At 43.3% G+C, this 144,179-nt stretch overlaps 1 protein-coding gene across 2 annotated transcripts; it reads left to right on the forward strand.

Annotated features, from left to right (window-relative positions):
- The first annotated feature begins 10,883 nt into the window (after positions 1-10,883).
- AAAS (aladin WD repeat nucleoporin) lies at positions 10,884-117,702 on the forward strand. 2 transcript variants are annotated; one of them, XM_033939387.1, is made up of 17 exons: positions 10,884-10,965; positions 11,347-11,475; positions 12,232-12,359; positions 35,572-35,627; positions 44,474-44,565; positions 46,992-47,038; positions 51,629-51,727; positions 52,722-52,865; positions 58,557-58,677; positions 65,739-65,863; positions 66,477-66,537; positions 69,537-69,627; positions 79,511-79,604; positions 87,197-87,264; positions 104,501-104,582; positions 115,479-115,563; positions 117,384-117,702. In XM_033939387.1, the coding sequence occupies exons 2-17, from the start codon at positions 11,353-11,355 to the stop codon at positions 117,525-117,527; spliced, it is 1,560 nt and encodes a 519-aa protein (XP_033795278.1). In that variant the 5' UTR covers positions 10,884-10,965; positions 11,347-11,352; the 3' UTR covers positions 117,528-117,702. The 2 variants fall into 2 exon arrangements, with proteins under 2 accessions (XP_033795278.1, XP_033795279.1); XM_033939388.1 differs by lacking the exon at positions 104,501-104,582 and having other exon boundaries at positions 117,384-117,521.
- The last annotated feature ends 26,477 nt before the right edge of the window (positions 117,703-144,179 follow it).

Here is a 144,179-nt window from a genome sequence, read left to right on the forward strand (position 1 = left end):
GTGAGACTGCACAAAGCATCACAGCTTCCTGGATGCAAAAGGCATCAGTTTTAAAGGAGTGGCATTGACTGTAACTTTAAGAAAATACGAGGGGCCGCTGAAAAGTTCTCAGCCCAACCATGAAGAGAATGATGTGGAGCCATGAAACTTACAAGTTATTCCCACACTTTTCATTTCAATGATATGAAATGAAAAGTATTAAGAAAAGTGTGGAAATAACTTGTAAGTTTCATGGCTCCACATCATTCTCTTCTGGTTGGGCTGAGAACTTTTCAGCGGCCCCTCGTACACCCACAGTGGCCCCTTATACACTCAAGCTATGAAAAGTGTCATTCCTGCTGCTCTCACAGGGCATCACTGGTGCTACAGCTGCTTCTGCTTCTTAGTGACAGTAGAAGAACACAAGCATCCAAATGAAGTCTTAAACAAGGATTCATACTTTATATAATGCCCGATAATCACTGTCTTTGGACAATCATACTTTGAAGCTAGATAATTAATTCCTCATGTTTTTGAACCAGGCAGCAGCAGGTCAGATAATGATATAGCTACACCTGAAAGACAGGGAAGGATTTGCTTTCAGACAGGACAATATTAGTTAAATAATTAACTTATGGGGTCCTTTTATTATGCTGCAGAAACAAAGTGTCCTTATTGTACCCTTACACTGAGTTTCCCCCATGCGCTAAGTCCATTTTTACTGTAGCCGTAAAAATGGTGCTTTGTGTTAATGGTATAAACTGAATGTATATAAAAAGACTTCAAATTCAGTGTTCAAAACTCCATCCATATGGCTACAATAAAAATATGAACGCCCAAAACACCTAATGATGTATGTAAAACTGTACTTAATTAGATGCTTTGGGCGTTCATATTTTTATTGTAGCTTTGTGTTAATGGCCATGTGCTAATGTTGCTATTAGCACGCAGCTATTAAAAAAGTTTACCGTGTGAGCACTTACTGCCACCCATTTTGTAGGAGGTAAGGGCTCATGCAGTATTCCTGTGCTAAAAACAAAAGGAATTGACCCCAAAATATCGACAGAGAAGAAAATCCAGAAAAAACCAAAAAAACTCTGTGGCGTGACGATGTTCCTAAATGAACTTTATTTGAAAGTGTCAAAGTTCCAAAGGTACACTGAAATCATCCACATAGAAACAGATATTCTCTACCCCGCTCCCCCCAAAAAAAGTAAAATATTTTTAGCAAGCGGTTAGCATGCATTAATTCGGCAGTTACCACAGGACCCCTGAGCACAATCCCCTGGTATTCCATTTTAAGCTGCATTAGGCGTGCATTAACACCTAATGCTGCTTAGTAAAAGGGCCTCTTAATTCAGTTCCCAGGGTTCTTGTGCAAGGGGTGTGAGTAGCAGAAAGTGTCTGTTTTGCAATATCTACAGCACATTTTTAGCTCACTGGAACAAATGCTCAGGATGTGCGACCCAAAATAAATTTCCGTCGCTATCAACATTGGGTAGCAAACTGTTTGAAGTATTGCTCTGCAGTGACATCTGCTGGCTAGAAGAGGGTAAGGTTTAGGAAAGAGCCTTCATTCGTGGCCAGTAATCATTGTAGGAATGCAGGGAGGACTTAAAAAGAGGCTAGGTCACGGGTGGCTGACCCCCAGTTTTCAAGAGCTACAAACACATCTGGTTTTCTAGATAGCTAAAAAAAATGTGTACAAACATCTGGGCACTTCAATTAATGTATTCAGATGCATAACTACTGCAGAAATTCAGAAAGACCAGCTTTGCAGGACTGGAACTGCTCACCATTAATAAGATTACAAGTAAAAGTTCTGGGCATTATGCAAACTTGGGGCAGGTTCTAGTGGAAAAAACTTTAGGACCACATCTAAAATTTTAAAAAGACAAGAGGCTGAAGGGATTCTACAGAAATATCTAAAATAGAATTCCTTTTCTTTTCTAAATAATAATTATGGGCCTGATATTCAGCACACACCAGACAGATATTTTTTAAGTGCTGACCACTGTGGGCGGAATTTGACCCAAATTTGCCAGAAATTATCCAGGTGCCGCCAACATTCAGATTAGAGTGGAGGAGTATGGTTAGAGCTGCTGGCTTAACACAAAGAGGAATGTGTGGCGCAGTGGTTGGATCTACAGCCTCAGCACACTGGGGCTGTGGGTTCAAACCCCATGCTGCTCCTTGTGACACTGGGCAAGTCACTCAGTCCTCCATAGCCCCAGGTATGCTAGATAGATTGTGAGCCCACTTAGATAAACCTTGATAGGCAGTATATACATACCTAATAAACTTGAAACTTAAGCTTCTGAATTAGATTGGAAATAGACTTGTATTTCTGTTACAACCAGATGGTTTTTCTGTCAGTGACAAAGCATTATGGGCCTCTTTTACATAGCTGCAGTAGAAAGTACTGTTGTGGCAAATATGCCACAGCCCATAGGAATTGAATGTAAACCATTTTGATCTAAAACAGTATAGAAATTTTTAACATAAATAAAATAATAAATAAAAAATTTGCCTTGCGGGAATCATTTCCATGTCTTTGTAAAAGGGGCCCTAAGAGAACACTTTTTAGTTACAAATTTGATTCTGGGGCTTTTTCTTCTGGTAAAATTATTGAACACATAAATGAATAAATATACAGTAGACATAGGGGAAGTCACCGCTTGCCCTGTATTGGTAGCATGGAATATTGCTACACCTTGGGTTTTGGGTAGTGACCTGGATTGGACACCATGAGAACGGGCTACTGGGCTTGATGGACCATTGGTCTGACCCAGTAAGGCCATTCTTATGTTCTTAAAAAAATAAATTGAAATTGTGTTTCTTAAATACTGAACACATGTGCCAAAGTTGACATGTTTCAATGAATATTTAAATTCAGAATAAAATATTTTTTCTACCTATGTTATCTGATCATTTTATTTTTCCCATTTGATTTGCTCCCAGTGATGTCCTTTTACTAAACTACGGTAAGTGCTAGTGAACGCTTACCGCACATTAAAAAAGGCTTACTGCTGAGCACGTGCTGGTGCCACTTCTCATAAAACCCTTGCTGGACCCCATCTGCCCGTCCAACTATCATCCTGTCTCCTAAGCTACTCGAGCGTGTTCTCTGTTGCAACTTGGACTTCCTTTCATCTTGACAGGTTCTTGATCCTCTACAATCAGGTTTTCACCCCCAACACTCCACAGAGACTACCCTCACCAAAGTCTGCAGTGACCTTTTTCTTGGTCAGATCTAAGGGCCCTTACTCAATCCTCTTTCTTCTTGACCTGTCTGCTGCCTTTGATACTGTTAATCACAGCTTACTCCATGATACGCTATGAATCTGTCCTCTCCTGGTTTGCCTTCTACCTCTCCCATTGCACCTTTAGTGTATGTGTTGGTGGGTCCTCTTCCTTTGCTATCCCACTAGCGGGTGGCGTACCCCAGGGTTCTGTCTTAGGATCTTTTCTTTTCTCTCTCTACACCTCTTCCCTCAGTGCCCTTATGTCCTCACATGGCTTCCAGTATCATCTATATGCTGATGACTCCCAGATCTATCTCTCTGCACCCGAAATTTCACCTAAAGTCCAAGAAAAAGTCTCAGCTTGTCTGGCAGACATTGCTGCCTGGATATCTTGCTGCCATCTGAAACTAAACATGTCCAAGACTGAGCTACTTCTCTTTCCTCCTAAACCCTCCACCCCTCTCCCTCCATTCTCCATCTCTATAAATATAAATAATACTAGTATTGTTCTAGTCTTCTCTGCTCGCAACCTAGGAGTCGTCTTCGACTCTGACCTCTCATTTTCTACGAACAACCAACAGACTGCTAAAGCCTGTTGCTTCTATCTCTGCAACATTGCCAAAATTTGCCCCTTTCTCTCTGAGCACACTACCCGCATCACTGATGATGTCATTAGCAACCAGGCACACAGAACGCCCCAGCGGGAGAAGGCCGCAAAGCAGCCTGTTTAGATTGTTGCCAATGCTGCCATTTGGAAGAAGGTATGTCAGTCTCACGGTCAGCAGAGTTCGGATGGGAGGGAGAGATGGAAGGGTCAGCAGGGGTTCAGCTGCGTGGTAGGGGGAGGGAGGGATAGAAAGATGCTGCACAGGATGATGGGAGGAAGGGAGGGATAGAAACTGTGAAAGGGTTCTCCTGCACCAGGGATGAGAGGGAGGGATAGAAAGATGCTGTGCAAAGGTTCTGCTGCATAGGGAGATGGGAGGGAGGGATAGAAAGATGCTTCAGAGGGAAGGCACAAGGGGATGGGTGAGAGGGGAGGAAAGATGTTGCACATGTGGGGGAGAGAAAGGAAAGAGGAAGAATTGGGGTAGAGGAGAGGAAGGGAGAGATAATCATTGTACATGGAAAAAAATAAGACCTACCCCGAAAATAAGAACTAGTGTGTTTTTTGGGCCCAAAATGAATATTACAGTGTCTTATTTTCAGGGAAACATGGTAACCTATAAGTGTGTTCATGCTGCAGCCCCTTGGTATCTCTCCTCTCTTATCTCTCCTTATATGCCTCCCCGAGAACTCCAATCCTCAGATAAGCTGCTTTTCTCTTTACCCTTCTCCTCCGCTGACAATTCCAGACTTTGTTCCTTTCATCTAGCTGCCCCACATACCTGGAATAAACTACCTGAGTTTGGCCATCACACCCCTTCTCTAACCTTGTTCAAAAGCAGACTGAAAACCCACCTTTTTGATTTAGCTTTCAGTCCATAACCCTTCTCCCACTGCTCACCACTGTAGCCAGTAGATTATCCATCCCCCCCTAACTGTATCCCCACCCTGGCATCCTTTTTGTCTATTTAGATTGTAAGCTCTTTTGAGCAGGGACTGTCTCTTTTGTGACTCTATACAGCGCTGCGTACATCTGGTAGCGCTCTAGAAATAATGAATACAGTAGTAGTAGCCATCTAGTGCAAATCTGGCATGAATCCAGTATAATCAGAGCTTGAGGAGTTTATCTATGCTGAATTATTGCAAAACTGAGGGTTATTAAGGCAGATAGAGGTTTTTTAATTCAAATTGGGAAATCCAAGATGGCCGCTGCTATAGTGATTATGGAGAGCTGTACAAAAACTCAAAACATTTGAAGAAGAGGTTTTTTTAGAGGTAGGGGACCCCCAATCTGGCTCCATAAACTTTACATTTGCAGATTTTAGAAACCCTGATTTTCCCCATTGACTGCAATAGCCAGTATTCACAGGTACTTGATGGTGCTGGGAATATAGAATTTTACACCAAAAGTAACCCAATAGGAGAAATGACTAAATCAGAAGAAAGACAGATCTCTCCCAAAAATATATGTAGCGACAGCAAGACCAAAGAATCACCAAAGTTTAATACAATTCAATGGACAATAAAGATAAATAAATGGTGGGATGGCTCCTCAGTTCACACAACTTCACAACCCAGGAGATCATAGACCCCTCAAAGGAAAGTTGTCACAAATTGAAACCCAAAAGGGCCCTAACCCACCATGTGATAGCGCACAATAATGCAAAACAAGAAGTGCCAAACTGTTGAAGCAGAGTACTGACCCCTTAGCAGGGAAAATAGTTCAAAACCAAAACGGTACTTATCTTCGGGCTTGAGTAGAATGAATGGCCCAGACAAAAAGACGTTCAGCCTTAAAGTTCAATGGACTCTGTTACAAAGGACGAACCTTCTTCCTCAGGAACCAAGAGCGGCGTAGAAAAATCAACCTGCTGTGGCGGAGAATGTTTGAAAAGTGGCGCTGCCGGAGGGGAATGCCTCAACGCTACTTAACTGCAGACCAAGGATTATGTGAGGACGTCAAAACAGCTGACCCCACATCAACGTAAAACATCAATAGGAAAATAAAAAGGGGGGAAAATACAAAAGTAAAAAAGATTAAATGACACAGTTCCATTCTATATAGTCATTAAGCCCATAGGGAAGTACTGTTTGAAGTTTGAAAATCTAGAATTGTTCTCTCAGGGCTAAACGAGCTGCTTTATCTCCTTGGAAGTTGTCCGGTATTTTTTCTATGATAAACCATCACAAATTGGCAAACTAGTGGTCATGTTGTAGGCAGTGGGGGACTATGGGGGCATTCTCAGTTTTAGTATTGATCCTGCTGCGATGTTCAATCAGCTACGTATGAGTCGTATGTTGAGTTCTCCCTACATATAGTAACTGGACATAGCACTGAAACCATCATAGCCTTTCTACTCGATCACCTGCACTCACTCTTCAGCCAGGGTTCCAGCGCCCTAATCTTGCAACTTGACCTAAGCAGTGCTTTCCACCTAGTCGACCACACTATTCTCCTGGACTGCCTTGCACACATCGGCATCTCCGGCCAGGTTCTCAACTGGTTCCACGGGTTCCTAAGAAATAGATCTAACAGGGTGATCAAGAACGACCCTTTCTCCCACAGCTGGGACAATTCCTGTGGGGTTCCCCAGGGCTCACCCCTATCCCCCACCCTGTTCAACGTCTATCTCGTCTCCCTGGGAAACCTCCTGCAAAGCTTCAAGCTCAAATTCTTCATTTATGCAGATGACATCACAAGTCATCCCGCTATCCAGTTTCACACTAGAGCTGCTTAACTCTATATCACACATACTCAGGCAGATAGAACTCTGGATGTTATCCTATAAATTTAAACTAAACTCTGACAAAACTAAATTCTTCCTGGCCACCCCCAACGACAAAATCAAAGAAACCTCAATTCAAGTGAATGGATCGGACTTCCCCCTAGAACAAACCCTAAAAATACTGGGAGTCACCTTGGACAAACACCTATCCCTTGAGAAACACACTGATCTTACCGTCAGGAAATGATTCTCGGTGCTCTGGAAACTCCGCACCATAAAAAATATACTTCGATGACAACTCATTCCATCTGTTAGTACAATCCTCCATTCTCAGCATCCTGGATTACTGCAACATCATTTATCTAGGCTCCATGAAGAAAATCACCAGGAGACTAAAACTGATTCAGAACACCGCCGTCCGCCTTATATTTGTCTTAAACAAAAGGAAACACATCACCCCTTTCTACTATAAACTGCACTGGCTGCCATTTGAATCCAGAGTCATATTCAAGTTCGCATGCCTCTGCTACAAAATTGTATTTGGTCTATCCCCAAGCTACCTCAACCCTCACTTCAAGCTAAATCACAACAATAAGAACTCTCGCAGAATTCATCTGTTCGCCTTCCCCTCTCTAAAAGTATGTCGTCTCAAAAGGTTCCTCGACAAAACCTTCTCCTTCCAGGCAGCTAAACTAAACTCATGGCTAGCCCAAATAGTACTCGATGCCCCCACCTACCTTGACTTCAGAAAAAAACTCAAAACTCATTTATTCCACAGACAGAACCCCTAACACACCCCTCCCCTCTTCAACTCCCATCAATACTCGTGAACCCCCTCCTTCCCTCTTATCGTACCCTCCAAATCTATTAACTTCCTAGTGTACATTCTTGTATATTCCTGTACATTCTTGTATATTTCTTGTACATTCTTGTATATCCCTATCAACTTAAATGACCTCTACATTCCTAAAATGTTAATTCCAATGATCTCATCGTTTCTAATCTTAATTAATTGCTGTGAACCGCCTAGAACTATCTGGGTATGGCGGTATACAAAATAAAGTTATTATTATTATTATAAATTATCCAGGTGGATCTACAATCTGTAATGCCTCTCATGTGATAATATTTTTGCGACCTAGGATGAATCTAACCCTCTCCTTCAATAGTGGTAGCACAAATGTCACAATTGTCATTAGTCATATGGCACCCATTGTTATTATCTAATCTGGCATCAGTAGAAGAAAAACGAGAGCTTATAATTTGGTCGCCTACATTCTTCAAATGAGAATAGGCGATACATGGTAGTTCTTGAAATGCGGCCTGTAGTTGAAGTATATGCCAATGCTGTTGGACACTCTTGGCTATTTGTTTGGCTTGATTAGAGAACATGAGAACACACACCGTCCTCCCATCATCTTCAGAAGTGTGGACTCTGTCCCCATCCCCGCAACCATGGACTCTCTCCCCATCCCTGCGGACTCTCTCCCCATTCCCGTGGACTCTGTCCCCATTCCATGGACTGTGTTCCCACTCCGTCTCCACAGACGCTGTCTGATCCCATCCACACAAGTTTTGAATAGCTATTTTATATTGAAATCATTTTATTAAAGTATAAAAAAGAACAATATGCTGTACAACTGTTATTTTATAAATCACAAATACAGAAAAAGGATCAACAAAACCGATCTCCCTCACAATATCCCCTCTACTATCAGGAAAACTGAATGCTACATAGAAAATTCATCCTAACAGAATACCTCAGTCACACACACAGAACACCAATGCCAAATACATAATTGACCTAAAATGATAAACATAAATTAAACCAAAATCCCAATAAGCCACACCTTCCATATACTAAAACACCAAAGAAATAAAAAGATTAATTTCCTTACTTATACTGTGCAAAATATAAAGATCACAAATGCCAGGGATGGTGTTAGGTTAAGGAGTGCAATTACGGCAACTGCTCCCTGGCTAGAGAGAGCCCTCTAAGCCTACTGGAAGCTGAAGATGCCACTAGTCTCAGCATAGGGAGGGAAAGCATTAGGATCTGTCAGAGCTAAATTGTCATCGAGGTCTGTCAGAGCCAGAAACTACAAGTGCCACGGACCTCAGATTTTTAAGGACGTGTTTTACATCCGCGAGATCCATAAGATCCATGAGGTCCGCATTTTACCCCTTCCCCTGAAAAGTTTCACTTCCTTTTTATCTACAAACTAACTAGCTGATTACCCGGCATTGTCCGGATACTTATCTACTCCAAAATGTCCCACCCCCACATGTCCCACAGGAATGCCTGTCTCTGTGGGGCTGAACTTGGACTTAAACAGCATCGAGAGTATCAGTATTCCTCTCAGTAAGCCCGAAAATTATGGGTTAGATCAGGGGTGCCCAAAAGGTCGATCACGATCGACCAGTAGATCGTGAAGGCAACGTGAGTCGATCGAGGAGCCGATCCCGGGCTCCGTGATAGACTCGCATTGCCTTCCATTCTACCTGCTTCTCAACCCTGTAAAGAGGACGCTGAAGTGCCGGGCAAACCAACATTCCTCACTCGACGTCAATTCTGATGTCAGAGAGGAAGTTTCGGGCCAGCCAATTGCTGCCTGGCTGGCCCGGAACTTCCTCTCCAAAGTTAGAATTGACGTCGGGTGAGGAAGGTTGGTTGGCCCGGCGCTTCAGTGTCCTCTTTACGGCGGCGGCCTGTTCCCTGATGGCGGCAGCGGTGGCTTGGGGGAGGGCAGGGAGACAGAAAGACAGACAGGGAGACAGACAGAAAGGGGGCATGGAAAAAGACAGGGAGACAGAAAGAAAGAAAGGGGGCATGGAGAGAGAAAGACATATAGAAATAAAGGGGGGACAGGGAGACAGAAAGAAAGATGGAGAGAAAGAAAGAAAAGGGAGGAGGGCAGGGAGAGAGGAAGAAAAAATTGGGAGAGGGAATGAGGTCTGGAGGAGAGAAAGCATACAGGAGGCTGAAAGAAGGGAAGAAATATTGGATGCACAGTCAGAAGAAAGTGCAACCAGAGACTGATGAAATTACCAGACAACAAAGGTAGGAAAAATTAGTTTATTTTAAATTTAGTGATCAAAATGTATATGTTTTGAGAATTTTTATCTGCTGTCTATATTTTGCACTATGGCCCCCTTTTACTAAACCGCAATAGTGGTTTTTAGCGCAGGGAGCCTATGAGCATTGAGAGCAGCGCAGGGCATTCAGCGCAGCTCCCTGCGCTAAAAAAACGCTATCGCGGTTTAGTAAAAAGGAAGGGTGTATATTTGTCTATTTTTTTTGTATAATTGTTACTGAGGTGACATTGCATAAAGTCAGCTGCTTTGATCTCTTTGAAAACCCGCAGAGTATAAATGATAATTAACATTTTCTCTGCGTACAGTGTGCTTTGTGTTTTTTTTACATTTTATTGTTGGTAGATCATTTTGACTTGGTCATTTTAAAAGTAGCTCGCAAGCCCAAAAAGTGTGGGCACCCCTGGGTTAGACACTATTATCTGTCGTTTTTGAAAATTTTTAAATGTCACCCCCTTCCCACCCCCTACAGAGTTATGCTGGAACATACATACAATCATACACAGATACATCAAATTTTATATAGATACATAGATAGATTAAACTCCACCCCACCCCTTCCCCCCCAAAAAAAAAAAAAATGTTCTTGATTAGTCCAGAAACTTTTCAAATGACCAGGGTATACAGAAGGGAGGAGTGATACTGGACAATCAATGATTGCTGAGTTTAGTAGTGTTATGTTTAGTAGTCTTATGTTCTTATCTTCACCCAACGGGTGGTGGACAGAGGGCGTGATAGGACAGAGTAGTATTAGGGCTCAAGAAGGGATTGGACAATTTTCTGGAGGAAAAGGGGATAGAGGGGTATAGATAGAGGACTACTACACAGGTCCTTTGACCTGTTGGGCCGCCGCGCGAGCGGACTGTTGGGCACGACGGACCTCTGGTCTGACCCAGCAGAGGCCCGGCTTATGTTCTTATGTGTAATACCGTAGATAGGGAACAACGCTAGGAGCTGGCCAGGGTACTTAATTGTTTTGTACTGCTTTGGAGGGGGGGGCAGATGCTGAAACCCTCGATGACCGAGCCCCCGCCGATCCCCCCCCCCAATCAAACCAAACTAGACACCCCTCCCCCTCTTCCGCGCCACTTGACCATACAAGCCGGGACACCCCCCCCCCCCCCCGGGCGCCCGGCAGGAGGGATGCGCACTCCCTCCTGCCTCAGAATCTGCCTTTTGAAAACGGCGGCCCAACCGGGTGCAACCTGGCTTTTAGGCCCCTCCCATTGCATCCCAGGATGCACCGGGCAGGACCGCCGTTTTCAAGAGGCAGATCCTGAGGCAGGAGGGAGTGGGCATCCACTCTCATAGAGAAGGTACGAAGGGGGAGGGAGATCCCAGCCAGGTGGCGGGGAGGGCCCTTGAGCTGGGGGGGAGACCATCTTGCCTCTGGGGCACCGCGAGAAGGGATCGGAGAGATCGGCGGGAATTTTTATTATTTTATTTTTTTGGGGGGGGGGAGCTGGAGCTGAGCTCTAGCCTTGCTTTCCTGTCAGTGCCTGAGCCAATCGGCGCTCAGGCGCTGACAGAAAAGTTAGGCTACGAGCGCTCGGACCTAACGTTAAGATTAAGCTGAGCTGGTTCTGCCGTGTGACGTTTGTGCACGACAAAAATCGGGGACCGCAAATTGCTTTTCTGTCCCCGTCCCCCCCCCCCCGAATAGTTTGTAATGACCTGCTCTTTATTTCCCTCCGCAGGAGAGGATGTGCTCACTTGACTTGTTTCGGGCTCCCCTGCCGGAAGGGGAAGTCACTCTGTACGAGTATAACAACGAGCTAGTTCCCGGCGCCAGCTATGAGAGTCCCCCGCCTAGCTTCCAGGCACAGGTAAGATGTATAGCACACGTTCCTCTGTCTGGACAGAGAATGGCGTTAACCGACGGAGTTGGAACTTGTGCTGAAATTGCCTAACTTATTGCTAGCCAAATAAATAAGTTGATCTGTAATGGTGCTGTGCTAAGGTTAAAATGAACCCTTTGAAGGGCTAGGCAAACATTTTCATGCTCACAAACGGGCATTGAAGTTATGCCTAAGAAATCTGGCAGAGAATGCAGCAGGTAAAAAAAAAATAAAAAATGCTGCTTGCCGACTCCTGCTGTTTGGAAGACTATGGACAGGGGTTGGGGAAGATAAGCAGATATCTTCAGACTATGGTTTTTCCCCACCCAGCTTCTCTTTACCAGCATTTGGCTTAACACAGTTAAAACCTTATGTGTGCGCCAATGAATTAGATATCTGAAAGGCTCCTCCTAAACATTTGAGTTCTACACATATACTTAACCTTAATCCCACTCTTGTGTGTAGGTGATAAGGTTTTTGTTTTGGGAGGGTTTCCACACACCTGGCTGGGCTTTCCGATAATTCTTTGTATGGAGGGAGAAAGCAAATGTGTATCAAATGGGTCTGAATTAATAATGTTGGCATTCTCACATTGTATTGGTAAGGTTGTAGTAAAAGCTGTAACGCTGAGTAATAGAAGTCTTGAAACCTTTTTTGCAATTGACAAACATCAGTGGGTTGCAGAAAAGAGAAAGAAGTATATTTGCATCTGTTTGATTCTGTTTACCATTTCTGTGACTTCAGTGCATCGATCTACCAGTATTAATGCTTCCCAAAGAGATACTCAAAGCACCTGGGCGCTTGGAGCACAGCAGTAAAGATGCCTTCATCTACTATCAGGAGACAGTTTGGAAAAGGTGCATCAATGCTTGGTGAGTCACTGAAGAATGCATGAGGGATATTGCCTGCATCAGGTTTGTTGCCAAGTGATTCAATCTGTTTCTCAAATCCTTATACCACTACATTCTAGCACTTACATAAAGGGTAAAGAGGGATGGGACTTTTCTGTTTGGTTTGCACAATCAAAGCAGTATACATTGGGGCAATGAAGTATTAAGTGACTGTCTTAAAGTCACAGGAAGCTGCTGTGAACTCGCAGCCTCAGGGTGCTGAGGCAATTTCTCTAACCACTAGTCCACTCAATACATACTGGACAACAAGGGGGGGGATAAAAACTATTTTTTTTTTTTTTTTTTCATCTTTATTCCTTTTTATTTCTTTCAACAAGTGTACAATATTATTACAAGTAATTCACATCACTCACTTGACATTCTTAAGCAATATTATTACACGTTTTAATTCCCTCCACCCACCTCCCATCCCCTCCCCTATCAACAAAATATTTTATCCAAACATATACATATTTAGACTCTCCCTCCCCCCCATTTTTACAAATTATCCCCTAAGGAAAAAGAATAACCCTTAATCATTACAATATTCAATTAATGGCCTCCACACCTCCTTAAACCTTTTAAAATATCCCCTCTGTACTGCAAGAAATCTTTCCATCTTATATAAATGACAAACTGAGTTCCACCAAAAACTACAATTCAATCTAGAACAGTCTTTCCAATTAGTCGTTATTTGTTGAATTCCCACTCCAGTAAGAATCATCAATAATTTGTTGTTTGCTGCAGATATCTGACTTTTGGCCCTCATACACATTCCAAAAAGACTTTTGGCCCTCATACACATTCCAAAAATCACTGTGTCGTAGGATAATGCTACATGATTTTCCATCAATATATTAACTTGATCCCATATTGATATCCAAAATGCCTGAATACATGGACAATAAAATAAAAGATGGTCTAAAGTTCCAATTTCAATTTTACAATGCCAGCATCTATTAGACTTAGAGCAATCTAATTTTTGTAATCTAGTAGGGGTCCAGAATGCTCTATGCAACAAAAAGAACCATGTTTGCCTGATAGATGCCGACATCGTACCTTTAATTCTCCAAGACCAAATACGTGGCCATTGAGATGCATTAATTTGATGCTTAATCTCAATGCTCCAAATATCTCTTAATCCATTTTTTGGTTTCTTATTCAAATAATTAGATATCATTTTATACCACTTTGCGGCCTGGTGTCCCAGAAAATCTGCCTGGAAACATAAGAATTCTAAGCTGTAATGATCATTTAAAGATTTCCATTCAGGGAACCCCACCTGAATAGCCTGCTTCAATTGCAACCACTTATAACTTTGTTTTTTATTCAGACAATATTTATGTTGCAATTGTGAAAAATCAAGCAGCTTACCATTATCAATTACTTCCGTTAAGGATCTTATACCTGCTTTAATCCAATCCTTCCAGACAACCTTAAACCCGCCTATTTGTATCTTGGAGTTTACCCAAATAGTCTGCTGTTTCGATTTTAAAATAGAATCACTAGTTAATTTATCTACAAATCGTAATGTTTTCCAAGTATCCATTAATACTTTATTGTCTTTACGTATTCTAGGCACTTTTATACCAAGCAGAAGATCAAGCCTAAGTGGAAAAATAAGTGATCTCTCCACTCTTAACCACTCTGGTAATTGTTCCAAAAGCTCTGGGAGGACCCAATACATACCTTGGCGCATGATATAGGCCTGATGATACCTATAAAAATTGGGAAAATTTACCCCACCCTCCTCAATTGGTCTTTGCAAAGACACTAGAGCCACTCTTGCAATTTTACCCAGCCAAATAAATTTAACCAGAATACTATTTAATTTTTTATAAAAAGACCCCTGAAAAAACACTGGTATCATTCCCAATTGATAGCAAACTACAGGCAAAATCATCATTTTAACAGTTTGAACTCTTCCCCACCATGACAAATGTAAAGGATTCCATTGCTCACATAACTCTGTTACTTTTTGTAATAAAAATTTTTCGTTTATTCTCATTGTCTCTTCAAGTGTTTTATTCAACCAAATACCTAAGTATTTTATACCATCCTCTTTCCAAATAAAAGGGAAAGAATCAAGTATACCTTTTGTACAATGCACGTTTAAAGGTAAAATTTCTGATTTATTCCAATTTATTTTGTATCCTGAGAATTTTCCAAATGTATCTATTATCTCCAGTAGACATGGAATTGTTGTTTCCGGATTCCTCAAATGAAGCAATATATCATCTGCATAAGCGGATACTTTATATTCCACTCCAGCACATGGAATACCCTCTATGTCCTTTGCCTGTTGAATAGCTAACAACAAGGGTTCAAGAACTATATCAAAGAGCAAAGGAGATAATGGACAACCCTGTCTAACTCCCCTCTGCAATTTAAAAGCATCTGAAAAATTATTATTTATGTATAAACGAGCAGTTGGGGAGCTATACAGTGCTTGAATCATTTGTATAAATCCAGATCCAATACCAAACCATTCCATAGCTTGATACATGAAATTCCATTCTACACGATCAAAAGCCTTCTCAGCATCTAGTGATACTGAAAAAGCCGGATCATTAATTTGTCTTGTTAAATAATACATCTGAAATGCCAGTCTAGTATTATTTGAAGAGTGTCTTTGAGCAACAAATCCAGTTTGATTTATTCCTATTATATGCGGAAGAGCTTTAGCCAATCTTAATGCTAAAATCTTAGCTAATATTTTACCATCTACATTTATTAAAGATATAGGCCTGTAATTTGACACCAATGTTGGATCTTTATTTGGCTTTGGCAAAACAATAGTTAAAGATTCTGCCATAGTGCCTGATATACAACCTTTATTCAGTTGGTCCTGATATAGTTTTAATAAATATGGTAAAAGGGAAATTTGAAATTCTTTATAAAACTCCACTGTAAATCCATCTCCACCTGGAGCGGTCCCAACTCTAAGGGATTTCAATGCCATTTGTAACTCTTTTAATGATATAGGTTTATCTAAACTTCCTTTTATATGATCAGGAACCTTAGGTCCTTTAACTAAACTCAAAAAATCCAACCCATCTTTCTCTTTATCTAAATAAGACTCAGAAGAATACAGTGACTTATAATATTTTAAAAATTGTTTTAATATATTTCCAATTTGAGAATGAGAATGTCCTAATTCATCCTTAATTATGCTTATTTTCTCCTTTCTTTTCTTTGCTTTTAAATAATTTGCCAATAATCTTCCAGCCTTATTTGCACTACCATAATACATCGTTTGCTGAGCAAAAATATCTTTCCTTACTAATCCAGAGGAAATTTCATTATATTCACATTTTTTTTTAACAATAATTGAAATGTCTCTTGTTCCCATTTATTAACCAATTTTAATTCCAAATTTTTAATTTCTTTTTCCAAATTTGCAAATTGCTTTCTTATCTGTTTCTTTTTATACGCAGAATATGATATAATTTGTCCTCTCATAGTTGCTTTGAAAGCATCCCATAATATTCCAATCGACATTTCCTCTAGGTCATTAAGTCTGAAATATTCATTCATTTTTATCTGAAATTCTGTGCAAAATTTAGAATCAGCAAGCAAAGTATTATCAAACCTCCATACAGGTTTGGAATTATCTTGATCTAATAAGTTAACTTCTATCCACACACCACCATGATCAGATATTACTATTGGTTCTATGTCAGCTTTTACAACTTGCTGTACCATCTGATCTGAAACAAAAATATAATCAATTCTTGAAAATGATTGATGAACATGTGAACAAAATGTAAATTCCCGATCATTAAAATGAAGAATACGCCATATATCTTTCAAATTACATGCTTGTATCAAATTTTCTAATCCCATTGATTTCATAATTCTACTAGGCTTTTTATCCATTATTGGATCTATAACAGCATTGAAATCCCCAGCCACCACTATATTAGTAGCAGCCAGTGGTAAAACTAATTGTTGTAGAGATTTAAAGAATTCACTTTGATTCGAATTAGGGGCATATATATTTAGTAATGCCAATGTAATATTGCCCATGCTCATGTCAACAAGTACCCACCTTCCTTGAGGATCTGCCTTTACCATATTAAATGTTGCTGAACATTTTTTATTAATCAATATTGCTACTCCTGCCTTCTTTTTTACCGCTGGTGCAAATAAACATTGTTTTATCCACTTATCTGTCAGCTTCATAGACTCTGTTCCAGACAAATGTGTCTCTTGCAAGAAACATATATCTATATTTTGTTGTTTAATATATTCCAATACCTTTTTCCTTTTTATAGGGTGATTAAGGCCATTTACATTCAAAGAAAAAATTTTAAAACCCATTTTACAAATAAAATATAAAATACATATATAATCCACTCAAACATAAAATATACATTTTTTCTTTTTCCTTAAACCAATATATGAGTCTCCCCCCCTCCCCTCTTTCCCCATCCCCCCTATTCCCATCCCCCACCCTCCCCTCCCCTAACACAAATGCAAACTTCGAAACGCACATATTACTGAGCAAAAATAAACTCCCCTCAGGCAATAACATACTCATTTTTCTTTCTCTAATCTTTCAAACAACCAACACTAAATTATCCTGCAGTCAATCCATTCTTCAATACCCTAAATACCCATATTTACTATAATTCTTTATTATATATTTCCCCTCTCATTCAGATTTCCAAACATTCTTCCATCCTATACCTCTAATATATTTATAAAAGTATATACCCAATATTTCGGAGACCATTTCTTACAATATATACCCCCCCATAATTAATATTATTATTTTATTTTTATTTTTTTTTATAACCTAAGTTTCTCACAACTTCACTGGAACATACATCACTCCATCCTATAATATTCATTTTTTTTTTTTTTTTCCTTACATCAAAAGAAGGATCAAACATTTCAACCAAGCAGACCTCATATTTTTTAAAACTCTCATTAATTTTCATTGCATCTTCAATCTATTACAGTCTATTCTCCATTCTGCACAACTGTAACACTTGTACATCTTCATCCTGCTGTTTCAGTCTCTTATTCCATCTTCTTGCAGATTGCTATTTCATCTTTCTCCAATAAAGTATTTTTGCAACATCATCCTTATATCTCAGTCAATTTCAGATGCAAATTGTAAATCTAAATAATGCTCAAGTCATTTCCATCAGTCTATCTTCACATCTTCTTCTCTTTACATCAATAGTCTTTTGTATTTTTCATCTTATATTCTAAGTTCCCACATTTCTCCAATGCAGCATTTTTGTGTCCTCATATTATCATCTCAGTCACGCTCAAATGCAAATTATAAAGTCACATCAAGAAACCATCCAAATCTTATAATTGTTCCTCATATTTTTTTCACTTCCTATATGCTCCATCCCTCTTATTACCTTGTCAAAATCTTCTTTTCTTCTTTTCTTATTGTCTCTTTAAAATTTTCATTTCTATTCTTTAAATCTTGTTTGAAATGTTGATCCCCCCTTAATCTAACCTCAACAATTTTCTAGAAAATATTTTTCTCCTTTTCTATTTTTTTTTTTTTTTCACTTTTTCCTTCTTTATAAAATATCTTTCAATTTTCACTCAAAAATATAAACCAAAAATAATCTAAGTATATTATTTATTACATTTTCTAAATACTTTCATGAAACCATAGGCAAATTATATTGATCTAGAAATTCCTGTAATTTGCCTGCTTCTTCAAAATTATAAGTTTTATTCTCATAAGTTACCCTCATAATAGCAGGGTATATCAATCCATATCTTGCTCCCATTGCTCTCAGTTTAGGTCTTAAATCCAAAAGCTGTTTTCTTTTGTAGGCTGTAGCTTTTGCAAAGTCAGGTACTATAAAGATCTTAGAATCCTGGCATTTAAGATCCTTGTTTGTTTTAGCCAGCTTTATAATCTCTATCACCTGCTGATGTCTTAGCAGCTTAAAGATTATTGGACGGGGACCCTTCTAACTATTTGATCTTTTCATCGGTATCCGATGTGCTCTTTCTATCTCCAAAGGAAAATAACTTTTAAATGGCAAGATCTTTGGGATAAAATTAGTCACAAATTGAATAGGATCATTCTGCTCAATCCCCTCAGGTATCCCAATCAGACGCAAATTATTCCTTCTTTCACGATTTGATAAGTCTTCAAAATCCTTTTTCAACGCCTCTATTTCTCTGTGATCTTTTTTACACACCAGCATCTCTGCCTCAGATTTCTCAGCATGCTTTTCTAACTGCTCAATTTTGAAGTCAACTGTCTGCATTCTATTTGTCAGACTCTCTATTTCCTTCTTCACATCTTTTATATTTTTAGCGTTATCACTTACTATTTCTTTAATTTTCTGAAGTTCATTCATCAAATCACTGTTATCAATTTCTTCCTGAGGCAAAGGGACCGCTGTCGGGGATACCGAATCAATTTTTGTTCTTTTTTTACTTCCTGCTCCTGAATTCACCGGATTACTTTTACTAGTTTTACCCGAAGCCATTTCTTACTTCAATTCTCTCTTTTCCTTCACTTTTCTTTAATTTTAACTGCCAAAATCTTAATAAAATTTGCCTGTCACAACAGAGCTAATCCTCTACCCAGCCATCTTCGTGCGCTGCAAAGTTCTAGAATCGGGATAAAAACTATTATTAAAAACAAAATTCTTCAGAAAATGTACATTGAATTATTTCACATGCAGGTCACTGGGCTTCTGGGGCAGTTGAAGCATGTATTTATTTATGAAGGACACTTGATAGCCATACTATGGCTAAAAAATTGGCCTCAAAGTAGTTCATAATATTTATAAAGTTAAAGTATCGCAAATGGGTTTCTTTCCAAATTAAAGAATGGTTCAGCATATCTCTCTCAACCCCTCCTACAGTCATCTAGCTACTTGCATATCTTTGTCAGCAACAAGTCAAGCTGTCTGGCCAGCCTTGGGAGCTTTCCTTTTGCTAGAATTTCTGTTGCCACATGAGCAGGGCTTAGCAGAAGGCAGGTCTCCAGAGGGCAAGTGAGGGAGAGATGCTGGACCCACAGAGGGAAGGAGAGGATAAGTGATGCTGGACCACAGAAGAAATGTAGTGGAGGAAAGAAAGGGAACAATTCTAGAAACTTCGGATAAAAGAAAAATGGAAGATGCTGACATGGATGGTAAGGAGAAAAAGGGAGGAGGAGACTGCATATAGATAGAGGGGTCAATATGGTTTGAAAAGAGCACATGTTGAGGTGAGCGGAGGGAGTCCAACGTGCATTGTGGCCACTATGGGCCGGATTCTACATAGGCTGCTCATATTAGGCGCCACTATATGCCCTAATCAAGGATGCCTAGCGACACTCAGCTTTGGAATCCATGCTCAACCTTTTTTTTTTTTTTTAAATTGGTGTGGTAATTGACCATATCAGTTTTCAGCCAATCAAAAAAGAAAAATTAAACCATTAAGTGTTGTGTTTGTTGCTGAACTCTTTGGGCACCTCGCCCTCGAACGCCTAACGACACCTCCCTGAAAAGTAGGCGTGGTTAGAGACAGAGAATAGGTGTTGTAGTTAGGTGCCGGTAAATTAGGCCTAGTAAAACGTGTTCTAATACACTGGCGCCAACCTCCAGGATTCCTAAGCATGCTTAGGGGCAGTTAGTCGGAATTCTATAAATGGCGCCTAATAGCACCTACAATCTAGGCGCCATTTATATAATCCAGCCCTATGTGTTTTAAGAACTTCATGCTATCTTGGGCAGAGATCTGAGGGAGGGATGTTGCTCATCAGTTTAAAAGAAAATGGGATTCGTTATGTAAAATCTAGAATATCTATTTTCTCAATTGCCAGTAAGAATCTTTGGAATTCAATTCTAGGTATAATGAGATTATGCAAAGATCATATGTCTTTCAATGAATTGTTATGTTTGTTTGTGCTTGAAATTGTGGATATAAATGTTTTATACATCGCTTAGATTTAAGCGATTCATAAATTTTTTTTTAAATAAATAAATAATGCTTTCATTTTCTTGAGTAGACAAGTTGAACCGGAACGTACGCAGGTGGTGCTGGTCTCAGGGCACTGGTCTTTGACCTAGGAGCCGCCGCAGGAGCAGACTGCGATGGACCACTGGTCTGACCCAGCAGCGGCAATTCTTATGAGACGTATGAGTGTCTAGTTTTTCATCTGATGGATCACCTCTTATGTACAGCAGCAAAGCAGTTTACAATGTCTCAAAATAGTGATAGCTTCAAGAATTAAGCAGGATCATATTGCAAGGCATTTGTAAAGTCAGTCTCAAAGATCTTTTGAAGCCATTTTTCAACTGCACGTACAATATTTTTAAAACTGGTCTTTAACAACATCCTTCCAGATTGGCCCAGATTTGACTGAGGTGGAGATTAAGAATTCCTGAGTGAGCCAGTAGGTAGTCTGTGCAGGCCTTCAGAGAGCTAGTATTTCTCAGTCTCCGGCAGATAGTAGAAGTGAGCTTGTGCAATCTAGGTTGGTTTGGTGAACCCAAAATCCCGGGGGGATGGGAGGGATTACTGGTTAATTTATATTTAAAAATAAAATTTGGCTGATTCTGTCTTGGTGCTCTGCTCAGGCTGGGTTTGTTTGTTTTTATAGCAGTAAGTAGATGAGATCTGTAGGAGTCTCTCTCATTTTTACCCACACGGTGCCACACTTGGGTGCCTGGTCCGTCCTTTCCTCTAGTCTTCCTAATCCTCCTCCTCTGCTCCCTTCAGAAGTCTGGAATTGTAATGAGTTTCCTTAAGCCTCAGCCCCTCTGTGTTATGAGGGAGCCTCGAGTGCTGTGGAGGGTAGCCATAGCTCTAAAAATAACAATAATAAATAGCCTAAGGCATAATCACTGCTCTTTCTATCTCCTTACAGTATGTGTGCAGTTTGTTCCAGGTGGGAATAGGATGTTGCTCTGTATGTGGCTTCAGAGGCTCATTCTGGCTCTTTTGGAAAGGATCTGGTTAAAAATAGATAATGAGAGACAATTGGAGATGTAATTTAAAATTTATTAAAGATAAACGCTCCAATCATTATGCACAAAAAATAGGCACAATTAAGATATATAGTAGAAAACTATTTAAATTAGTGAACACTTTAACCGATACTGCTTCTGTAAAGCAATCACGCAATGAAAAATCATCCCTCTGCTGATATATTAGCAGAATATATGTACCTTAAGGGCTACTTTACAACCTACTAATGATCTTCCCCATTATCCCAGGACAAGCAGGCATGATATTCTCACATGTGGGTGACGTCATCTACGGAGCCCCGATGCGGAAGCATTTTCAAGCAAACTTGATTGAAGATTTAAGTTTGCTCTGCTGCTCCACGCATGCATGCCTTCCTGCTCCACTAGGGGGCGCATCCCCTCGTGGTCTCCAGTTCAAAATTTTCCGCTGAGCTTAGAAGTCGTGTTTTTTCAGGCTCTGCCCCAACTGCCTTCTAGCACCGCAATTTTTTCTTGTTTTTTCTCGATTAAGTCGCTGTGCGCGAATTTTTTCCTTTTCAACTTGATTCCTGCTGCGTTTTTGACCGACCCGGAGGCTTCCGGGTCCCCGTGGCCGCGTTGCTACTCAAGCCGCGGCCACTTTCGATTCTAGGTCCCGGCCTTTGACCGGCTTTAAAAAGTGCACCCGGTGCAAGCGGCTTCTTTCCATCACAGACCCGCATCGCCGGTGCATCCTCTGCCTGGGGGCCGCTCATCCAACCGACTCCTGCCCCCAGTGCGCTACCTTCCAGAACCGGGCCCTCCATCGAAGGAAAGCCCGCATGGCGGATCTTTTCACCCCGGACCAACCCTCTACCTCGGCCTCGAGGTCGGCCCCGGCCTCGGCCCCGGCTTTGACCTCAGCCCCGAATACCTCGGCATCGCCTCAAGACTCGACTCTGAAGCCCTCGGGACAGCAGAAAGCCTCGGCTCCGGGTAAGTCCCCTCTTCCCTCTTCAGGTTCTTTACCAGCAAAGAAACCAACCTCGGGGACACCTGCAACGCATGGCGGAAGCCCCATGCTTACAGCCCCGGCGAAGCCCTCCAAGCCTTCAGGCCGTGCCTCCACTACACGGGAATACTCTGATACGAGGTCGCCCCCGGTGGAGTGCACCGAGGCAGTGGACATGCCTTCTATGCTGTCCGTGCCTGTCTTCCAGGACCTACTCCGAGCAATGATCTCGTCGGAGCTGTCCGCTGCAATGGCCTCGACCTCGACCCCGCAGGTGCCAGACCAGCCTGAGCCTCGCGTCGAGCCACCTCGGGGAAAAGTGCGCAAGCTTCGCCGCATCTCATCCTTCTCTGACTCCTCTCCGAGGCACCCGAGGCGCTCTCCCTCCACAGACCGCCACAGGGCAAAACGTCGTGCTAAATCAACAGAAACCTCGAACCGCCGTACCTCCAAGAAGGCCCGGAGTTCCCCCACTCTACGAGGCCGTTCCCCTACACCTCGTACGGGACCGCTCAGGGTGACGGAGCTATCACTCTCCAACCCATGCATCCTCCGAACTCCCCCTCGGACCGGGGCTCCGATCCGAGGTGCCAGGCTTTCACCGAGGGAGTCCGGGTCGAGGTCACCGATTCGATATCGATCGGTACCCCGAACCCCGGCATCGTCTCCGAGGGGCTCCTCGAGACGTCGGAGATCCCTGACCCCGGAACACTTTCACAGTGCTTCCCCGGTCTCGGAACGTGGATCGGAGAAGGAACCTCGATACTCGAGGGAAGCCTCCCCGTCCTTCTCCACCCGACGGATGTCTCGTTCACCAACCCCACACGGGGCCTCGGGAACATCCCGCCCATCCTTCACTCGCTTTGTCCAGGACATGGGCCACGCTTTGGACTTAGACCTCCAGTCCGACTCCAGATACTCAAAGGAGTACCTAGCGGAGCTGGACATGCCATCACTGCCCAGAGAGTCCCTTCGCTTACCGCCTAATCCGGTACTCCAACAGGCTTTCTTCAGGAACCTGGAAACCCCCTACATGGTCACAGGCGTCCCCTCCAAAATGGAAGCCAAGTACCGTACGGTACCCTAACTGGGGTTTGAACAACTGCAGCTCTCCCACCAGTCGCTGCTGGTAGAATCGTCCCTGAAAAAGGCTCACCCCTCCCGGGTCTCAGCCACGGTCCCCCCAGGTCGGGAAGGCCGAACCCTGGACAAGTTCGGCAGGAGACTATATCAAAATGCGATGATGGCCTCTAGGGTGCAAAGCTACACTTTCACCTTCACATCCTACCTCAAACACTTCATCGGACTACTGAGAGCCTTTGAGACTGACTTACCAGCCTCTCGCCAAGGGGCGTTTAGCCTGCTTGTAGAGTCCCTCTCCAACCTACGCCTCCATCTATTCCACGCGGCCTACGATGGCTTCGAACTCTCCTCCAGAGAGGCAGCCTTTGCTATCGCCATGCGCCGACTAGCTTGGCTGCGCCTGGTCGACATGGACCCCAACTTACAGGACCGGTTGGCTAACCTCCCCTGCGTGGGAAAAGAGCTGTTTGACGACACTATCGAGGCGGCTACAAAACGCCTCTCTGAACACGAACGCTCATTTGCCTCCCTTGTCCGGCAAAAGCCAAAACCGCCCGCGTCCAGGCCATTCAGGGCCCCTCCGCGCCGCTACCCGCAAAAATCCACTCCTGCCTTCTCCCGGCCTCCGCCCAGGCATCCGCAAGCCCACCACCGGGCCCCACCCAAATCCCAACCGCCTGCAACTACCAAACCATCCCCATCCTTTTGACAGGATACGCGGAAGGGGGCTGACCCCCTCTGCCAGAGTTCCAAGCTCCCTGCCTATCGGGGGCCGCCTCAGAGCTTTTTATCCTCACTGGGAACAACTCACGTCGGACGCATGGGTCCTTGGCGTGATCTCATCAGGATACTCTCTCAACTTTCGAGCCATTCCCCCAGACAGCCCCCCATGGAAGTGCCCTCCCAACCGAACGCTACTACCCCTACTCCTCTCAGAAGCTCGAGATCTGCTTCGCCTGCGAGCAGTGGAGGAGGTTCCCCCCGACCAACGGGGGAAGGGCTTCTACTCCCGTTACTTCCTGGTACCGAAGAAAACGGGAGACCTACGCCCAATACTAGACTTGAGACGACTCAACAAATTTCTGGTACGGGAAAAATTTTGGATGCTTTCCCTACCGATCCTCTACCCCCTGATCGAAAAAGGCGATTGGCTCTGCTCCCTCGATCTGAAGGAGGCATACACACATGTTCCAGTGCACCCCGCTCACCACAAGTTCTTGCGTTTCCAAGTAGGGGACCTGCACCTACAATACCGAGTCCTCCCCTTCGGCCTAGCATCGTCACCCCGGGTCTTCACCAAGTGCCTCGTGGTGGTCGCAGCTGCCTTACGCTCCCAGGGCCTTCAGGTATTCCCCTACCTGGACGACTGGCTGATCAAAGCCCCGTCCAGAGAAGGGGTTATCTCAGCGACCCAACAGACTATTATCTACCTACAGAGTCTGGGGTTCGAGGTAAACTTCCCAAAATCCCAACTGAGCCCCTCGCAGTCCCTGCAGTTCATCGGGGCCACGCTGGACACGGTTCGCCTCCGTTCCTTCCTCCCCCCTCCACGTCTAGAGGCGTTAGTAAATCTGAGTCGAAGGATCTCACTGCAACCCTCGGTATCAGCTCGACAGATGATGACTCTACTAGGCCACATGGCCTTCACCGTCCACGTCACACCATTCGCCCGTCTCCACCTGAGAATCCCTCAATGGAACCTAGCCTCTCAATGGCGCCAAGATCGGGACTCGATCGATCGCCCCGTGACAGTGACTCCTTCCTTGCAACGATCGCTCCGCTGGTGGGCCGACTCTTCAAATCTTTCCAAAGGTTTGCTCTTCCTCGCCCCCCCACACAACAAGGTGCTCACCACGGACTCATCGGAGTACGCTTGGGGAGCCCACCTGATGGCCTACGCACTCAAGGGATGTGGTCAGCAGAGGACCGTCGCTGCCACATCAACGTGCTAGAGCTTCGGGCCATCTATCTCGCAGCTGTAGCTTTTCAACATCTGCTCCACGACCGGGTGGTTCTCATCCGAACCGACAACCAGGTAGCAATGTACTATGTAAACAAACAAGGGTCTTGGCCCTTCTGCCGGGAAGCCCTGTGCCTCTGGAAATGGGCAATCTCCAACAACACCTTCCTTCGAGCGGTGTACATACAAGGAGAACAAAACTGTCTGGCGGACAGACTCAGCCGCCTCCTCCAGCCACACGAGTGGTCACTGCACTCTCAGACCTTACGACAGGTGTTCGAACAGTGGGGGATACCTCAAATAGACCTGTTCGCATCCCCCCACAATCACAAACTGCCTCTCTTCTGCTCCCGGATATACTCCCCGGACTGGCTCGAGGCCGACGCCTTCCTCCTCGACTGGGAGGGAAGGTTCCTGTATGCGTTTCCACCGTTTCCTCTGATCCTGCGGACGCTTGTCCACCTGAAAACAGTACAAGCCACCCTGATCCTGATTGCTCCTCGCTGGCCACGCCAGCCTTGGTTTTCCCTTCTACTTCAACTCAGTGTCAGAGATCCACTGCCTCTGCCTCGGTTTCCCTCTCTACTATCACAGGGTCAGGGTTCGCTGTTACATCCCAATCTTCAATCTCTTCATCTGAATGCTTGGTTTCTTTCCCCCTGACTTCTCTCCCTGTGTCTCAATCAGTCAAGGAGATATTGGAGGCCTCTAGAAAGACCTCGACGAGAACCTGCTACTCCCAAAAGTGGACCAGATTCTCAACCTGGTGCTCCTCTCACAGCCAGGACCCGGTGTCGGTCCCCGTCCCTCTGGTCCTTGACTATTTACTTCAATTATCTCACTCCGGCCTAAAGACCAACTCCATTCGAGTACACCTCAGTGCGATTGCGGCCTTTCACCAGCCCCTGGAAGGGAAAGCCCTCTCGCTCCATCCCTTAGTCTCTCACTTCATGAAGGGTCTCCTGAATGTCCACCCTCCTCTCAAACCCCCTCCGGTGGTTTGGGACCTCAACGTGGTTCTGGCTCAACTAATGAAACCTCCATTTGAGCCCCTAGACAAATGCCATCCAAAATTCCTCACTTGGAAGGTAACTTTCCTGCTTGCGCTCACTTCCGCTCGGCGGGTTAGTGAGTTACAGGCTCTGGTAGCGGACCCACCCTTCACGGTATTCCATCACGACAAGGTGGTACTCCGCACTCATCCAAAGTTCTTGCCTAAAGTAGTGTCTGATTTTCACCTCAATCAGTCCATTGTCTTGCCTGTGTTTTTTCCCAAGCCCCACTCTCATCCCAGAGAGGTGGCACTCCACACTCTTGACTGTAAGAGAGCGTTGGCCTTCTACCTCCAACGCACTCAGCCACACCGGAAAGTCCCACAATTGTTTTTGTCCTTCGACCCAAACCGGTTAGGTCACCCAGTTTCCAAGCGCACCTTGTCCAACTGGTTGGCCGATTGCATCTCCTTCTGCTACGCTCAGGCTGGTCTCGCGCTGCATGGTCGAGTAACGGGACACAAGGTCCGAGCGATGGCAGCCTCCGTAGCATTCCTCAGGTCCACACCTATCGAGGAAATCTGCAAGGCTGCCACGTGGTCTTCGGTTCATACGTTCACCTCCCACTACTGTCTGGACTCCTTGTCCAGGAGTGACGGCCGGTTTGGCCAGTCGGTGTTACGTAACCTGTTTTCCTAATTGCCATCCTCCCACCTACCCTTTTTCTGGTTGGCTTGGAGGTCACCCATGTGTGAGAATATCATGCCTGCTTGTCCTGGGATAAAGCACAGTTACTTACCGTAACAGGTGTTATCCAGGGACAGCAGGCATATATTCTCACAACCCGCCCACCTCCCCGGGGATGGCTTTTCTTTGCTTGATATGGAACTGAGGACCACGAGGTGGAGATGCGCCCTCTAGTGGGCAAGAAGGCTAGCACATGCGTGGTGCAGTGTGCAAACTTGAAACTTCTAGCAAGTTTGCTTGAAAAGCTGTCCGCGCTGGGGCTCCGTAGATGACGTCACCCATGTGTGAGAATATATGCCTACTGTCCCTGGATAACACCTGTTACGGTAAGTAACTGTGCTTTTTTCAACCAGTGCAGCTGAGAGAAGGTGTAAGGGCTGACATGCTGTGGAATTAATTTGATATCCCAGATTGGCAACAATTTATTAAGTTGTACACCCATTGCAAATATACCCTTGTTCTGTAAAATAATGGACGGTCTGGTCAACTTAGAATTAGTCAAACATCTAGAACAATTTCACATTGTTCACGTTCACCAATCTGATTTTAGACAAGGTTTCAGTACAGAAATGGTTGCAGCCTCTTTGATTGATCATATTCATTCCTTATTCAGCCAAGGCACTAGCGCACTAATACTTCAATTCGATCTTAGTAGCGCCTTTGATTGGTGGACCATGAGATTCTATTGGGTTGTTTGAATGTTATGGGGATTTCTGGAAAAGTTAGAGATTGGTTTCAGGGTTTCTTGGAAAAAAGATCATATCGAGTTTTTAGCAATGGTCAGTACTCCAATTCTTGGAGTAACCCTTGTGGGGTACCTCAAGGTTCACCACTATCACCCACTTTGTTCAACATCTATGTTGTTTCCTTGGCTAATCTTTTACAAAGCTTAAATGTAATTTTTCACATTTATGCCAATGACATCACAATACTAATACTAGTTATTTCTTTTACTACTGAAATAGAAAACCAGATCACTTTTATCCTAGATTGGACTTTTGAATTTAAATTGAAATTAAACACTGAAAAAATCCAGATTTTTCTTGGCTAGTCTCAACAATAAAATTATGGCTAAAACAATTTATTTAAGAGGACAAGAATATCCAATAGTCTCGTCTCTTAAAATTTTAGGAGTTATACTTGACCGCCACTTAACCCTGGGGGAACATACCGATATGCTTGTAAAGAATGTTTCTTTGCATTATGGAAATTGCATTCCATCAAAAAATATTTTGACCCTACCTCTTTTAGATTACTAGTTCAAACATTAATCTTATCTATTCTTGATTACTGCAATATTATCTATTTGGGAGCTTATAAAACTGTTTTAGGAAGATTAAGGCTAATCTAAAATACAGCAGTCCGTTTAATTTTCGGATTAAAAAAAGTAAATATGTCAGCCCTTATTAAAGTCAGCTGCACTGGTTGCCAATGGAAGCAAGAGTTCTTTTTAAATTTGCTTGTATTTGCTATTTGCTATGTTTTTGTTTGTTTTTTTACTCGAATATATTATCCTCCACTGTATTCTGCAATTTATGCGAATCTGAGCTATATAACTCTCCCAAAAAAATTCCAAATACCTTCTTCCTGTAACACTCTACTGTAACATGTAACCTACACGAATCTTTGTTATGTAATTTCTCTGGGAAATGTCCAGATCTCTTCTAATTTTGTAATCCGCTTAGAACCGCAAGGCACAGGCGGAATAGAAATCACTAATGTAATGTAATGTAATAAGATGTTATTTGGAATAGCTCCGTTATATCTCTTCTCTCATTTTGAATTGTACTGTTCGACTAGGTCTACTCGGCGTACTGGCTTATTCACTTTTCCTAATCCCCAAAATTGCCTTTATAAAAAGTATTTTCATCGATCTTTGGCTTTTTCAAGCAGGTAAAGTATCTGATTCAACAATCTGCATCTTATTGCACCTTTAGAAAACTGGTTAAGAACTATTTGTTCAGACTTCATAGGGGAGTGGCTTAAGGAAGATGGCTGCGGGTGGCTGGAGCTAGACGCCACGGATGATCCCAGACTGCTGTTACCTTTGAAATGGTGAAGCGAAAGTCCAAACTTCGGGTTTTTCCCGACGAATCTTTGCCAGTAGTAACGGGACCGATGGACGCCTTTCTTCAGCGAGGGACGCCAACACAGCCGGAGGCTTTCTCGGCTGGGAGAGACACGCTGGCTGAAGCGTTACAGCTCTCCCTCGAGGCAACATCTTTAACTCCGGAAGAGCGGAGTCCTCCGAGTCGCCCGGGGGCGTTAGACCGGTCTATGGAAGAGCTAAGTCCTCCGAGCAGTTCGGGGGCGTTTGGCCAGTCGATGGTGGAGGAAATGCCTCGGAGTGTTTGCTCTCCAGACCTGCTGAGATTGGGAGTCGACCCAGCAGGAGGAGGGGTGAAGCCAAATCAACCATCTGTGCATTCGGAGGAGTTGGAACAGAAACTGCCTCAGGATTTCCTGACACTGACTTCATCGCCTGCTGAAGTTCCAGGTACTTTTTCATCAGAGGTTCTGGGTGCTGAACTGATACCAATGCAGAGGCCCAAGGTTTTCAATATGGAGACAATTTGGGAAGCAATATCTAGTTTGCAAATCTCTTTGGGAACTCAAATGCAGCAACTTACTACACGTTATACCTCTGTTGTGTCTGAAAATTTGGAAATGAAAAACAGGATATCCAGTGTTGAGAATAAAGTGGATGGACATGAAACTAGAATAAAAACAGTGGAGTCCCAGGCTTCAGTCTGGATAAGAGATAGTGGAAACCTTAATTTTAAGGTGGAAATGTTGGAAAATATGACTAGAAGAAGTAATCTTCGTATTATTAACTTTCCAAAATTACCACTCATCTCAGCACAGGATACATTTAAAAAGTATTTGAAAGAAGTTTTGAAAGTTCCCGAAACCTCCTATCCGCCTCTCACTAAAATACAGTGGTGCCTCGCATAAAGGACGCCTCGCACAGCGAACGCTGCACACAACGAACTTCATGTCATGATTCATACAACGAACTTCGTTTCACACAACGAAGTCGCCCGAGCTTCCACGATCGCTGCCGATGTATTGCATCCTTCCGCGCAGGCACTGCAGGCAGTCGTTAGTCACTGCGCTTAACGCGTTTCACATAACGAACTTTTCGCATAACAAACTTGCTCCTGGAACGAATTAAGTTCGTTGTGTGAGGCACCACTGTATATTATTTACCAACCAGAGTATCTGTTCAAAAACCAAACCAGCAGAATTTGTCTGCTGATAGTTTGGATTTGACAAATTTCCTGGAGAGGTCAGGTGAAGAGATACTGGCAACTGCTACGCTACTTGTACAATTTGCTATAGATGCTGACAGGGAATGGATGCTTAAATTGTTTTTTAAGTTTAAAGATGTACCATTTATGACTAAAACAGTGAGAATGTATCCAGACGTGTCACGAATGACCCAAAAGAGAAGAAAACAATTTCTAATTTTGAGACCAAGGGTTCTGCAATTAGGTGCGACGTTTGTACTCAGATTCCCCTGTAAATGTGTAATGACCTATCAAGGGAATAGATTTATTTTCTTTGAACCTCAGCAGTTGATAAAAATTTATTTCTGCTAAAGAGCAAACTTAAAATTCTTGAGAAAATTTCAGTCTCAACCTGCTCAAGTATAAGGTTTTTGGTTTTTGTTCTCTCCTGCTACCATCTTTCATTTTCTTTTTATTATTTGATAATGATTTCAGCCACTATAAAGCTTTCTCCCCCCTTGATTGAGGTCTAATGATACAAACAGTAAAAATTCACTTTGGGTCTAATGTTTTTGCTGTATGAGAAAGAAAAAATTTTGTTTTCTTGTATTTCAATTGTATATCTTCATTATTACCTATTGTCTCATTTTAATGTTTGAACTGAGTTGTATTATTTTCTTGTTTTGACTAATATTATGTCAATACTATAAAATGAAATAAAGAATTAAAAAGAAAAAAAAAAAAAGAACTATTTGTTCAAAAAAATTGTTGATTGATGACTATATTATAGTTTCTTACTGTATTCTTTATTATTGAAACATTGTACTGCCTTTCTGTGTGCTTTGTATCATCACTGGAATGTCCAGTCCTTTTTATTCTGTAAACCGCTTAGAACTTTTTGGGTGTTGGTGGTATAGAAAAAAAGTTATTATTATTTATTATTTTCCTCTGCACTGCATATGCATTTCTGTATTGGAGTAGACAGATAATAGTGGCAGCCTTGTAAGTACGTGGCTTGTTGGGTCTAGGATCAGTGGATTTTTAATGTTTTTGCATATAGTGTTTGGGATCAGGGAGTCAGCAGCTCCAGAGCCTGTATGTTTTGCAGTGCTATAGCGGTAGTCAGAGAGTCAGCTCCAGCAGTATTGGTCTCGCAGCTGGCACAAGTGGGTCCCTCATGTCCAATGGTAGTGCTGCGACTCAAGTCATGACAGTGATCCTGGTTTTAGCAGAGACTGCTGCTATTTTGGATTGTTTCGTAAACTGCTTAGTTCCAGTAGTTGGTCCCTCCTTGGTTAATGGTAATGGAGCTGAGCTGGAGGAACCCTCCAGAGTGAGGTTTCTTCTAGAAATTCATTTTAGCAATGTACAAAGCTTTTTTACATGAGAAAAACAAAAAGGCAGACAGTGCTGGAGGAAGTCTTCCCAGGAAGGTCCTGTCCTCTCTAAAAGGAAGAAGCTGTCTTGGGATGAGGAGGAAGAGACAGAGGACCTAGAAGCATTCTCTCTGATGAGAATGTGCAAGCCATAGATATGGAAGATTTGGGGCAAGGAAAATCCTTAGCAGAGGATTCTTGGATGGAGGATTTGGACAATAGAGGAATCTTCTCCTAGAGGCATTTTTAATATGGTTGAATTGCAGGAGTTGATCTCCTTAAGTTTCTTCAATGTCAAATTTTTAGGATGTCTCTACTACTGAACCCCACAAGGAGGACATATTGAAGGGGATTAGGAAATGTTAGCAGTTCCCTCCCTCCCTATGCTTCAGGATATTAGGAATGCCTTGATACTCCCCTTTGCCTGGCAAGGTCCATGATCCATCTTGGACTGATTCGAGATCAGGATAGGGATACTTTTGAGACCTCTGATGGACTCTGTAGTTTCTGTAGTCATTAAGTCTTATCACCGTACCAGTGGCCCGTGGTATGGCCTTACATTGCAAAATGGGGTATGATGTTTCGGCCCTTATGGGTCCGGGCAGCCATTTGCGAGGGTCTTATGGCCACAGCATGTTTTCACTGGGCCAAGAAGGCGTTAGACAGGATTTTGATAAACCTGTCCATGGTAAATAGAGGGATAGCTAAGATTGAGATAGGGGCTGCCTTTCTGACTGATGCACTTTATGATCTGCATGCATCAGCAAAGTCAGTGCCTCTAGGGGTGGCTTCCAGTTGGTTCTTGTGGCTCCATGGTTGGTCTGTGGATGCCGTTTCCAAATTCAGGTTAAGCAAATTTCCCTTTCAGAGCACCTGGTTAGTTGAGGAGGAGTGGGATAAGTTTGTGAAGAGACTAGGAGAGGCTAAGATTACTTAGTGGGTTTTTTTTCCTGAGGATTGCCCTAAGTTAGTAGGTTGTGACTTCTCAGCTAGAGGCTGTTTTCAGGAGGATGCTATTATTTGAATCAAATGGTGGCCAGTAGAGTAGATTTTTCCAAAGGTCTTGATCCTTTCATGGAGTCAGCGTGGCAGCAGGGTCAGTGTTTCCATCCCTCCAATTCAGTGTTCTGGGGCTCGTTGAAGGAGGCACAGTTTTGGCAACTTTGAGTTAAAATATTTCCTTGGCCATTGAAGCTAAACAAATGAAACTTGTCAATCTTATACAACATATTCAATGGAAGTAATGCAGATTTTCATTGTTTTGAAACTGATGTATGTAAAAAGCCTCAAAAGTCGCCTGGAAAAATGGACCATGCTATAAATAAATTTCAAAGTTTAGCCTTTTGTGGCTCCTGTAATAATGAAGCTATCCCCGTAAAATTGTGTCTGTTATTTTGTGACATGACTTTGTTCTCAAATATACAATTTCAACTTATAAACTAATCTCGTTATTTTATAATTTCAATTTAAAGTTTGTGTTTTTTTCAAAAAATGTCAAATTGGGTTTCATTTGTTTAGCTTCAATGGTTAAGAAAATATTTTGACTCAAAAGTTGCCAAAATTGTGCAGGGATACTGTGCATGGTCGTGGTATGATATCAAAGAGCTTTATCTCCACAAGTATTCCACTGGCGGAATATTAAACTTTGTCAGAGTTTGTTTGGGTCATGTAAGATTTGGCATACAAAGTTTCATCAAAATCTGTGATGGTGAGGTGGGGAGCCCTAGACCAATTGACATGGAATGACCCATATGCTTGACTTTCTCCTGTCAAACAAATCTGAAGCATGATGAGAACTTTATTGCAGAGAACTATTTTGAGAAGACTAATAATTTTTGATATCCTGACTGCTCTGCCTCAGCGTAGTTGGCCAGCGTCTATGACCTCAATTGCCCAGTGGATTTGTATAGCCATTTCTGCAGCTTATGTCACCCACAGCTAGCTGCCGCCAGTTTCCCTTAAGGTGCGTTTTCTCTACATGAAATTTGCAGGACAGCTCCTTGGTCCTTTCTTTCTACTTTTACCCATTTTTTTTTTCCGGGTATATGTGGCAGCTTGCTTTGAAGCTGTTTTTGGGACCTTGGTGCTACAGGCAGGCTCTTCTGTTCCTCCCTAGACGCTGCCATTGATTTGGTACGTCACCTAGCGAACTGAATCCGGAAGGAACATAACAGAATGGAAGATTAGGTTTTCACCTTTGATAATCTTATTTCTGTTAGTCCCTGGAGGATTCAGTATGGCCTGCCCTCTCACTTGTTCTGAATCACTTCCTTTCTGTCTCACTTATTCTCCTTCCAGGCTTAAGGATCTTCCAGCCAGTTGATGGATCCTATGGGATGTGTTCCACTTGAAGGCTGTCTCATGTGGGTGCTTGTAGACACAGTAGGTTTAGTTCTACATTGTTCCTCAGTGTTTTTCTGTGTTGCCTGTTTATTGCTTGTTTTCATGTTTTGCTGAGCAGACCAGTTCACAAATGGTTTGTTTCTGGGAAGCTTCCCCAAGACCCTCTTTCTTGTCATGGATCTATTCAGGTATGTTGCTTGGCTTTGGGACTGAACTGTAGGGGGCTCTAGCTCTCTCTCTCTAAGGTAGGAGGAGCATGTGCTCAGAAAAGTGTTTGGGTTTCTGCAACTTCCAGATTGTGGGAAGGGATTGAGTACCTATCGTACAGAATCCTCCAGGGACTAACAGAAGATTATTGAACGTGACAACCTAATCTTCCATTGTACAAAGGAGGAGTTTCACAGAGTTTCAACTCATGTGACTCTCTTTACAAAGTCCTCAGCTTATTCTAGCTTCATCTTCTTTTATACCATTATATAGACTATGCGACATCATTTCCCAACCTTCACACAGTTCGTCAAAATTGTTTCTATTCTGTATAAGGCATTCCTTACAGTCTGTTCTATGTGATACAATTAAGTTTGCTTTATAATTTAAATAGCAGTTTCTTACATAACTTTAAAACTTGAATGTTTGATTATACAGCAACAATCCAACAGAGTATAAAAGATTATAATATAGTGTGAGATCAGATCTATAAGATTAGTCCTACACAGGAGACCGAGCTAATTACAGGAAACCAGAAGTCATGTCTGTGTGGCAAAGATTAGAAGCCTTTGTAAAACTTGTTTTTACACATACCTTTCCAAATTCTGAGAACAGCACATATCTATATAACATTATCCCTGTTTGAATGCTGTACATTATATCTCCAAATTCTCACACACAAACACCCATTCTGGGGCTCCAAGCATGCTCGCAATATAATTTTTAGAAAATAGCAAATAAGCAAGGCTTATACCTCTAAAATCTAACTAAATGCGTTACTATAAAAATAAAATGATATAAGAGCCAAAGAGGAAATAATAGAGCAAAAACAGGAAACCTGGGCTCAACTAACGTATCCAGAGCTAGAAACAGGGAGCAGAAAGGAGGCAAGGAGTCGTTTGTTTGTTTTTTTGTTGGAAAGCAAAGTTTTAGATATCTGCCTTTGTAAATTTCAGTGTTATTTTAATTCAACTTTCATTACCTGAATTCCATTAATAGCCCAGCAAGGATTCACATATTTTCCCTTTTTTCACCCTCGTTGCCCATTCACAGTTTTCCTGACCATCTGCTTGCTACTTACTTTTTTTTTTTTACATATAAAAATGTTTTATGTTTTCTTCGTTTTCACATACCAACAAATTGCTTCCTTACACACTCTCCAGGCCTAGAAAGGTTTGCTATTCCCTGCTATTTAAGCCACAGTGCCACGCCCTCACTATTTTCTTTCTAGAATAGGTTTCCTGTCATAGAATGACCCCCTTAATGTCCAGTGTTAAATGACTGTCCTTTTAAATATTGATTGATTCCTATATTTTTTTATTCCTTTGTCTGCAGGCGTGAGGTGGGACTCTCTGGACTGCTTGATGAGATTGCAAAATCAGAGGATGAAGGTGAGAAATGAAACCCATCCCACTGCTCATTTTTGTTTAAGAAAAGAGAGCGACTCTTCCAGGAAAGGGTTGCTTTTGTGCCATTTGGACTGCATCCAGATCCAAGTTCATCAGAAACCAGATCCAGGGAGCACTTTGTCTCTGCATTAATGAATGTTTTAAAAGGAGCACTAACCTATTTAGGTGAAATGTGAGGTTCCTTTAGTCCAAGTATTCTCAACTCAGCCCTCACCTAGCTAGTCAGGTTTTTAGGATATCCACAGTGACTGCATGAGACAAATTTCAGGTTTCAAGTTTATTAAAATTTGATATACCACTTATAAAATTATATAAGCAATGTATATGATTGTAATGCTAAAATTGTATAATAAAAGGTAATCACAATAGACAAGACAAATTGATACATACGTACAAGTATATGGAAGGATTAGGAGAAAGAAATGCAATATTCAGTAGGAAAGAGAGACATCAAAGGAAAGCACATAAGGGAGGGGATTAAAATCCTGTCAAAAGGCAGAATCAATTAACAATCAAAAGCATCCTTAAACAGAAATGTTTTTAAGCTTGATTTAAATTTTGTAAGATTGGAATCTTCCTGAAAATAAAAGGGCAAACTGTTCCATAAAGTGGGGGCAGTGACAGAAAAAATTGATTTCCTGGTCGTATCGTATATTATATGTCGAACTGATGGGATCTCCAATACATACAATGGAGGTAGTGAATATGTGACTGGCTATGTGTGTCCCAAGGATTGGGTTGTGAACCCTTGTTCTAGCCTTAGCTTGGTGATCCAAGTTATTTCATGTCTGTGTTTCTCAATGTGAAAAAATACTTTTGAAAAAAAAATATTTTTAAAGATCCAATTTAAATATAAAAGCCAACTTGCGAGTTGATTCTAGCTTTTAGCGATGCGTCCTGAGGGTAAGGAAAAAGGTCTTGTTTAAATTTGCAAAAAGTATGGCAGGCTCAGAATATAGCAGGAGTAACCAGGAAGAAAGATACCCTTCGACAACTTTTTTCAACCACACCTCCTAGGAAGTAATGCTGCTTTAAATTCCTGAATGGTCCAAACTGCAAGTGTATTGGTAGAAAACCAGTTAGCTACACTGAATTATATTGCACATCAGTCACTTCTACTAGCTACTTCCCCTGCAACACAAAATACACCGTGCTGTCAGGCATCTGCATAATATCTGTAGCAAATAATCAGATCAGTCAAGCATTTTTAATGAGCTGGATCAGACACAAAAAAATTATTGGGATCATTCATTAAGTTATTAAACTGAAAAGATTATTAACAGAAAATAAGAAAATTTGTGTTTAACTGGATTTATACAGTATCGCTATTTGTGCATGGGGAGGTGGGATATAGGGTAGGTAGTGTCCTCATAAGGATATGCAGAGCTGATCTTGTGCTGTGGCACAGGTCTCCTTCCTCTGTACTCTAAAAACAAGACTTGGATTTCTGGTAAATTTTGCAGCTAGTACAGCAGAACGAATCCAATAATATGTGTAATCTTGAGACTCTCCCAAAGCTATATAATGTCACAATTTGGAGAAAGACAAACAGGAAATGTCTGTTTTGGAATAAGAGACGGGTTTAATCTTTTAAATTCCATTATGGTACTGGAAGATTGGAGGATGGCCAATGTAGCACCAATTTTAAAAATGGGTTCTAGAGGTGATCCAGGAAATTATAGACCTGTGAGAATGTGGGCTTAACGTCGGTGCCAGGCAAAATGATAGAGACTATTATAAAGAATAAAATTGCAAATTATTGATTTAAGAGACAAAACCAACATGGATTTAATCAAGGGAATCTTGCCTAACCGATGCTTTGAAGGGGTGACTATAAATGTGAATAAAGGTGAGCCTGTCTATTATTGTGTATCTGGATTTTCAAAAGGTATTTGACAAAGTACTTCATGAAAGACTCTTGAAGAAATTAGAAAAATCATGGGATGGGAGATAATGGATTAAGAACTGGTTAAAAGATAGAAAGCAGAGAGTAGGCTTAAATGGCCAGTATTCTGAATGGGGAAGGACAGATAGTGGGATTTGTGTTGGGACTGCTGCTTTTTAACATATTTATAAATGATCTCTCATGGGTTAACTGGTGCGGTAATTAAATTTGTCGATGACACACAAAAAACCTTTTTTGAATCTGCATTAGGGTTTTTTTTATCGCTGGTTCTAAATTAGGAGTCGCTGATCAGGAAAGGGATCTGGGTGTCATCATTGATGACATATTTAAACCCTCTGGTCACTATGTCGTGGTGATTAAGAAAGCAAAAAGAAATTATCAGGAAATAAATGGAAAACAAAAATGAGGATGTTATAATGCCTTTGTATCGTTCTATGGTGCAACTGCACCTCAAATATTGTGTGCAATTCTGATCAACAAAACAAAAAAAAGATATAGCAGAATTTAGAAACGGTACAGAGAAGGGAGACAAAAATGATAGTTTGGGATGACTTCCTATGAGGAAAGGCTAAAGCAGCTAGGGTTCTTCAGCTAGAAGAAGAGACAGTTCAAGGGAGATGACGTCTGTAAAATACTAGATATGATAGAGGGCTATAAAATTTGAGTGGAACAGATAGATGTGAATCGCTTGTTTACTGTTTCCAAAAATACTAGGACTAGCGGGCATGCACTGAAGCTACTAAGTAGTAAATTTAAAATAAACTGAAAAGAATATTTCTTCACTCAACATGTAATTAATCTCTGGAGTTCATTGCCAGAGAATGTGGTGAAAGCAATTGGCTTAGTAGGGTTTAAAAAAGGCTTAGTAGGGGTTAAAAGAAAGTCCATAAGCCATTATTAAGATGGAATTGGGAAAATTCACTGCATATTTCCAGGATAAGGCAGCATAAAATCTGTTATCCCAGGACAAGCAGGCAGGTATTCTCACTAGGGGGTGATGTCATCCGACAGAGCCCCGATGCGGACGTCTCACAAGCATACTTGCTTGAAGAAACTTCAGAAGTTTCGAGAGGCCCGCACCGCGCATGCGCGACTGCCTTCCCGCCCGATGCACTGGGCGTGTCTCCTCAGTTCTTTTCTTTCCGCGGAGCTGAGAAGTTTGCTTCAACTCTCTGCGCTGAGTGAACCCGTGTTCTTGCCTTCTAGTGTCACGGTTTTGAGTTTAATTTCTCTTAATCGTGTGTTTTCTTCTGTCGTTTTATTGGTTTTTTTTTAAAAAAAATTTTTCCGAAGATTCGACCGGGTTGGCCACGTGGCTGGGGCCCCGCTCCTTCGATCTATCGGCAGAGCTTTTTCGGCCTATGTCCCGGCCTATTACCAGTTTTAAGAAGTGTATCAAGTGCCAGCGCGCGATTTCGTTGACGGACCCGCATCGACGCTATTTGCAGTGTCTCGGGCCTGAACATCTTCTGAAATCATGCCGGCCTTGTTCCACTCTACCAGCACGTGCTTTCAAGCGTCGCTGTTTCCTGTGGGAGTCGATGTTTGCGATGGAAGCTTCCAAGGAACCTTCGACTTCGACCAGCGCTTCGCCTTTACCTGCGAAGTCGTCATCTACTCCTGCTGCATCGGGTCTTTTGAAGCCGGCCTCCTTCGTTCCGGCTTTGACCCTGCCTCCTGCTACGGTGCCTTCTTCGGTCTCCTCAGATCAGGTACCTCCTCAGACCGTTCCCCCGGTGGTTCTTAAGGTGCCTAAGGCTTCTAAGGTTAAACACTCGACCACACGGGACCACGAAGACCGTACAGGGGGTCCCACTTCGAGTGCGGCTCTCCCCTTGTCGGCTTCGCTGCGGTCGATCATGGAGGCCCAATTCATTGAGATCATAACTACCATGGGGCCCAAGTGGCTTGCCACAATCCAGCATGGGCATGCAGAACCTCCTCGTGGCGGCGAGCCGCCCCCTCCTCCTCCTCCTCCGCCTCGCCGCTCGCTCTCACTGTTAGGGGAGGAGGAGCGGCGCTTGGCCGCCAGTTCATCGAGGCGAGCTTCGTTTAGTGAGATGCCGCCTCTGGAACCCATCCCCGTCCCGGGCGAGGACAATTGGGATTTGCCTTCGCATAGTCGAAGCCCTGGGCGTCGTCAGGAGGAATTCTTCCGGAGCCCCTTCCCTGCCAAGCCATCTCTCGACCCATGGAATGCTGCTCGAGAGGCGTCGGCCCATCCTCCTCTTCGCTCTATGGCCTCCAGCCCCATCTATTCATTGGAGGCCTCTGCGGAGCCATCTGGGCGTCACCGTTCCAGATCTCCTTCGAGGCGAAGGGAGGGGCACCGTTCCAGGCATTCTTCGAGGCATTCGTCTAAGCATTCTACAGTCTCGCCTCAGAAGAAGCTCCCTCGTGTGGGGTATTCATCTTCGGATATCTCCCCTCCTCCGGGCCCGGAGTTTGAGGATGCCTACAGGTCGTTCTCTTCTTGTAAATCCCATGTCTCCTTGGATCAGGAGGCCTCGACTTCATCAAGTCTGTCTCAGCGTCCTGTCTTGGCGGACCAGCTGTCTTTTTCATCTTTTCTACGGCAGATGGCGAATGACTCGGGTTCCCGCTACTCCAAGGAGTACCTTGGTACCATGCATCTGCCTCATCCTCCTGCTGAGTCTCTTCGCCTGCCTCTCCACAAGCTCATCGACCAAACCTTCATGCGTTGTTTTGAAACGCCGTACTCCATTCCTGCCGTTCTTGGCAAACTGGATGCCTGGTATCGCACGGTGTATCATAAGGGGTTTGAGGGCTCCCAGCTCTCCCATCAGTCACTGTTGGTCGAGTCCTCTCTCAAGCGATCTCATCCGTCCCAGGTGTATGCCTCGGTGCCACCGGGCCGAGAGGGGAGGACCATGGATAAGTTCGGGAGGCGCATCTACCAGAACTCGATGATGGCTTCCCGAGTTCTCAATTACACCTTCCATTTTGCCACCTATTTGGAGTTCTTCCTTCCAGTGCTTCGGAAGTTTATGCCTTACATCGAATCTCAAGCTCGTTTTGAATTCAAGGAGGTCATCGCCTCGCTGTCCCAGCTGCGTCTTCAATTGATGCACTTGAGCTCTCGGCACGAGCTTCCGCCTGTTCTGTGGCCATGCGTCGCTTGGCATGGCTTCGAACCATTGACATGGACCCGAACCTCCAGGACAGGCTGGCCAACGTCCCATGTGCAGGTGCGGATTTGTTTGATGAGTCTATTGAGACCGTGACGAAGAAGCTGTCGGACCATGAAAAGTCATTCCAGTCCATCCTTCGTCCCAAGCCTAAACCTGCTCAGTCTCGACCTTCTCGACCGCCCTTGATATATCAGCGGCATTACACTCCCAGGCAGGCTCCTGCTGCGAGGCAACCAGCAAAGAGACAGCCGCCGCAGAAATCTCAACAACAACCTCAGCCGTCTGCTGTTCCCAAGGCTCCTCAGCCTTTTTGACTCTCTTGTCGGGAGCATAACCAACACCGTTCTGCTATCCCCTGTCTTTCCAATTGGGGTCGCCTCCATCAGATTTCGCATGCTGACCCTAGCTTCTTTCTACCCCCTCCTCGAGCAGAACGACTGGTTATGCTCTCTGGATCTCAAGGAGGCCTACACTCACATTCTCATTCATCCAGTCTCTTGCAAATTCCTCAGATTTCGGGTGGGACATCTGCATCTGCAGTATCGAGTGCTTCCCTTCGACCTGTCCTCGTCTCCCAGAGACTTCACAAAGTGTCTGGTGGTGGTGACTGCTGCACTCCGGAACCATGGTCTTCATGGCTCATCAAAGCCGCCTCGGCTCCAGGGGTCATCTTGGCGACCCAAAGGACTATTTGGTTCCTGCAGAGTCTGGAGTTCGAGATCAACTTCCCAAAATCTCATCTTCAACCGACCCAGTCTCTTCCCTTCATCGGGGCGGTTCTCAATACTATTCAACTCAGTGCATTCCTTCCTCCTCAGCTTCTGGATGCTCTGCTTCATCTCTGCCAGTCAGTGTCTTCTCGCCAGTCCATCTCAGCGAGACACATGATGGTTCTCCTGGGCCACATGGCCTCTACAGTTCATGTGACTCCTTTTGCCAGACTTCACCTCAGAATTCCTCAGTGGACCCTGGCTTCTCAATGGACACTGGTGTCAGATCCTTTGACTCGTCACATCCTGGCCACTCCTGCTCTTCAGCAGTCTCTACGTTGGTGGATGATCTCTTCAAATCTATCCAGAGGTTTGCTGTTTCACACTCCTCCCCACCAGAAGGTTCTCACGACCGATTCCTCGAGCTATGCTTGGGGGGCTCATCTGGACGGTCTTCTGGACCAGTGCGGACTGGCTGTGCCATATCAATCTTCTGGAACTCAGGGCGATTTTCAATGCTCTTCAGGCTTTTCAACATCTGCTTCACGACCTGGTGGTCCTCATTCGCACGGACAATCAGGTCGCCATGTATTATGTCAACAAGCAGGGGGGCACGGGATCGGCCTCCCTCTGCCAGGAAGCTCTCAGAGTCTGGGATTGGGCGATTCGCCACAACACCTTCCTCAAAGCTGTCTACATTCAGGGGGCGGACAATGCCTTGGCGGACAACTTAAGTCGTCTCCTCCAGCCTCACGAATGGACTCTCCATTCCAAGCCCCTTCATCAGATCTTCTCTCAGTGGGGGATGCCTCAGATAGACCTCTTTGCGGCTCCCCACAACTTTAAACTGCCTCAATTCTGCTCCAGGATCTACACTCCTCATCGCCTCGAGGCAGATGCCTTTCTTCTGGACTGGAGGAATCTCTTTCTATATGTGTTTCCTCTCATTCAAAAGACTCTGGTCAAGCTGAAGTCAGACCATGCCACCATGATTCTGATAGCTCCTCAGTGGCCCAGACAGCCTTGGTACTCCCTTCTACTTCAACTCAGCAGCAGGGAGCCATTCCTTCTTCCAGTGTTTCCTTCACTGCTTACTCAGCATCAAGGATCTCTGCTCCATCCCAACCTGCAGTCTCTCCACCTGACAGCTTGGTTCCTCTCAACGTAACTCCCCTCCAGTTTTCCAAAGCGGTGAGGGAAGTGTTGGAGGCCTCCAGGAAGCCTGCTACTAGACAATGCTACTCCCAAAAATGGACTAGATTTTCTACCTGGTGTGTTTCTAATCGTAAGGAGCCTCAACGAGCCTCCCTATCTTCTGTATTGGACTATCTTCTACACCTGTCTCATTCTGGCCTCAAGTCTACATCGATACGAGTCCATCTGAGTGCAATTGCGGCTTTCCATCAGCCTCTGCAAGGGAAACCTCTCTCTGCTCATCCTGTGGTTTCCAGATTTATGAAAGGACTTTTCCAAGTCAATCCTCCTCTCAAACCTCCTCCAGTGGTTTGGGATCTCAATGTTGTCCTTTCTCAACTTATGAAACCTCCTTTTGAGCCTCTCAACAAGGCTCCGCTGAAGTTTCTCACTTGGAAAGTGGTTTTTCTTGTTGCCCTCACTTCTGCCCGCAGAGTCAGTGAGCTTCAGGCCTTAGTGGCGGATCCACCTTTCACAGTATTCCATCATGACAAGGTGGTCCTTCGCACGCATTCCTGCCTAAAGTGGTCTCTGAATTTCATCTCAACCAATCCATAGTTCTTCCTGTGTTTTTTCCAAAGCCTCATTCTCATCCTGGAGAATCAGCTCTTCATACTCTGGATTGTAAACGTGCTTTGGCTTTTTACCTGGATTGCACCAAACCACACAGAACTGCTCCTCAACTTTTCGTCTCCTTTGATCCGAACAAGTTGGGACGACCTGTCTCGAAGCGTACCATCTCCAACTGGATGGCGGCTTGCATCTCTTTCTGCTATTCCCAGGCTGGATTACCCCTTCCCTGTAAAGTCACAGCCCATAAGGTCAGAGCAATGGCGGCCTCTGTAGCCTTCCTCAGATCGACACCGATTGAGGAGATTTGTAAGGCTGCCACTTGGTCCTCGGTTCATACCTTCACCTCTCACTATTGTCTGGATGCTTTCTCCAGACGGGATGGACAATTTGGCCAAACAATATTACAAAATTTATTCTCCTAAGTTGCCAACTCTCCCACCATCCCATTGAGGTTAGCTTGGAGGTCACCCACTAGTGAGAATACCTGCCTGCTTGTCCTGGGATAAAGCAATGTTACTTACCGTAACAGTTGTTATCCAGGGACAGCAGGCAGCTATTCTCGCATCCCACCCACCTCCCCTGGGTTGGCTTCTCTGCTAGCTATCTGAACTGAGGAGACACGCCCGGTGCATTGGGCGGGAAGGCACTCGCGCATGCGCGGTGCGGGCATCTCAAAACTTCTGAAGTTTCTTCAAGCAAGTATGCTTGTGAGATGTCCGCATCGGGGCTCTGTCGGATGACATCACCCACTAGTGAGAATAGCTGCCTGCTGTCCCTGGATAACAGCTGTTACGGTAAGTAACATTGCTTTTTACTCTTTTGGGATCTTGCTAGGTACTTGTGGCCTGGATTGGCCACTGTTAGAAACAGGGTATGTATGGACTGACACAAAAAAGCCTTCCAATTACCAGGAATGTAGAACACTTCAAAGGTCAGGAGATATAAGCCAACTTGTATGTCACTTAAGTGTTTGGAAAAAAAATAAAAAAGGAGTGGGGGAAGTTGTTGCTGAGGAAAACAAGTCTTAGGGCAAATTAAGAAATATCTTAGGAGTAGCCTAGTATTTAATGAAGTGGACTTTAAACCAAGAGACATATGTTCAAATTCCACTTTAAATCTTTAAGAAATCACAGGGCTAAGAAGAAAACCCTATTATTCTACAAACATCGGATGTTTTTATTTTAGAGATATTGGTCTTCCTGTCTCCCTCATTTTTTTGCGAGCTTTCTGTAGGCTTTTCAGTCTTTCTTTCTGATAAGTATTTTACCTGTTTCCTCAATCTCTGCCTTGCAGTTCCCACATGGCTAAAAAGAGGATCGTGCTGTGCTTTGACAGTTTGTCGCTGGCTTTCCTCTTTCCACAGTTCACTCTTCCCCCATCTCTCGGTGAGTACCACTGAACCTGTGATTAGCTCCAAGAGCTGATTTGCCACTGGAAATTTGCCAGGCAGCATGGACACTACAGTCTTGTGGCAGATAGTAGGCCATCTAGAATCTGCACATCATTTTAACCTGATTTGTATATAAGGCTGCTCAATCCAGTTTTTTTCTTGAAGAAATCTGTCTTACATTTCCATTCAAGTGGTGAGTTGATACAACAACATTATCATCTTGTGAAGAAAATGGAAATTAGGCACACCCACATAGAATATTTTGCTATCCTCAAAATGCAATATGGCATATCCATTTAAAAAAACGGGTACAAGTGGATCGATTTTTCATGCTATCTAAAATTACAAAGACTAGGGAACACTCAATGAAGTTACAGGGAAATACTTTTAAAACCAATAGGAGGAAAAAAAAATTTCACTCAGAGAATGGTTAAGCTCTGGAATGCATTGCCAGAGGTTGTGGTAAGAGTGGATTTTAAAAAAGGTTTGGACAATTTTCTGGAGGAAAAGTCCGTAGCCTGTTATTGAGAAAGACACGGGGGAAGCCACTGCTTGCCCTGGATCGGTAGCATGGAATGTTGCTACTCCTTTGGTTTTGGCTAGGTACTAAGGACCTGGATTGGCCACAGTGAGAACGGGCTACTGGGCTTGATGGACCATTGGTCTGACCCAGTAATGTTCTTAAGTGTTGACTGGTTACTTTCTGAATGTAAAGTACAAAAAATATTTGCAACTAGTGAAAACATTACAGCATTAGAGAAAAAGTATTTCACTATTTTCTATTTCACTTTTGCTGGGTTTCAATCTTTTGAGTTCCTAACTTTATAACTTCATAAAATCCTCTATACATGCAAAGACCTCGGAGGAGAGAGGCAACAGCCCCAAAGACCCACTCTGTTTTAGTGACCATTTTTAGTGCATCCAGACCTAAGTCTCTGAAAGAAATTGCTTTTCTAATATGTATTGGGCTCATAACCAAACCAAAAATATGTCTAAAAACCTGCCCAAGTCAGTACTTGGGCGACCTAAAAGATATGTCGTCCAAGTGCCGCTAATCAAAATGGGTTTTCAGATGTATTCAGAGACTTTTTTTTTTTTTTTTTAGGCCTCTGAATCCTGCTGTGCACCCAGAGCTGAAAGAGGCATATTTGAAGGAGTGATGAGGGTAGGACATGGGCCGACCTAGATTTAGTCATACTGCAGGGATAATCGAAAGTTTTACGAGGCTGCCTGGACGGAACTTATGCGTTGTGACTTAAGTGATCCTAAAAATAGGTTTAAGGGATAGATTCAGATTGGTTTGCCACTGAGCTGATCACAGCAAGGGAATCTCCCTGCTGTGATCAGTTTAACGGCCGCTACAGGGAACCCATCCATACCCCCACACCCCTGTGAAGATTACAGCAGGAGGGAAGGCCAGTCCCTCCTGCTGGAACCCCCGAAGCCGCCCCACCCTCACCCCCGAATGTCCATGGCAGGAGGAGTGGACAATTCCTCCTGTCGACACATCCAGCAGCAGGAGGGATGCTCAATCCCTCCTGCCGGACCCCCCCCTTCCCCCGAAGACAGGGTGGAGGCAGGAGGAATTGGGAACTCCTCCTGCCAACATTCGGGGGTTCCAGCACAAAGGACTGACCCCTCCCACGTCTAAAAGGTCTTGTTCTGGGTGTTTGGAACTTGGATGAAGTTTTGGTCAAGAATCTGGTATAAAGATAGATGTAGTGGCGGTCTGGGCGATTAAATGCCTGGACATACAGGTAGACTATTTTCAAAAAGAAATACATTTTGGACGTACTTTTCAAGAATGGACATTTTCCTGATGCCGACTTTGGGTAACTAGTGCCTTAGGCCAAAAGCGGACTTTTTTTATTATGCCTCTCCACGCGTTTGCTTGTTGTTGTTGCTTTGTATCAGAAATACCGATGAGATGATGCTTGTATAGTACAGAGCTCATCCATCTCTATTTCTATTTACTGGGTAATAAACATAATCCATCAGTTCTGGACTTATCTGGTTGAAATCGATGTAAGAAAATTAACAGGTAAGATCAAATTTTCTAGTTTCATCATTTTTTGTGTCTTTTAATTCTTTAATAAAGAAAAAATAAACCCTTTGATAAAGTTCTTCAAGTCTAACTTCCTTATCTTCTGAGATCATTCACGAGCTGTGCATCCTGCATCCATACATTTGCTGGTGTTTTTTTAGCTATGGTGACATCAATTGAGTAGCCCATATTGCCAAGTCAAACCATGCCACTCTATTCATTCATATGCCAGCTGTCATGGCTCCCGTTCCTTCTAGTTTACCTGCTTCCTAATAGGAAGGGGTTTTGAGTTTAGCTCATACCATTTCAGTTTTGCTCAATGGTTAGAACCAAAGAATTTAACTTTGAATTGTTTCTGCTTCTATGTGTGCTTGCAGATGAAAAGTGAAGATATGATTGCAGAATTCTCTCAGGCTGTCGACTGGTAAGTGACAGGGGCAAAAGGCCCACAGTTTCAAAATAACGCATTTTTTTTATTTAAGACTTTTTTTTTTTTTTTTTTTTTTGAAACATCCATAATATGAGAGCATAAGCTATCCTTAGACAAGCAGGCAGTTTTTCATTTTCTGCAGAATAAAGACAAAGTATCTCTTGTTTCTCTGTCGAGTTGCCTTCCTGTTTATATCTTTTTTATGAACTTCAAGTATTTCAAGTTTCTTTCTGTTCTTTACTTTTCTTTTGAAAACAAACGAAGAAGGAAAGTAGAAAGGAAAAGAAGTTTTGGACTTTTCAAACTTCTCTCAATGTTCAGCAGCCTTCACATTCAGCCTTGTTTCTACTCTACCCCAGCTCGCCCTCTCCGACTGTATCTGACTCTGGGGCTAAAGATTATAAGAAGATATACACCATTGATTAATGTCAAAGTTTTCTTCTTTGTTTCTTTTTCTTTATTTCTGACTTCCAGCGACTGGGACTTGCTGGTACCGGTAGACATCGATATCTCCATCTACTTGCATTGGTGGCTTATTATCATCGAGTCTATTTAATGTATGCCTTTCTGTAACTGATGTTTCAACCACGATGCATCGCAGTGGATAGTGCTCTGCCAATTACCGTATTTTCGCAGATATAACGCGCGCGTTATACGTGATTTTACGTACCGCGCATACCCCTCGCGCGTTATATGCCTGAGCGCGGTATACAAAAGTTTTTAAACATAGTTCCCACCCCGCCCGACGCCCGATTCACCCCCCCAGCAGGACCGCTCGCACCCCCACCCCGAACGACCGCTCGCACGCGCTCCCACCCGCACCCGCATCCACGATCGGAGCAAGAGGGAGCCCAAGCCCTCTTGCCCGGCCGACTCCCCGACGTCCGATACATCCCCCCCCCCGGCAGGACCACTCGCACCCTCACCCCGAAGGACCGCCGACTCCCCAACAATATCGGGCCAGGAGGGAGCCCAAACCCTCCTGGCCACGGCGACCCCCTAACCCCACCCCGCACTACATTACGGGCAGGAGGGATCCCAGGCCCTCCTGCCCTCGACGCAAACCCCCTCCCCCCAACGACCGCCCCCCCCAAGAACCTCCGCCCGTCCCCCAGCCGACCCGCGACCCCCCTGGCCGACCCCCACGACACCCCCACCCGCCTTCCCCGTACTTTGTGTAGTTGGGCCAGAAGGGAGCCCAAACCCTCCTGGCCACGGCGACCCCCTAACCCCACCCCGCACTACATTACGGGCAGGAGGGATCCCAGGCCCTCCTGCCCTCGACGCAAACCCCCCTCCCCCCCAGCCGACCCGCGACCCCCCTGGCCGACCCCCACGACCCCCCCACCCCCCTTCCCCGTACCTTTGGAAGTTGGCCGGACAGACGGGAGCCAAACCCGCCTGTCCGGCAGGCAGCCAACGAAGGAATGAGGCCGGATTGGCCCATCCGTCCTAAAGCTCCGCCTACTGGTGGGGCCTAAGGCGCGTGGGCCAATCAGAATAGGCCCTGGAGCCTTAGGTCCCACCTGGGGGCGCGGCCTGAGGCACATGGGCCAAACCCGACCATGTGTCTCAGGCCGCGCCCCCAGGTGGGACCTAAGGCTCCAGGGCCTATTCTGATTGGCCCACGCGCCTTAGGCCCCACCAGTAGGCGGAGCTTTAGGACGGATGGGCCAATCCGGCCTCATTCCTTCGTTGGCTGCCTGCCGGACAGGCGGGTTTGGCTCCCGTCTGTCCGGCCAACTTCCAAAGGTACGGGGAAGGGGGGTGGGGGGGTCGTGGGGGTCGGCCAGGGGGGTCGCGGGTCGGCTGGGGGGGAGGGGGGTTTGCGTCGAGGGCAGGAGGGCCTGGGATCCCTCCTGCCCGTAATGTAGTGCGGGGTGGGGTTAGGGGGTCGCCGTGGCCAGGAGGATTTGGGCTCCCTCCTGGCCCAATATTGTCGGGGAGTCGGCGGCCCTTCGGGGTGGGGGGGCGAGTGGTCCTGCCGAGGGGGGAGAAGAATCGGACGTCGAGGGGGGGCATCAGGCTTTCAGGATGGGGACAGGACTTCAAGGGGGGACAGGCAGATCTTCAAGGGGGACAGGCAGACCTTCAAGGGGGACAGGACTTCAAGGGGGGACAGGCAGACCTTCAAGGGGGGACAGGCAGACCTTCAAGGGGGGACAGGACTTCAAGGGGGACAGGCACGGAGAGGCGGGGCAGTGCACCGAAAGTCAGGGCGGGTGAACGGTGAGTCGGGGCAACCAGAGGAGAGTCGGGGCAGTGCACCGAAAGTCAGGGTGAGTCGGGGCAACCAGAGGAGAGTCGGGGCAGTGCACCGAAAGTCAGGGTGAGTCGGGGCAACCAGATGAGAGTCGGGGAGGGCGAAAGGAGAGTCGGGGTGGCCAGAGGAGAGTCGGGGTGGCCAGAGGAGAGTCGGGCAGCATGCGCGTTATATGCCTGAGCGCGGTATAGAAAAGTTTTTGTACATATCATCGTGATTTCTGCGCGCTATACCCATGTGCGCGTTTTACAATGGTGCGCGTTATATCCGCGAAAATACGGTAAGTATTGAGTCCATTTGATGCATGGCTTTCTGGGCGATTTCTGAAGTGCATCATCTTTTCAGGCACTCACACTTCATCACCTGTGGCACTTTCAGTACCACTTGATGTTATGTGGTCATGGTGCCTCCTTTTCATTGATGAACATCGATACAGATTGTCATTTTGAAGTGCAGCATGCTGCATCGATGCTGATCCATGCTAAATGTAGCACATTCAACAACTGTACCTTCTCTAGGTTCTTGCATCAATGAACATCAAGCCTTATTGCAATATTTTGTTGCAGTAAGTCTTTTCTTCTACACTGCGACTTATACACCGATAGTACCGGTCTCTGTGGATAACACCCGTTACAGGGACGTAACTATACTTTATTGTCCAAAAGTTATTTCTCATAAAATAAGGATTAGCTTTTAATTATGTAGCATGAGACTGTATATTTGTGCAATGTTTACATTTTTTGGTAAATGAATTCATTAATTCGTTCATAATGTCATGGGCAATTTTTCTATCTGGAAAATACGAGTGCTTGATTTTGCATTTCTCAAAACTGTGAATTTGTGTCTGCAGAGATAACGTACTGTTTCCTCACAGCAAAAATGTTATTAAATATTCAGAGCTGAGAGAAAAACCATAGGACCATTTTTTCTTTTCAAATTGTTGTACACAGAATCAACCCCTCACCTCTTAAGGCAGGGGTGTCCAACCTGCGGCCCGAGGGTCACATGCGACTCCATGAAGTATTTTGTGCGGCCCCGGTCAAGAGCGATGCAGTGTTTTCCTCTGCTGACCCCAGGTGTTTGCCGGCTCCCTCCTCTGTCTTGCTGCAGCGTTTGCGCGGCCCCAGAAACATTTTTTTCGGCCAATGCAGCCCAGGGAAGCCAAAAGGTTGGACACCCCTTTCTTAAGGGCTAGATGAAAATGAGTGAGCTACAGAAGACAGTATTTTAAGTTTTAACTATTTAAGTTTTTCATGTGTGGACCTGGCTGATAGTCTTAAGGTTTGTTTGAGTGTTTTATTTTTTTTTAGATATTGTGTTTAACCATATCAGTTAACATGGATATTTAAGCAAATGCAAGAATGCATATGCTGTAACAGGGGTGTCCAACCTTGGGCCTTTGCCAAGTCTGGTTTTCAGGATTTCCCAAATGAATATACATGAAATCTATTTGCATACAATAGAAGCAGTGCATGCAAATAGATCTCATGCAAATTCATTGGGGAAATCCTGAAAACCTGACTGGATTGCAGCCCTCAAGGACCGATGTTGGACAACCCTGTGCTATAATGTTGTTTTGGTTATATAAAACTATTTAAATTGTTGTTAAGGTAATGATTATTTTTCTCCTTTCAATAAAGTACAGCAGAAAAATTGGCCAAGTATAAATGATTAACCTATTAAATTAGAGATAGTTTACCTCACAATAATTTCATAATTATTTATCTATGTATTTCTAATAGTATAACAGAATCAGTATTTTTTAAATATATAACTGTAAAACTAATTTGAAAAGCTGTTTTTCAAAAAATGAAACCTTCATCTGGTTGTAAATTTTAAGATTATATCAGCAAGAATGAGACTTTCTATAGAAAACCATGATTTAAATCAAGTCTTTCTGACTAGTGCTTTTAAATCAAATCCACTCTGTTTAGGATTCTTCTTTTTTTCTTCTTCTTCTTGTTTAGGTATTAAAGTTTCTGTTTCCCCATTGTTGTAATTCTTATGTCTTCCTACCCACCCACTCACTCACCCACCCATCCCTAGTTAGTGGAAGGGGTCCTTTTACTAAGGAGCGCCAACCATTTTAGTGTGCGCTAAACTCTAGGATATAATGGACATGTTGGAGTTTAGCACGCGCTAAAACAGCTAGCACACCTTAGTAAAAGGACTCCTAAATGTTGCTTAATTTTGTCCCGAAGTTTTCATGTTCTTTTTTTTTTTTTTTCCTTGTAACATTTTCTTTTTTATTTCCTTTCAGTTATGATTCTTTGAATCTGTATATTTCAAAATACAATGGCCATGTATTTTATTGATTGTAGGACAGGCTGTTCCCTGCGAGCTTTTGCCTGGCATCCTCATACAAGCAAATTTGCAGTAGCACTACTTGATGACTCTATCCGAGTATACAATGTTAACAGGTAGGCAAGGCATGTGCTGTTTGCTTTAACCCCTTAAATAGTCAAAGTAAAGGTAACTCGGGTACATCATCCAAATTGTTTGGGGAGGGTATCTAAATACTAGAGTGCTGCTGGGCAGGATTGAGATGCACTGGCAAAGCTGTATGCGTGGGTCTTTAATGGAAAAGCAGGAACTGTTGCAGAGTAGGAATAAGGTGACCTAACAACTGTGGGGGGGGGGGAGAATAATCTCATTTCTAGAGAAGTAGAGGATGGTGTATAATGTGTATAGGGCTCCATTTTAGTGTGGATGCTGCAAGCAGAAATTGAGAGAGTTTGGCAGAATTAAAGATTGAAAGGTTATATGCCGTCTTTATTCAGTTGGGAATGATTTGGGTTTATTAAAACTCATCCCATTTCCTTGTTTTTCCTTTAAAACTTAGTTGATATAAGCAATATGTTTCCCCTTTTAGTGGGCTTGTAAAGGATTGTTTATTTGTATTATTTGTTGTAATGGAAATTTGTCTGGAAACCTTTTTTTCCTTGATATCTTTATGATATTGTAAATATATTAAATTCAAATTAAAAAAGAAAGGTTATATGCCTGCCTGCATTATGTCTACCTGTAATCAGTATCGTCTGCTTCTGATTTAGTTAAGTGACCAGCACATCAAATACAATACAGCACAAAGGGCTTCAGTGAACAAGGACTTGTTTTTATTGACCTAACACGAGCCGAGCCGTATTTCGGCTGAAGCAAAACAGGACCAAGAGATGCTCTCTGTGCTCAGGCTGATTCCTGAAGTTTGGTAATAGTATTTTGCTTATTGGTCAACCCCTGATGCAGACGTTGTATGCCGCAACATGGCTCATGTTGGGTCAATAAAGACAAGTCCCTGTTCACTGAGGCCCTTTGTGCGTTTTTTGCTGTATTCTGATTTAATTCAGCCATATAATGAATACTAATGGTTTATAAAAAGACATCTAAAGTTTTACTTTTTCTTCCCCCCCCCAGTACAACAATTCCTACCCTAAAGCACCGGTTACAGAAAAATGTGGCAGCTATGGCATGGAAACCGTTGTGTGCATCTTTGCTGACAGTAGCCTGTCAGAGCTGCATTCTAGTCTGGCACGTGGACCCCACCTCCCTCTCCACAAGGTAACATGTCAGAAGGCAGGCAGCTCTTGGAATGTCATGTTCTAACATGTGGAATTAAGGATTAGGATATGGACAGAGCTTTGTGCTGTATAAAACTTCTGGACTAATTGTTATTATAAAAACAGAAAAAAAGGAAAACCTGTTTAGCTATATCCTTGAGAGAATTGTTTAGAAAGAAATACAGCTTATAAGCCTTTTATCCCAGGACAAGCAGGCAGCATATTCTTGACTGAGGGTGACGGCACCGACGGAGCCCCGGTACGGACAATTTTAGAGTGATTGCACTCTAAGAACTTAGAAAGTTCTAGCTAGGCCGCACCACGCGTGCGCGAGTGCCTTCCCGCCCGACAGAGGCGCGCGGTCCCCAGTTTCTTAGTTTCCGCGGAGCTAAGAAGACGCGTGTTTCCAACGGCTGATGGACTCTCTTTTTTCGCCTTCCCGCTCGCGTAATTTTTCTTGTGAATTTATTCACTTTTTCTTCTTTTCTTATTTTCCTTTAAAAAAAAAAAAGTATTTTTTTAGACTTTTTTCGGTCGGCCCCGGCGGGGCCTGTTGGCACCATCGAAGCCTCGGGCTTCGATTTTGCTACTGCCGTTTTTCCCTTCATGCCCCCTTCTCCGGGTTTTAAGAAATGTCAGCGGTGTGCACGCCCTATTTCTTTATCCGACCCGCACAAGTGGTGTCTTCAGTGTTTGGGTCCGGACCATAGGGCAGAAACGTGCACCCGCTGTAGTTCTCTTCAAAAGAGAACTTTGATGAACCGCCAAATTCAGCAGCGGATTCTTTTCGGTGCCGCTATGGAAGTTCCACCGGCGTCGACTCCGGCGACTTCCTCCAAATCGGCACCGGTAGTTTCGACACCGCAAGAGGTCTTTTCGGTGTCGCACCCTTCAGGTAAGCCGGCTAAGAAGCCATCCCCTTCTGTTCTTGGCCCGCCAGTCGAACAAGCAGTGAGCCAAGTCCTGCAGACTGCGCGCCGGCCCTGCAAATGCTCCGCTCCCATAGAAGTCACTGCCTCTTCATCGGCATCGACTTCGCCTGAGCGTCGAGCGGCACCGCAGGTACCGAGCAAGAAAAAAGCGGTACCGGTGCCATCGGGACCGTCTCTGGATGAGCGTATAGCATCCATCCTTCAGGTCCAGCTTCAGGAGCAATTGCAACACCTGCTCCCGGCTCTGCTAACTCCGAACCTTCCAGTGTCGGTACACACTGAGCCTGCAGTACCGATAGTCGACCAGCCTATGTTGTCGGCATCGACGTTATCGGCACCGCTTAAATCTGCCTCTTCCATTTCTATGCCTGTCTTATCGGCAGAGCCAAAGTCTCTTCGACATACGGCTAACTCGGCCTCTGATCCGGTACCGCTCTCTGACACCCGTCCCGTTTTACAGTCACCAGGTACGGTGTCGATGCGTTCAGGCAAATCGGTACGCAAAACCAGGCATACCGAATCCTCTACCCCTTTGTCTCAGGGCCGTCTCCCATCGATACGAGACCCTGATTTATGGGATGACTCCGATGATCCCCTCGGTACCGAAGAGGATTTTTCATCGGATGAGGCTGACCCATCGGTGCAGGATCCTGCTAGTAAGCCAGAGCACTCTTCCTTCACCAAATTTCTTAGGGAAATGTCAGACACCCTTTCTCTTCCCTTGGAATCTGATTCTAAGAAGTCAAAAGCATTCTTGGAGGCTTTGGATTTTGAACAACCTCCCAAAGAATTTTTAAAGTTACCCCTTCATGATATATTAAGGGAAACTTTTTACAAAAATTTGGAAACTCCTCTCACTATTCCAGGAGCTCCAAGGAAGTTGGAATCACTTTATAAAGTTATTCCTATCCCAGGGTTTGACAAACCTCAGCTTCCACATGAATCTTTGCTGGTGGAGTCAACCCTCAAAAAATCTGCAGGCTCTAGTGTATATGCCTCTGTCCCTCCTGGCAGAGAAGGCAAGGCCATGGATAAATTTGGTAAACGACTTTACCAAAATGCTATGTTGGCCAACCGTTCAGGTAACTATGCGTTTCACTTTTCCTTTTACCTGAAACATCTTATCCAGCAGATGGCCACTTTTCAGAAATTTATTCCTGACCGCAAGCTTTCTGCTTTTCAACAATGCACTGCCAGTCTCTTGCAACTCAGGAAGTTTATGGTCCGTTCCATCTATGACACTTTTGAACTGACCTCCCGAGCTACTGCTATGGCTGTAGCGATGAGACGATTGGCGTGGCTTCGCGTCTCAGACCTTGATGTGAGCCACCAGGACCAACTTGCCAATGCTCCCTGCATGGGGGATGAGCTGTTTGGTGAATCTCTGGATACCACCACTCAGAAACTTTCTGCTCATGAGACAAGTCTTGAGTGTGTGCCTCCTACAGTTTTAGGACCTGATTTGCTAACCCCCCTCTTTTACGAATGCATAGTGTGGGTTTTAGCTCCAGCATTCATAGGAATTCTATGAGCATCGAAGCAGTTACCGCCACTGCCAGTACTAAAACCCACACTATGTGTTTGTAAAAGAGGGGGTAAGTTTTTACATAAAGATATAGAAGTGTACTGATGTACATTTATTGACATCTATTCCGCCTTAACCTTTCAGTTCTAGTCGGATTACGCTCCTGATGCCCATTTAAATCACGCTACCATGGGCCTGATCTTAATTCAGCTCAAAGTCATCCTGAAAACCCCTCCTTTTGCACTCTATCTAATTTCTTCATCTTTCCAGCACTCCATGATGAAACTCCCATTCGCTCAAATTTTACTAGTGCTATGCCTCACCAACCTCGTAGCAATTCAAAACACACCGCCCACCAACAGTAACACACCGCCCACCAACAGTAACATCTCCTCATGGCACCGCAACCAACAAAGACTTAAAGCCCCAAATCCTTCCACTACACCCGAGGAACATTATGGACCAAAACCCCATCCCCATACTCTGGAACAAATGGAATACCAATAACAGACAGAGAAACCCCCCCCCCCCTTCAAGAACTACACCAGTCTAAAGCTTATTAAACATGTAGAAAAATCAAACAATGATAAAATCGCATGTACACTAACGCAAGATCAGTGGTAAATAAGCTATTCCTCCTAAATTAGCTAATCGCAACAAATGTTAACCATGTCGAACTTTACGAATGTAGAGATGATGCGGTATACAAACCTAAGGTTTAGATTAGATTAGATTAGAAATGGCCTAGTGCTGTCATTCATCACAGAAACATGGCTAAAAGAACCAAATAGCCCAGAACTTCCCTACAAGGATACAACATCATTGCTAGGAAACCCAAGAGAGGAGGAGGCCTAGCAATAATCTACAAAAACACATATACCATCACAGAGACTAATTCTGCTAACCATCCAGATCTGGAATACATAGCATTCAAACTAGAGGACAAGCCCAACTCCACGTTGAGGAATCCTACTGATCTATAGACCACCAAACTCCCAATCAAGCACAACCTGCCTCGTGAATCAGGCACAGACAAAGATGTCATCAAACTCAAAATACTGTTCGAAGAATGTCAAATCATGATCATTCCCTCAGGCCCCACACATGAAAAAGGTCACACCCTCGACTTACTCGCATTCACCCCCCTCTTACCTCAGACATCAAATGGTCTCTGGTCCCCTGGTCAGGCCACTACCTCCTCAACTTCAACCTGAATCTCACAACGGGAAACCTGAACAACAAAACTATCAGAGAGGAAAAATTAGTATGCGGAAAAACAAACCCAGATCTCTTCTGGAACAGAGTTATGGAATCTCTGACTTCCCCCTCAGAATGTACAACAGCAATGCTAGCAAGCTGGAATAACTCAATCACTAATACACTAGACACTCTAACCTCCATACACCCTCACAAAATAAAAAAACAAAACCTCTCCCTGGTTTACTGAGACTCTACGAACTGAAAAACCACAGTGCAGATGACTAGAAAGAGCATGGCGAAAGAGCAAATCTCGGAACCACAGAACACAGTGAAGAGCAGCAATAAACACATCTCCAGAAGCCAAGAAAAATTATTACACCAACAAAGTTGGAACCAAAACTCTAAACAACAAAAAACTATTTCACCTGGTACGACAACTAACAGCACATCTGAAACAGGACACCTCAGGAAGCCTCAACAAAGCTACTACCCAAGATCCTGCAGATTTCTTTCTCAATAAAATCAAACCGTTCAGACGTGGCCAAAATGACCACCACCCAAGTATTATCTTCCTATACACCTGAGCGACCCTTAGAACCTAGTAATGCAGATCAAACGTGGACCTCCTTTACATCCTTATCAATCTCGGAGACAGAAAAACTGAAATCCAAATTATCCACAGACTGCAGCCCCCTGGATAACTATTATGTTGAGTCAAAGAAGAGGTGTTATAATTGGCAGGTAATTCTAGTTTCAGAGAAGGGTTAAAAGCAGCTTTCCTTAGCACCATCCCAGCTCAGAACTTGTGAGTTATGTCCAACCAGCAGATAAAGACAGAGAAATAAAATAGCTGTATGATTTGCCCCTCAGGAGCACACTGCAGGCTTAAATAGTCAGTATTTCTCTGTCTCCAGTGGATGGATGATGGGCTTGCCTTGTAGCCCCTGAACTGGTCCAGTGGAATAGCTTTCAAACTGGTTGGTGACCTGAGCTTCAGTTGAGCTGAGAAGGGTATCTTTATATAAAATTTGGACTCCACTCAACAAATCTTTAGAAAGGCTCTATTTTACCTGGAGCCTAGGATAGAGCTCGGAGATATCTGAGCTTCCTAACACTCCCCATCCCTTTTCTTTCTCCCCTGTCCTGTATATTTCCACAGAGGATTTTCAGCTGAGCATAAGGTGCAACTCAGATAATCCTGACTACTTCACCTTTTTCTCTCATTCCTTCCCTTGAAGGAGGAGGATATCTGACGCTAGTAGTCCTTTTTTTTCTCTACATTTTTGTTTGTTTGTTTCAGTATAGATGTGCTGATTTTTGATTTTTCAAGCATTTATGCACTGCTTCCACATAGGCTATGCCCAAGTTTTATCCAGCATCTCCTGGAATTGAGATATGGTGACCTACTCTGTAATGGTAGTATGAGAGGGACTTAATGTTGCTGTTGGAGGCTAAGGTATTGGTCAGCTCTCTTTGAAGTTTCCATTTTTATTCTCCAAAGGTTTACCCTTTTCCAAATTATTTAAGAACACTACATGGTCATGTATACCTCAAAATCCATTGCTTTATCAGTCAGGATTACCCTTTTTTATCCTGTAAGCCAATTAGGTAAGCTGTTTTCTTTTTTTCATATCTAAGCCTGTATGATGCCCTTAAGGGCAAATCATATAGAGCTATTTTATTTCTCTGTCTCCATTCACTGGTCAACGGATAAAACCACAAGTTCTTAACTGTTCTGGTGGAGCTAAAGGAAAGAAAATTAGCAGGTAAGATCTAATTTCTCCATCTGCTGTGTTTTTTTGGCAATGAATCTGCGTTTTGGAATAGTTTAGAATGTAAACATTAACATACTGACTCTCTCTTTTCTTTCCATCTGATACACTTTCACTTGTTTTCTCCTTTATTCTCATTTTTTCCCTAATATGCCTTACTTTCCTCTCCTGCCTCATTTTATCCTATTGTCCCTTCTCTCCTTCTTCCTTTATCTACCTACTCTTTTTGCCATTTCCCTCCATCATACTTTGTTCTGCTCTAGGCCATCTTCTGGCTGTGCTCAGGTGCTGTCTCATCCAGGTCACAGCCCCATAACTAGTCTAGCCTGGTCTCCTGCTGGAGAAATGTTGCTGTCCGCATCTCCTGTTGATACCTCCATGCTGGTGGGTAAAACTTTATTACTACATGTTCTTCATAAATTTAGCATAAAGCAAGAGGAAGTTGGGTAGCAGAAATCCATAGATCTGCTGCTTCTAAGTAGCAACCAAGTTTTTCCTCTGCACTGGTACTTAAAGGCAAGAACAGCAAAATGCCTTGTCCTCTTGGTATTCTAGTTCATTTCCCAAGTCAATCCTGGGGTTTACCATCTTGCCAGTTTTTAGGATATCCACAATGAATATGTATGAAAATTTGGATATAACAAAAGACAATGTATACAAATCAAATTCATGCATATTCATTGTGAATATCCTGAAAACCTGATTGGCAAAGGGGTACTCCAGAACCAAATTAGGAAACACTATTTTCTTTAGCACTCTCCAGACCAGTAGAGGTTAATCTTTACGAATGGGTATATATCCAATCATGACCAGCAGGTGGAGACTGAAAACAAAACTTTGGGACAGTATATACTATCCTCCCTTCTCTATTTCCCTCAGTCTTCTTTCAGTCTCCAGCAGGTGTTGAGTGATCTGTACCCATCTCCCTTGGTAGGGCTGTTGGAATTTGTTTAGGGGGTTTCTAGTCCCTGTTTTTGGCCGGACAGAGCTTGGGCGGGCCCTGTTTGGGGGTCCGTCCGACCTCGGGGGTGTCAAACCCGGCGGGTCTCGAGCGGGGTCCCTCCCCCCACTTCCTCCACCTCCCCACATTTTTTTAGAGGAGCCTCAGCAGTAAGCCTTGCCCCCTAAATCAAGCAAGGCATATTGCTTCGAGAGCCTGTGGAGTCTGTTCTGTAAAAAAAAAAAAAAAAAATCCTGAGGTAGTGCCGGTCTGAAGGGTTGTTTCCCTTTAAGAAAACTGTATTTTACTGTATTTTTTCATCTAACCGGCACTTTTTTCTAGCTAGGTCGCGTATGGAGCAATTGTGCCCTCCTCCGGGGGAGGGGGACACAATTAGGTCCAGCCGCGAGGCACTCGCGGCCGGCCTGAACTCGGCGGTTTGGGTCGGTGAGGTGGTGGAGCTCCGTCGGCAGCGGCTGCAGGCGCCCAGAGCTCCCCGCCGATGGTGCCTCGCGAGTCGGCTGGGAGCAGTGGGGAAGCCCGGTCTTCCCCAACCGCCCACGGAGGGATTCGCCGAAGGATTCCCTCTCAGCTGATTTTTTGACAGCTGATGCCGACTTGCCTGTTTTAGCGGCTGGGACTGTTCAGCCTTCTCAGCCGCTACAGGCCATGGAGGGAGCATTTTTGGCGGGATCTTCGCCATTTTCTCTGTCTGGCCCCCTCCATTTTGTCTGCAACCTCAGGTGACCTTCCCCCTGTATTGCAAACACAGGGGCAGGTTTCAGCGGGGACCCCTGCTGGGGCAGGGAGTCCCTGGGGACCCCCAGGGGTTTTTTGTCCCCAATTTAATTTCTTTCTTTGTGCAGACAATTGGGGGTCCCACGTGCACCTGGGGGGCTTCGGGGGTGGTTTTCCCTCCGCGCCCCCTATGGCTTGCCTCCCTCTTTTCGTTTGGCGTCCCCTCTTCCTCCTCCCTCATCCAAGCGCCCGCGGGGGGGCTTGGATTGCGAATTGGTGGTCGGAGGAGCGTGTTGGCATGGTTGAGGACCTGGCTGCTTTGGTGGGCTTCCAGGATCCTCTAGAGGGGACGCCCGCTGGCAGCGGGGCGGCGGTTTTCCCGTCTTCCAGAGCAGATGCGTCCGTGGTGCGCTTTTTATTCAGAGGGATGAGCTTTTAGACCTGATGTAGCAGGTCTCCTTGGTGCTGCATTTTCGAAGTTGCGCCACCGGAGACCCCGCGTATGGGGGCCCCTCTGCTTCAGGGGGTCTGTCCTGTTTCCCGCTCTTTTCCTGTGCATCAGGATTTTCGGGATTTTGTGTTGGCGCAGTGGCCTACGGGCACCGTTTCGTTTTGGTGTGCGCCTTGGCTCATGGGTATCCCATCCCGGAGGGGGATAGGGCTACCTTCATTACGCCAATGGGGGACGCGGTGGTCTCGGCACTTCCTAAGCGGCATACCGTGCCTGTTATGGACGGATCTGCGCTTAGGGTCTCTGAGGAGCATGCGTTTGAGACACTTCTTCAGTATAATTTTGATGTCTCTGCCTTGGGGGTCCCGGCAGCTATTTGTGTGGGGCTGGTGGCTCGCACCGTGTTTCGGTGGTCTGCGCATGTCCTGGATCGTGAGTCTGATGACTGGTTCTTAGTGGATCTGGAGGTGGTGAAGTTTGAGATGACTGCCTCGTTCCTCTCGGTTGTTCTTTGTGACTTGGTGCTGCTAAGTCTGGGTCTTTTGGTGGCCGCACGCTGTACCTTGTGGCTTCGCGCTTGGTCGGCGGTTGCCGCGCCCAAAACTGAACTTCCCAAAATTTCCCTTTCGGGGGTTGTTTTTTGTTTATAGAGGACTTAGATCCGGTGGTTCAGACTCTGACGGACCCGGAGGTGCCCCGTCTGCCTGAGGACCGTGCCCGCCCGGCTTCTCGGGTTGGCATTGCCCGGGGGCGTCTGCGGGAATTTCGCAAGTTTCGCCTGGGGCATGGGACTGCTTCTTTCCAGGCTTCCGGGTTTTCCCCGGGGTCGGTTGGCTTAGCGCATGCAGTCTTTTTCAGGGGGCCCGTCGGGGGGCTGGGAGTTTCCCCCCCGGTTCCCCTGCTGCCCGTCCTGCGCGATGTCTCTTTGCCGGCGCCCCCTTTTGGTTCCCAGGGGTGCCCGGCTTCGCAATTTGTTTCCAAAGTGGGCCAAGATCACGTCCGATCAGTGGGTCCTGGTGGTGGTGCGGGACGGTTATGTACTTGAATTTTATCCGCTCTCTGCCGGATCATATCTAGCCTTTCCATGTCAGGTGGCATGGGAGACGCTAGCCTTTCGCCAGACCCTTCAGCACTTGCTAGATCTCTAAGCAGTTGTCCGGTGTCCCCTCAGGAGTGCGGTATCGGCTGGTACGCCATTTCCTTTATGGGGCCCTAAAGGGAGGGGACCTTTCGGCCCATCCTTGGTTTAACCTGAGATCGGCAGGACTCTCAGAATTCCCTTTTATTCGCATGGACACACTGCAGTCTGTCCTTCTGGCGGTTCAGCCGGGGGAGTTCCTGACTTCTCTCGCTCTGGCGGAGGCCTGCTTGCCTGTTTCCATTCGGGCCGCTCCTCAGCTCTTTCTTTGCTTGGCGATATTGGGTCTGCACTATCAGTTCTGGGTGCTTCCCTTGGGCCTGGCCACGACTCCCCGGACGTTCGCCAAGTTGATGGTGGTCGTCACGGTGGCATTGCAGTCAGAGGGCATTCTGGTGCACCCCTTCTGGAATGACTGGTTGTTTCGGGCGAAGTCGTTGCAGGAGAGCGCCCGAGTTACGGCTCGAGTGGTTGAGTTTCTCCGGTCGCTGGGCTGGGTGGTCAACCTTTCCAAGAGTCGGTTGGTCCCCGCGCAGTATCTGGAGTACCTTGGAGTTCTGTTCGACGCCTCCTTGGGGAAGGTCTTCCTTCCAGGGCCCGGGTAAGCAAATTTGCAATCTCAGATTCGCCTTCTTTTGGCGTCCCGGTGTCCTCGGGCGCAGGTTTTCCTCCAAGTCTTGGGGTCGATGGCAGCATTCCTGGATGTTGTGTGGTGGGCCCACATGTCTCTTCAGTATGCTCGGCTCCTTAGATGGTCACCCCAGTGGCTCAGTTTGGAGGTCCCTGTCCCTCTGTGTGGCTTGACGCGCTGCAGTCTTCTTTGGTGGCTCCAGACCTCTCTTCTGGTCCAGAGGATGAGTCTGGACCTATCGCAGTGGACGGTGCTTCTCTCGGTTGCCAATCTCCTCGGTTGGGGGGGCTCAGTGTCTAGGGGCACCTGGTCCATGGAGGAGGCATCCTGGTCAATCAACATGTTGGAGACCAGAGCCGTCCCTCTGGCGCTATTAGCCTTCCGCTCCCGCTTGAGGGGCAAGTCGGTCAGAGTCCGGTCTGACAATGCCACAGCGGTGGCTTATGTCAATCGTTGAGGCACCAAGAGCGCTCAGGTGGCGGAGGAGGCGGCTCGGCTCATGCTTTGGGGCGGAGTCACGCCTTCTGGACCTCTCGGCCTCTCACATGGCCGGGGTAGAGGTTGTTCAGGCGAACTTCCTCAGTCACATCTTAGATCACAGAAAGTGGTGTCTCAGCCCTGTGGCTCTTCAGTGGATAATGCCGGCTTGGGGTCAGTCCCTGTTGGACCTGTCGGCCTCGAGTGGCAAGGCCAAGGTGTTCCGCTTCTTCAGTCGTCGCAGGGATGGACTGGCCGAGGGTCTGGATGCTCTGGTTCAACCATGGCCAACAGAGGGGCTGTTGTGCAGGTTCCCTCCGTGGCCATTAGTGGGCAGAGTTCTTCTCCGCATTGTTCGCCATCCGGGTCTGGGGGTTCTGGTGGCTCCGGATTGGCCTCGACATCCGTGATACGCAGATCTGGTGACACTCTGGTGGTGGATCCTTTTCCTCTGCCTCCCTTGGACGACCTTCTGACGCAGGGTCCCATTCCCATGTTCGACCCATCTCTCTTCTGTCTTACGGCTTGGTGTTTGAAAGGGGTCGCCTTGGTAAGAAGGGGTATTCAGATAGGGTGATTTCTACACTCTTGGGGTCCTGGAGGCTTTCTACCTCTCAGGCTTCTGTGTGGATTTGGCACTTCTTTGAGGGGTGGTGCCAGGTGCGGGGAGTGGTCTCTCTTCGCGTTTCTGTGCCTAACTTCTTAGAGTTCTTGCAAGATGGCATGGATAGAGGTCTGGCTTCGGCTTCTCTCCGGGTTCAGCTTGTGGCCTTGTCAGCCTTTCGGGGGTTTGTGACGGGTCAGCGTTTGACAGCCATTCCCGATGTGATTCGCTTTTTGCGGGCGGCCAAGGTGCTCAGGCCTCCCGTGCGGTCCTCTATTCCCTCTTGGAATCTCAGTCTGGTTCTCTCTATTCTGATGCACCCGCCCTTCGAACCGTTGGGCGGCTGCTCTTTGAAGGACCTTCCTCTGAAGACGGTCTTTTTGGTGGACATTTCTTCCGCTAGGCGTGTTTCTGAGCTACATGCTTTCTCTTGTAGGGCTCCCTTCTTGGAGTTTTCTAGGGAGCAGGTTGTCTTGAGGCCTGTTCCTTCCTTTTCTGCCAATAGTGGTTTTTCCTTTTCATGTCAATCAATCTGTGGTCCTCCCGGTCTTGGGTAGTTGGGAGGGCTCTTCTGAGCAAAGTCAGCTGAGCATGTTGGATGTTGGTCGGGTCCTTCGCTCTTATGTGCACCGGACCCAGGAGATTAGGAAATAAAATCATCTCTTTGTCCTTCTGACTGGTCCTCTTTGGGGGGCTGGCGCTTCTAGGGCTACTATTGCATGCTAGATCAAGGAGACTTTTGCTTCCGCTTCTCTGCTGGGGCAGCAGCCCGTTCCGGAGTTTCTCAAAGCTCATTCTACTCGGGGTCAGGCGGCTTCTTGGGCTGAGTCGTCGCTCGTGCCTCCAGTGGACATTTGTACGGCTGCGGTTTGGTCTTCCTTGTATTCCTTTGTCAGACTCTTTCGGGTAGATGTTCTGGCGCGTCAGGACGCGGTGTTCGGTGTGTGTGTGTTCTGGTGTCGGCCCTTCGGGGGTCCCGCCCGTGTGAGGGACTGCTTTGGTACATCCCATTCGTAAAGATTAACCTCTACTGGTCTGGAGAGTGCTAAAGAAGGAGAAATTAGGTTCTTACCTGCTAATTTACTTTCTTTTAGCTTCTCCAGACCAGTAGAGGTCCCCACCCTGTCTATTGTTGTTGTGCTTGGGGCTGTTTCGCGGGCAGTTTTTGTTTTTTGCTGCGGGTTCTAGTATTTTTCTAGGGCCGGGGAGAATTAAAGAACAGCGGCTGTGGCTCGGCTGGCTTAGCTGGCGAGCTGTGGGGACATTTTCCTTCTGGTATTTCTCCTCTGCATTTTCCAACAGCATTTGGGTATGTTATTTGTTACTCCTGTTCGGAGTATTGTTTTCTTTCTGTTTTCCAGTTCTTGGTTCTGCTTGGCTATTCGGCAGACTGAGGGAAATAGAGAAGGGAGGATAGTATATACTGTCCCAAAGTTTTGTTTTCAGTCTCCACCTGCTGGTCATGATTGGATATATACCCATTCGTAAAGATTAACCTCTACTGGTCTGGAGAAGCTAAAAGAAAGTAAATTAGCAGGTAAGAACCTAATTTCTCCCTAGTTGACCAGCTCTTGTAATGCATATTGGGATCTGTTAGTAAATATTACATTCTGTCCATTATAATTGTCTGAAACAGTGAAAGATGCATAATTGTCTCATGTGACTGCTCCCATCCATGGATACTACTTGCACATCAAATACCTTGATATTACCATATTTCTATACCATATGCTTTTGTCAAGATAACTAATGGACTGTAGTGAGATTACATAGGCAGGCCACAAAACAAAGAATATCTTGGTATCGTGGGTGGATTGTGAGCTTGCTGGGATAGACAGAAAAAGTAGAGTACCTGAATGTAAAAACCACTTTGATGATCGTGCAAAGGTCAGTATATAAGTATCTTTAACCAACTAAAATATAAACATCTGAATGTTTCTAAATAAATGGCTTCCATGCATTCAGCATATAATTTTATTTCAAAATGTCATTTCTATTTTAGTCAATTTCAGATGAAGAGAGTGGTCAAATAGTATAATTATATGGCACAAATGTTCAAATGATATGTCAAATGGTGGGCACGTAAGAAATGGGATCGAGTTCAATGTTCTTTGGGATTGAGGGAGTGCATATTAGCGTTGGAGATCCAGCATAAAAATAGCCCAGATCCCAAGATAATTTGTTTTGTTGAAAAAGGCCTGTTTGAACCTGCATCATTGTAGTAGTTGCATGACATAACAATTTAACTCTCTGTTAGGAGTCTGAGTTGAGTTCGCACATTTTCACCAACTCCAACTCCGGTAATCCAAAAATTGCTTCCAACCCCACAACTTCAATTCCACAGCCCTGATCTAATATGCTCTCTTCTATACTCCCAAAATATTCTAGCTGTCATGTTTTGTACCATCTATAAAGAGTGAACTAATTTTTAGTAACCCATCTTGTACAATATTTCTTTTACATCAGGTCTGGGATGTGTCCACTGAGAATTGTGTGCCATTGCAACGAGTTGGAGGGGGTGGTGTTACATACCTGGCCTGGTCACCAGATGGAAGCAAGGTGCTGGCAGCCACACCCTCAGGTGTCTTCAGGTAACATGGCTCTATTAAATGCAAGTTGCTTTCCTGAGTTTTGAGCTCTTTGCTTTGCAAAAAGTTTGCAGGCTGCTCCATTATATTTAAAGTGTCCCTCCTATAATAGGTTACTGTATATACTTGAATATAAACCGACCCAAAGATAAACTGAGGTAACCTCCCCCTCCCAAAAAAAGAAGGAAAAAAGGTTGACTTGAATATAAACCAGGGGGGGGGGGTTAATTTTCAAGTGCCCTGCCCTGCCAGGCTCTGCACCCTGTTCCCTCTCCCAATTTCTTGCAGGCTATGAATATCAGTTATGTTTCTTTCGAATGTTCAGCTTACATTTAGGTCTCCTTTTACTAAGCTGCAATAATGGTTTTAGCTCATGCTGACTTGCCACGTACGTTAGACCTTAACGCCAGCATTGAGCTGGCATTAGTTCTAACCGCATAGCACGGGTTTAGCGTGCGCTAAAAATGCTATCGCAGCTTAGTAAAAGGAGCCCTTAGTCTTTTTTTTTGCTTTGTGCATTTAGTTTCTGCACAAGGAAAAGAGGTTGCAAAGATCAGTCTGGGATTTTCTCTGTCTCTCCTTTATTTCATTAGATCAATTGTCTTTTTTTCTGCAGGGTGTGGGAGGCTCAAATGTGGACCTGTGAGCGTTGGCCCACACTTAAAGGCCGTTGTCAGGTCAGAAATAAAGCTCTAGCTCTCTGGAATTCCACTGTTGTATTCCCATGTACACACTTTTCTTGTTAATTCTTCTGGTTTTAAAGATCTCATAAGCACCTCTCTTCTCATCCATCTCCTTTTGAGGAGGCTTCTTGAACAGAATGCCCATGTTGCTAGAAAGATATTTTGTAGCCTGAGGGTCTTGCCAGCAGCCTGAACAACCAATTTTGGGTTCCCTGCACTGATTATTATGATATTGTTGACCTTGCTTTACAGCTGTTTTTATTACACATCTCTGTTTTGCAGAATGCCATAGATAAATTAGTGTTCTAGGTGGGATAAAGTGGCTCCTTTTCTGAAATTGCTTTGTTGGCGCCTGTTTTCCTGCTAAAATACAGTTTTAAGCTGTCTTTGTGTACAACATAAAAGCATAAGAATTGCCAAACTGGGACAGACTGAAGGTCCATCAAGCCCAGTATCCTGTTTCCAACAGTGGCCAACCCAGGTCCCAAGTACCTAGCTAGATCCCAAGTAATAAAACACATTCTATGCTACTTATCCTAGGAATAAGCAGTGGATTTCCCCAAGCCATCTCAAGCCTTTTACCCAGGGCCAAAGGAACTTTTGACAGAGTAATGCAGTGCGTTGTTCCACCACTTTGAAATAGGATGATTAGCTCTCACCTCAGTGTTTTGGTCATGGTTTTGAAAACATAGCTTTTTATAAATTTGGGGGGTAACAAAGGGCAGCTTGGTGACTATTACAGTGTATTTTTAATCTAAACTTGTAATTTTATTTTATAAATTATATTTTTGTTTTAGTGTGTATATTTTCCTGACATTTTGTAAACCACATTGAGCTCAAAGAGGGAGTGGAATTTTAAAGCATGGAGTACCGTATTTTCGCGGATATAACGCGCGCGTTATACGTGATTTTACGTACCGCGCATACCCCTCGCGCGTTATATGCCTGAGCGCGGTATACAAAAGTTTTTAAACATAGTTCCCACCCCGCCCGACGCCCGATTCACCCCCCCAGCAGGACCGCTCGCACCCCCACCCCGAACGACCGCTCGCACGCGCTCCCACCCGCACCCGCATCCACGATCGGAGCAAGAGGGAGCCCAAGCCCTCTTGCCCGGCCGACTCCCCGACGTCCGATACATCCCCCCCCCGGCAGGACCACTCGCACCCTCACCCCGAAGGACCGCCGACTCCCCAACAATATCGGGCCAGGAGGGAGCCCAAACCCTCCTGGCCACGGCGACCCCCTAACCCCACCCCGCACTACATTACGGGCAGGAGGGATCCCAGGCCCTCCTGCCCTCGACGCAAACCCCCTCCCCCCAACGACCGCCCCCCCCCAAGAACCTCCGCCCGTCCCTCAGCCGACCCGCGACCCCCCTGGCCGACCCCCACGACACCCCCACCCGCCTTCCCCGTACTTTGTGTAGTTGGGCCAGAAGGGAGCCCAAACCCTCCTGGCCACGGCTACCCCCTAACCCCACCCCGCACTACATTACGGGCAGGAGGGATCCCAGGCCCTCCTGCCCTCGACGCAAACCCCCCTCCCTCCAACGACCGTCCCCCCCCAAGAACCTCCGACCGACCCGCGACCCCCCTGGCCGACCCCCCCACCCCCCTTCCCCGTACCTTTGGAAGTTGGCCGGACAGACGGGAGCCAAACCCGCCTGTCCGGCAGGCAGCCAACGAAGGAATGAGGCCGGATTGGCCCATCCGTCCTAAAGCTCCGCCTACTGGTGGGGCCTAAGGCGCGTGGGCCAATCAGAATAGGCCCTGGAGCCTTAGGTCCCACCTGGGGGCGCGGCCTGAGACACATGGTCGGGTTTGGCCCATGTGTCTCAGGCCGCGCCCCCAGGTGGGACCTAAGGCTCCAGGGCCTATTCTGATTGGCCCACGCGCCTTAGGCCCCACCAGTAGGCGGAGCTTTAGGACGGATGGGCCAATCCGGCCTCATTCCTTCGTTGGCTGCCTGCCGGACAGGCGGGTTTGGCTCCCGTCTGTCCGGCCAACTTCCAAAGGTACGGGGAAGGGGGGTGGGGGGGTCGGCCAGGGGGGTCGCGGGTCGGTCGGAGGTTCTTGGGGGGGGACGGTCGTTGGAGGGAGGGGGGTTTGCGTCGAGGGCAGGAGGGCCTGGGATCCCTCCTGCCCGTAATGTAGTGCGGGGTGGGGTTAGGGGGTCGCCGTGGCCAGGAGGGTTTGGGCTCCCTTCTGGCCCAACTACACAAAGTACGGGGAAGGCGGGTGGGGGTGTCGTGGGGGTCGGCCAGGGGGGTCGCGGGTCGGCTGGGGGACGGGCGGAGGTTCTTGGGGGGGGGCGGTCGTTGGGGGGAGGGGGTTTGCGTCGAGGGCAGGAGGGCCTGGGATCCCTCCTGCCCGTAATGTAGTGCGGGGTGGGGTTAGGGGGTCGCCGTGGCCAGGAGGATTTGGGCTCCCTCCTGGCCCAATATAGTCGGGGAGTCGGCGGTCCTTCGGGGTGGGGGTGCGAGTGGTCCTGCCGAGGGGGGAGAAGAATCGGACGTCGAGGGGGGGCATCAGGCTTTCAGGATGGGGACAGGACTTCAAGGGGAGACAGGCAGACCTTCAAGGGGGGACAGGCAGACCTTCAAGGGGGGACAGGACTTCAAGGGGGACAGGCACGGAGAGGCGGGGCAGTGCACCGAAAGTCAGGGCGGGTGAACGGTGAGTCGGGGCAACCAGCGGAGAGTCGGGGCAGTGCACCGAAAGTCAGGGTGAGTCGGGGCAACCAGATGAGAGTCGGGGAGGGCGAAAGGAGAGTCGGGGTGGCCAGAGGAGAGTCGGGCAGCATGCGCGTTATATGCCTGAGCGCGGTATAGAAAAGTTTTTGTACATATCATCGTAATTTCTGCGCGCTATACCCCTGTGCGCGTTTTACAATGGTGCGCGTTATATCCGCGAAAATACGGTAGTAACCATTGAGCCCATTTGTATTTTTTTTGCTTTCCCCCATTTTCCTTGTTTGTTTGCTTCATGCAGACAGGATGTTGGAGTTCTGATGGAAGCAGATTACTGTTTGCTGTGCATGGAGAATCCCTTATTTACTCCTTGTCCTTCACAGAACATGATGGTGAGTTCCTGTCAGTTGAGGAAAGGCAGCACAATCTGTTGCCAATTTGGTGTGAAAGTCAGGAGTGAAAAGTACACCCTTCTTAAATGATTATACTCAACCACTAAGCCCAAATACATGTCCTGCTTCTGCCTCTGACGCTTTTCTGTAACTTTCATCTCCCATTGCCTCATGTACACACAGACTGTAAGCTCTTCAGGACAGAGATCTAGAGTAGAAACATAGAAACACAATGGCAGATAAAGACCAAATGGCCCATCCAGCCTGCCCATTGGTATGATTTGTTCTACAGTGCCCTATTTTTTCTATTGTTTTTTTTTTTGTTGTTGTTGTTGTTGGGTTTTTTTTTTTTTGGCGGGTGTCCTATCTTAAAGGCAATAAAAAGATATATGGGTAATGATAGCACAAAGAACAGCTAACCTGGGTAGAGTAACATAGAAACATAGAAACATAGGGGGCGTGGCTTAACGCTAGCACGGATGGAAGTGTGATCGTGAAGCTCCTCACCATACAGGCAATGAAATATAAAAAAAAATTTTTTCCTTCAGAATAACTTCATAGAAAATATATAATAAAGAAGCTGAACAAAAGATAAAAGATAAAATCCTAATTTGCTGCAGTTGAAGTGAGGTATGTGGTGACAGGAATCGGAAAGGCAGAGAGCCGTTTGTATTTCTCGGCGGTTTCATGAAACTTGAATTGCAGCGCTGAGACTGTCAAGAGAGTGTATGAGTGACTAACGAGGTTGGTGAAGGAAATTTGTGTTCCTGACATGATATAACTGAACCCAAAAAGAAAAGAAAATATAGAATTGAAAATTATCCTCCTTTTGACGTTGCTGGAAGGGAGATTGAGTAACTGAGGAAGAAGAATACCGGCATTTTCTCTCAGTAATTAAGTGCCGAAGTGATATAAACAAATAAATAAATAAACAAATAAATATCAGCTTACTAAAATAAAGAAATACTGAATTGAATATTACTTTCCTCTGACAAAGCTGCGATTGGGCTTATGAGAGAAGAGACAGAGGAAAGGATTAACGGAACTTTTTAAAACTGAAGCAGCAAGACATCGAGGCAGTTGAGAGACGCTGTGAATAAATAGAAGACAGTTGCTTCAAGATTGCCAAAATAAGAAAACAATTGGAAGAGGTGTTGCTCTCCTCAGTCGGGGCTGCGATTGGGCTTGTGAGAGGAGAGCTAGAAGAAAAGACTACCAAAAATATTTTAGTTGATCAGCGCTGAAGCGGTGTGTCATCAAGGGAGAGTGACTTCCGGATATAATGAATTAAATCTATGAAAGACCTGACTAGTCTGAGAGAGATCTAAGAAAAGGAAAGATTGTTAGACTGAGTGTTCCCCTCCTTCATTGAGACAGTGAAGGGGCTTAAGGGAGAAGAACCATAGAAAAGGATTACCGGTTTTTTTTCAAAGCAATAGAACTGGAAACAAATAACTGACAGTTACTCAAAAGAATATTGTAATAGAAGATTTGAATCTGTTCAAAGATTGAGATGGTTTAACATTGATTTACACGACCAAAGTGAGAAAAGTAAAAGAGTTTCAAACTGATATAAATAAAAAGTTGAAAAATATCAATCTTTGAAATATGATAGCTATAAAATAACCTTCTTGTCAATATTAAAGTGATAAAGTCCCTAAAAGAGAAATATTCAAGATTGGGACAGATAACTGAGAAAAGGAAAAGGAAGAAAAAAGAAGGAAAAGACTAAAAAAAAAAAAAAATTCTACTTCAAAAGATAGAACCAAATCCTGGAAGAAAAGGAATTAAAAACTTAAGAACACCAAACCTAAACCTAAGAGATTAAATTTAAGAAAGAAGAATAATAAAGAAAAAGAAAACAACAACATGGCAAGCACCAGACAAAACAAAAATGAGGCTGGTACATCTGCAAAAAGACAGAAACAAGATCAAATAACACCAAGCAAGATACCACTTCCTATTGAAGAGCCAGACATATTGAGTAAAGCAGAAGTTATGGAAGAACTAAGACAAATCAAACAAATGCTTAAGGAAACTATAACTAATATGTCTGAAATGAAAGAAGAAATTTTAAACATTCATAGACAAATGGAAGTTAATAATAAAAGAACAACTGAATTAGAATCAAAAATGGAAATTATAGAAAGTGAATCAAAAAGATGTAAAAATGACAGCCTGGAATTAAATAAATTGAAAGATCAACTGGAGGACTATGAGAATAGAGGAAGAAGGAAAAACATTAAACTTTTTGGAATACAGGAAAATTTAGAAGGAAAAAATACTATCCTTTTCCTTGAAAATTTAATTCCAAAAATATTACAACTAGACTTGAAACAACCACTTGAAATAGAAAGAGCACATAGAATCCCAACCAAAAATTTAGAAAACAAAGGAAAGCCAAGACCGATAATTTTCAAAATGCTTAGATACCAACAAGCATTAGAAATATTAAATGCTGCAAAAAAAGATAAAAACCTAAATTATAAAGGATCTAGAATATGGTTTTTACCAGACTTCGCCAAAAATACAGCAAATAAAAGAAAGAGACTATTAGACATGAGACCTCAACTAAAAGAAAAAGGATTTAAATATGGTCTATATTATCCGGCGAAAATGAGAGTATCATCGGGAGACAAATCCTTATATTTTGAGGATCCAGAAAAACTAAAAGATTTTCTTTCTAAACCAGAACCTATGATATTTTAACATAGAACATTAAGATGGTTTTGATGACTCTATGAAGAATTATAAAAATATGAAATTGATACATTAATGAAATGTTATGGAAAAATGATTAAAGATATTAAAGATTAATATAGATAGATAGAAGGGAAATTTTGTTTGAATATTTAATAATGTTTGCCTGAGGGGGGGAGAATGTTCGGATTACAGTTCCAATGTGTATCCTTAAGCAGCCAATGTATTGGGTGGGAAAGGGAGGGAAAAAGAGAGTATTTACTAGAATAATTAAAGAAAAAATAAATAAGGGATTAGATACTTTAGGGGTAAATATGTGTGTCATGAAAGAAATTTTTTGGATTTTAAATATGAAAGAAGAGGGGAAGAAAAATATAATGAAAAGTATTAAAATGTATAATGTCTTTTAAAATATATTCTATTAATGTCAATGGCCTGAACCATGTAATTAAAAGAAAAAAAATATTAACATTTTTAAAAAAGCAAAATGCGGATATTTACTGTCTGCAAGAGACCCATCTTAATATGAAGGAATCACAGAAACTATCAGGTGGATGGATAAAGGAATGTTTTTATGCTCCAGCAGTGGATAAAAAAGCAGGGGTTGCAATTCTTATAAATAAAAAATGTATGGCCAAGACTAAGGTAAAAAGTTCAGATCCACATGGAAGATGGATACATATTGATATAGGTATGGGAAATGATACCCTGACGTTGTTCAATATATATGCCCCTAATTCGAATCAATCAGAATTTTTTAAAAAGATACAAAATATGTTATTACCACTGGCTGCCTCTAATTTAGTGGTGGCTGGAGATTTTAATGCTGTAATGGATCCATTATTGGATAAAAAACCAGGTAAAAGTATTAAATCTTTAGGTCTAGATAATTTGGTTCAATCATGTGACTTGAAAGATATATGGCGTATTCTTCATTTTAATGATCAGGAATATTCATTTTGTTCACAGGTTCATAAATCATTTTCAAGAATAGATTATATTTTTGTTTCAACAAATAAAGTGCAACAGGTGATTAAAGCCTCCATAGATCCTATTATTATTTCGGATCATGCGGGAGTATGGATAGAATTACAATTAGATCAAATAGAAAATGATAGACCTCTTTGGAGATTCGATAATGCATTGCTTGTGGATGATAAATTTTTGAAAAATTTTAAAACACAAATTAATGAATTCTTTCAAATAAATTTAGTGGAAGATACATCTATAGAAAATGTATGGGATGCATTTAAAGCAACTATGAGGGGAAATATTATATCATATACAGCTTTTATTAAGAAACAGATTAAAAAACAATATATAGAATTAGAAAAAGAAATAAAAATATTAGAAGCTAAATTGGTAAATAAATGGGAAAATGAAGTTTTGCAAGTTCTTTTGAAAACAAAAGGTAAATATAATGAATTAACTTCAAAAATGATAAGAAAAGATCTGTTTTCCAAGCAAGCAATGTATTATGGAAATTCTAATAAGGCGGGGAGATTATTGGCAAATTATCTTAAAGCAAAAAAAAGGAGAACTAATATTAATGGAATAAAAGATGATAATGGTATAATAACAAATCAAACAAATACAATATTAAAACAATTTTTAAAATTTTATAAGAACCTGTATTCTTCTGAGCCTCATTTGGAGAAACAAAAAGATGGAAAAAATTTTTTAGATTTAATTAATGGACCTAAAGTTCCTGATCATATAAAACGAAGTTTAGAAGAACCTATATCATTAAAAGAATTAGAAACAGCATTGAAGTCTCTTAGAGTTGGATCCGCTCCAGGTGGTGATGGTTACACAGTAGAATTTTATAAAACATTTCAAAATATCCTTTCCCCACATTTACTAAATTTATATCAGACACAACTTATAAAAGGTAATATTAAAGGTACTATGGCTGAATCAATAATAATTGTTTTGCCCAAGCCAAATAAAGATCCTACTTTGGTTTCAAACTACAGGCCTATATCTTTGATAAATGTTGATAATAAACTTTTGGCGAAAATTATGGCTTTGAGATTAGCCAAAGCTCTCCCACATATTATAGATATGCATCAAACGGGTTTCGTTGCTAAAAGACATTCCTCCAATAACTCTAGACTATTATTTCACATGCTAAACTTATCAAAAAAAATGGATGAACCGGCTTTTACAGTTTCATTAGATGCTGAAAAAGCATTTGATAGAGTAGAATGGAATTTTATGTATCAGGCTTTAGAATGGTTTGGTATAGGTTCTGGATTTATACAAATGGTAAAAACTTTGTATAGCTTCCCAATTGCAAGATTAAATATTAATAATAAGATATCTGATGGTTTTCAATTGCAGAGGGGAGTTAGACAAGGCTGTCCGTTATCTCCTTTGTTATTTGATGTTGTATTAGAACCCTTATTGTTAGCAATACAGCAAACGAGAGAGATACAAGGTATTCCATATTCAGATATGGAATATAAAATTTCGGCTTATGCTGATGATATTTTGCTTTATTTGAGAAATCCAGAGTCAACCTTATCTTCTTTATTGGAATTAATTGATAAGTTTGGTAAATTTTCAGGTTATAAAATTAATTGGAATAAATCAGAAATTATACCCTTGAATGTTCATTGTGTAAAAGGATTATTTGATAATTTTCCATTCATATGGAAAGAAGAAGGATTTAAATATCTTGGCATTCAAGTTAAAAATACAATTGAAGATACTGTAATAGAGAATGAAAAATATGTATTAAAAAAAATCACGGAGTTATGTGAACAATGGAACCCATTACATATTTCTTGGTGGGGAAGAGTTCAAACTATTAAAATGATGATGTTGCCTGTGGTTTGCTACCAAATGAGTATGATACCTATTTATTTTCAGGGGTCCTTTTATAAAAAACTTAATAGAATTTTAACAAAATTTCTTTGGCTTGGTAAAATACCTAGAATAGCTTTAGTAACTTTACAAAAATCAATTAAAGAGGGAGGGGTAAATTTTCCAAATTTCTATAGGTACCATCAAGCCTATATTCTACGTCAGGGTATGTATTGGATCCTCCCAGAACTTATAGATAATGCACCAGATTGGTTATATTTGGAATGGCGCCTTATGTTTCCCCTAAATTTAGTTCATCTGCCAAGTACTAATATACCCAGAAGATACAGAGAAAATAAAATAATAATGGATACTTGGAAAACGTTAAGATTTATAGATAAATTAACACCTATCCCAATATACAAATCAACTAATCAATCTATATGGATAAACTCCAAGATCAAAATAGGCGGAACTCAAATCCTTTGGAAGAACTGGATTACTGCAGGCATTAGATCTCTAGACGATGTTATTTCAGAAGGTAAACTGCTGGATTTTTCACAATTGCAACATAGATTTGGTCTTAATAAAACACAAAGTTTTAAATGGTTGCAATTGAAGCAGGCCATTCAGGTTGGGTTCCCTGAATGGAAAACATTGAACAATCAATATAGTTTAAAGTTCTTATGCTTTAAAGCAGACTTCCTAGGACATCAAGCCGCATTGTGGTATAAATTAATATCTGGATATTTGAATAAAAAACCAAAAAATGGACTAAGAGACATTTGGAGCATTGAGATTGGACATCAGATTAATGCATCTCAATGGCCACTAATTTGGTCTTGGAGAATGGGATGTACAGTGTCAGCATCTATGAGACAAACTTGGTTTTTTTTATTGCATAGAGCTTTTTGGACCCCTACACGTTTGCAAAAATTAGACAGTTCTAAATCCAATAAATGCTGGCACTGTAATCTAAAACCAGGGACATTAGATCATTTATTATATCATTGTCCCTATATAAAAAATTTTTGGAATTCAATTTGGCCACAAATTAATAAATTGATGGAAAATTATATTGCAATATCATATGATACAATTTTATTTGGAACAATGATGAGAAAAAAAAGTCAAATTTCACCAGAAAATAACAAGCTTTTATTAATTATGACAGGGGTTGCCATTCAACATATAACTAACAACTGGAAGAATTACAAAAACCTAAATTATACATTTTGGTGGAATACAACATGTCACATATTTAAAATGGAAAGAACAATAGCAATACAAAGGGGGACATATACTAAATTTACAAAAATATGGGGGCCATTGACAAAATACTGTAATGAATAAAAAAATAGAATATTTCTTCTTCTTTTCTTCTTTTAAAGATTTTTTTTTTTTATGACACACATAAAGGGGGGGTAAGGAAAATAATTTATACATAATATATTATAATATATTATATAAAATGTAATATATGAATGAAAACTAATAGAAGGGTGGGGGGAGGGAAAAGAGATAAAATTGATGTAGAACATATTATATTAGATATTTAAAATGTTATTGAATATTCATCAATTGTATTCTAATATGTTGTATAATTTTGATAAAATTCTGAAATATTATATTTAAGTAATAAAAGGGTGGGGGGAGGGGGAGGGGAAAAATCAAATTTAGATATATAATGTACTAGATATAAAAGTGATACTATGCAATTATCAATTGTATTTTAAATATTATGTACACTTTATGTAAAATTTGAAAATAAAAAATAATGGAAAAAAAAAAGAAACATAGAAACATAGAAAGATGACGGCAGAAAAGGGCTACAGCCCATCAAGTCTGCCCACTCTTCTGACCCACCCCATCAAGTCTGAGTGCTAATGACCCAGATCCTTAGCTCGACCCCCATAGGGATCCCACGTGGATGTCCCATTTATTCTTAAAGTCTAGCACGCTGGTGGCCTTGACCACCTGCACCGGAAGTTTGTTCCAGTGATCTACAACCCTTTCTGTGAAGAAATACTTCCTGGTGTCACCATTAAATTTCCCTCCTCTGAGTTTGAGCGGGTGCCCCCTTGTGACCGAGGGTCCCCTGGGGAAGAATATATCGCTTTCCGCCTCGACACGACCTGTGATGTACTTAAATGTCTCAATCATGTCTCCCCTTTCTCTACGCTCCTCAAGAGTGTATAGCTGTAGTTTGCCCAGTCTTTCTTCGTATGAGAGACTCTTGAGTCCGGAGACCATTCTAGTGGCCATTCGCTGGACAGATTCAGCTCGAAGCATATCTTTTTGGTAGTGTGGTCTCCAAAATTGCACACAGTATTCCAGGTGAGGTCTCACCATGGCTCTGTAATGGCAAAAGACAACTACAAAAGATGCAAGTCCAGAAAAGTGAGGACCATTTCTTTAGGCCAGAATCAATGGAAGGAGAGTGTATTCGCCCTCAAATATATCAGGGGGAAGGAGCCTAGTGAGAGGCAGCTTCCTTCCTTAAACTTTACAGTCAAATGTTTGTGCACATTATTATCTCTGTATAAAATTTTACACAGCCTGTAAGGTATCCAGTTTTCTCTATAGGCTGGAGACCCAGTTAACCTTTATTTTGCAAACAAATCATGTGACTAAAGAAATTTATAGATTTATTTTAAAAAAAAACAAAATTCCTTATTGTCCATGCCACACAATTCAAGATGAAAGGAATGGGACTTGTATATCGCATTTTTGTGGTTACACATATACAGGTACCTGGGACAGTGGAGGATTAAATGACTTGCCTAAGGTAACAAGGAGCAGCACTGGAATTTGATTCCACAACCTCAGACCACTAAGGGGCAAATTCTATAAACAGTGGTCCAATTGTAGGCGGCGGTAGGCATCCTACTGCTGTCTAGCCAGCCTATCGGGACAAAAGTTAAAAAATAAAAATAAACCCCGCCCTGAGGCAGGCTACCTACATTATAGGCACTTTCGTGAGCCTAGGGAGGCATTTAGGGCCACTTGCCTTAGGTGCCTGAAATGTATGCCAGCAAAATGCTGGCCTACATTTCAAATAGGCACATTTGCTGAACTGATCGCAGCAAGGGAATCTGCCTGTTGTGATCAGTTTAGAGGCTGCTGCAGCAGGGAACCTGTCCCACTGTGAAGTCAGATGGCAGGAGGGATGCCCAGTACCTCCTACTAGAACCCCCGAAGCCACCCCCCACCACCACCACCGAATGTCTGTGGGAGGAGGAGTTCCCAATTCCTCCTGCCCGCCAGCCCCTGAAGATCACCAGCAGGAGGAATGCCCAGTCCTTGCCAGAACACCCCCCCAAAGATCAACAGCAGGAGGGATACCTACTCCCTCCTGCCAGACCCCCCCCCCCTAGAAAAAAAATGCCCCCACCCTGATATCCCCCAAGCCCACCCGGAATCCCCCACCCCTTACCTTTTTCTTGCAGGTTGGCTAGAGGGATGCTTACTCTCTCAGGCCGACAGGCCTGCCTTCACAGAATGGTGGACTTTCCTCTCCCCAATGCATCCTGGGATGCACTGGGGAGGGGTCTAAGGCACTGATTGGCCCAGGCACCTAAGGCCTCTCCCATTCTGGGATGTACTGGGAGTGGCCTGACTCTGATTGGCCAAAACCCTTAGGCCGCTTTCATGGGAGAGAGGGCTGATATGATAGTCATTTAAATATCTCTGTGGCATTAATGTACATGAGGTGAGTCTTTTTTCAAATTAAGGAAAATTCTGGAAGGAGAGGGCATAGAATGAAGTTAAGAGGTGATAGGCTCAGCAGTAATGTAAGAAAATACTTTACAAAAGGGTTATAAATGCGTGGAATGGTCTCCCGGTGGAGGTGGTGGAGACAAAAATTGTATTTGAATTCAAAATACAATGGGACAGGCATGTGGGATCTCTTAGGGAGAAGAGAAGATAATGGATGGTGAGGAAGGGCAGACTGGATGGTCCATTACGCCTTTATCTGCCAACATGTTTCTGTGTTAGGGATTATTTTATAAAGGGTTTTATACATGTAAAGTCTTTTAAATGAAAAAAAATGTTCATTTCCATGCATAAATACATGCGTTGACAAGATGGTGTATTTGTATGTATGTTGTATGTATTATTTATACAGAAGTTGGGTTTCTAATGTTCATGCATATTTTATAAAACACGTGAGCATACATGTAGAATTTGTGCACAGAATTACACCAACTTTGAAGCATCTAGGTACTTATTTTATAAAGGCATATAAGTGCGTAGGTTGTATTTATAAAACAGGTGTCTTTATAGATTTCACACATAGGCAATGGCATCCTGTTATAAAATCATTTGTGGAAATTTCTTACGTGTTCTTCTAATCTTGTATTTTCTTTTTCAGGGGAACTACAAGGGCAGGTGGGAGGAGCAAAAACTGCCACAGTCTTGGCTGACCTGTCAGAAACCACTTTCGAGACGGAGAATGGAGTGGTTAGGTGAGAATCTTTAAATTATAGTTCTCAACTTCAGTCTTCAGGATATGTTAAATTCTATGTTTTTGACATTTGTTTCAGATCTCTCTCTATCTCTATCTCTCTCTCTATCTCTCTATCTATCTATCAGAACACCAAATCAGCAAATGAGAAGTTTCCCAACTCATACCCTTTGCAGGGCCACATAATTTAAATTTTTAAAATTTTTCCTTCTTAGCTATTTCTGGCCAGGAATCCAAAGCTCCAACTGCCGAAATCTCAGTCAAAACCAACTCCAGCTCATCTACACCCTCCCAGCCATTGAAGCCCTCCCCAGCCCATCCTCAACCAAAAGGCCATATACAGACACATGCTGTGCAAGTCTGCCCAGTACTGGCCTTAGTTCAATATTTATTATTATTTTCTGTTTCTAGATCCTCTGTGTTCACCCCACGCTTCTTTGAACTCCGTCACCGTTTTCCTCTCCACCACCTCTCTCGGGAGCGCATTCCAGGCTTCCACCACCCTCTCCGTAAAGTAGAATTTCCTAACATTGCTCTTGAATCTACACCTCAACCTCAAATTATGTCCTCTGGTTTTACCATTTTCCTTTCTCTGGAAAAGATTTTGTTCTACGTTAATACCCTTCAAGTATTTGAACGTCTTAATCGTATCTCCCCTGTCCCTCCTTTCCTCTAGGGCAGGGGTGCCCACACTTTTTGGGCTTGCGAGCTACTTTTAAAATGACCAAGTCAAAATGATCTACCAACAATAAAAATGCTAAACATATATATATTTATCCCAGGACAAGCAGGCAGCATATTCTTAACGCATGGGTGACGTCACCGACGGAGCCCCGGTACGGTCCTTTTTAACTAGAAAGTTCTAGTTGGCCGCACCGCGCATGCGCGAGTGCTTTCCCGCCCGACGGAGGAGAGCGTGGTCCCCAGTTTCTTCGTTTCCGCGGAGCAAAGAAGACGCATGTGCTTTCAACGGCCGTTGAAAAGCTAGTTTCTGCCTTCCCGCTCGCATAATTTTTCGTTTTTCTTCTAATTTTTCCTTTCGGATTCCCTATTTTTACTTACAAAAAAAAAAAACTCGTCCAGTTTTCTTTATTTTTTCAGGCCGGCCCCGGCGGGGCCTGTTGCCACCATACAGGCCTCTGGATTCGATTTTGTGGAGGCCGTGTTTCCCTTCATGCCCCCTCAACCGGGCTTTAAGAAGTGCCAGCGGTGTGCACGCCCGATCTCTCTCACTGACCCGCACAATTGGTGCCTGCAGTGCCTGGGTCCAGAGCATCGGGCTGACTCTTGCACCCGCTTAAAAAGTGCACATTAAAAAACAGGCAGATCCAGCAAAATCTTTTATTCGGTACCGGATCTGCCATGGAACCTACTGCGATGTCGACGGCACCACAAAAGTCGGCACCCACGACGTCGACACCACCTGACCCTTCTTCGGGGTCGTTGGGCCCAGGTAAGCCGGCTAAGAAGCCTTCCACTTCCCTTGAGCGCCCTCCTGCCACGGTTGCGACACCGGCCCTCCCGGCACCGCACCGACCCCGCAAACGCTCCGCTCCGATATCGGTGAGTGCCTCATCATCGGCCTCCTCATCGCCGGAGCGTAGAGCAGCACTTATGGTACCGAAGAAGAAAAAAGCGGTACCGGTGCTCCCCCTGGATGACCGCATCACGGCCATACTCCAAAACCAATTACAGGAGCAGCTCCAGCAACAACTCCAACAACTGTTGCCGGCGTTGCTGGCACCGCACCTTCCGGTACGGGACCGGTCCGAGCCTCGCACTGTCCCATCGGTGTCGACCCCCTCGGTACCGATTAATACCTCCATGCCGGTGCTCTTGGCTGAAACACCTACAGTGCATACCCATACTGCTGCCGACCCTTCCTAGTCCCAGGAACGACATCGGTCTTCCTCTCCCGGTACCGCCTCGGTGCACTCAGGCAAATCTCTCTCAAAGACCCGCCATGCCGAGCCTTCCACACCGATGTCCAAACGTGCACACCCTGACGTTAGAGACCCATACTTGTGGGAAGACCCATACTTGTGGGAAGAGGACGCTTCGTCAACCAACGAAGAACCCTCCATGACCGATACCGCCTCAAAACCAGAACAATCCTCTTTTTCTAAATTCCTTAGGGAGATGGCAGCAGCTCTTTCCATCCCCTTAGAGTCCGACTCTAAAAAGTCTCAGGCTTTCCTCGATGCCCTAGACTTTGAGCAACCTCCCAAGGAATTTCTAAAGTTGCCCGTCCACGACATCTTACGGGAAACTTTCTATAAAAACTGGGAGACACCCCTCACTGTTCCCGGGGCCCCTCGCAAATTGGATAGCTTGTACCGGGTTATTCCAATCCCAGGGTTTGACAAACCTCAATTGCCCCACGAATCCCTCCTGGTGAAATCTACTTTGAAAAAGTCTCAGGGTTCCAGTGTATATGCCTCCACTCCTCCTGGCAGAGAGGGAAAAACCATGGATAAATTTGGTAAGTGCCTTTTCCAAAATGCCATGCTAGCCAATAGAGCCAACAACTACACCTTCCACTTCTCCTTCTATATGAAGCATCTGGTGCAACAGCTCTTCTCCTTACAGAAATACCTTCCTGAACGTAAGGTCCCTCTTTTCCAGCAACATATTTCCAGCCTCCTCCAACTCAGGAAATTCATGGTTCGCTCCATCTATGACTCATTTGAGCTGACCTCTCGCGCATCTGCCATGGCGGTGGCCATGCGACGTTTGGCATGGCTGAGAGTCTCTGACCTGGACATTAACCACCAGGACCGCCTGGCTAACGCACCTTGTCTGGGTGATGAACTCTTCGGAGAGTCCCTGGACTCAACAACCCAGAAACTCTCAGCACATGAGACCAGGTGGGACACTCTGATTAAACCTAAAAAGAAGACTCCACCTGCTCGCACCTACAGACAGCAGTCTTCATACCAGCGCAGGTTCTCGGCCAGACCTCTCAACCCGCCTCAACAGCAGCCTCGCCGACCTCGTCAACAGCATCAATCTCAGGCTCGCTCACAGTCTCACCAACCTGCCAAGCCTCTCCCTCCGTCAAAACCATCTCAGCCCTTTTGACTTTTTTCTCCAGGGCATAGCCAGTCTCCCACCATCATTGCCTCTTCCTCAGCCTATCGGAGGTCGCCTCCAAATCTTCCTCAGCCGTTGGGAGGTCATCACATCAGACCAATGGGTCCTCAACATCATTCGCCACGGCTACACTCTCAACTTCCAGACTCTTCCACCAGACAATCCTCCCGTAGAGTCTGCTTCTCACTCCTCCCAAACCCCCCTCCTCCTGAGGGAGGTCCACTCCCTCCTTCTTCTCAATGCCATCGAAGAGGTGCCTCAGGACCAAAGGGGTCAGGGATTCTACTCCCGCTACTTCCTGGTTCCCAAGAAGACAGGAGACCTCCGTCCCATCCTCGATCTCAGGGACCTCAACAAGTGTCTGGTCAAGGAGAAGTTCAGAATGCTCTCCCTTGCCACGCGATCGACACGTTGGGCACCCCTGCTCTAGGGTATACATATTCAGGGCTTCCAGTCTCTCCTCATACGTCTTCTGGCGCAAGCCTGCTATCATTTTCGTCACCCTCCTATGGACGCTTCAAGTCTTCTTATGTCCTTCGCCAGATACAGTCTCCAAAACTGAACACAATACTCCAAGTGGGGCCTCACCAACGAACTGTACAGGGGCATCAACACCTTCTTCCTTCTACTGGCTACACCTCTCTTTTTACAGCCCAGCATCTTTCTGGCAGCAGCCACCGCCTTGTCACACTGTTTTTTCACCTTTAGATCTACAGACACTATCAACCCAAGGTCCCTCTCCCCATCCGTACATATCAGCTTCTCAGCTCCCAGCATATACGTTTCCTTCCGATTATTAATCCCCAAATGCATTACTCTGCATTTCTTTGCATTGAATTTTAGTTGCCAGGCATTAGACCATTCCTCTAACTTTTTCATATTTTCCACACCCTCTTCAGTGTCTACTCTGTTACAAATCTTGGTATCATCTGCCCTCATTAACAAATCTCCTTCTCATTTTACAATCTCTAAACACTTCCAATAATCTTTTGGAGAGTATTCCCCCTTTGCTTCTTAAAAAATTATTCTCTTTCTTCGGCCCATTCATTTGGGAATGATATCCAAGTCTCTTTCCGACAGTATAGTACCTATTGCTTGGAAAACAGCCCTTGTTTTTCCAAAACTTAAACAACACAACCTAGATCCATCTCTACCTAGAAATTACCGCCCTATTGCTAATCTACCCTTGATCTCCAAATTAACTGAAAAAATCATTCACTCCCAACTTACAGAGTTTATTGAAAAAACCCATGCTTTACATCCATGCCAAACTGGTTTCCGTTCTTCACATTCAACAGAATTGTCACTGCTAGGCCTTATCTCAACCATACATTATTACCACGACCATCAAAAATCTGTCATTCTTATCTCTCTTGACCTGTCAGCAGCCTTTGATACTATCGACCACTCTCTTCTTATTAATAGACTCAAAGACTGCGGTATTACAGGTCCAGCTCTTTCATGGTTCACATCTTACTTTAACGAACGCAACTTTAAAGTCCATGTAAATAATGAAACCTCCTCAGCTATCTCACAATCCTATGGTGTCCCGCAAGGTTCGATTCTATCCCCATTACTATTTAATATCTTTCTTTCTCCTCTTCTTACATTGGCTCAATATATCGGATTCACAATCTTTGCTTATGCAGACGACATACAACTTCTTCACCCAGTCAACACCTCAAACATCTCAGACATAAAAGACATAAATAACAAACTGGACATCATAAATGATTGGCTCTATTCAAATAAACTTTCCCTCAATATAGATAAATCCCGAGGCCTTCTACTTCCAATCAAAACATGCGAATCCTTATTGGAAAAAATTTCTATCAAATCCACACCAATACAAATGGAAACAAAAATAAAACTATTAGGCGTTATCATTGATAGGGATCTTACCTTCCACGACCATATTAGTAAGGTCGCAAAAATCTGTTTCTTTAAACTCCGCATCATTCGGTCGCTCATTCCAATTCTAGAGACCGATTCAATCAATATCCTGATTCACTCCTTAGTTATCTCCCATTTAGATTATTGCAACTCGCTTCTCAACGGTCTCCCTCAAAAAGAAATCCGACGCCTACAATTAATACAAAACACTGCAATAAAACTCATTTATAAAATAGGCAAATTTGACCATGTCACTCCTCTTCTAAAAGAGGCACATTGGCTCCCCATCACTCACCGTATCACATACAAAATCATCTTACTTTCCTTCAAAATAAAACTCTCTCACCAGCCCTTATTTCTGGATAAACTTCTCATCCCCCAATGTTCCCCACGCACTCTAAGGTCAACTGATCAAAAACTTCTCTATATTCCCTCCATAAAAGACTTCTACTATACACGGAAAATAAATTTTGCAGTAGCTGCCCCAACTTTATGGAATTCTCTGCCACAGCAACTCCGCGATGAACAACATCTAGACAAATTTAAGATAAGCCTAAAGACTTTTTTATTTTGTGACGCATTTGGTTGTGCTTAGACTTATCTTCTGTTTTTTGGGGGGGTTTTTTCTTTCTCTTTTCTCTTTCTATTTCCTTTCCTCTCCAAGCAATCAACCGCTTTAAAAAAGCGACCCTACCCTATACGTTTTATCCCCATTCCCACTTTCTCCTTTTCTTCTTAAATATGTAACTTTTCCCCTCCCCTCCCTTTTACCCTCACTTTCAAGTTTGTCTTGTTGATATTATTTATGTTCACACCATTTATTTTAAAACGCCAATTATTTTATTTTTTTATCTTTCTTACCTTTTAAATTTTATTGTTAACCGGCCAGATATTTGTTGATGGTCGGTATATTAAAAACTATTAAACTTGAAACTTGAAACTTAACCCTTCAGCAATGTCACTCATAAACATATTGAACAGAATCGGCCCCAGTACCAAACCCTGAGGGACTCCACTACTCACCTTTCCTTCCTCCGAGCAACTTCCATTAACCACCACCCTCTGGCGTCTATCTGACAGTCAGTTTCTAATCCAGTTCACCACTTTGGGTCCTAACTTCAGCCTAGAGAATGACACAGTGACAAAATTCATCACCGTTCCCGTCCCCGCGGATAACCGCGGGAAATAATCCCATGTCATTTTCTAGTGTCTATTTCAACCTCAGTCCTTCTACACCAGCATTCTTCAAAGCAAAGCTTGCGGATCAGTGGTTGTGCCCAATTATACTCTGATTCTTTCCTCTCTCCTTAAAGAATGACATGAAGATGGTTTCCCACGGTTATCTGCGGGGATGGGAACGGTGATGAATTTTGTCACCGTGTCATTCTCTACTTCAGCCCTTCAAGTTTGTTCAAGAGCCTCCTATGAGGAACCGTATCAAAGGCTTTGCTGAAATCTAAGTAAATTACATCTACCATATGTCCTCGATCCAGCTCTCCGGTCACCCAATCAAAAATTTCAATCAGATTCATTTGGCATGATTTACCTTTTGTAAAGCCATGTTGCCTCGGATCCTGTAACCTATTAGATTCAAGTAAGTACACTATCCTTTCTTTCAGCAACACTTCCATTATTTTTCCAACAACCGAAGTGAGGCTCACCGGCCTGTAATTTCCCGCTTCATCCCTGTGACCACTTTTGTGAATAGGGACCACATCTGCTCTCCTCTAATCCCCAGGAACCACTCCTGTCTCCAGAGATTTGTTGAACAATTCTTTAATAGGACCTGCCAGAATCTCTCTGAGCTCCCTCAGTATCCTGGGATGGATCCCATCTGTTCCCATCGCTTTGTCAACCTTCAGTTTTTCAAGTTGCTCATAAACACTCTCCTCCGTGAACGGTGCAGAATCTACTCCATTTTCTCGTGTTAATTTGTCAGACAATCTCGGTCCTTCTCCAGGATTTTCTTCCATGAACCCAAAATAGAAGTATTTGTTTAGCACATTTGCTTTTTCCTCATCACTCTCCACATATCGGTTCCCAGCATCTTTTAGTTTAGCAATTCCATTTTTCATCTTCCTCCTTTCACTAATATATCTGAAAAAAAATTTTATCTCCCTTTTTTTACATTTTTAGCCATTTGTTCTTCTTTCAGTTTCACCCTGTAGTCCTTTCTGCACTCCTCTTCTTGGGTTTTTTTATATTTCACGAACGCCAACTCTTTCGCCTTTATTTTCTCCGCCACTAGTTTTGCTTTTATCATGGCTGTAAAATGTAGTACTGCTACTATAAACCCACACTCCAGCCTTAGAGAAACTTTCTCGGTATCAATTGACAGGAGAAAAGAAAACAAACCCTGCTTTTGTGCCCTCCACTCCCAGCATTAGCAACAGGACTCGTTATGTTGCTTGCTATGCCAGGATAAAATCTGACTGATGTCATGTATTAGCAAGGGTATAAAGCAATTTAATATGGAAACAAAGATCTATGCTAGGAGCTGGGAAGTGACATAGTATGAACTGCACTTTGAACAATCCTTGCCATCTTTATGGATCATCATTATTCCCACAACACTCATCAACACTGCACCATGTTTGTCACTTGCAGGATAGGAGGGGAGATTCATTCCATGACATGGGATCCCAGTGGACAGCGCCTTGCTGTGATTATTAAAGGTAAGATGATCTGTTAAAGGTAAGGTGCAGGTATCGGCAAATTGCCAAAAATAAACTATGCACTTTTGTTTTGAAAATTAACCCATCATATTACCAAAAATTGGAAAAACTACTCTAATCTTAGCTATACATTTTGGTGGAACTCATTATGCCATATTTATAAGATGTAACGAGTTCTTGCTATGCAGAAAGGGACTTACAATAAGTTTATAAAGATCTGGGGGCCAATGGAAAAATATTGTAATGAGTAGACATCACTTTTTATGGGAGATTATATTTTACGCATTGGGGGGTGGGGGTGGTATATTTTCCATTGAGAGTTTGTTTTTATTTCTTTAGGTAGGGCGGGAGGGAGGGGATTAATATTTTTATTTTAGATGATTTGGAAAGATGTTCAAGTGTTGTATTGAAATTATAATGATTAAATTTCTGTACACTTATTGTATGTTTGAAAATGATTCATGAATTTTAATTTCAGTAGGGTGAGGGGTGGGGATATATACTTTTGTTCTTGATGATATGATTTAAGATTTTCAAGTGTTACATTGAAATTTAATGGATATATTATTGTACACTTGTTTATGATTTAAAATGAATAAATAATTTTTTTTTAAAAAAGAAAATTAACCCAGTGAATTTATGCACTTACATATACAGTAATGTACAACTGCTCCCATGCACAAAGTTTTGGAGGTTATTTAGCTGCTTATTTTTTTAGAATATGCACATAATTGCAAACTGCAACCCTAACTCCCTAAAAATAATTTCTTCTCAATTTGAATAAAGATACAAGTTCCTCCCTTATATGCATATATGAGGTTTGCAAGCACTGGTTTTCTTTATTATTATTATTATCCATGCTAGATCAATCCAGACAAGTAGTTATGTCCCTTTGCCAGGAGGTGGCAACACAGGGAAAAAAGTTGAGGAGACTACTTCCGTTAAGAGAGCTAGTGCTGCCTTTTGCTGTTCAGTATTTTCTTTCTCTATTAGATGGTACAAATGTTTGGATTAGTGCAGCATTCAGGATAAGAAGAGATCTTTGAAACTTGCTTCCCTAGTAAGCCTGAGGTGGAGTCTAAATGGCTTTCAGATGAGTCCACTGCAGGCTGTTGTCCATTTCCTAAATTACAGATCTCTGGTGAGATTTATTACTAAACTGGAACGTACGCAGGTGAGGCTGGACTCATTTAGAGCACTGGTCTTTGACTTGGGGGTCGCCGTGTGAGCGGACTGCTGGGCACGATGGACCACCGGTGTGACCCAGCAGCGGCAATTCTTATGTTCTAATTATTTCTAGAGCGCTACCAGATGTACGCAGCACTGTACAGAGTCACAAAGGAGACAGACCCTGCTTGAATGAGCTTACAATCTAAACAATCAAGGCAGACAAACAGGATGGCAGGGTGGGGGTTACAGTTAGAGGAGATGGTTAAACTGCTGGTTAGGGGTAAGCAGAGGGCAAAGAGGAGTAGGGTTATGACTTGAAGGCTGTCCGAAAAGGTGGGTTTTCATCTGGCATGGGGTTTTTGTGCAGTGGCAAGAGGGTGTGGGCATCCCTCCTGTCTCTTTTGGGAGTTTCAGGGACACCTGGTTATTGTCGGGGGGGGGGGGCAACTCGTCATCAGTGCAGGGGGGCACTCATCTCGAAGTTTTTGTTGTTTTTTTAATGGGGCAGATATAGTGTGTGTATGTATGTGTGAGATTTTAAAAAAAAAATTATGGCATGTTATAAATATATTAAGTTGCATCGGTAAGACAGGTAAGCAACTATTCTTGACCAGTCGCTGTTTTTTGGATTTCTAAAAGCAATCACTTTTTTTGTGCATCAGGAAGCTATGTTAGAGCATCAAACACTCTTCTAGTTTACATAGCATTTCAATATTAATGACCTTATTTGCATAGCTGGATTGGAGAATGAGCGATTGTACACAGAACCACGTGTTTTGTACATCAGTTTGGCAAATCCGATCGTCAAACCAGTAAAAAACAGTTTAGTGATGATTGTTAGACAATCACTGACTTTAGTGCATCTAGCTCTGAGCCCTTAGGCTCTCGCAGAAGTTACAGGGTGCCAGAACTCAGCCTATTGCTGTTTAAAAGGTATTTGAGGTAAGTATTGGAGGTTCTGGAAAATGGCATTGCATTTTATACTGTAAATAAGAAAGGTGAGGTTGATTGTTAATTTAGAGCACTGTTCTTCTTCTTTTTTTAAAATTCTTTATTCATTTTTAAATCAAACAACAAGTGCACAAAAATATATCATAAATTGATTCCAATATAGCACTATAAAATCTAACACACAAAATCTGATAGACCATTAATGATAAAACCCTACCCACCCACTCTTCATCAATTATTCTATATAAAATATATTATACTATTATTATAAACATAGTTATAAAAATTTCCTCCCTAAATCCTCACTCCCCCTGAGTGTGCATATAATAAATCAAAAAAAGGAATAAAAAATGATGCCTATTCATTACAATACTTTTCCAATGGCCCCCAAATCTTTGCGAAGTTATTATAATTCCCTTTTTTGCAACGCTATTGCTCTTTCCATCTTAAAAATATGACATAACGAATTCCACCAGAATGTGTAATTAAGATTATTGTAATTTTTCCAGTTATTGGTAATATGTTGAATGGCAACCTCTGTCATAATTAAGAAAAGTTTGTTGTTATGTGTTGATATTTGACTCTTTTTTTCTCATAACCATTCCAAATAAAACAGTATCATAGGAAAGCGCAACATGGTTTTTCAATAAAGAATTTACAGAGCACTGTTCTTCAACCGCCGGTCCGCAGACCGGTGTTGGACCGCAGAAAATTTCTTCCGGTCCTCGCAGGGCCAGCAAGATCGAGTCAGCAGTTAAATTTCCTGCCGATTGCGGTTCCTCCTGACTGTGTTCCTCTCAGCCTCAGACAATCAAGACAGGCTGCCAACGTCAGGGCCTTCCCTCTGTGAGTCTCGCCTGTTCGGATACAGGAAGTTGAAACAAAATAGGCGGGACTCAAAGAGTGAAGGTCCCGACATCGGCAGCCGAGTTGCTGAAGAGGGCCGCAGGGAAGGTGCAAGTGGAAGGGAGAGAGCTGCAGCTACAAGGGAGATGGTCAGCGTGTGTGAGCAAGATCCTGGGGAGCCTTCGACAGTAGCTGTCTCCCCTCCCAACAGCTCTCCTACTTGCCAGGACAGTGATTCACCGGCAACTTTCTCTTTCCTCAGAGGCGGCAACTGACCCAAGGCTGCCTAAGTAAATCGCTGCTGCAGGCAAGTACTGAGAGCTGCTGGAAGGGGAGGAAGCCAGTGTAGGAGGCTGGGAAGCTGATGGATAAAGGGAGAGCTGCTATTGGACCTGGAGGAAGGTAGAAGGAGAGATGCTGCTGGGAGGGGAGGAAGGAAAGGGATGGGAAGAGAGTTAATGTTGGATAGGGGGAGGAGGGAAGGGAGAAGGAAAAAAGGAAGGAAACAGCTGGCAGGGAGATTACAGGAGGGGAAGGGGGTCAGGGTGGAATGGAGAGATCAGATGAGGGAAAGGGGAGAGAGAGGAATGAGATTCACTAACCTCTGTCCCGATTATCCTCCGATCTGATCCATGCATGCAAATGAGGGGGATCGGCATTAAAATGTAGACAGTGATTGACAAAACAAATATTTATTTTTTTTTTTAATTTTTATTAATTTTTCAAAGCCAACACAAGTGCAAAACAATATACATACATATAATAATAATAATCATAATAAGCACTTATATTCAATCAATAACAATACAGAAAAATGAACCCCCATTCCCATCCAATTCTTCCATTAGGGAACAAACACAAACCCTCCCTCTCACCCTTCCCTGGATGTGTGGGTGCTAAAACAACGGAAAATAAAGATAAAGAACAACTATAACAAAATCAGCAACACATCTTTGTATAGCATCCTGAATTCCTGATAATCCAACGTTGGACTTAAAACTCAATCTGCCCAGTGTTGCTGATTGAACTAACAAACTATATTATAACAAACAAATAGTACCGATAGGGGCAGTTTAAATAATGAAATTGAAAATTATTGGGTAAATGATACACACAAATAAAATATTTTTGAATATTAAGCCAGAGATATATATTTAATATTAAAAATCAAAAATAATAAAAGAGAATATTTTTAAATGTGTTAAGGGAAGGGATGGAGGTAATGGTATAGATCACAGTTCTTCAACCGCCGGTCCACGGACTGGTGCCGGTCTGCAGAAAATTTATGCCGGTCCGCACAGGGCCGGCGAGATCAAGTCAGCAGTTAAATTTCCTGCCGACTGCGGTTCCTGCTCACTAATGTTCCTCCCAGCCTCAGGCGATTAAGACAGTTTGCCGACGTCGGGGCCTTCCCTCTCTGAGTCTCGCCTGTTCGGAAAAAGGAAGTTGAAACAAAATAGGCGGGACTCAGAGAGTGAAGGTCCCGACGTGGCAGCCTGTCTTGATCGCCGCCCCTGCCGAGTTGCTGAAGAGGGCCGCGGGAAAGTTACAAGTAGAATGGAGAGAGCTGCAGATACAGGTGCAGGTGGAGGGAGATGGTCAGCGTGTGCGAGCAAGATCCTGGGGAGCCTTCACAGTGACTTCTCCCCTCCCACCAGCTCTCCTACTTGCTAGGGCAGTGATTTACCGGCAAGTTCCTGCAGGCAAGTACTGAGAGCTGCTGGAAGGGGAGACAGCCACTGTAGGAGGCAGGGAAGCTGCTGGATAAAGGGAGAGCTGTTACTGGACTTGGAGAGAGTTAGAAGGAGAGATGCTGCTGGGAGGGGAGGGGGGAAAGGGAAGAGAAGAGAGTTAATGTTGGATAGAGGGAGGAGGGAAGGGAGAAGAAGGAGGTATGCTGCTGGGAGGGGAGGAGGGAAAGGGATGGGAAGAGAGTTAATGTTGGATAGAGGGAGGAGGGAAGGGAGAAGGAAAAAAGGAAGGAGGGAAGGGAGAAAGAAAAAAGGAAGGAAACAGCTGGCAGGGAGATTACAGGAGGGGAAGGGGGTCAGGGTGGAATGGAGAGATCAGATGAGGGAGAGAGAGGAATGAGAAAGTAAAGAGACATTGATGCTGGAAAGGGGGTCAGCAGAGCAATGAAAGAGGGATAAAGATGCTAGATCTAGTGTAGGAGAGATAAAAATGAAGAAGGCAGTGAAGCTGGAATGAATGATGTAAAAAGGAGAGAGGATGGTCAGGGAAGAGGGGCATAGAAAGAAGTCAGATACATATGGAAGGGGGAGAGGGCAGACATTAGATGGAACGGGCATATGCTGGAAGGAAAAGAGTGAAAAGAAGATGAAAACAGAAACCAGAGACAACAAAAGGTAGAAAAAAATAATTTTATTTCTATTTTGTCATTAGAATATATCAGATTTGAAATATATATCCTGCTAGAGACATAACTGGGGACAGCAGTATTCTGTTAGCATGATATTTCTATGTAGCATTCTATAATAACTTGGCTTGTTAAGTTTTCTTGATAGTAGAGGGGATATATGTGAAGGGGAGGGGAGACAGGGGTTTTGCTGGTCCGTGCTCTGTATATTTGTATTTATAAAATCACAATTGTTCAGAATATTGTTTCTTTTTATACTTTAATGAAATACGTTCAATATAAAATCATAATTGCGGCTTGTGCAGATAGGATCAGATGGTTTGCGGGGACCGAGCTCGCGGAGATGGCGCGTAAACGGGGATTTTAAATTTTAGTCCTAGTAGTTTGCCGGTCCACGGGTGTAAAAAGGTTGAAGAACACTGGTATAGATGATTATTGCTTTTGGACAGAATGTGGACTTGGGATAATGTATGTTATGTGAGGTCCTATGCACTGAGAACTGCTAATACTGTATGATATACCTTCCTCCGAGTTTACCACCTAAGGTATGATGAAATGGTTTTTTGATAAAAAGGAGAAAAGATGAGAAATTGAGTAGTTAAATAAGGAAATTAATTTGTAGGCACATGTGAGCCAAATATTATCATATGAAACGATTATTAAACTTCTGGTAACCCTGTTAGCTTGAATATATTTAGTTGTTGGGTTGGGATTGTGATTATAAAGATCCGCTTTCTCTATGTTTGGTTAACATTAGTTTAGCCAGCAATTCTATCAGACAGCCTTGGCCTGCCTCCAATGAAAAAGAAAGTTGCATCATCTGAGGTAGGCAGGCCTAGCAAAGGCCCCAAGGCTGCCTGATGGAATCGCCAGCTCAGCAGTACCTCTCCTCGATGCGTCCTCTTCAGTATGCTCTTCTTCGGAGGTGGTTGCCTCAGAGGCACAGTCTGGTTCACCCTGTTCTGCTTCCGGGCTTGGCTCAGGGCAATCTTCGTTGGTGGCTCCAGACCCCAAATCTTGTGCAAGGGGCAAGTCTGGACCAACTGCAGTGGACGGTGCTGCTCACGGATGCCAGTCTTCTCGGTTGGGGAGCTCAATGTCTAGGTCACTCAGCTCAGGACACCTGGTCCACAGAGGAGGTTTCTTGGTCGATCAGTGTCTTGGAGACCAGAGCCATCCATCTGGCGTTGTTAGCCTTCTAGTCTTTTCTGATGGGCAAGTCAGTCAGGGTTCAGTCAGACAATGCCACGGCGGTGGCCTATGTCAGTCATCAGGGGATCACTTTGGTGGCACAGGAAGTGGCTCTGCTCATGGTCTGGGTGGAATCGCACCTTCAAGAAATATCAGCATCCCACATAGCCGTAGTGGAGAATGTTCAAGCAGACTTCCTAAGTCGTCACGTGCTAGATCCCCAGAGAGTGGTGTCTCAGCCCCGTGGCTTTTCAGTTGATAGTGCAGTCTTGGGGACAGCCCCTCATGGACCTGATGGCCACAAGTGTCAATGCAAAAATGCCCCGCTTCTTCAGTCATCGCAGAGATGGTCAGGTCAAGGGCCTAGATGCTCTGGTTCAAACATGGCCAACGGAGGGGCTGTTGTATGTGTTCCCTCCTTGGCCATTAGTGGGCAGAGTTCTTCTCTGCATAGTTCGTCATCCGGGCCTGGTAATTCTGGTGGCTCCGGAATGGCCCAGGCGGCTGTGGTACGCGGATCTGGTGAAGCATCTGGTGGTGGATCCTATTCCTTTGCCTCTTTTGGATGATCTGACTCAGGGTCCCATTCCAATGTTCGATCTGGGTCCCTTCTGTCTTACGGCTTGGCTTTTGAAAGGATCGCCTAGGTAAGAAGGGGTATTCAGATAAAGTGATCTCAACTCTCTTGAGGTCCCAGAGGCTTTCTACTTCGTGCTTATGTGAGGGTTTGGCGTCTATTTGAGGAATGGTCTATTTGAGGAGTGGTCTCATTTTGCGCTTCCCTGCCTACCATCTTAGAGTTCTTTCAGAATGGCCTGGGGCAGGGGACTGGCTTGGTCTTCTCTCTGGGTTCAGCTTGCGGCCTTGTCAGCCTTTCTTGGGTTGTTGAAAGGTCAGCGTTTGACTGCCATTCCTGATGTGATTCGCTTCTTGCGGGCGTCCAAATTGCTCAAGCCTCCCGTACGACTGTCTGTTCCTTCTTGGGATCTAAATCTGGTTCTGTCAGTTCTAGTGTGTCCTCCTTTGGGCAACTGTTCTTTGAAGGACCTTACTCTTAAAGCGGTCAACTTGGTGGCCATTACTTCAGCTAGACGTGTTTCTGAGCTGCAGGCTTTCTCTTGTAGTGCTCCCTTCTTGGAGTTTTGTAGGGAGCGGGTTGTCTTGAGGCCTGTTCCTTTTTTTCTGCCATAGGTAGTTTCTCCTTTTCATGTCAGGCAGTGATCCTCCCGGTGTTGGGAGGGCTCTTCTGAGAAGAGACAGTTGTGCAAGTTGGATGTCAGTCGGGTCCTTCGCTCTTATGTGCAGAGGACCCAGGAGATCGGGAAATCAGATCATCTCTTTGTCCTTCTAGCGGGTCCTCGTAAGGGGGATGGCGCTTCTAAGGCTACTATTGCGCGCTGGATCAAGAAGATTTGCTTTCGCTTATCTTCTGAAGAAGAAGCCTGTTCCAGAATTTCTCAAGGCTCATTCCACTCGGGGTCAGACTGCTTCTTGGGCTGAGTCTTCTCTAGTGCTTCCAATGGATATTTGCAAGGCTGTAGTTTGGTCTTCTCTGCATTCTTTTGTCAGACACTAACGTGTGGATGTTCAAGCGTGTTCGGACGCGGTATTTGGTGAACGTGTTCTGGTATCGGCCCTTTGGGGGTCCCACCCTTGATGGGTACTGCTTTTGTATGACCCATTCATAAGGACTATATCAGTCTACCAGACAATACAGAAGGAGAAAATAGGTTCTTACCTGCTAATTTTCTTTCTGTTAGCCTATAGACTGGTATAGTCCTCCACCCTATCTGTCTTTGTGCAGTGATTACTGGTTTTGTGTTTTTCTGCAGGTTCTAGCATTTTTCTAGGTCCAGGGAGAAGTAAGAACAGCGACTATGGCTCAGCTAGCTTAGCTGGTGAGCTATGGGGATGTTTTCTATACCAGGATTACGTTCTACACATGTTCCAATAGTAGTTTATATGTATTTGTTGTTTTTACACTGTTCAGAGTGTGTTATACTGTTCATCAGATATTCCTGAAACCGGGCAAAGGTGGCGATCCATTGGTCCTGTTATGTTAGAAGAAGAAATAATCTTAGCCTTCCGTTTGCCCATACTTTCTCCCAACTGCTCCTCGCTCCTCCTGGCTCCGAAGGGGCTCAAAAGGGGCATGTCCTGCCCCTTTGGTCATGCTCCTTTAGGCACGTGGCTGCGTTCTGAGGCTCACTCGAGTTTTAATCCTGGCAGAGAGGACCACCCTTCCAATCAGCAGATGCCGAGTGGTGGCTGTAGGGGTGCTTGACTGAGAGGAGGAAACACCGACAGGCTCAGTCAGCCCTCTCAGCATTATGTGTATTATTGATTATATATGATATTATATTGTTTGTTTTCTTAAATGTTTTATTTATGTTCTTTCAGTTATAATTTTTTTTTTTTTTTTTACTATATGTTTTACTGCAGACCCCTGAGGCAGGCCTCTTGTAGGCCGAAACACGATCGTGTCAAGTCTATCACAATAAAAAGAGACTGAACACCATTGGTCACCTTTGTTGTTTTTTGCTTTATAATTTGTTGCTTAAACCCTATAGCAAACAGCAGACCTGAAACGTGGTCAGTTGAGGCTGGAAGCAGCAGTTGTTACTGGGAAGCAGAAATAGGAACCAATTAATGGAGATTTCAGGAACATTACTCAAAATTGCTGGGCTTCATAGCTTGTAGGCAGTGATAGTTGGAAAGGAAACACAGGCTTGCTTTCTATATCAAATTTTTTTTGTGATGTACCTCCCACCTCTTAGAGACACTGACTGAGAAACACTGTTCTATGGAGTAGTGCTAGCACCAGGGTTTCTCCCTCTGTGCACAGTTTCCCCACAGCAGAGCCATGCGCAAGATACGGGGGTACAGTCAGAAAAGAACTGGGATGTAGTGGATTATCCCAGGACAAGCAGGCAGCATATTCTTGACTGATGGGTGACGGCACCGACGGAGCCCCGGTACGGACAATTTTAGAGTGATTGCACTCTAAGAACTTTAGAAAGTTCTAGCTCGGCCGCACCGCGCACGCGCGAGTGCCTTCCCGCCCGACAGAGGCGCGCGGTCCCTCAGTTTCTTAGTTTCCGCGGAGCTAAGAAGTCGCACGTTTCAACGGCTGTTGAAAACTTTTTCCATTTTTCGCCTTCCCGCTCGCGTAAACGTCTTTAGAAGGTTTATTTCCTTCATTTTATTTTACTTTCTTTCTTAAAAAAAAAAAAAAAAACTGATTTAGTTTTCTTTCTTTTTTCGGTTTCGCCCCGGCGGGGCCTACTGCCACTATCGAAGCCTCGGCCTTCGATTTGGCTGAAGCCGTCTTCACATTCATGCCCCCTCAACCCGGGTTTAAAAAGTGCCAGCGGTGTGCACGGCCAATTTCACTGTCTGACCCACATAATTGGTGTCTACAGTGCCTTGGCCCGGACCATCAATCGTCTACCTGCACCCGCTGTGCGACTCTAAAGAAAAGAACTCTTAAAAATAGAGAGATTCAACAAAAACTTCTTTTCGGCACCGAGATGTCCGATACCACTCCGGCACCGACTTCGACTCCGGCTCAGTCGGCACCCACATCGTCGACACCACGCGATACCGCGTCGGTGTCGGCTCCTCCAGGTAAGCCGGCTAAGAAGCCTTCCCCGTTGGAGCGTCCTCCGGTCTCAATAGCAGCGAGCCCAATCCTGCAGACCTCGAGGCGCTCACGGAAGCGCTCCGCTCCAATAGAGGTGAGCCCCTCTACATCGGGTTCCTCATCCTCGGAGCGTAGAGCGGCACCGCAGGTACCGCAAAAGAAAAAGGCGGTACCGGTGCCTTCTCTCGAAGACCGTATTGCTGCTGTTCTAAAATTACAACTTAAAGAACAGTTAGAGCACATTCTGCCTTCACTCCTGGTACCGAGTCTTCCGGTACCAGTCCGGTCTGAGCCGCCGGTACCGACAGTGGATCGTCCTACTTTGTCAACTTCCACTTCGTCGGTACCGGTACAGTCTGTTTCCTCTGTCTCCATGCCGATTCTTGCACCGGAGCCGAGATCCCACCATCAAGCTGTTCAGACTTCGGCACCGGTGCATACAGTCACATCCCCCGGTACCGAGTCAGGCAGGTCAGGGAAATCTCATAGAAAATCCCATCACTTACAGTCTTCCACGCCGGATTCTCGGGACCGGAGCTTCCAAGTTCAAGACCCTGACTTGTGGGGCGACTCAGAAGACCCTCTCCTTTCTGAGGGAGAATGTTCTTCTGGTGAAGAGGACACCTCTGCCTTGGGGCCCTCCTCTAAACCAGAAGTATCTTCTTTTTCTTCCTTTTTAAAGGAAATGTGTGACTCTCTCTCTATTCCTTTGGAGGCTGAGTCACAGAAATCCAAAGCTTTTCTTGATGCTCTGGATTTTGATCAGCCTCCAAAGGAATACCTTAAGTTACCTCTCCATGATATCTTGAGAGAGACGTTCTATAAAAATTTGGAATCTCCCCTCACCATTCCTGGGGCTCCCCGAAAATTAGACTCTCTATATAGAGTCCTTCCTATCCCTGGGTTTGATAAACCCCAGTTACATCATGAGTCCCTTTTGGTCGAATCCACCCTCAAAAAGTCCAAGGGGGCTAGTGTGTATGCTTCTGTCCCTCCTGGCAGAGAGGGAAAGTCTATGGACAAGTTTGGGAAACGACTATACCAAAATGCAATGTTGGCGAATCGATCAGGGAATTATGCATTCCATTTCTCCTTCTACTTAAAGCAGCTTATTCAGAATATCTCTGCTTTTGAGAAATATCTCCCTGATCGGAAAAAGTCGGTTTTTCACCAAACTTGTTCTTCGCTTTTCCAGCTCCGGAAATTCATGGTTAGATCCATTTATGACACCTTCGAGCTGACCTCTAGGGCTACAGCCATCTCAGTGGCAATGAGACGGCTGGCCTGGCTTAGGGTTTCTGAACTCGATGTTAACCATCAGGATCGGCTAGCCAATGCACCTTGCCTAGGGGATGAGTTGTTTGGAGATTCCATGGACTCCACCACTCAAAAGTTATCGGCTCATGAGACTAGATGGGATACACTTCTTAAGTCTAAGAAGCCGCCAACAACCAGACCTTTTCGTCCACAATCCTCCTACCAGCGTAGATTTGTGGCTCGTCCTCTGCCTCAAGCTGCTCCCCAGCAACGACGCCAGAGACAACAAAGGCCGGCTGCTAGACAGCCTCAGCAACAACAACAGGTAAAACCTGCACCAGTGCAAAAGTCTACACAACCCTTTTGACTTAATTCTCCAGAACATAGCCAGTTTTGTTCCTTCTACCCAACTTCCACTTCTTCTCCAAGAGGTTCAATCCCTCCTTCTTCTAAATGCCATAGAAGAAGTTCCCCTAGACCAGCAGGGGCAGGGGTTCTACTCCCGATATTTTTTAGTCCCCAAAAAAACAGGAGATCTCAGACCCATTCTAGATCTCCGCGATCTCAACAAATATTTGGTCAAAGAAAAGTTCAAGATGCTTTCTCTGGCCACTCTTTATCCTCTTCTCAATCAAGGCGACTGGCTATGTTCCCTCGATCTCAAAGAAGCGTACACTCACATACCAGTAAATCTGGCTTCCAGACAGTACCTACGCTTCATGATCAATCATTCTCATTACCAATACAAGGTGCTGCCCTTCGGCCTTGCCTCCTCTCCAAGGGTCTTCACCAAGTGTCTCATTGTGGTAGCGGCATTTCTACGCTCTCATCACTTCCAGGTCTTCCCTTACCTGGACGACTGGTTAATCAAGGCCACATCCGCTCAAGCAGTTCTTCTGGCCACCAACCAAACCATCTTGTTTCTACAAATTCTGGGGTTCGAGATCAATCTACCCAAATCTCATCTCATCCCTACTCAGAGACTTCAATTCATTGGAGCGATCCTGGACACACTCCTCATGAGAGCTTTCCTGCCATCCAATCGTCTTCAGACCCTTCAGTCTCTATGTCAACAGGTACTTTCACTGCCTTCCATCTCAGCCAGGCAAATGATGGTACTCTTGGGGCACATGGCGTCTACAGTTCATGTCACGCCCCTCGCACGTCTTCACCTACGCACTCCTCAATGGACCCTTGCTACTCAGTGGTCCCAAGCGACGGATCCTTGCTCACGACACATATCTGTGACATCATCTCTTCGTCAGTCTCTTCAATGGTGGTTGGTATCCTCAAATCTATCCAGAGGTCTTCTGTTCCATCAGCCCCCTCATCACCTGGTTATCACCACCGACGCCTCTCTTTATGCATGGGGAGCTCACTTGAACGAGTTCCAGACTCAAGGTCTTTGGACAGCCCAGGAAAAGAAGCATCAAATCAATTTCCTGGAACTCAGAGCGATGTTTTATGCCCTCAAGGCTTTCCAACATCTTCTCTTTCCTCAGGTCCTCTTGTTGTGCACAGACAATCAAGTTGCGATGTACTACATCAACAAACAGGGTGGGACAGGCTCTCGCCTTCTATGCCAAGAAGCCCAAAAGATCTGGAATTGGGCCATAGATCACCATCTCTTCCTGAAAGCTATCTACATTCAGGGAACACAGAATTCTTTAGCGGACAAACTCAGCAGAATTCTCCAGCCTCACGAGTGGACACTCGATCCTATAACTCTGCAGTCTATCTTCACTCAATGGGGCACTCCTCAGATAGACCTCTTTGCAGCTCCTCACAATCACCAGCTGCCCCTCTTCTGCTCCAGACTTTACTCTCCTCACCGTCTGACAGCGGATGCTTTTCTCCTCGACTGGTCGAATCTGTTCCTGTACGCCTTCCCTCCTCTGCCTCTAATGTTGAGAACCTTATTCAAGCTCAAGAGGGAACGAGCCACCATGATTCTGATTGCTCCGAGGTGGCCCAGGCAACATTGGTTCTCCCTTCTACTTCAACTCAGTTCCAGGGAACCTTTTCTTCTTCCTCTGTTTCCTTCTCTGCTTACGCAACAGCAGGAAACCCTCCTTCATCCCAACCTCCAGTCTCTACACCTGACAGCTTGGTATCTCTCGGGCTGACATCTCATGATACTCTCTTATCTCAGCCTGTTCGTTCCATTCTGGATGCCTCCAGGAAACCAACCACTCTGCAATGTTACCATCAGAAGTGGACGAGATTTTCCTCCTGGTGTCTTCTTCATCATCTTGATCCCACTTCCCTGGCAGTGGAGACGTTGTTGGACTATTTGCTCTCTTTGTCTGACTCTGGCCTTAAGTCTTCGTCCATCAGAGTCCACCTCAGTGCCATTTCAGCTTTTCATGAGCCAGTCCATGGAAAACTTCTCTCAGCTCATCCCCTGGTGTCCAGGTTCATGCGTGGGCTTTTCAACGTGAAACCACCTCTTAAAGCCCCTCCTGTTATCTGGGATCTCAATGTGGTTCTTTCTGCTTTAATGAAGCCTCCATTTGAACCCTTGGCTACCTCTCCTTTCAAGTTTCTTACTTGGAAGGTGCTTTTCCTTATTGCCCTTACCTCTGCCAGGAGGGTCAGTGAGCTTCATGCACTGGTCGCAGATCCTCCCTTTACGGTTTTTCACCATGACAAGGTGGTTCTGCGTACACATCCAAAGTTTCTCCCTAAGGTTGTATCTGAATTCCATCTCAACCAATCCATTGTTCTCCCTGTTTTCTTTCCAAAACCTCATTCTCATTCTGGAGAACAAGCTTTACACACTTTGGATTGTAAAAGGGCTCTGGCTTACTATCTAGAGCGTACGAAACCCCACAGATCAGTTCCTCAACTTTTTCTGTCCTTTGATCCAAATAAATTGGGACGTCCCGTTTCTAAACGTACGTTGTCTAATTGGCTGGCAGCGTGCATTTCATTTTGTTATGCTCAGACCGGACTGACACTGGAAGGTTCTGTCACGGCCCATAGAGTCAGAGCAATGGCAGCATCTGTAGCTTTCCTCCGCTCCACTTCTATTGAGGAAATCTGCAAGGCTGCTACTTGGTCCTCAGTTCACACTTTTACATCTCATTATTGTCTGGATGCTTTTTCCAGACGGGATGGACACTTCGGCCAATCTGTTTTGCAAAATTTGTTTTCCTAATGGCCAACCTTCCCTCCATCCCTCTTTTTGTTAGCTTGGAGGTCACCCATCAGTCAAGAATATGCTGCCTGCTTGTCCTGGGATAAAGCACAGTTACTTACCGTAACAGGTGTTATCCAGGGACAGCAGGCAGATATTCTTGCGTCCCACCCACCTCCCCGGGTTGGCTTCTTAGCTGGCTTATACTAACTGAGGGACCGCGCGCCTCTGTCGGGCGGGAAGGCACTCGCGCGTGCGCGGTGCGGCCGAGCTAGAACTTTCTAAAGTTCTTAGAGTGCAATCACTCTAAAATTGTCCGTACCGGGGCTCCGTCGGTGCCGTCACCCATCAGTCAAGAATATCTGCCTGCTGTCCCTGGATAACACCTGTTACGGTAAGTAACTGTGCTTTCTGTATCTCTTTTTACTTTCCTGGTGTGGGTCCTCGGTACTAGGAGATTTTGCATCACGACTAGGAGGGTCAAGTCCCAATCAGGTGCAGCTCTGTATCTTGGAGAGGACCTGACTGCAGGCTATTTAAGCCCACAGCGCTTTTGGAGATTACAGAGTCTCTCCAAGAATTAAACATAGCACCTCTACAGACCTCTACTACCCAGTGTTCACTTATCAGCAGCACTGAGGCTAACACCACATGCTTTCCCTCCCATATGGATATTATTAAGATGCTGACAGACCATTGGGAGGTCTTGGAGGGGCCCCTTCGGGTAGCGAAGGCCATGATGAAGCTTTACCCGATGGACACTGATTTTCATCAGCTGTTTATTCCGCCAAAAGTGAATTCCCTGGTGGCGCAGGTTATCAAGTAAGGAAGCTGCGGGAGCCAGAAAGGAAGCTGCTCAGCACCGAGCAGCAGCGCCAAATCGTGCTCCTGCTTGTGCCGCTCAGCGGCCAAAGAAAGTCGGTATATATCTGAAGAGACAACAATATTCCCCATGATAAGCTATATGTTCTTCCCACTGTCATCATATAGGTAGGATAGCCTGTCCATACTGCAGGCATCCCAATCTCTACTCAAAAAACAGTTATTGATACCATCACACACACCCCTCCCATGCCCCTCAATGCTAGTGAAAGTCTGGACTGATCCATGTAACTCAATACATAGCAAAACCCCAATTCTCCTGAAATCATTCACAAAATGTGCCCTATAAGGCAGCTAATTTTTTTTTTTTTTCAATTATTTTCCAGGTCCCCAATTGTTGGACATGGTACCCCTGCCTCTTTGCAACAGACATTTCCATTTTCCCCAAATTTCTATGCGCCCGCAGGAGTGTAATAGAGGTTGGTCCCACGGTCCCTTCCAGACTAAGCAGCTGAATGCAGAAGTCTAGTATGACCTGCTTACAGTCCTTATGGGATCCCTTTGAATCATGAGTTACTGTGCCAGGATCTTTTTTCTAGATATTCAATTTGTGCTTGCAGTTCATTCAGACTAGACGCAGTCTGCTCCACAACGGCCTTGGTTTCCTGGAGATCCACCACCATGTGCACCATATGCTCCTCTGAGGCAGCGACTCTTCCTCCGACCTCTACCACCTCCGCCCAGAGCTCAGCCAGGGCTGCCTTTACATCGTCATGTACTCCAACCATCAACTCCTTCAATTCTCTAAATCACGATTCCATGGCTTTATGGGACGAGGGTTCCGCCACGGAAGCAGGAGCAGAAGAGTCCGTGTTCGCTAATGCCGCGGGTTTCTGCGCCATTTTGTTTAACTCTGTATCGCGTTCTAGTCCTCACTCCTCCTGTAAATTTATATTTTTCCAGCTTCTTTTGGCTCGCCATACATTCATGCATCGCCAATACCCCCATGGGATATCAAATTTGCTTGTGGGAAGCCGTTAATTCACATTCAAATAAAAGCCTCTACAGAGCTCAAAAATTATGCTGCCATTCCTTGGAGTGACGACATTTCCTCACCCACCTCGTTATATTGTTATGCATGATTCATTTCATGTTAAATGTTGTAATATGAGCAGAACAGACTTGTTTCTTGGGGAGCATCCATGTACCCCTCCCTGTTAATGTTTTCTTCTCTGAGGCCGACCATCTGCTTTGATAGGAACTGAGGAATTGCAGGACAGCCCAGAGTGGCGGTAAGCGGAACAGAAAAATGTAAATGAGTCTGTCTTCACCAGATCTCACGATCAGCGGTACACAACCCACAGGTTCAAGAATGATGTGCTTATTTACTAGAAAGATTATCAAGGTAAGTACCTAATCTTCCCTTAAATAGATTAGGTACTGTGTTTAATGACCCCATGTAAATTACCTGCTTCTAAGGAATTTGGTATTGTCGTTAAACACAGACCAAGCTAGTGCTCTCTATGGCCTTGTAGTTTTGTGTGTAGTAGATAAATTGTATTGGTAAATTCACAGATGGTACTGGGGTAAAACCAGAACTGGATTATTCTATCCTTAATGTCATGGAACTCGTATCTAATATAAGAATCTTTTTTTTTTTTTTAAGGTGCTTGTTGACAGTTAGCAATGCTTATGTGTTAGCCTAACATTGCTAGCTGTCACTTGTTCTCTTGGGCATCTTGTAAGTGTCTTTGTGGCTTGTTTCACATGTACCTGAAAATAAATTGGTGAAAGCAAGCTGGCTAATCGTAGTTCTAGTTGTGTTTTTGGCTTTTTACAGGGGATCCTACAGTAGAGAGAAGCCGAACAGTCTTAGCTGTTTTCAGAACACGGAATAGTCCTGTGTTTGAGCTCCTACCCTGGTAAGTAGATCATATGTCCGCTCTCAGAACTTTAGCATTATAGTTCCGTAACAACACATTTGAGATACTTATAGCACCCTTTAATAAAAAGATGTATCCCCATGTAGTTTATAAGTGCAGGTTTATCATTATAATCAGCTAATCGTACTCTGTAATCACTGACTGTTCAGTGACATCTTCCCTATTTGTATTCTGTAATTTGCTGATTGTCCAGCTGTCTTCACTGTAAACCGCCTAGAAAGTCGCAAGATTGTGGCGATATGGAAAAAATAAAGTTATTATTATTATCGTTACTAATCGGCTTCAATGCAGAAAAGATGTTTGACCAGGTTGATTGGGAGTTTGAGGGGCATTCTATTATTGGTAATTTTTACACTGCAATTGATGCCTTGTATATTGGGCATTCTTGTGGGTTAATAGTGGAGCCTCTGACCTGTTTTTAGACATAAAGGCGCTCGGCAAGGATGCCCTCTCTCTCCACATTTGTTTGAACTCACTTTGAACCCCCTGATTAGAGAACTTATGGCCAGCCCTAGAAATTGTGGGAGTTCAAGTTAGTTGTCTGGATTTTAAATGCTCAGCTTTTGCAGACCTCTTATTGTTCCATGTCACTCAACCTAAGATTTCTCTTCTGATATTGTTAGAAAGTTTGAAGGAATATGGGGCATTTTCTGGCTTCCAACTAAATATGCACAAGTCCGAAGCTATGCCTACTTCTCATGTTCTGTATAGAAATTGGGAGGGGTATTTTCCATTAAAATGGACACTGGGAGCTTTCAAATAATTAGGCATCCAGGTTACTACAAATCCTTGCTCCCTTTACTAACATAATATTACCGTTCTTTTGGCTTACACTAAACAGTTTGCTATATGGAACTACCTACAATTGTCACTCTCTGGGAGGATTAGTCTTTATAGGATGTTGCTTTTCCCTTGCTTGCTTAATCTACTGCAATACGTACCTCTGTGGATGACTCATCATGATCTCTGACTCCTACATTGATTGTTGATAAAATATCTCTAGAAGGGAAGACATCCTTCCCTTAGATTGGAATTCTTGTATGGTAATTGGGCATCGGGAGGCCTCAGTCTCCCCATTTTGGCCACATATAATATGCCTGTCTCCTCCTCCACTTAAAAGATTGGGTGTTTGACAAAAGATTTTACTCCTTGGAATTTAGAGTGAACCTTTTTTTACCCTTTTCATCTTCACTTTCTGCTACATGCTGCTTGGGGATCACTACCTCAAACATTTGTGCCACAATACTCAACACCATTGCGTGCAGCCTGGAGATACCTGTTAAATCTTTTGAATAAGAATCCACAATGAACTGATTTTCTGCCCCTTTGGGGGAATTTAAACTTCTTGCCAGGCATGGAGAACTTCTTGTTCCAGAGATGAACCCAATATAAGTTTTTACATCTTAGTGATGTTCTCTCCATCTGGTGCAACAAATTCCTGGCATTTTGTCCTGGGATGTGTTTGCTTACAAGCTGGTAGCACATTGACACCCAAATGCTTCATCAGAATTGTTCTCTTGATTTGACAGAGCTTCTATGCACTTTTTTCTTCTGTAACCAAGATTGTGTATCAATTTTGGGGATTCATATGTAAGTCTCATAACAATCCAGCTGTCTGAAAAGATCTATGGAATGTTGGTAGACAGTGCCTATTATAAGGAATGTCACTTTTGCTCGATAATTCAAGCCTATTTTTCTTAGATAAAAATTCATCATGCAGGCTATGTAGAATCTTCTCTATGCTTTAAATGTAAGGTGGAGGCAAATATTTTGTCTTATGCTCTTTGGAGCTGTTTGTGTATACAAGTTTTTTCTGAGGATTCATTGAGTTATTTAGAGAAACATTTGGTTAAATCTATTATCCTATCCCCTTTGGGTTTATTGTTTGGGATGGTGATATATTGTGGTCCTCTTAAAGAGGAGAAATGCAACATCCACATGCTGTTGCTTGTGAAGATCAGTAAGTTGTTTGGGAACCCATCGTGCACAGACTTTCTTGTATCCCAAGTCTTCGTGCATTATGGCAAATGCAGAGCCATAGCTGATATCCAAATTTGCAGCTAATTGAGACACCGTTATGTCGGTCTTCTCTAATCAAGGCATGCACCCTGTCATTGTGCTCTTATGTGTGCGATATTGAGGGGTGACTAGAACGACCTTCATCGGTTACACCTGTTCTTCCCACTTTAAACCTTTTTACCTACTCATAAACCTTTTGTTGATTCATGGTGATATGTCCATACTGAGAGCCAGATTCAAAACTTTAACACTGTCGCTAAACAGTTTTCCGGCAGTTTAGCCTGTACACAGTTTAGCAACGGATTATCAGAAGGGATTATCTCCAGCTTTGGCGAGGATTTTAGCAGTCTCCACCACTGACATGCAAATAGGCTCTTCAACATTGAAATGAGCCCTCCGGTGGATTCTTAAAAAATACCGAGCAAGGGAGGGTCAGGTCAGTCGTGACGGGGAATTTAGTGCAGCAGGAGAGTGTGGGCATCTCACCCGCTGCTGGAGGCATTTATTGGTTGACAGTGGGAGAGACTGAACATCTCTCAAACTGTTGTTGCGTTTTGTTTGGGGGTTGTTTTTTTGGGGGGGGGGTCTTGACGTGTTTTTTCTGCACATGTGCCTATTGCTGTCACCAGCAATGGTCATATGCAAATTTAGCAAATTTTTATTGCTGTCCGCAGACCTTATTTGCATGCGGGGGTTTTTGGGTTTTTTTAGAACGTCTCGCTCTTTTAGATTCACTGTCAAAGGGGCTGCGTTAGCAGACCATGTCTTTAACGCGGGTTTTTGAAAATCCTGCACCCTCTGCCTAAAGAGAGCACACTACTGCACGTTCTTCTTTGATGATGCATCAGTAACGCGGCACACAGAAGGCCCCAGTGAGAAGGCTGTGAAGTAGCCTGTTTAGAGTGCTGCTGGCCCGACACTGCTCTGCAGAAAAGTATTTATGGTCTCAGTTGGTGGGGTTCGGATGGGAGGGAAGGATGGAGGGTCAGCGGGGGTTTGGCGGTTCGGCTGCGTGGCAGGTGCTCAAGCGTTCTGCTGCACAAGGGATGGGAGGGAGGGAGGGATAGAAGCTGGGCAAGGGTTCTGCACAGGGAGATGGGTGAGAGGGGAGGAAGGATGGATGCTGCATATGTGGGGGAGAGAAAGGAAAGAGGAAGAATTGGGGTGAAGGAGAGGGACGGTCGGGTTGTAGGGTCAACGGGGGTTTGGGTGCGGCAGGGGGGAGCAACAACAACGAATAGCGTTATGGGAAAACAGAACCCTAGGCGCGCATGCGCACTCCTACCTGCCACAGACATTCTCAACATTTTGGATCCACTACTTTAGTCACATTTTCACAGAGATGGTCATAAATAATAAATGATGCTTTCTCAACAAAGATCCTCTCGGTGAATTTGATAGACGAATGCCGTTTCTTCAGAAAATTGTTCTGTAGAATAAACTTAACCAACAGAAAGAAAGTAATGGATGCCCAGGAAGCTGAGGAGTAAATAGATAATTGGTAGGCCCAATGTGATCCTAGGATAATAATAAATGGTGGTAATGTTCCCATGATGCTACATGGTGATTTTAAGATTAAAGATCATCAGTTTGCTTTCATTGCTTTTCACGGAGGACTTAATTTCCTGTAAATTCTGGGAGGGAGAAAATTGTGCAGCAACTTGTATAAAAAGAATTGAAATATTGTCACTATACTTAACTTGGAGCAAAGGCATCTCACTGCTTATAGCATGGTTATGTTTGTGCATTTCTGGCAGTTCCCCCTCCACCCCCCCTTAATTATTATTTTTTATTTTCAAGTTTTACATAAAGTGTACAAAATATTAAAATACAATTGATGAATACACAATATCACTTTTATATCTAATACATCATATTCTAAATATATTTTTATCCCTTCTCCCTCACCCCACCCTTCTATTACTTTTCAATCATACATTACATATTGTATATCATATTATATCCTATTATGTATAAATTATTTTCACTGCCCCCCCTATGTGTGTCACAAAAGAAGATATTTAAAAGAAGAAAAGAAGAAGAAAAATTATTATTTATTCATTGCAGTATTTTGTCAATGGCCCCCATATTTTTATAAATTTAATATATGTCCCTCTTTGTATTGCTATTGTTCTTTCCATTTTGAATATATGACATATTGTATTCCACCAAAATGTATAATTTAGATTATTATAATTCTTCCAATTGTTGGTTATAAGCTGAATGGCAACTCCTGTCATAATTAATAAAAGCTTGTTATTTTCTGGTGAAATTTGACTTTTTTTTCTCATCATCATTCCAAATAATACTGTATCATATGATATTGCTATATGATTTTCCATCAATTTATTAATTTGTGGCCAAATTGAATTCCAAAAACTTTTAATGTAGGGACAATGATACAGTAAGTGATCTAACGTCCCTGGTTCTAGATTACAGTGCCAGCATTTATTGGACTTAGAACTGTCTAATTTTTGCAAACGTGTAGGGGTCCAAAAAGCTCTATGTAATAAAAAGAACCAAGTTTGTTTCATAGATGCTGACACTGTACATCTCATTCTCCAAGACCAAATTAGTGGCCATTGAGATGCAGTAATTTGATGCTTAATCTCAATGCTCCAAATGTCTCTTAGACCATTTTTTGGTTTTTTATTCAAATATCCAGATATTAATTTATACCACAATGCGGCTTGATGTCCTAGGAAGTCTGCTTGAAAACATAAGAACTTTAAACTATATTGATTATTCAATGTTTTCCATTCAGGGAACCCAACCTGAATGGCCTGCTTCAATTGCAACCATTTAAAACTTTGTGTTTTACTAAGACCAAATCTGTGTTGCAACTGTGAAAACTCCAGCAGTTTACCTTCTGAAATAACATCGTCTAGAGATCTAATGCCCGCAATAATCCAGTTCTTCCAAAGGATTTGTACCCCGCCAATTTTGATCTTGGAGTTTATCCATAGAGACTGATTAGTTGATTTGTTTATTGGGATAGGTGTTAATTTATTAATAAACCTCAATGTTTTCCAAGTATCCATTAGCATTTTATTTTCTCTATATCTTCTAGGCATGTTAATACTTGGAAGGTGAACTAAATTTAGGGGAAACATAAGGCGCCATTCCAAATACAACCAATCTGGTGCATTATCTATAAGTTCTGGGAGGATCCAATACATACCCTGACGTAGAATATAGGCTTGATGGTACCTATAAAAATTTGGAAAATTTACCCCTCCCTCCTTAATTGATTTTTGCAAAGTTACTAAAGCTATTCTAGGTGTTTTACTAAGCCAAAGAAATTTTGTTAAAATGCTATTAAGCTTTTTATAAAAGGACCCCTGAAAATAAATAGGTATCATACTCATTTGGTAGCAAACTACAGGCAACATCATCATTTTAATAGTTTTAACTCTCCCCCACCAAGAAATATGTAATGGGTTCCATTGCTCGCATAACTCCGTAACTTTTTTTAATACAAATTTTTCATTCTCTTTTACAGTATCTTCAATTGTATTTTTAACTTGAATGCCAAGATATTTAAATCCTTCTTCTTTCCATATGAACGGAAAAGCGTCAAATAATCCTTTTACACAATGAACATTTAAAGGTATAATTTCAGATTTATTCCAATTAATTTTATAACCTGAAAAATTGCCAAACTTATCAATTAATTCCAATAAAGAAGATAAGGTAGACTCTGGATTTCTCAAATAAAGTAAAATATCATCAGCATAAGCTGAAATTTTATATTCCATATCTGAATATGGAATACCCTGTATCCCCCTTTTTTGCTGTATTGCTAACAATAAGGGTTCTAATACAACATCAAATAACAAGGGAGATAAAGGACAACCTTGTCTAACTCCCCTCTGCAATTGAAAACCATCAGATATCATATTATTAATATTTAATCTTGCAATCGGGAAGCTATACAAAGTTTTTACCATTTGTATAAATCCAGAACCTATACCAAACCATTCTAAAGCCTGATACATAAAATTCCATTCTACCCTATCAAACGCTTTTTCTGCATCCAAGGAAACTGTAAAAGTCGATTCATCCATTTTTTTTTATATATTTAACATATGAAACAATAATCTATAGAGTTATTAGAGGAATGTCTTTTAGCAACGAAACCCGTCTGATGCATATCTATAATATGTGGGAGAGCTTTGGCTAATCTCAAAGCCAAAATTTTCGCCAAAAGTTTATTATCCACATTTATTAAAGATATAGGCCTGTAGTTTGAAACCAAAGTAGGATCTTTATTTGGCTTAGGCAAAACAATTATTATTGATTCAGCCATAGTACCTTTAATATCACCTTTTATAAGTTGTGTTTGATATAAATTTAGTAAATGTGGGGAAAGGACATTTTGAAATGTTTTATAAAATTCTACTGTATAACCATCACCACCTGGAGCGGATCCAACTCTAAGAGATCTCAATGCTGTTTCTAATTCTTTTAATGATATAGGTTCATCTAAACTCCGTTTTATATAATCAGGAATCTTAGGTCCATTAATTGAATCTAAAAAATTTTTACCATCTTTTTGTCTCCCCAAATAAGGCTCGGAAGAATATAGGTCTTTATAAAATTTTAGAAATTGTTTTAAAATTATATTTGTTTGGTTTGTTATTATACCATTATCATCTTTTATCCCATTTATATTAGTTCTTCTTTTTTTTGCTTTAAGATAATTTGCCAATAATCTTCCCGCCTTATTAGAATTTCCATAATACACTGCTTGTTTGGAAAACAAATCTCTTCTTATCATTTTTGAAGTTAATTCATTATATTTACCTTTTGCTTTCAAAAGAGCTTGCAATATCTCATTTTCCCATTTGCTTACCAATTTAGCTTCTAATATTTTGATTTCTTTTTCTAATTCTATATATTGCATTTTAATCTGTTTCCTAATAAAAGCTGAATATGATATAATATTACCCCTCATAGTTGCTTTAAATGCATCCCATACATTCTCAATAGATGTATCCTCCACTAAATTAATTTGAAAGAAATCATTAGTTTGTGTTTTAAAATTTTCCAAAAATTTATCATCCACAAGCAGTGCATTATCAAATCTCCAAAGAGGTCTACTCTTTTCCAATTGATCTAATTGTAATTCTATCCATACTCCCGCATGATCCGAAATAATAATAGGATCTATGGAAGCTTTAATCACCTGTTGCACCTTATTTGTTGAAACAAAAATATAATCTATTCTTGAAAATGATTTATTAACCTGTGAACAAAATGAAAACTCCTGATCATTAAAATGAAGAATACGCCATATATCTTTCAAATCGCATGATTGAGCCAAATTATCTAAACCTAAAGATTTTATACTTTTACCTGGTTTTTTATCCAATAATGGATCCATTACAGCATTAAAATCTCCAGCCACCACTAAATTAGAAGCAGCCAGTGGTAACATCATATTCTGTAACTTTTTAAAAAATTCTGATTGATTCGAATTAGGGGCATATATATTAAACAACGTCAGGGCATTATTTCCCATACTTATGTCAACATGTATCCATCTTCCATGTGGGTCTGAATTTATTACCTTAATCTTGGCCATACATTTTTTATTTATAAGAATTGCTACCCCTGCTTTTTTACCCTCTGCTGGAGCAAAAAAACATTCTTTTACCCACCCACCCGTTAGTTTCTGTGATTCTTTTGTATTAAGATGGGTCTCCTGCAGACAGTAAATATCCGCATTTTGCTTTTTTAAAAATGTTAATACCTTTTTTCTTTTAATTACATGATTCAGGCCATTGACATTAATAGAATATATCTTAAAAGACATTATATATTTTAAAACTTATCAGTATAATCTTTTTCTCCTCTTCTTTCATATTTAAAATCCAAAAAATTTTACCTGTGACACACATATTTACCCTTGAAGTATCCAATCCCTTATTTACTTTTTCCTTAATCATTCTAATAAATACCATCTTTTTCCCTCCCTTTCCCACCCAATATAATGACTGCTTAAGGACACACATTGGAAATGCAACCCAAACATCCTCCTCCCCTCTAGGCAACTAATATTCTATCAATATCCCCTTCTATCTATCTATATTAACCTATAATATCTTTAGTTATTTTTATTCTTATCATTTCATTAATGTAGTATTATAGTTTACATCATAAATTTATATCTTAAACATATATTTAATATGGTATTGATATTTTTCCTATATCTTATACTTTATCTCTTTATAATTTTATTGTCTTTTCTTTAGTTCATGTTTTTTTTTTGTTTGTTTTTTTTCAGTATTTCAATGACTCATATTTTTATAATTTTTCTCAATGTCATCAAAACCAATCTTGATATTTTATTTTAAAATGTCATAGGTTCTGATTTTGAAAGAAAGGCTTTTAGTTTTTCAGGATCTTCAAAATATAAAGATTTATCTCCAGATGATACTCTCATTTTTGCCGGATAATATAATCCGTATTTATATCCTTTTTCTTTTAATTGCGGTCTCATGTCTAATAGTCTCTTTCTTTTATTTGCTGTATTTTTAGCAAAATCCGGCAAAAACCATATTCTGGATCCTTTGTAATTTAGATTTTTGTCTTTTTTGGCAGCATTTAATATTTCTAATGCTTGTTGGTATCTAAGCATTTTGAATATTAGTGGTCTTGGCCTGCCTTGATTTTCTACATTTTTTACTGGGATCCTATGCGCTCTTTCTATTTCTAGTGGTTGTTTTAAATCCAGTTGTTGTATTTTTGGAATTAAGTTCTCTAGAAATTGTATAGTATTTTTCCCTTCTAAATTTTCTTATATTCCAAAAAGTTTAATATTTTTTCTTCTTCCTCGATTTTCATAGTCTTCCAGTTGATCTTTCAATTTATTCAGTTCCAGACTGTCATTTTTGCATCTGTTTGCTTCACCTTCTATGACCTCCATTTTTGTTTCTAAGACAGTTGTTCTTTTATTATTTACTTCCATTTGTCTATGAATATTTAGTATTTCTTCCTTCATATTGGTCACAGTTTCCTTAAGCATTTGTTTAATTTGTCTTAGTTCTTCCATAACTTCTGTTTTACTCAATATATCAGGTTCTTCAGCAGGAAGTGGGATCTTACTTGGTGTAATTTGATCCTGCTTCTGTCTTTTTGCTGACATACCAGCCTCATTTTTATTTTGTCTGGTACTTGTCATATTCCTGAACTTATTTTTATATTTTTACAGATTTTACTTTGTCCACAATCTTTATGTTCAATGACTCGTCTTCGATGCTATGTTGTTGAGGAAATAGCAAATTTTTTTTTTTTTTTTTGATCCCTTCCTTCAGGATTCCTGTCTATTTTCGTTGGAGGGTAGCTTCAATTGGCACACTTTTACCAGTTTTCTTTTTTTTTTTTTTTTTTCACACAGTATAGAAAAAAAAATCAGCTCCTTACCCTCTTCAAAAACAGCAGAGGAGGGCAATTTCAAACTGCCTTAATTTTAGACTGACAGGCACTGTTCTCTCACAAAATTAGTTTAAATTGAGGAAGCTTTTATCTTTTTCCTTTTATCTTCGGCTTTTCAATGTCAGTTTTCCGTGGTCCTCAAGCCTCTTTTTAATTTTTATCGTTCGGCTCTTTGGAGATCTCAGCCCTCAATATCTCTTCAGCATTGAGAAAAAAAAAAAGCACACTTAATTTTTCTCTGTTTTGCCAGTGAGGAAATAACAGATTTTCTTTTGGCATTTATTCCCTGAGAGCTTTATTTTAGTTTCGTCAGGTGGTAGAATCAGTTGCCACAGTTTTCCGCCTATTTTATTTCTCCACAGTTATTTTTGATGCTATTCAGCACAGAAGAAAACAATTGGGTTTTTTTTGTTGTTTTTTTTTTCCTCAGGGCTTTGCTTTAACACCGGTGGGGGAGGGCTACATCAAACTGCCATATTTTTGACAGGCACCAGCCCTTCACAGAAATCAAACTGAAACTCCCCTTTTATCTTTTCTGTTCTTGGCCAATTTAATGCTCAATAGTCTGCCTTCACTCCTTCCAGTTTCTTGCCCTCAATGTTTCTCCCCATAAATAAGAAACCGGCGAAGGATTAATTGATCTTCTTGACTCACCGCTCCCAGGTTTCCGACTCAGCGCCGGCAGGAGAGGGCTGCATCAAACCGCCACAGCTCTAGAAATCAGCTGACATCGGCTTCACACTAAGATCAGTCTCTCTTTAACTCCTTCACTGTTATTCAGTTCAAATTTTCAACAGCCCTTCCTCATCTTCGTGCCACATCAACACAACGAAAAACCAGTAAAAAAACCAACTGCCTCACTGTTTCCTTCCCTTCAAGTCTTTCCTCAATACCAGCGGTATTAAATTGTCTCCGTTGATAGATTTTTTTCTCTGTCAGTTATCTGCCCCGATGTCGTGCCGATCTAGCGCTGAGTAAAAAAAAACCGGCAATCTTATTTTCGGCTCTCCTCTATCAGGATCTGTATCGATTTCGGCGGAGGAGGTCAATATTTGTCTGCCACAATTTCAATTTCACTTGTTTTTTCCTGAATTCAGCAATAAGGGGATAAATTTTTTTTTTAAACCGTTGCCTAGATGTAGAGGAGCATTGCGATCACACATCCATCTTGTGTTCGCGTTAAGCCACGCCCCCCCTCCACCCCCCCTTGAAGTTGCAGGAAATTATTTATTTCAGCAAAATATCTGTTAGTTTGATTTACACAATTCTTAAATAACTGATGACAAGCAAAGGAATATTTTGGTCTATTTTTCCACAATCTTAAATGTGACCTTTTTTGTGGTTTAGGCCACTTTAACACACTAATCACCCAACAGACTGGTACACAGAGGTAACTTCCTTCTCTTTTCCTTGCAGTGGATTTATCCAGGGTGAGAAGGGGTCTGAGCCTCAGCTGATGAGCTTTCATCCTTGTTTTCAAAAGGGAGCTCTCCTCACAGTGGTAGGTGTCATGGATTGTTTTGTTCATGGGTTTTGATGATAAAGTTGTAAGACATTAAGGGGGTAGTAAAAGCTCACATTTTACCATACTTTTACTCCCTGCTGGAATCAGCAACCTATGGGATCCCCGTACTACTTGCCTGGGAGCATTGGGTTGCAAAACCACATCCTGATTATCCCTGGATACCAGAGCAGAGCCTCCTGGCTTCCAGACTCTTCTCCCAGCTTAAGACACCCCCCCCCAACACACACTCCCACACACCCCTTAAAGGTAGCTCTTGCCCCCTTAAATGCCTACCTTAGAATCATTGGTGGTCGAGGTTGGCAGAAATGTATTCCCAGTTGCTGTTGCCCATCTGGTCTTATGTGACTACCACAAGGGGTAATACAGTGGTGTGCAAAAGTCCTGCGTCACGTGGTGAAATTCAAATATTTAGTCACTTGAGACTCGGTTACCATAATTTAAGCTACTAACTGAACATAACTTTGTCTGAAAAGTATAATTCCATGTAATTTCAAGCAATTTCTGGTATTTCTTTAGTAACTGTGACTATTTAGTTATATCAGATTGATCAGAATGATTTTGATAAACAGGAATAAGAGTTTGTGTGAAAATTGAATCAAAATTCACCAATCGGCAGTGTAGCATTTGCAGCAAATCAGAAGTGATATTTTTGCAGTCGATCACATTAAGCTTCACTACATGCAACTTTTATCATTCAAACTGATTGACCAGCAACATCAATAGCAATGCAGTCCAACACTAGCTATTAGGGTGTCCTAATTTATTCCTCAGTTAGAATACACATTTTTGTGGATATCTTTTGTTTCATGAGTAAATCAAGGAAAGTTTTTGTTGTTTACCTGCAGTTATATCACTTTCTTTTCCAGAGATAAATAAAAAAGATTTGACATCGATATGTGAACATTTCTTAAGAAAGAACTGAATATTTCATCGGGTGTCCTCATTTTTTCACTTGATTGAATGTCATGTATATTGGTCCTTCTCATTTAGGTTGCTCCATTTTAATTATTGGTCTAAAAAAAGCTCATTTTTAATTATAAAACTATTTTCTTTTTCTTTAAATATATAAAAGGAAGAAAATAATTTATAATTCTACCACCATTCAATGTGCCAGTTTTACAATTATTCTGAATCAATATGGACGAATTGAGCACTTTTCAGCCCAGCTGGGCCACCGTTTCCCCTTGTGGCTTCCTCAGGGGCTTACAAATATCAATTTCTGTGCTCAACAGCTACTCCAATTGGTTTCTGCTTCTCAAATTGCCCACTACTGCAACAGGTTTTTATCCCAGAAAATCTGGAGTGAGACTTCCCCCTTATACTAGTTCTTTAGTGGATTCCAGCTCACCTTCTCCTTTCCGGGAGCTTTTTATTTTCTCTTCATATGCTACATACATTTCTAAGAAATTAGGATGGCTCTATTCCAGGTAATTTATCACAACATGTTTGCAAATTAGCTTTAGTAAGGGTATAGAGCCTTGGAGAATTACCTGCTGAGAGAACTGTACCACAGATGACCTTTCTGCACCTTGAAAATGGAAGATGAAGGTAGAGGATGCAATGCGATATAGCTGATAACTGTTTTCCTTGGTGAGGGGAGGTCCTTCCAGAAATGAAAGGAAATTGGACTGGTGTACAAGAATGTGCTGTTTCAAAACTCAAAGTAACTTGTAGACTTTCTGCACTTGTTCTGTCTTAAAGTTTGCTCATACTAAAGATTGACATAGGAAGTTGCAACATCATTCGGCACTACATTTCCCTTGCTAAATCTTTTCCAATACCTTTTGTCTCTTCAGTGCTGGTCTACTGGGCGCATCACTCACGTTCCATTTTACTTTGTCAATTCACATTATCCCCGCTTCAGCCCCAGCTACAGTCCTACCATGGCAGGGAGTAGAGTCTACAGCAGCAATGTCCCTGAACTGTTTTCAGAGAACTGATGGGAACAAGCAGCAGAACAGACAGGATGGGTGTCATATGTATTTCAACACACATGGATACAATTAACAGCTTAAGTTTTCCATGCAGTAGTGTCTGAAAAAGGAGGACTCTGTTTTGGAAGTCTAATCTGAAAACTGTTTATTGTTGGTCAAAGCATAATGTAATTTAAAGGAATTCATCTCTGAGGGTTTTTTTTTTGTTTGTTTCACTGGTTCCCAAACCATCCCCAGCCAGTCAGGTTTTCAAGATATCCCTAATGAATATGCATGAGAGAGATTTGCATATAATGGAAGTGACAGGTATGCAAATCTCTCTCATGCATATTCATTAAGGATATCTTGAAAACCTGACTGGCTGGGGGTCCCCCAGGACAGGTTTGGGAACCACTGGTTTGTTTGTTTGTTTTTTTACTCTTCTGTGCTCTCACTTTGTGACACCTTAGATACAACTGTGACAATGTCAAGCAACATTTTTAATTCTGTGACATAAAATGACAATCTTAAAAATGCTCGCATTAGTTGGGTTTGAGGGATTTTTTTTCACTTGGAAGCTGCCTCTTTAGAGCAGGGCCTCCACTCATGATTGATTCCATGACCACAGGAAGGGCTACAGAATCCAGTCTTTTTCTGTGTTGTTGCTAGGTCCCCATGGAATCACTATGGGAGATGGAAGTAGTGAAGTAGAGACTGGTCACCAGAACATTTATAACTTATTCCTCCTCTCATTACAATCAGGCAGCAAGAAGATGTTCCTCATGACAACTGCTGTTTGAGCACAAGATGGTTCATTGTCCTGCATGCTTCAAAGCAGCAGTAAAGCTCCAAGTGGCAAAGTAGAGGGGATAGCCTGATATAATGCTACTCTTGCTTGTCTGATGAGTACAGTAAGGGATGACATAGATGAAGGGATGGGGGTAGTTGGCATTTCTCTTAAGACTGGAAGAAAGGATGGAGAGGGAGGGAGAAAATTACAAAAGTGAGGAACTTTATGCTTGAGTAAATGAGGGGCTTTAATAGGAGGCTACACCAGGACCATATATATGTATATACACAGTGGAACCTCGGTTTGCGAGTAACCCGGTTTGCGAGTGTTTTGCAAGACGAGGAAAACACTCAGCAAACTTTTGACTCGCAAACCGAGCACTGCCCCGATAAACGAGTACTTACAGCCCAGGAAGTGCCGCTTCAGGAATTCCTCTTCCGTCTTCCGGCCAGCCTTTCACGTCGGGTGCCTTCCGTAGGTTGGAGGGCCTCTGTCTGGGCCTCTGCAGCCGGGTACCGTCCCGCCTGCGCGTTGCATGTGATGCACACAGCGTCAATCATCGGCATTGTGTGTGTGTCATGCGCGGCGTGCGGGTGGGGCGGCGCTCGGCTGCGTGGGCTGCCACAGAGAGAGAAGTACCCGCAGGAGGGAAGTTGGAGGGAGAAAGACAGATAAGCACCCACGGAAAGAGGGTAGGGCAGGAAAGAGAGGGAAGGGGAGTTGGAGGGAAGGAGAGAGAAAGAAGCATCTGTGGGTGGTGAGGTGGGATTGGAAGGAGGGAGAGAAAGAGAGAAATAAGCAGAAGGAGACAAGCATCCACGAGAGGAGGGATTAGAAAGAGGGAGAGCATTTACAGGGGGGGGTGCTTGGAAAGAGAGAGAAGCACCCATGGGAGGAGGGTTAGAGGGAGAGCTAGAGAAGCACTGCGGAAGGGGGATTGGAGGTGGAAAGAGAGAAGCACTGGAGGAGGATTGGAGGAAGAGAGTGAGGAACACTGTGGGAGAGGGATTGGAGAGAGAGAAGCACTGCAAGAAGGGGATTGGAGGGAGAGAGCAGCACTGGGAGGGGGATTCGAGAGAGAAGCACTGAGGGAGGGGCATTAGAGGGAGAGAGGAGCACTGCGGGAGGGGGATTGGAGGGAGATAGAGAAAAGCACTGCGGGAAGGGGATTGGAAGGAAAGAGAGAGAAGCACTGCAGGAGGGTGGTTGGGGGGAGTGGAGGGAAAGAAATAGAAACACAAGTTAGAAGGAGAAAGACAGAAGCATCCACAGAAGGGTTGGAGGCAGAGAGCAAGAAGCACCTGTGGGAGGGGGATTGGAGGGAGAGAAACAGGCACCCATGGGAGAGGGGTTGGAGGGGAGGAGAGAGAAGCACCTGCAAGGAGGGGGGTTGGATGGAAGGAGAAGAGAAGCAGCCATGGGAGGGAGGGAGAGAAATATCTGTGGAAGGAGGGTTGGAGGCAGAGAGCAAGAAGCACCTGTGGGAATGGGGTTGGAGGGAGAAGAGAGAAGCACCCTTGGGAGAAGGGTTGGAGAGAAGGAGAGAGAAGCACCTGCAGGAGGGGGGATTGGAAGGAAGGAGAGAGAGAAGAAAAGCACCCATGGGAGTGGGTTGGAGGGAGGGAGAGAGAGAAGCACCCTTGGTAGGGGATTCGGATGGAAACGGAGAAGCAGCAGTCGGAGCGGGGGTGGGAGAGAGCAAGAAGCACCAGTAGGGGTGGGAGAGAGAGAAGACCCATGGTGGGTTGAAGGGAGAGAGAAGTACCCTTGGGGGAGAGGGGGTTGGATGAAGAAAGCACCCCTAAGGCGGTGAAGGGGAAGAGAATTACCCATGGAATAAAGAGAAGCTCTACAATGGAATATAGAGGATATGATGGGGGACTAATGAAATAGGGGTGGGGCAGGGTCATGTGTCTTTTTTTTTTTTTTTTTTTTTTAATTTTCACAAATATGGTAGCCCTACTTTTGTCTGTGTGTCACCCTCATCTTTCCCTAATCTAGTATGAAAGATGACTTATCACAGTAGCACTAATTCAATCATTCAAAACAGAAAGAACCCTACCTATGAATAGGCAGTAATACAAATATTACACTAGACTCTAGAATACCAATTAGAGAAAAACATGGAGACAGAGTGTTTCCCTGCCCCATCCCCTAGGCTTTGTCCCCAACCCCACAGATTCTGTCCTCATTTGCACAAGCCTGAAACACTTATGATTTTATTTTTACCTTGTAAATCTTTTTATTAAAGTATAGAAAGGGACAATATTCTGTACAACTGTTTATAAATCACAAATAGAGCCTTCCATTTTGATCTGATTTTGGTGCAACCTTTTCAAAGATTCAGTTGCCTATGTTTTTACGTCCTAGAACAGGCATGTTCAACGATCTATACTTTTTCCGGCCAGAAGTGCCGGTAATCTACCACCATGAAAATTAAGTTTCAAATTAGTTTCAAATTAAATTTTAACCCAATAAAATTGGAGGATTTCCCCCCTCCCCCCCCCCCATTTTTTAATGAACCTTCTGTCATTTACTTGGATGTGATTAGCTATTAAGCAAATTAAGCAAAAACAAAACAGAGAGATAAAGATTCAGTAAGAACTGCAAGGGGAAATGGAAAGTACATTTTTTTCTTAAAGTTTTATTGAGCAATAACTTTAACTTTTATTGAGTAATTTGTGTTAAATTTAGGTTGAATATTTGATCCAGGCTGATCTTGCACAATCTTTAATATTTTGCTCTTGCTCATTAGTGAGATGTCTGAGCCTGCATTTCATCCATCAACTTTTTGAAGTTGGGTGAATATTGCGTGAGGGACATTCTTAGGAAATTCTGGAAATGTTCATCTGTCATGTTGGAACGTTGTGTACTCTGTCATTTTCAAATGGGAAAATGCAGATTTACACAAATAAGTTGAACCGAAACAGGAGTGTACAGCTTCACTGCATCTTCTCAAGTTGGGAAATTTGTCTCTAGGCACTAGCTTCCAAAACGATTCATGCTCAACATGGGTCTTGAGAAAAATGTCATTTTTAAGGGTTAATATTTCATTTTCAAGAGATGGCTTGTTCAATAACTAATTTTTACTAATAGCAGCTGCAGTTTCTTTAATATCCACATCTACTTTGAATGGGTATGACAAGTATTCCATAACTGATCCAATTTTTTGGAAGTCACAGAATCTATTTTTGAATTCCTGGATAACAGAACACATTTCTTTCATCTCTCCAAACTGCTATTCTTCCTGGGGATTCTATCAGCTGGTTCAACACAGCAGCATAGAGGGGCCACTCTTAAGGCTGTCCACTGGTACCAAGTCACTTGAGAAAAAGCACACCAGGCTCTGAGGGAACTGTTTTCTTTCATCTCTCCTAACTGCTTCTCTTCCTGAGGATTGTATCAGCTGGTTCAACAGAGCTGTGAATTTCAAAGCAGTCACGTGGCCCCTTAAAATAAGCCTCTGATTTGGAGCATTTAAAAGGAGGTCATGCTCCTTAGGGTGGGCGACGGGGGATTAACTTCAGATTTTGATCATTGTTAGAAGGAAAAAAAGAAAAAATGTTTAATTCATTGAACAATCTTATTTGTTTATTGGGTGCTGTTGGTATGATGTGTTCAATACCAATAATAATAGGGAATAGACCGGGGAGGAACCGAGGTAAGGTGGATGTAAGAATTAGCCTGAAGCAGGGTGTAATCTCAATAAATGTTAATCAAAAGCTTGGTGACCAAAGGATTAGAAAGGCAATAGATAGGAAGGTAAAATTTATATTAGTAAACTAGGTCAGAAAAGACTAAACGGCTGCTATTCTGGATTTAGAAGAGAATAAGGATGTGGAGATTGTATGCTTTACAGAGATATGGTTACGAACTGAGGAAGAAGCCTATTTATTTCAGGTACTTCCTTCAGATTTTGAACTTTTTCTCATTCAGGACCTGAGAGGAGGGATAGCCACAGGCTATAAATCCTCTTTACAGTTGTTTGAACTTAGATCAGTGGCTTTCCTATATAAGGAACTATTATTGGTTCAGATCGGGAGGAAGTGCCCAGCCTATTTGGCAGTGTTTTACTGCTCTCCCCTTCCCCCCACCCCCGATTACCAGTGAAAACTTGGAATAATATATAGCAGATTTAACGGTACGATATTCTAAGCTGTTAATAGATTGTTATGGTAAATGAATATAGAACTAGATTGTTCTTATCTTTATTAGCCGATTTAAAATTGAAACAATGGGTTAATGTGGCAACTCATCAAAAAGGACATACATTAGATTTAGGGTTAGCTTCTGATAATATTGGTAATGATAATTTGGTGAGGATAGAGACTGAACCTCTTTCGTGGAGTGATCATTATGCAGTCAATTGGTATATAATGTTGGGTAATCAAGTTGATAAGAATAGTGGGTCAGCAAAGAAGATATTGTAGGGTCATTGCATTCTATTCAATTAAATGAGATATCTCCCTTTTTTCCTTAAGTTTGCCTCAGATTTTCTGGAAGCTATATTAGAGGATCAGGTAGATATTTAGAAGGTTTTACAGGAAGTATTAGATGAACTAGCACCACTGAGAGAAAGAAAACCAAAGACTCAAAATAAATGGTTTCATAAGGGATTGCGGGTACTTAGGAGACAGTTAAGAAGGGCAGAAAGAATTTGGAAAAAGAAAATAACTAGTTCAGCTTTAGGTCGGTGTAAGAATATCCAAAGCATTTTTAATAGGGAGTTAAAGCAAAAAAAGATTATTTTCTACAGAAAATAAAAGATGCAAGAATTCCAACTAAACAACTATTTTCTATAGTATCAGCTTTGAAAAAGGGGGAGTCTAATAATAGAATTAGAATAATGTCAGAGGCAGATGAGCTAGCAGATTTTTTTTTTCTCTCAAAAATTTTACTTTTATGGTCAAGGGGAAAAAAATGGAACATCAAATAATGTTGAGTTGATAGGGATGAATCAAAAGAAGATAGTATAAAACTAGGAAAATCAAACTGGTCAACTTTTCAACTGCCTATGTTGACAAAACTAGAGAAACTTTTGAGTAAAATGCATGTTTTTGTGAGATAGATCCCATCCCGTCACAATGGCTATCGTACTCTAGATATGGGCTATTGGCTTTGGCTATTTTTATTTTTTTTTTATTTTTTGTAAATCTTTATTCATTTTTATATGTACAATAAGTATGATAATACATGAACACATTTGCACATTGAGAATATCACTTAATATTCAGCAATAATACGAATCATAAAATTTTATCTCCCTCCCTTCCCACCCCTTCATAACAAGTAATTAAATTACTTTATATAAGATGTTATACTTAAAATCCCCCCCCTGAAAAATGAACTTTAAGAATTAAGGGAAAAGTAACATCTAATCATTACAAAATGTTGTTAATGGCTCCCACACATCTTGAAATTTCCTAATATATTCTCGCTGTGTTGCTATTACTCTTTCCATTTTATACATGTGACATAATGAATTCCACCAAAAATTATAATTTAGTTTACTCCAGTTCTTCCAGTTATAAGTAATTTGTTGATTGGCAACCCCAATCATGAGTAATAGCTTGTTATTATTTGATGATATCCGACTCTTTGCTCTCATTGACATACCAAATAATATAGTATCATATGACAATGCCACTGGGTTTTCTAATAAACAATTAATTTGGTCCCAAATTGATTTCCAAAAAGTCATAATAAATGGACAATAGAATAATAAATAGTCTAAAGTCCCTGCTTTGAGATGACAGTGCCAACATTTATTAGACTTAGAACTATCCAATTTTTGTAACCGAACAGGGGTCCATAATGCTCTATGTAACAGAAAAAAACATGTTTGTCTCATAGATGCTGACACTGTACATCTCATCCTCCAAGTCCAAATTTGTGGACCAGAATGGTTAATACTGATTAGCACTACAAAAAGAAAATTATGAGATCTATGTGCATGTACTGTTTTCAGTGCGTATTCATTGGGGAAATCCTGAAAACCCGACTGGATTGCGGCCCTCAAGGAGGGACTTTGAGATCCCTGTTGTAGATGGTAGAAGTCTGATCAACAGATAAGACTTGTTGCCACATCAAAGGCAGGCAAGACACAAATGATATTTATTAGTAGTTCATTTAAATCCAAAAGCAGATTCTTCAGTTGTTTTTTTCAATCATTGACCAGTTCAAGTTTTATTTAAAATTTGATTTGACCGAACGATTTACAATTGCCAAGTCTGAAGCAACTGAAATGGTAATTGTAAAATTACATTTCTGGACTATCTAATATAACTCCTAGGACATAACAATGAGCCAATGATGACCTACTAGAACAGGGGTGGGCAACAAGGGCTGGAATTCTATCATGTTTTCAGGATTTCTCCAATGAATATGCATGAGATCTATTTGCATGAACTGCCTCCCATTGTATGCAAATGGATATCGTGCATATTCATTGGGGAAATCCTAAAAACCTGGCTGGATTCTGGCCCTCGTTGCCCATACCCGTACTAGAATTTGTACAGTAACTATGTATTTCAGTGCAATGGTGGTATGCTGAACCCTGGGTCTTGCATCCGCTCCTGCTAGTCCATTGCAGAAAATACTGATTACTGTTTTCATTACCATCTCTTCCCTGCTCTCTGCTGCCCCCAGTCAGTTAATTCTTCTGCAAATGAGTCTGCAGTAGTGCTTCCCGATTTCCGATTCGAATTGATTCACTGATTCACTTTGGGTGAATCAATTCGAATCGATGTGTATTTTTAAAAAATCGGCCTCTCTGATTCAGGACACAACCCTCCTCCCCGTGCCCGGCTGTCATCGCGATCACGAATCCTACTGTCGCCGACGACGCCACTCAAAACTTTTTTTTTTTTAACTCTCTCACCAGCTTCTAGATTCCCCTGCCTGATTTGGCACAGCCTAACGTTCTGTGTTTTACTCCGGCTAAAGAAAGTAAAAAAGAAAACACCCCCCGAAAAAAACAGGCAATTTTTCAAACCCTCCCGGTAACACTAGCCTGGATTAGAGGCTGCACCGCTCTCTCCTTCTGTAGCTTTAGCAAGTCAATTCCCTTCTGCAGCCTCAGGGCCTCTGCAAGGCCATCCCGCCTCCGATGATGCAACTTCCTTCTTCCTTGGAGGCAGGACGGCCTAGCAGAGGCCCTGAGGTGGCAGAAGGGAATTGACTCGCTAAAGCTACGGAAGGAGAGAGTGGTGCAGCTGCTAATCCAAGCTAGTGTTACCGGGAGGGTTTGAAAAATCACCTGGTTTTTCGGAGGTTTTTTCTTTTTTAACTCGAACTCAAACACAGAACGTCAAGCTGTGCCGAGTCAGACCGGGGAATCCACAAGCCAGTGAGAGCCGATGACAGCCTGTTAATCGGGAGGGTAACGTGGTGCCGATGGACTTAGGAGACAAGAGGGAAGGATGCTGATAGGAGGAGAGGAGGGAGTGGTCCTGTTAGACCTGGGAGGTGAGTGGATAAGGTACTGCTTCTAGTCAGAGGGGAGGGAAAGGGAAGGGAGAGGAGCCATGCTAGTCGGAGAAGAGAGTTGCTGCTTGCCCTGGGGGTTGAAAGGAGAGGTGCTGCAGCTAGTTGGTGGGGGAAACGGAAGTAGAAAGTTGGGGAGGGAGAGGTACTGTTGGAACTGAGTGGTGGAGGGAGGTGAGAGAGAGGTGCTGCTGGATTGGGAACAGAGGAGAGTGCTGCTGGACTTAAAATGGAAGAGGGAAGGCTGCAGCAGGACTGATGGGAGAGCAGTGGAGGAGGAGAGGGGAAGGGGGAAGAGCAGTGGAGGAGGAGAGTGAGAGGGGAAGGGGGAAGAGAAATGCTGCTGCTGCACCCAATTGGGGAGAGAGAGGGAAGGAGGGAGAAGGAAGACCAGGAAGGGAGAGGAGAGGATAGAGAGTTGCCAAGATCATGGGAGAGAGGGAAAGGAAAGGCGATACTAGACCATGGAGGGAGAGATGTCAGGGCATGGGGGGGGAAGGAGACAGATGCCAGACCAGGGGAAAGGAATGGAAATGGAAGGGGAGGATATAGATGGATAGTTAGCACGGAGAAAGAAGCGAGTTATCAAAAGACAACCAGAGCCTGGGACCAACATGGTTTGAATAATGACCAGACATCAAAAGGTAGAAAAAAATCATTTTATTTTCTGTTTTGTGAGTACAATATGTCAGATTTGAAAAGTGTATCCTGCCAGAGCTGGTGTTAGACCGCAAACGTGAGCTAGGATTGAACAGAGAGAGGAAAAGTCTTTTTTGTTTGTTTATTTTGTTTACACCACAGCGCCAGTGTGGGTAGGCAAAGGGGTTGAAGAGGCTATAAAATAAACCCACCAGGATGTTTTTTAAAAAACACCCAATTGGGCAGGAAAATCGAATTGAATTGAAAATTTTTTTCCTGAATCGGGCAGCACTAGTCTGCAGGAACAACTTTGATCTGCTCTGTCTTTTTGTTTTTTGTGTATTTTAGGCGGTTTTCCTCAGGATTTTGTGTTCCTGTTCAGCTCTAGTGACTGCCTAGCCTGCATGAGAGGAGCAGACTTTGGTCTGCAGCTGACAGATGGATCCTATGGGGACCCACTCAGCCAACCTGCTGGAACTGTGGAGCTCAGAGGTTTCCCCCTGCTGTTTGCTCACTCCTTGACTTGATCTGGAGTGTAGTGCAGGCTGTACAGGTACCAATTGTGTTTCTGTGGAGTGCACATGGTGTTGGTTGCACTTTCCTCCCTCCTCTTTGCGGGATTTGGATCCTGATCCTGGGATTTGAGGCTCAGTCTGGCAGTGGCCCAACTGACAAATGAACAGGCAGCTTTCCTGGTGGCAGAGGTCCTCCCCTTATTCCAGCTACCTTGAGAGGAGCTGTGGTAGGCTGCAGCACATCTTCCCAGAGTCTGGTCTGTGAGTAGGGCCATCATAGCCCACAGGGCAGTTGGAGGTAGGTTATAATGTGTTGTAGCCTTGTTCCCCCACCCCAGAAATCCTAAAATTGCTGGGTTTTTTAGGTCCTCTGGTGGAGTTGCAGCTGTTTTTTCAGTGGGAAATCCTGGCAGTGGCCATCTTGGATTTTTCCCAATTTAAATTCTAAGTTCTCAAACTTCTTCAAAAAGCCTTGTCTTTGATTCTAACCACCAGAGATGGAACCTTCATGCTCCAGTGACATGAATTCATGACAAGTTTGTGCTGGTTGGGCACCACATGTTCTGCCATGTATAATGGAGAGGCGGAAACCTTGAGTTCAGTCTATGACCACCACATTAATGCTGCCAAACAACTGTTGAGATGAATAGGGAATGATTTTACCCTCTTGGGGATCCTGGAATGCGACACTAGTGCCTAATAAAGGTTCTGAAGGCCCCAAAGCCAAAAGAAAGCGCACTAACCCTCCTCTTGAAGGGGGTTCTCGGTCATCTATGCCCTTTACGCCTGACTTTGTGAACTTGCTCTGGCAAGCCTATGTCGGCGGCACCTTATGGAAAGCGACCCCCTGTGCAGCCTCCCCGTATTCCAGCACCTGCTTCTCCACGGAGGCCCTTGTCTCCCCTGGATATAGACAGCTGGTCGGATGGGCTTCCTAAGGATGATCTGTGTGCTTATCTTCTCTCCCAGGATGATGCCTTGGTTAGAGATGATGTGACACTGGGCATAGTGGATCAGGGTCCAGGTCCTGCAGCTGGCCAGGGCAAGGACCTCTCTGTTCACAGACTGTTCAGGTCTGCTGCTCTGACAGATCTTTTCATTGAGTCTCTGAAGGAGCTCAAAATTTATCCTCGGCCTACTTCTCACTGTTCCCTATTGAGTGGGGTTCACTCTCAGCCTATCGCCTTTCCTTGGCACCCAGGTATGAAAGTCCTGATTTCTGTGCACTGGGAGAACCCAGAGTGCTCCCTTAAAGTAGCAAAAGCAAATCAGAGTTCAGTAAATGTGTGCTATGCCTAAAGTGGACTTGCTGGTGGCTCAGGTGACCAAGTGCACATTCCTTCCCCGCGAGGGGGTGTAGTGCTTAAGGATCAACAGGATCGCAGTCTGGACATACTGCTCAAGAGGCAGTTTGAGGCTTTCTCTCTGGTGGTGCGGGTTGCTACGGCAGCCTCTTTTGGTTTGAGCGTGCCATTCTAAATTGCGTGACCCGAGTGGTGTACATTCTAAACAACCATCCCAGCTGTTGCTGAGGCCTTGTATGATCTGCTTCAGGTAGTGGGCAAAGTCTTGACTTATTCTGTGCTCCAGATATTGGGCGGGGATTCTACTTGCAAAGCCATGCTCAGCAGGCTTCCCTTCTAGGGCAATATGCTGTTTGGCCAGGGGTTGGATGATGTCATGGTTTGTGTCCAGGATCGCCACCCGAAGTCTCTTCCGAACAGCAGACCTAGAACCTCTAAAGGGCAAGCTCTTGGGTCCTTTCGCGGCACCCAATGTTCCTGCCTTTTCTCCTCTGGATCCTCATCCCAGCGGTCCTTTCAGAGCCCTTGGCAGAGATTCTCCAGAAATAGAAAAGCCCAAAACTCCACCTCCCACCCAGAGGATCAACCCAAAAAGTCACAATGATGCCAGGCCCCCAGCCTCCCCATACAAAATAGCAACACACCAGTTCCATGTGTTGCCTTAAACTCTCTGCTGTCCTCTAGCTCACAATAACACTGCTGGAGCTCTTAATGAGACAGCTGCTATTGTGTAGCTTCCTTCCCCCCCCCTCCAGTGCTTCTTGCTCTGTGCATGAGCCCATCCTCCCACCATTTCCTCACCAATTTCTCTGTAAGTGCTTTAATTTTTTTTTTTTTCTTTCTGTTACAATATGGTGCTATGAGCTTTTATATGAAATGCTTGAGTATTTCTTCTAAGAAGAGGGGTCTTAGGTGTCTGGATACAGAGGAAGGTGCCTAAGGCCTGATTGTCTCAGATGCCTAAGACCCTGCCCCTAAGGCTGGGCCTTAGGCATCTGAACCAGTCATGTCCTTTGGCCCCTCCCTGTGCATCACATGATGCACCGGGGAGGGGAAGGCCCATCACTTACGACTGGTGAGCCTCAGAGCGGGCTTCCTGCTTCCAAATTTTGAAAAAGGTCATGGGGGTGGGGGCGTTCGGTGGCATGAAGGAGTGGGCATCCCTCTTGCCATTTGTTTGGGTTTGGGGGGGGAAGATAGTGGTTCAGGAAAGCCTGGCATGGGGGGCCATGGCGGGGTGTTCTATGTGAGGGGGGGGGCTTTTTTTTTTTTTTTTTTAATGGGGCAAATTGTGCATGTGTAACACACACACAACATCTGTTCATTTTTGTTTTAAAAAAAGCCCTAACTGCAGTGACAGGAGGCTGCTTCGCCTGTCACTGCTGTTTAGGGCTCTGCACATGTGTCAATCGTTCACTGAACGATTGATAGGTTGTGTTTGCATGCAAATTACTTGCAAACTCGATAGTGAGATTATGGGAATAATGATTGTAATGTCATCCTCATATATATAAGATTTCAATTTTAAATCAGATAACATATTTCCCAATGATGCCATATAGACATTGAAAAGTGAAGGGGAAAGTGGAGAGAGCCCTGTACAACTCCACAGGGATTACACCAAACCTGAGAAAAAATTCCTTCACTATAGACCTGGTAAATATGTATTTTTAAGAAACCCGTAAACCAGTTCAATACCTGTCCTAGAATGCTAATTAAATCTAGGCATCTAAGCAAAATGTCATGGTCAACAAGATCAAAGGCACTGCTCAAATCAAACTGCAGTACCAGTGCACTTTTTCCCAGGAAGAACAAGTGGAAAAGATGATCAATCATGTAGAGTTGGTTGAGAATCTGGTGAAGAATTACAGTGAAATAGACTGTAGGATGCCTCTCAAAATCCATGACCTTGATGCTCATCTTGAGACATTCAATGAGAACATAGGAGCATTCTTGGAGGAGCAAGATGAGTGCTTCCACTAGGATATACTGGCTTCAAACACCACTACCAAAAGCAATATAATGAGAACATGATGGGAGACTACATCTGGGACCTGTTTTCATGAAAGTGACACAATATAATCACAAATCTCAAAAAACTACTCACTTCTAAATCTGTGGTCATCTTTGTATAAGTTCAATATAAATACATGTTGATTATGATTCACATGTTGCTTTTTATGACTTTGAAAAGATGAAAATTTAGCGTTTTCACGTTTTAAATTGCAAAATTTGACTATCCTGGTCACAAAAGCAAAGTTTTATGGAAATAGCAGACATTTTCTATACGTTTTAGGTATGCGTAATTAGGAAATTACACTTACTGCCCAGGAACAAAAATGGTATTACAGGTGTTAGTGATTTGTGTGTGTGTGTGTGATTATTCATGACATATTACTGTATGTTTATTAAACTTGAAATACCGCCTTTCATGACTGCACAAGCAAAAGAGCTTACAAATAACCTTGCAAAAGAAGAAAAGAACACCAAATTATTCAGTAGGCCAGGGTGAGCATAAGTGAGAAAAGAAGGATACAAAGAGAGGATAAATAAATAATTGCAAGCTAAGTAGCAGACAGTAAACAAGCTGTTCTCCGGGGGCAAAAGAATGCCTTTTTTTTTTTTTTGGGGGGGGGGCTAGATTTTGTCTCCAACTTCAACCATGCCTCCCTCCTATCCCACAGTTCCACCATGGTATCCAGCATCTCGTTTCTTCTCTCTCCCTCAAATACCCCAAATGGTGTCCAGCATTAGAGAATAAGATGGGGACAAATTTGTCCCTATCCCCACAGGAACTCAATTTCCCTGTCCCCATGAGTTTTGTCCCTGTCCCATTCCTGTAAGCTCTGCCTTAACTGCACAAGCCTCGAATACTTATGATTTTAAAGTGTTTGAGGATTGTGCAGATGAGGACAGAGCTTGTGGGGATGGGAAAATGAGTTACCGCCTGGACGGGGAAATATTTGTCCCCATGTCATTCTCTTGCCAGAATTTCTCTCCTTCCTATCCTTGCCCTCCTCCATGGTCTCCACCATTTCTTTTCTTTCCTCCGGCCCCCATGGTTTCCAGTAGATCCCTCCATGGCATCCAGGATCTCTCTCTTTCACACTCCCCCCACCCCATGGATTATAGCATGTCTCTCCCCTCCCTCTTCCCCATGGTGTCTAGGATGTGTCTCCTTTCCTCCCCCCATGGTGCCCAGTATTTGTCTACTTTCCCTTCCCTCCCAACCCCCCTCCTGCCTATGGAGTCTGATGCCTCTTATTCAGATTGTAGAGTTGCCACCCTGGGGCTGTGAGGTAAGAAAATACACAGTTCACAGAAGAAGGAAGCAGGGAAGGAAAATTGGGGGGGGGGGGGTCCCATGTTTCCTCTGGCTCCTTCCATTCTCATACAAATACCATTCTTCAATGAACAGACAATTAAGTAGACGCCACATAACTACTGAAGGCATAGATAAACAGAAAGATTTTAAGCACCACTTTGAGTCTGGGAAATGAATGTTTTGTATGCAGGGATAGAAGTAAAGCATTGCAATAAGAGGGAACAGCATGAGAGAAGGCACATTGGCATGAATTTAAACCTGGCTTTTACTGCTGATGGGATGGAGAGCTGAAAGTCATGAATAGAATGCAAAGAGAGGCAGAGATATATAGGGTGATAAATGGCACCAGATAGGGAGCAATTGAAGAGAATAAGGTTTGAAAGCCATCATCAAGATTTTGAATTGTATTCTGAAAGAAACCAGAAGCTAGTGTTGACAGAACAAAAGTGGTGTGACATGATCAAACTTCTTAGCATTGCAGAATATTTGAAACCATTGCTCTGTTTCATGGCAGGTTCCAAAGAACCTGTTTCAGAAACAGCTGGAAAAGAATTTGCCAGAAACCTTAAGTTATGACCAGAGAGTTCAGCAGAACAGACATGTCAAGGTTCTGGTAAAACATCCCGTGGACAGATTTCTACCAACATTTAATTTGTGTTATATAATTCATTTACCTTTTCCATGCTTATTTTTTTGAAAATTATATCTTCTACTTCCCTGTACCTCCTTTTCCCTATATCAGCCTTCATTTATTAGTCTATCTGCTGTGGTTAGTTAGTGACCTGCAGAGATGATAATTTCAATTCTCTTGTGTTTAGATTGTATGTTATTTCAGAGAACTATGTAACTCCCTTGGTTAGGTAGGGGTCATGCTAAGGTGATACATGAAAGTGCTAGGAAGAACTTAACATAATGGGAGATTTTACAGATAATAAATTATAGAAGCTAACTAATTTTTGGATAATAGGTTTTTTTTCCTAATTATGAACCAGGATATGGAAATATCACTCAAAGACTAGTTAAGCTCTGGAACTCGTTGCCAGAGGATGTGGTAACAGCAGTTAATGTAGTTGGGTTTAAAAATGGTTTGGACAAGTTACTGAAGGAAAAGTCCATAGGCTGCTATTAAGACAAACAAAGGAGAAGCCACTAATTTTCAATGGCAAAAGAGAGAAAGAAGTTTCCACTTAGCTTTCAACTGTGTCAGCAGGTCTCTAAGTGGGAACTTTCTCTCTTTTGCCATTGAAAAGTAGTTGAGCATTTGAACAGTATGTTCTTTTTCAAAATAATATCCAAAAAATCAAGAAAAGGATGCCCAAAATAAATCACAAAAAATTGCACCCTCCAAAATACAGGACAAGAGAATCACCTTTCCTTACAAAAAGGGAGAAAAGACCTCAGTGTCTAATAGGGGCTCTTTAAGCTTCCCATATAGACAGGCTAGTTTTAAACAGAATTTAATCCTAGCAGACACATCCTTGGTCAGAAAAACTCCCAATTAGTGCGTGAACTTCTATTCTAATTTTCTTATAGTTTTATGTATTTTCTTATAGTTTTATATATTTTTTTACTTTTCTTCAAACAGCAATTGTCAAAAATAGAAGTCACTTATCTGAGTACTTTGATATTCAGGTGTGGTCCTGGAGTAAAGAAAGCAGGAAAAACTGCTCTATGGAAAAAAGCTATCAATCAAACATTCTTCCAAAATATCCAACAGGGGCCCCTGTTTCGCAACAAGATGCTTCGTCAGGGATTTGCTGTAAAACATAAAAGACACATTGTAGAAAGTTTTCAAAAAACTTGAGAAAACAAGCAAAAAAAGGATAGCTATACCCACAGCGATCACACACCCGCTTCCACTCCTGTCATAAAAATGGCCCCTCAGCGTTCTTACTAAATAGGCACCTCACAGCGTCACCACGTCAAAATGTGATGATGTCATATTTATGCAAATCATGCAAAAAACGTGGTGACATCATATTACTGCAAATCTTATTGTTCTCATTGCAGACTATCAAAACCAGGCTTTCCAATTCACCCCACTATTCAAACCCATAGGGGTAAAAGTTTGCAAAGAAAATATCCAGCGTTGTTCCCTTTTCAATAAAATTTGGACGGTGACACTCTCTCCAAAACCCAGCAGCGTAAATTTTCAAAAACATGTTTACAGTCCATACAGTGCTGTACCATAGGAGCCTCAAGCCTTTCTCATGCAAGGCACAAGCGATGTTCAATGAGGCGTGTTTTCAAAGCCCTTGAAGTCTGACCCACGTACAATTGCTGACACGGGCACTTGATGATATAGATAACTCCACTAGTGGCACAATCAGAAAAGTGATGTAGATAATACACTTTACGGTCTGCTGGATTCACAAAGGATGAGCACACCTCCATAATATCACAGACAGAGCAATGTCCACATTTATCATGTCCAATGTTCATACTCCCATTCATGCATTCATTCACAGGTACAATTGCCACACTACTCGTGGGACATAGCTCCTCTTGGATGGACTTGTTTCGTGAGTAAGAAAACATCATAGTACAGTCACGAAAACAGGGGTGCACTGACAAGCACTCCCAATATTTCTTAAAACTGCGACCATAAGCACTCCCCTGCTGAGAATAGGGTAGTACACAGGTAATCTTAGAGTCCATATCTTTAGATTTAGAGTATTCTAACAGACGTTCCCTTGGATTATATAGTGCCCTAGTGTAGGCATTATTCACACATTTTTCAGAGTACCCTCTGTCATGTAGTTTTTGTTTTAACACCACTGACTGACGCTTGAATTCATCCTTAGTAGAACAAATTTGTCTATACCTCAAAAATTGAGAATGGGGTAAACTTTCTTTTAAATGTGTGGGATGGGAACTCGAATAGTGTAGAAAAGTATTTCTGTCTGTGGCTTTACAATAGACAGTAGTAAAAAAGTTAGAATCTCTAATTTCTACTAGGACATCCAGGAATGCAATTTGCTTCAAATCAAAAGAGCATGTAAATTTGATAGTCTGTGTATATCGGTTCAACTCATCCACAGCATCCATAAGATCTTCAACTGTTCCCTCCCACAGCATAAAGATATCATCAATATACCGACACCATAACTTGGTATGGAGGAACCAGTTAGATGAATACACAAATTCAGTTTCAAAGTGGGACATGAAAAGATTAGCTAGCGCGGGAGCACATGATGCCCCCATTGCAGTCCCACTGCACTGCTGATAAAAAGCATTCTGAAATACAAAAAAATTTTGTTTTAATGAAATGGATAAGAGCTGAATGATAAATGCCGAGGGGACAAAATGTGGACGAGGACGAGATTCCAAAGCAAGATTTAATACTGCCAACGCTTCATCTGTGGAATATTAGTGTACAGAGATTGTATATCAAGCGTCACTAAAATAGTGGATACAGTCGGATGATACTGCTGCAAAATCTTTAAGAAGTGTGTGGTATCTTGAATAAAAGATTTTGAAAAGGGGACAAGCGGATTCAAAAAAAGATCAACATACTGATTCACCCGTTCCAGCAATGATCCTTTGGCAGATACAATTGGTCTGCCTGGTGGACAAGATAAATTCTTGTGGATCTTAGGAAGGGTATATAGAAAAGGGAGACGAGAATATTTGGGTGTCAAAAACAGAAATTCATTTTGGGTAAAGAAACCCTGCTGAAGCCCCTTCCCCACTACCTCTAAAATTTGATCTCTAATATTAGTGGTAGGATCTTCTGAAAGGAGAGTATATACTGATACATCCTGGAGCTGACGCACAATCTCTGCAATATACTGAACTTTATCTTGTACTACAACTGCACCCCCTTTATCCGCACGGTGGATCACAATCTGATCATATCTTTGCAATTGTTTTAACGCATTCTTTTCTGACAAAGATAAGTTCCAAACTGGAAAAAACCGTTTACATTGTTTAGATTGAATATCTTGTAACACTAAGTTTTTATACGTTTGCAACGCCGGATCTAAAGGACCAGAAGGGGTTCAGGTTGATTTGTCCCTTATTACAGATCTATCTTGGCTAGTTTCCTTATCCCAAAAAAATAGACGCAATTGAAGCTTCCTAAAGAATTTTTCCAAATGTACTCTGAATTCAAAGGGGTCAACTCTCTTCTCAGGCACAAAGGTTAGACCCTTAGCCAGAACATCCATCTCAATACTGGAAAGATGTACCTGAGAGATGTTGACTACTACGCTGTGGTCTGCTGTTGTGACCTTGTCACTGGTCGAGTGTTGTTTATGTATCTCCCCCTGTTTCTTCTGGAGCCTCTGAAGCGAGATGAGAAAGATTATTCAGAAGGCTACGTTTATACTTGGATGAAACCAGCTAATGATAATGATCAGGATAGTAACAAGCAGTCAGTTAGGTTTCACTTGTCTTCAGACTCATCATCTGCTAGTGACGGACAGTCTAGACATTTTTTAGGAAGAGGAGGGCAAAGGAAGAGAGGCACTAATTGGGAGTTTTTCTGACCAAGGATGTGTCTGCTAGGATTAAATTCTGTTTAAAACTAGCCTGTCTATATGGGAAGCTTAAAGAGCCCCTATTAGACACTGAGGTCTTTTCTCCCTTTTTGTAAGGAAAGGTGATTCTCTTGTCCTGTATTTTGGAGGGTGCAATTTTTTGTGCTTTTTCAAAATAAGTCATACACAGTGATGGGGCAGTGGGTTTGGCTATAGGAGCTAACACTCTTGGTCAAATTTCACAATTCTGAGTGTATGTGAACACTTTACTTACTTTATAAGCCAGACATATATTTTGCTCATTTGTATACTGAGAAGTCTTATCCAGTTATACACTTTTTTTTTTTTTTTGACACTTTTTTGTTTCAATGAAATGAACTGAGAAATGTGGAATAAATTGTAAGTTTCATGGCTCCACATCATTCTCTTCTTGGTTGGGCTGAGAACTTTTCAGCAGCCCCTGGTTCGCTGTTCTTGTTCTGCGCAACATCTTTCCATCTACCTTTACACCATCCCCTGTGCAAAGGATGTCTCGTTATTCTTTCCCATTAGCTGCGGTGTGTAGCATAATCAGCTAGCTACCTCCTTTCCACTAAGCATCAATATTACCAGACCAATAATGTAAGATGTTTTGTTAATTTAAACAGGCTGTCAATCTGCATTAAAATTCAGAAATGGCAATAGCATATGTACCCCTGGGAGACAGGGCCTTTCAGCACACTGTTGATGCTTGGATTGATTGCACACCAGCTTCCATCTGTGACAAGGAAGAAAGAGCCCAGTGATGTGCTGGAGGAGGGCTGCTGGGGAATCTTGGGAGCTTCTTTGTTAAATCATTCTGTGCAGCAGATGTGACAGGAGACCCATCATTAATAAACTAACAACAGCAAGAACCCCTTGGTACAGAATCATTGAAAATGCTTTATTTAATATTAGCGTGGTTATTAAGTCATGTCATTTCTAATTGTAAAACCGCTTAGTTAACCTTGATAGGTGGTATATAAAAACCTAATAAACTTGAAACTTCTATAGCATCTGCAAAAGCTGTCCTTTCCGAACACATTGCCTAAACTTATTCCCCCTCGCATAAGCGCTGACGTTTCACAAAGACTGGGGGTGCTGAATCCATGATTACACACAACCCATACTTGGACAAAATGAAAGCATTTGCTCAGTATTGAGAGGGTTCAAGCATCCACAGAGCTGGCTCCTATACATCCTTTCATCACCTTCCACTTAGCTTTCTGTAGCCTTCTAAGATATTTCCCACTACATCATTTCTCTCTATTACAATCTATTTAGAATTAAATTGTGCAACTACTTTTCCTCTATTGTCACTATGAGCAGACAATCCCTCCTTTCAGATCACTGCACTGGTTCGTCATCCATTTCCACACCCACTCCAAGTTTCACCTCATCTGCTTTATGGGTACGAGTAGGTGCTGAGCACCCTTCAATAGTAACATCTCTGTTTCAGGTTTATTAAAATTTGATATACCACTGTATCAAAATTCAAAGCAGTTTTACAATATAAATTAAAAATTAAAGAGGGACAACATCGAAGACAACCTCATAAGACCTACACACAGACAATAACATACTGGGACAAGAGGTGGCGGGGCAGAACTACATTGATAGAAAAAGAACAAAAAAAAAGGAAAAAACAGAAGGGTGGGAAGCAGGTGCATCAACCAATAAAAGGAGCTAACGAAGACTTAAAAGTACATAAAATACATTTAATGGTGTTACTTACTCTTTCCCATATCACAGATGTTAAAGTTCTGTTATCGGTTCCTTGATGGAACAATAGCAGCCAGCTGATGACTGCCCTGCAGTCAGGTTTTAATACTCTGCAACCTGCATATATATGGTTTGCTGGAAAGTGTAAATGGCATCCTCCTTCTGCCTGAGATGTAACTAGTCCCTTTCAGGTGGTACATGGGTTTAACCTGGATGGTATGTGAGTACCTAATTCCGAATTACCTCTCTCTCTCTGTTTACCTGGATTTTACTGGGATGCACTGGTTCCTCATACCAGGAAACAACTTTTCTAGTTCTGGTCCCAAAAATCCTGACTCCTTGTTCAAGACAAGTGCCTGTGATGCCTTTCCATAGGGGTATACACAGACTGATTCCTTGTAATTCAGAATATTGGTACAGGCATGGCAGGAAAAATGGGGTGTCTCCCTATGAGATGAATGGTCAGAGGCAGGAGATGAACCAAAGATAAAAATTTGGTGGGCAAAACAAGTTTAAATTACATTGGGGGGGTTCACTTATGCCACCAGGAATATCCTCCAAAAAATCAAAACCCTCCTTTACTTCCATCCCCTAAGTTCCAAACAGATTCTGGTGCCTCTCACCTTTCAAAATGTGAAGGGGTTATTGGTGTGGCAATTCTTTAGAGCTGCTCGCAGATTCCTTGGCGCTATTCCTCTGCCACGGTCTGCCCAAGCAGAAACAGGAAGTTGCAGCAGAGGGGGACAGACCACAGCAGAGGAATAGTGCCAAGGAATCCACAAGCAATGCTAGAGAATTACTGCCACGTTGGTGACCCCTTTCAGAGGGAATCAGTAGCGTACTAAGGGGGGTCGGGGAGCGATCCGCCCCAGGTCCACGCCCTGAGGGGGTGCTCCCGGCCTGAAGTCATTGGCGTCTGTTCCCCCCCCCCCCCCGACGTCCGGCGGTTCTTCCCCTCTGGCCTCCCCGCACCATGTAGAGTAGTGAAGCAGCCTGCAGCAAGATCGCAATGTCAGCGATCTTGCGCTGCTTTGTGCTGTTTCCTCTGCTGCGGACCCGCCCCCCTCCTCTGATGGGCCTTTGTGCCTATGGGCGGGCTTTAGGTATCCCCAGTACATTAAAGGGGCTTGGAGAGGAAGTTCGGGCCAGCCAATCACTGCCTGGCTGGGCGGAACTTCCTCTCCGACGGCAGAATTGACGTCGGGGAGAGGAATGCTGGTCGGCCCGAAGAAGGGAGAGCATGCGTCGGCGTCGGCTTTGGGGCCTGTTATCCATTGGTGGGTCCTGTTCCCCGATGGCAGCGGTAGTTGCAGTGGCTTGGGGAACGGCAGGGAGAAAGAAAGAAAGGGGGCAGGCAGGGAAACAGAAGGAAGGCAGGGAAACAGAAGGAAAGAAGAGAAACAGAAAAAAAGAAAGGGGGCATGAAGAGAGGAAGAAAAAGTTGGGGGAGGGAATGAGGTGTGGAGGAGAGGAAGCATACAGGCTGAAAGAAGGGAAGAAAGATTGGATGCACAGTCAGAAGAAGAAAGTGCAACCAGAGACTCATGAAATCACCAAAGATAGGAAAAATGATTTTATTTTAAATTTAGCAAAGTGGAGGCAGTATTACCACAGTTTTCAAAGGAATTTGCCCAAATAACTTAATAGTTAACTGGGTAAATTCCCAGAGATGAAAACTTCCCTTCACTTACTATGCACAGTTCTGAATTTATATCTGCTGTCTATATTTTACAATATGGTCCCCTTTTACTAAACCGCAATAGTGTTTTTTAGCGCAGGGAGCCTATGAGCGTCAAGAGCAGCGCTGGGCATTCAGCGCAGCTCCCTGGGCTAAAAACTGCTATTGTTTAATAAAAAGGATGGAGGGTATATTTGTCTATTTTTGTATGGTTGTTACTGAGGTGACAATGCATAGAGTCATCTGCCTTGACCTCTTTGAAAAAAACCCAGAATAGGAATGATAATTAACATTTTCTCAGCGTATAGTGTGCTTTGTGTTTTTTAATTTTATTGTTGGTAGATCATTTTGACTTGGTCATTTTAAAGTAGCTCAGAAGCTCAAAAAGTTTGGACACCTCTGAGCTAGAGCGTTGAAACTGTGTATTTCTATTTTATCCCCCCTTTTACAAAACTGTGGAGCGTTTTTTAGCGCCAGCCGTGGTGGTAGCAGCTCTGATGCTCAGAATTCTATGAGCGTCAGGGCTGTTACCACTATGGCTAAAATCCACACTACAGTTTTGTAAAAGAGTGAGGGGTTAGTTTATGATGACATATTCCATACTAGGCGAAGGTGTTTTCTGTGTTCTGTGTGTTCGAAAGACATGGTTTTCTGTTAGGATTGATGGTGTAGGATTGATCTGTGCTGGTCTGGCTTGTTTAGTTTTACAATGGGTGTATTGATGTACTGCTCACTGCAATATGTAAGATGCTGCCTTTTCCTAGGTACTCATGTGTGACGTGTGGTTTGTTACTAAAAATCATGTTTTTCTTACAGATGGGGGGGGGGTGCCAAAAAATGATGAGCCCCGGGTGTTACATATGCTACGTACGCCACTGTATGTAAAGATACCAGAAAGCTGGCGTAGCAAAAACTTTAAGTAAATTGTTATTCTTCTAAGTTTTGAGTATTTAACCCTCCCACAATCTCACGGGCACTCGTTTCAAGTTTATTGAGATTTTGATTTAAACGCAATATCAAATATTTTTAGTTCCAATCTTTTTATTGAAAATCAACATTTACATTAAAAAAAGAAACATTCAGTAAACAACAACAGTTCACAAAAGGTTGTGATGCAATGTAGTGCTCATAAAATATAAAATAAATAAATAAAATTGAAAGCACTTATAACGTGAGCAAGTAATTGTCAATGGGGGTCCACAAAGATTGAACGGACAATTTCTGATGATAATGTAATTTTTCTGCTGCATGCTGTTCAAATCGCTTGTATAAGCATAGGGAATTCCACCAGAAGGTAAAGTTCAATCTAGACGCTGATTTCCAATTCTGAAGAACCTGTTGGATGCCTATTGAGATCATGATATCAATCAATTTGTTTTCACATGTACAAAGTTTAAAGCATGGATGTAAAGAACGTAATATGATAATGTCAAAAGAAAGATCAGCAGTATAAGCAGTTATCTCACAAATACAGGACCAAATTTGGACCCAAAATGGTTGAATCTTAGGACAGGAGAAAAGCATATGTTTAAGCGTTCCTTGAGATGTAATACAATGCCAGCAAATATCTTCAGAAGAAAGATTTGCTTTTTTCATTTTATAGGGAGTCCAAACTGCTCTCCACATTACAAACAGTAAAGATTGAGACATACTAGCTGATAACAAGGGTCTGTTAGTTTTGGACCATAATTGATACCAATCTTTGTCTGACAGATGCCAATTGAGATCATTAGACCATCTAGAAACTATATCCGAAGAGGGGGTATAACATGATTCTCTTAATTTCTTATAATAAAACGACATAGCCTTACCCATAGCAATGGTCTGAGTACTCCAAGAGGATAGACATGCAAAGTCAGAGAAGTGGAAAGGAGAGAAGTGAGAATTAACCATTGTTTTCTCTTAGACGCTAGCGTCGGGAAATGAGCACTGAACTTAGAAAAGGATAATAACTCGGATCCATCAAATAGAGATCGAACCTGCCAAACACCAGCAGCTCTCCATGTCCAATATCAAATATTTTCAATGTGTACAACAAAAATAAATTTGGGGAAATAAATAAAACCATTTGAACAATAAACATACAAACATATCCATAGATGATTAAAATTACATAAGGAGTACAAGGATAAACTACATTTGTTTAAAAATGCGTTCTCCACGCCTGCTCATAAATTTGTTGACTGGAAGGATCCAGCAATGTGGCCAGATGCCATTCAGGACAAAGACAGAGAAAGAATTGTGCAATTTGGATTAATGATGAAAGATCATTTAAAGCAAATGGCACAGTCTATGAGTAAAGATCTTGACGGACGTTCTTTTTATGAATATCTCCTCTATGCCAAATCACCCAATGGACGTGAGAAGATTTTAAGGGACTGGCTTAGGTGGAGCATTAGCAGAAAAGTATGTGTGTATTCGGCCCATGGAAGAAGGGGAGGGGGCATCGGGGGGGGGGAGGGAAGGGGTGCGTGGGGGGCCCAATAGGATTGCTCAGTAAGGGGCCCAGAAATTTCTGATGGCGGCCCTGACTATATCTAAAAAATGTCTTGTCTCCCCATTTTACCATGTCAACTATTTTTTCATCCAGTTGCATCTTTGCTTTCCTAACTACATGACCAGCATCTCTTAACTTTTCCAGATATTTTTGCTTGTCTTCCTCTTTCTGCGATCTTTTGTAGTTTATGAAAACTAACCTCTTATTCCTTACTTTCTCAGCTACCACTTTTGAAACCAAAGCAGCCTTCTTTTCCTCTTACTTTTACTTACATGCCTCACAAAAAGGTTTGACACCCTTACAGTCGCTCCTTTCAGTTTTTCCTACTGCATTTCCACTCCTTCCAGACGTTCCCACCCAGACAACAATTCCTTGACGTAAACCCCATCCGACCAAAGTTAGTTTTTTTAAAGTCTAGAACCTTTGCCAGGTCTTCCCTATACTCTCAATATTTCCTCTTAATCTCTCCTCCCCCAAATAAAAATTTATCTGACGCAATTGCCAAGTCTCCTTCATCTTCTGTTTCCCTGCTTCCCATCCTTGAGTCCCATCCATTTTCTATTCCTCTACCCTCTATCACCCATTTTAGTCTTTTAGTCTGTTCTAACCCCTACATCTGAGTTCCATCCATCTTCCTCCCTGTTCCCCTACTCCCAAGCCCCATCTATCTTTTGCTCTGCTTCCCTACCCCACCCACTCATTTGCTCTGTTTCCTACCCCAATTCCACTCATTTGCTCTGTTCTTGTATCCCAACTTCTGAGTCCTATCCATCTTCTGCTCCATTCCCCAACCCCCTTTCCTGAAACCCATCCATCTTCTGCTGTATCCAGGTTTCTGGTCCATTTGACATTTCTTCTCTCTCCATGTCCATCATCATTCTCTCTGTGTCCTTATCTGTCCTAAAATCTCTCCTATGGGTCCCTATCCATCCCTCATGTTCAGCACCTGTTCTCTTTATCCTTATAACTCCATGTCCAGCATTATCCCTCTGTATCCCTGTCTCTCCTCGTGTCCAGCTTCTCCCCCTCTTTCCATTCCCTTGCACCTCCTATTTCAAGGCCAGTATTTTTCTCCCTTTGCCCCCTCACTGCAGTCCAGTATTGCTGTCTTTGTCCCTCCCTCCATTTTAAAGATCAGCATCTCTCCCATTCTTCCCCCCAACATCCAGTGTCTCTTTTCTCCTGCTCACCACTTCTCATCCTAGCATCTATCTATTCCTCCCTCCCATTCTATCCATGGATCCAGCATCTCTCCCCCTTTCTTTCCCACTCCCTTATTCAATTTCTCATGTCGCTCCTCTCCATTCAATCATCCATCTTGCCTCCTTCCCACCCCAGTGATCAGGCATCTCTGTTTTTCTTTATCCCTCCCTATCCCCAGGCTGTAGCATCTTTCTCTTCCCCCCCAACATGGCCTGACATCTCTTCTATTCCTTTCCACCTTCCACCATTCCATACATTAATCTAATCTAATCTAATCTAATCCTTAGGTTTGTATACCGCATCATCTCCACGTTCGTAGAGCTCGACGCGGTTTACAGTAGGAGAAATAGGAAAGAACTACAACAGAGGGTTAGAGGTAGAAGTGTGAATAAAATTTAGAGGACTTGGGATGCCAAGATATAAGAGCTTCCTTGATTCCTAAGTTGGAGGGAGACTTACATTTTTTTGAGAAAAGCCAGGTTTTCAGATGTTTGCGGAAAACTTGGAGAGAGCTCAAGTTCCAAAGAGGGGAGGTAAGGTTGTTCCAGAGCTCAGTGATTTTGAAGTGAAGAGAGGTCCCTAGCTTTCCTGTGTGGGAAATGCCTTTTAGCGAGGGGAAGGATAGTTTTAATTTGTGGGAGGATCTGGTGGTATTAGGGTTTGAGGAATTCCAAGAAAGAGGGATAAAGGGAGGGAGAATACCATATAGGCAAGTTACGACCAGCTGGTTCATGAAGTGTGATTTGTGCCACATCCCCCACCTATGTGGGAGCTGGAAGTTGTGTCAGTGTAGGGCAGGGGTGCCCAACACGTCGATCGCGATCGACCAGCTCAGGAAGGCAATGCAAGTCGATCGCGGAGCCCATCCCGGGCTCCGTGATAGACTCGTGTTGCCGTCCTAATCTACCGGGCCGATCAGCCTTCCTCTCCAGTGTTCTCTCTAGGGCCTTTTAGCTGGGCGGTCCGCCCAGCTGTCATCTGCTGCTGCCACCGCTGCTGCTGAACATTAAAAAAAAACAAAA

This window comes from Geotrypetes seraphini, chromosome 3 (assembly GCF_902459505.1).
Source record: "Geotrypetes seraphini chromosome 3, aGeoSer1.1, whole genome shotgun sequence".
NCBI classification, from domain to species: Eukaryota; Metazoa; Chordata; class Amphibia; order Gymnophiona; family Dermophiidae; genus Geotrypetes; species Geotrypetes seraphini.

Excerpts from the sequence above, each read along its gene's own strand:
- AAAS (XM_033939387.1), top strand. The coding sequence starts at position 11,353 with ATGTGCTCACTTGACTTGTTTCGGGCTCCCCTGCCGGAAGGGGAAGTC. Across the intron at positions 79,605-87,196 it reads ACGGAGAATGGAGTGGTTAG|GATAGGAGGGGAGATTCATT; the intron begins GTGAGAATCTTT and ends TGTCACTTGCAG. Across the intron at positions 87,265-104,500 it reads CCTTGCTGTGATTATTAAAG|GGGATCCTACAGTAGAGAGA; the intron begins GTAAGATGATCT and ends GGCTTTTTACAG.